The 121093-nt window shown below is 43.4% G+C and overlaps 1 protein-coding gene across 6 annotated transcripts; it reads left to right on the top strand.

Moving 5' to 3' along the window:
• Window positions 1-2871: 2871 nt before the first annotated feature.
• On the top strand, window positions 2872-117334 carry pde7a (phosphodiesterase 7A). 6 transcript variants are annotated; one of them, XM_038809488.1, is made up of 15 exons: window positions 2872-3894; window positions 36673-36735; window positions 55517-55585; window positions 59258-59318; window positions 61855-61938; window positions 77588-77739; window positions 81868-81931; window positions 90458-90553; window positions 92244-92344; window positions 93988-94119; window positions 104756-104847; window positions 108768-108912; window positions 112652-112748; window positions 114503-114583; window positions 115529-117334. In XM_038809488.1, the coding sequence occupies exons 1-15, from the start codon at window positions 3748-3750 to the stop codon at window positions 115705-115707; spliced, it is 1563 nt and encodes a 520-aa protein (XP_038665416.1). In that variant the 5' UTR covers window positions 2872-3747; the 3' UTR covers window positions 115708-117334. The 6 variants fall into 6 exon arrangements, with proteins under 6 accessions (XP_038665416.1, XP_038665417.1, XP_038665419.1 ...); XM_038809489.1 differs by lacking the exon at window positions 55517-55585 and having other exon boundaries at window positions 2874-3894; XM_038809494.1 differs by lacking the exons at window positions 2872-3894; window positions 55517-55585 and adding an exon at window positions 43898-44291 and having other exon boundaries at window positions 36682-36735.
• The last annotated feature ends 3759 nt before the right edge of the window (window positions 117335-121093 follow it).

Raw genomic sequence — 121093 nt, 5'->3', positions numbered from 1 at the left:
ATCATGGCCAATCCACCTAACCTGCACATCTTTGGACTGTGGGAGGAAACCGGAGCACCCGGAGGAAACCCACGCAGAAGCAGGGGGAATGTGCAGACTCTGCACAGCCAGTGACCCTAGCCAGGAATCGAACCCGAGACCCTGCAGCTATGAAGCAACTGTTCCAGCCATTGTGCTACCATGCTGCATAGGAAAAATAAAAAATGTTATATTTTGAGTAGGGTCTTTCAGCAAATTTATTTCAGATTTCCGGGAATCAGTGTTCTTCTTTCAATCTGGTAAGGGGCACTTCCTTTGTAAAACATTAGTATGTACATGACACAGAGTATGATTTCTACAGCATGTGGTTATGTCAAACCTCTTGTAGATTGTAAATGGAAAGCAAATGGATATCATTACAATATGTAAGGAAGCTACCTTCACAAAGCGAACCCTTGATTGGCAGGATCCTGAGTTTAGAACAGAGCTCAGTATCTTGATTATATAAATTGAATTTTGCTCAAATTTGATGACTGCAAGGAAAACTCAAATGCTTTTTTAATAAGGACACGGGGAGTTCACAATGAGTAAAATAAAGAAACATAGTTTTATTTACAACACAATATATACACTACCCTACCAGGTTTGTCTTCTGCTCGATGCCTTACTGGCCAACATTTTAGACAAAGGTAAATAGAGATCACCCACCCACAGTGGGGAGCTCCGCAAGGACCATAGGGAAGATAATCATGCCCATCCCTACGCCCTATGCAGGCAATTACATTTCTCTCCCCCCCCCCACCAAAGTGATTGGACGCTAATGGCCATCGCTCATCCAACGAGACAGGACTGCCCCAATCCCATATGGCAAAGCATCACACGTGACGTACAATGGTTTAGAGGCACTGAAACGTGTCAACCCCACCGGAGAGGGCAACCGCCACTTCACCTTCTTAAGCGTCCGATTCTGACCAGCCCAATGCTGGTGCTTCAAAAATGGCCCTTAGTAATTTACTAGTCCAAGAAAAGAGCAAACTCAGTGGGGCAGGGCTCTCACTTTCTCGGTGACTGGATGCAGGCTTTTCCAGTTCACCAGATACCCAAATATACTACTTCCTTTTCGTGAAGCACGCACTTCCACACGGCGCAGGCGAACCCCACACTCTGAAAAACATTTCAACATTGCTTCGAGGTTCTGCAAATGTTCTTGGTCAGTGGTCCCTGTGACTAACATGTCCTCTAAGTAAACCGCAGTGCGTGACAATCCACGTAGAATGTTCTCCATGAGGGTGGCATGCTGGCACAACTGCCTCACAGCACCGAGGACCCGGGTTGAATCCTGGCCCGGGTCACTGTCCATATGAAGTTTGCACATTCTCCCCATGTCTGCGTGGGTCTCACCCTCACAAGCCAAAGATGTGCAGGGAACATGGATTGGCTATGCTAAGTTGCCCCATTAATTGGAAAAAAATATATGATATTCAAAAAAGGATGTTCTCCATGAAGCGCTGGAATACTGTGCACGCCGAGGATACTCCAAAGGGAGCCAGGTGTACTCATAGAACCCCTTGTGCGTATTTTTAAAAATAAACTTAGAGTGCCCAATTATTTTTTTCCAATTAAGGGGCAATTTTGCATGGCCAATCCACCAAACCTGCACATCTTTGGGTTGTGGGGGTGAGACTCACACAGACATGGAGAGAATGTGCAAACTCCACACGGACAGTGTTCCTATATTATTTATACCTCAGACCAAACTATTGCGCAGCATATCCATATTCACAAAACTCGGCTATCTTCCGTAGTCGCGATACGAACTCAGTGACTGACTCACCAGGAGACCTGTCCGCTCTATTACACCAATATCTTTGAACAATTTACCGATGGGGTTGGGTTAAAGCGTTGCGCCACAAGTTGGTCGAACAATTGCATATTTGGCACCGCCAGGTGAGTGAGACCCCGGATAACTCAGAACATGCGTGCACCGGAGGTCATTAACAATATGACCATCTGCATTCGTTCTCTGTGATTTTGTTGGCCCAGAAGTAATGCATTCTTTCTGTGAACTGGTTCCAGTCTTCAATACTGGTGTCAAATGTATCTAACTGCCTAAACAGGCGTGGCAAATCAAGTTAATCCAAATCTGGGTCCAGAAAATCGGGGAGGTGGCTCAGCCAAATAGGTCAGAGCAACCATAGCAAGCCAGTTTACTCCTCATCGCTAGTTCAACAAGGACACAGGGTGTCCACAACGAGTAAAATAAAGAAACCTAGTCCTATTTACAACATGATAAATACACTACCCAGCGGATCCCTGTTCTGCTCTGTACGTTACTGGCCAACCTTTTATACAGAGGTTAATAGAGATTTCCCAACCCTAGCAGGGGAGCTTGTACTCCCCAACCACGGGGAAGATAATCATTCCCACTCCGAAGGGGTATTATAGCTTTTACAACAGATAGTGTTGGAAGGAAAACATGTAAATAACATTTCCATAATTCTTAACAATAGGTTGGGCAAGAGCCAAGCTGCTCCTGCAGTTTTAAATTTGCAGGTAATGTCTTGTTAACATAACGGTTTACAAAAGTTTGTCTTCTCAAAAATAACGAGACAGAAAGCCACGTCCAGCAAGAAATATAATAAAATCAATTAGGGAGTGCAATTGCATATTTTGATTACCATCATCAATGCACTCTTTGCTATTCATGTCAAGGACACAATTTTGTTTAAATGCAACAAGCCGCCACAAATCAATGCAATTGTGTACTCAGCAGAGTTGACAACATGAACAGATTGTAGGATATGACTCATAAGGAGGTGGTTACCTACACTGATGTTCATCAGCCTCAGGGCAAACCCAGATTGCAGGAATACCCTATCTGCACTCTATACGCTTTCTAGTACAGGGGTCCTCTCTAGTAACGTGGGAAGCTCGGGGCAGTACCGTCGCATTTATCCAATCAACTTTCACTTAACATTTTCAAAACGTAAAATGTGCCAATGAGGAAAAAAATTGAAGAAAGTATCCTCTCCCTAATTGGTCTGTTTTATTTCTTGCTTTTCAACTCGCACACAAAAGCCCTTTGGCAGGTGGCTGGTTTCACAAAACAAAATCCTCGGCCGGCAGTTTAAGCAGAGGATTATTTGTTCAGCACTTGTGTGTGTGATTTAAAGCGGATTGCTGTGGGTTTGCTGGCTGAAGCTCGGAGCTAACAGCAGCCGAGTGAGCGGCCCCGGCCCCGGCCCCATCACTGATCACCGGCACACGAGAGGCCCGGCGACTGGGCCGAGGATCCAGGCCAGTCGGCGCGGAGATGCGGTGTTCTGGACGAGGCGGCGAGACATGAGGAAAGGCTGTTGTGAAGCGGAAAGGAGAAGGGGGAAGGCCTCCGTGTCTGGGCCGCGCCTGCCGCCGCCGATGGGATTTCTCCGATAGGAGCTGCTCCAAGCCAAAGGCGGAACAAGAGGCGAAAATAAAAGCCCGTCCGGACCGGAGATAGCGCCCGAAGATGGGCTTAGGCCGGAGCGGCTGTGCCCGGGAGTCGGTGGCTGTGCTCGGCCAGTGTTTGCCTTCGGTCGGAAACCCGGATACCTGAAGCGGGCCCGGGGAGCCAGCGGAGGGAGAGAGCGAGGCTCGGCCCCGGGCTGTGTGTCCGGCTTGCCCCGGCCCGGTTCCTGCTCTTTCTCTCCATGCAGCTCTGGTAGTTTCGCCTTCGCTGCTCTTTTGTGTTTCGTTCGGCCAGTGCCCGAAGGCTCGGCTCCCGCTCCAATGGCACTATGCTACCAGTACCACCAGTTACCGGTGCTGCCTCTCGACAGACCGGTGCCCAAACACGTCCTGAGCCGCAGAGGCGCCATCAGCTTCAGCTCCAGCTCGTCCCTGTTCGGCTGCGCTAACCCCAGAGTCCTGGCTCAGGTAAGAGGCCGCCAGCTCTCTCAGCAAAGTTATTCCATACCAGGATTGTTGTCCACCTGCTTGTGCACGTTCAGATCCTCGCTCCGTTCACCCCCCCGGTCTTTGTTGGTGTTATGCTTGTGAATTCCTCACTTACGGGTGCATGGCATTTATTTACACCGACTTTTGTTTCATACATTTGCGTAAATGGTTAAAGTCGTATATAAAATTAGTTTTATTAATCTTCAATATTGATTCATTGGGGGATATAACTGTAGGACCACTGACATCCAGGTTTGTAAATGCAGATTATGTAGGGAATCATTTAGCTACTCGTTTTGCAAGCCTGTGTACATTTTCCTGCAGATTATAGAGTTTTGCTATATTTGGCATGTCCCCACCACTGTGTGCAAATTGGCTAAATTATTACAGACTAAAGCTGGAATATGGGAGGTCCCTGAGGTATTCTTACACTCGTATGGGGGGGCACAGTCGCACAGTGGGTAGCACTGTTGCTTCACAGCGCCAGAGTCCCAGGGTCATAGCAAAGTGATGAAGGAGGTTGTCAACATTTAGGGAACTGGGTTCGATTCCCGGCTTGGGTCACTGGCTGTGCGGCATGTTCTCCCTGTGTCTGCGTTGGTTTCCTCCGGGTGCTCTGGTTTCCTCCCACAAGTCCTGAAAGACGTGGGGTGCGATTCTCTGCCCCCCCCACGCCGGGTGGGAGAATAGCGGGAGGGCCTCCGGACATTTTTCACGCCCTCCCGCTATTCTCCCCCACACCACGAATCTCCGAGGCCGAGCGGCCGGGCCTTCACGCTCGTCTCGACACGGCAGCAAACACGCCTGCTCGCTGCCGTCGTGAAACGGGCGACAGATGCCCGTTTGGGGCATCTGGGGGCCCGATTGGCACGGCAGTACCACGGCCATGCCAAGGGGGGGCATAGGCCCGCGATCGGTGCCCACCGATCGCAGGCCGTGCGTCCGTAACGGACGCACTCTTTTCCCTCCGCCGCCCCGCAAGATCAAGCCGCCATGTCTTGCGGGGCGGCTGAGGGAAAAGACGCCAACTGCGCATTCGCGGGTTGGCGTTGTCCAACCTGCGCATGCGCGGCTGACATCGTCAGCCGGCGTGACGCTTGACGTGCGGCCTTGACGACCGTGCGGCCGTGACGCACGGGGCAGCACTCCTAGCCCCGCCCGGGGGGGGGGGGGGGGGGTGTAATCGGCCCCGGAAGTGGGCGTGAAGGCTGCCGTGGGTCACGGCCTGTCCCACGGCAGCCTTTACGATTCTCCGCATTTGCGGAGAATCTTGCCCGTGCTGTTAGGTAATTTGGACATTCTGAATTGTCCCTCTATGTACCCAAACAGGTGTCGGAAAGTGGCGACTGGGGGCTTTTCATTGTGTTAATGTAAGCCTACTTGTGACAATAAAGATTATTATTATTGTTACTATGTTGAGCTTTCGGGGGAGTCCATATTCAACTTGTTTTCCTGCTGGAAACACTCAGCAAGTCTGACAATATTTATGGAGAGAGAAAGCAGAGTTAATGTTTCAGATCTATGACCTGATATATCTTTCTTTCTCTGCTGATCCTGCCAGACCTGCTAAGTGTTTCCAGTATTTACAGCTTTATTTCAGATTTCCAATGTATTTTGTTCTTGGAACTCTTTTTTTTCTTTTTTTTCTCTTGCCTTGTATGTCCAATAAATTATTCTTTATGTCCAAGTCTTTGCAGGATATTTGAACATAAATATAATGGAAGCTCAATCTTGTTCTCTATATTCTTTCAGCAGTTTTAAAAACAATATTGGTATGTGAATGACACTGGCAAGGCTGGCATTTATTGTGCACCCATAATCATTGCAGTCCATATGGTGAAGGAGCTTCCAGAATGCTTTTGAATAGGGAGTTCTGAGATTTTGACCCAGCCACTGAGAAGGAACGGCAATAAATGCCTCCAGTCTGTATGTGTAATCATCAACTTCTCACAGGAAATTGTGAATCGTTAACAAATGCTGGTGTTGCCAGCGATATCCACATTGCATGAAAGAGTATAAAAAGTGTGTGTTTGTGATTATTAGCACTGTTGCCTCACTGGCCAGGGACCGGGTTCGATTCCTGGCTTGGGTCACTGTCTGTGCTGAGTCTGCATGTTCTCCCTGTGTCTGGGTGGGTTTCCTCTGGGCGCTCTGGTTTTTTCCCACAAGTCCCGAAAGACGTGTTTGTTAGGTGAATTGGACCTTCTGAATTCTCCCTCAAGTGCACCTGAACAGGTGCTGTAGTGTGGCGACTAGGGGACTTTCACAGTAACGTCATTGCAGTGTTAATGTAAGCCTACTTGTGACACTAATAAAGATTATTATTGAACCATTTGGAAAGGGGTTCTTGTATGAAAAAGTTGAGGAATCACTGATCTAACCAGGGTTTTCTGTGGCAGCAGCAAGCCTTTCCTTTATATGCTTGTACTCTAGAAATGGAGGCTATCATTCCATCAGCCTTCTGGACTTTATTTGTACCTGACCATTACATTTTAGTGATTTATATACTTGGACTCCCTAAATTTAAAATTTCTGTGCTTTTCACAATAACTTCCTTGTAGTATTAATGTAAGGCTACTTGTGACAATAAAGATTATTATTGTTCCTAGCTTTTTACAATTGGAAAAAGTACTTTGATCTCTCTTTTAGTTATGATGTGGAGATGCCGGCGTTGGACTGGGGTGAGCACAGTAAGAAGTCTTACAACATTACGTTAAAGTCCAACCGGCTTGTTTCAAATCACTAGCTTTCGGAGCACTGCTCCTTCCTCAGGTGAATGAAGAGGTAGCTTCCAGGAAACTACCTCTTCATTCACTTGACGAAGGAGCAGGGCTCCAAAAGCTAGTGATTTGAAACAAACCGGTTGGACTTTAACCTAGTGTTGTCGGACTTCTTACTGTTCTTTTAGTTCAAAATGGATGACCTCCCACACTTGCACTGAAACCCATCTGCCACAGTTTTGCCCATTTCACTATTGATCTGACTATTTGATATTATGCGCTGCCATCTATGCTATTTATGATATTACTAGTCTAGGTGTAATTTGCAAACTTGGGAAATGGCTTTATGTTACATCATCAAAGTCATTAATACATATAATAGATGGTTGATGCCGCAGCTCCAATCCTTCTAGGACATCAATCGTCAGTTCCGACAACATTGGTTCATACTTGTGGTTATCCTGGACACCAGGATGATCTATATTGTACGGGTACTGCTTCTAATGGGCCTCTGGTATCCTTCACTAAACTAAACTGTTAAGAGTTATTAAAAATAATGTAGCACTTTAGTTTTTAGGTCCTTTCAGAATGAACATTGCAGTCTACTGGGCCTTTGCAATCCACTTACTGGGTACATAATGTGTTGGTCTTGTATTTATCTCATCACTTATCGGATCAGGCTCCGAAGACATTAAACAGTTCTTGTTTGCTTTGGTAATTGAGGGTGGCGTGTTGTCCAATTTTCATGGACTCATTTACTAATACCACCCCTATTTAAAATTCTGTGGAAAATTGTGGTCTTTCCTCGTGGCTGAAGTTAATTCCAGCTCTTTAACTCAAACACAGTGCTGTCACTAGAGTCTAAAGCCAGAATTTTTGCTGAGTTGGAGGTCCCACCTCCATTTCTCCGATCCCATTTTTGTTGGTATGTGAAAGGGGATGGGGCGTGATTCACATGCAAGGGAATCCCAAACTCAGCCAGGCCTTTTGAACTCGGTGCTAAGTTCAAACAGACCTCATTCTGGCTGTTTTAAGGCCCATTAACCCACAGTGTGGGAGTCTCACATTTATGGAGTAAACCTAAATGCTCTTGAAAGCCTGCATGACTGTCGAGATGTGAATTGTTTAAAATCCTCAACCTTTTATTTAAAAAAAAAAACAGCCTGAGAGTTTTAAAAAAAATCTGCTCTGGGAGTTGCAGTAGCTGTGTTTTTTTTTGACACTTCCACAAGGGCTTTCATTGTCATTATTAATGCTTTGCTGCTTTTCCACTATTTTGGACTGGTGGTCGGCAACATGGTTGTGAGGTTCAACTGCTAATCTATGTGTCTTTAAAGTGACTGTGCCAGGTGGAAAATTCCTGTGTTATAATCCATGTAGAAAATATATTGAAATTTTAAATACTTGACATTCAAGATAAACAATGTATAATGTTGAATCTTAGTTCTACATTCTCAGCCTAGATAATAAAACATTCTGTCAATCTTCAGACATTTGGTTAAAAAATATTTAATAATGCTTCTCTGAAATCAATAAATAATTGACACAATTGTACCGTTTAATGCTAATTTATTTTTCAACTCCATTCTGTTAGTAGACTACAATCTCTAGTAACTGTACAACTAGAGACTATTTAAAGTCATTTTTTAAAAACAATTTTTATTTTCCACCACCAATTTAATCCCTATATTTTCTTTCCAGGGTGGTGAATTAGTAAAAGATGATTTTTACCTAATTCTGAAATACAAAAAAAAAATCTTCCTGATGCTGTTGCATCCTGAAAGAAAGAAACATGGTGTGAGGTCAGAAATCCAATGTGGGTTCATCCCAGGATCAAACTCCCAGTGCAAAATTCCACAAGGGCATTTGAGATGAGTTATTTGTGTACTTGGAAGAGTTTGATTAGGAGTTTGTGTGTCTCAAATGTACCATATGTAAACTATAGTGCCAAAAAGTGTTGGAAGCATTATGACAAAATATATGGTTTCACAATAATAACACCGATTACTGCCCAATCAAGCATCAATCTGAAGTTCACTAAAATTAAAGCAAAATACTGTGGATGCTGGTGATCTGAACTTAAAAACGCGGCAGGTTTGGCAGCTTCTGTGGGGAGAGAGAAGTTAACATTTTGAATTTTAATGGTTCTTCTTTAGAATTGAAGTCAGGTAGAAATCTGATGTGTTTTATGTTGTTGAAAAAGATGGAGGGGAGGGTTAGATGGAACAAAATGGAAGATCAGGGATACAGGTTAGATGGAAGGTAAATACCAAAATGTCATGGAACAAAAGGCAAAGGATGTGGTAATGATTGTAAAGAAACAAAGCATTGGTTCATAATAAATGTAAATAGATTGGAGGAAGCTCTGGTGGAGCATAAAGGCTGGCATGGAAGAGTTGGGCTGAATGACCTGTTTCTGTACCTTGTCTCCATTTATTCCTATTTCACCTTAGCCTCTGATTGCTCCCTTTGTCTGAGGTTTGTCGGTGTTCTGAAAAGTCCTTTTTTACCTTGATTTTTCTCTTACCCTAAACTGACAAAATTGTTGATTCAGATGTTTGTTTTTTTTTGTAATTTGATATCAACAGCTCACTAAGGGGAGGTTGTTTACTTCAAACCCCTGTTTCAGGAATTTAACTTGTTTTTGGGAGTGGGGGAAGAACGCTAGAGCCCTGTGATATGTTTATTGATGTGGTGCCAGTACATCTAGGTATCAACTATGTTCAAATGATTACATGTTGCAAAACCTGCCAGCTTAAGGAATTCTGTCTGGAAATGCATCATTTTTTAAGGGATGATTTGCCACTGACCTGATTTGAGACGTTGCCATTTGTTTGCTTTGGATCTGCAAAGTTTTTTTTTAGTCATAAGCGAAGGGAAAACTCAGCCCTCCGACTTTAATCATTGTTCTAGCTTATAGTTTTTAAATCACATAAAGCGTTCTCCTTTAAGAATCTTGCCAAATCAATGTTTCTTTTCTTTGGGAGCTTTTTTTTAACTCAGCCAATTATGTGTGCCTAAAAAAACAAGTGCATGAAAACTCAACTTCAAAAAAATAAACTTGCCCTGAAATTTATTCACATCCTATTGGCAATAAGTCCAGTAAGCCTGCCCTCCGAGTCTACCCTTTCAAAGCTGCCTGGGATTTCTGAGCTATTCGCTTTTTTTAATGACGTTTGTTTTCTTCCCTTGGCCCTTTCCTCCAATATCTTTCAGGCCTTGTACATCTGTGACCGCAGGCTTCTATGCCCAGTTTCTGTCCCAGATTGTCGGGCTTGTAGTAAGCTTACATAAAAATTATTTCCCATGAAACTTGAGAATGCACTTCAAATTGAGTGAGTGAGTGCTTTGTTTAACTGGTGAAACAAAATGTTTTTGTTCATCTGACCTATGTGAGTATATTGAATGCAGTAGCAGTAATATTCAAACAAATTGCAGCTTCAACATTAGATTCCTCTAGTAGTCTGTAATCAATTGAATACAGTGGAGTGAAAACTGCAAAATAAGTATCGGGGCCAAAGCCGATAGTTTGCGATTGCCATGCATGGATTTGTACATATTTAAAAACATCACCCGTACCTGGATTTTGTTAATTTTATTAATGGATTTAAGTAAATGTGCTTCTGTGAGGCACTTGAGATCTCAGAAACCATTTAAGGGATATCTTTATTTTGACTTTTTCCCTTTTACGTTTTTGTTATACAATGTATTTCTTCAAAAAGGTAATTTTTCCTCAATAGAAAAGTTGTATCTTTTTTGTGAAGTGATAAAAATCTGTATATTTTTGATAAGTCAAAAGCTTTTTTAGAATTTTAGGTGCAGTGTGGGGGAAAAGTGGAATAGGCATTAAATGAAGTGGTGTTGCGATCTTTCAACACATTGTGTGAACATGGTATAATGCTCGACTTGGCATATTTGCTCTGAGAAATGTCGCCGGAGATTTGCTAAAATTCCGTAGAAAATATGCATGCTAATTCAGATTCCACAGTTTTTTGGGCTTTGCTTTCAGATTGGGGAATGTGAAGAATAGAGATTAGATAATTCTGTTAGATACCAATTATTGGCAATAACTGCAGAGTAAAACACAACTTTTTAAATACTTCTGACAATGGTCTTGAAATAGATAGCATGTTTAACAGTTCCAGTTTCCACACTTAACATTCTTATGCATTAACTGACCAAGAAAGATTGCTGAAATGCTGCAGGAGTTTATATTATCAATTTTAAAATGGATGAAGGGAGTCCAAAGGTGTATTCATACCATAAGCTTCTGGCTCCTTCCTGACTTTAAAACTGTTGAATATAAATTGGCTAAAAAGTGTTGAAGTGTCTCTGAAGAAGAGCAGAATAAGAAACCCTCTGCCTGTAAATTCAGGTTCTCACACTGGATCCGGGTTGCATTTACCCTTTGACTCCAATGTCTGCAAAACGAAAGCAATTATCAAAGCTGTCCTGGTAGGGGACCTTTATTCTACCAGATTATGCACAAATCCAAGTTTCAGATAGGAATGCATGACTAGTCCACAATGTTATTTGGTCTTTTTTTAATATTCCCTTGTGCAGTTTGGCAGATTAATTGTACACGAGCACCCATTTAAAAGTTGCGGCACATCTACATTTAATGGCATGAATACATTTAAATGCTTTCCCTACTGACCCATTTTATCAATCCCATGACCTAGTGAGACCTAAATAACATTCATCAGTAAATTTTGTTAAAATAAACTTAGAGAATCCAGTTATAATTTTCCAATTAAGGGACAATTTAGTGTGGCCAATCCACCTAACCTGCACATCTTTGGGTGAAACCCACACAGACACGGGGAGAATGTGCAAACTCTACACAGACAGTGGGCCGGGATCGAACCCGGGTCCTCTGCGCCGTCGGCAGCATTTCTAACCACTGCCACCCATAGTAAATTCATACTTGTTAGGATTCCTATATGCTTTAATTAATTGGAATCTACTTGTCATATTTTCAAAAAGTACTTAAATTGTTTTCCTTTATTTTTTTCATGGGATATGAGCATTGCTGGCAAGGCCAGCATTTATTGTTCATCCTTAATTGCTCTTTGAAACATCCATGGACTCTATCTACACCTACTGCCTGGGGAAAGCGGGCAGCATAATCAAGGATCCCTCCCACCCGGCTTACTCACTTTTCCAACTTCTTCCATCAGGCAGGAGATACAGAAGTCTGAGAACACGCACGAACAGACTCAAAAACAGCTTATTCCCCGCTGTTACCAGACTCCTAAATGACCCTCTTATTGACTGACCTCATCAACACTACACCCTGTATGCTTCAACCGATGCCAATGCTTATGTAGTTACATTGTATATCTTGTGTTGCCCTAATATGTATTTTCTTGAATTTTGTTTAATTCCCTTTTCTTCCCATGTACTGAATGATCTGTTGAGCTGCTTGCAGAAAAATACTTTTCACTGTACCTCGGTGCACGTGACAATAAACAAATCCATCCAATCCAATCCAACTGAGTGGCTTGCTAGGTGATTGCAGAGGGCAGTTAAAAGTCGACCACATTGCTGCGGGTCTGGATCTCGTGTAGGCCAGACCAGGTAAGGATGGCACATTTCCTTCTCTAAAGGACATCAGTGAACCAGTTGGATTTTTTATATCGATAATAGTTTATGGAGCCTAATATTAATTACATTTAAATTCCACCGCTTGAATTTGAACTCCTACCCCCCAGGCATTAGTCTGGGCCTTCAGATTACTAGTCCACGGACGTTCCCAATATGCCACTCTCTCTCCTATATTTGTTTGCCAAGTCTGCTATATGTGGTCTCCAGCACATTAAATATATAATCAGCCATGCTTTAAAAATTAGAAGTGTTTTTAAAGTTATTATCGGCTTTATTAAATGTAATTTGGTTGTGCCAGAGAATTGGAACTCCAAACGTTGTCGTTTTGACTCCTCAAATGAAAATGTTTTTGTACAACAATTCTGTTTATATAGATTGAAATAGTTTCCTTTATGCCCTACATGTGGCCTTGGAACTGCGGTGGTCAATTTGATATCTTTAGATTTGTGGTGTAGTAATAACATAGTGTAAATCAAACATTCTGATTAAAAGTGAGTTACTTCGACTCAATTGCAGAGCAGTCTAGTCATGCATGATAACATTGCACTCATTCATTTAAGTGCGTTTTTGACATGTTTCACTCATGCAAAAAGCTATCTGAATTTGATCATTTTTGTAGTCTTTGTGCTTAAATACTCAAAGATAAGGCAATTGCAAAATGAGAACTTGTATGTGCAGCACCTTATTTTATTCAAAAAAATGTGTAATGTACATTTCAAATGGAATATTGCAGCAAGTGCAATATAATTCAATATTTTCCCCATACAGCATGTTCCACTTTGAGGGGCCTCAATACAATTTGAGTGCTCTTGATGATTGCAATACACATGATGTACTCTGGCTGAAAGGCCTTGCCTCAGATCGTGGCATTTCCCTTTTGCTCCTTGAGGTGGTTGCCTAACCTTTAGGGTGTCCCTCAGCTTGTAGTCCTGGGACTTCTGGACCTTGGAATGTACCAGACTGCAGCATTCAGTTGTGGAAGACCAACACATTTTGGGATCAAGAGCATCTTGCGTAGAGTTGATGGTCCTCCAGCAGTGGGTGATGTTTATCTTGGTGTGCGCCCCTGGAAACAGCATAGAAGCTAGCGTCAGAGTTGAATGGGATGAACCTCGACAAAAACCAGCTCTTCTCTCTACAAACCTTGCTTGCAAAGGCACACACCAGAAGAAGATGGACTGTGGTCCCTATCCCACCATAGCCCCCATGAAGAGCAACATGCAGAGGGGGTGAGACTCTGGGTGTGTAGGAGGGATTTGACAAGTGATCCTTTCTCACTACCAGCCAAGCTATGTCTTGGTGCTTGCTTGAAAGTTCTGGTGATGACTTTGACAGTCTGCTCGGAACCATCCAATAGGTTCTACCATCTCCTTTGCAGGATGTTATGTACTGTCTGATTGACTTGTGGTCACAGGTGTTTTCCTGCATTAACTTTTTCACGCGGATGAATGGTACAGCACAGTCTAACTGAATGGGAGCATTCAGTGGCAACGTGTCCAGATCCATCCTTTTCTTGGTTTTTGCGTTTTGAGAGTCTATAAGCACAGCTCAATGCAGCCACACAAAGTGGCTGTCTGGCTGAGGGTAAGTTGGGTAAGTTTTCCCTCTTTATTTTGCGGTTTGTACATTGTGTCCCTGTAAACGCAATCTAATTTCAACCTCCAGATAAAATGGAGTGTTGCTTGGTTGATTGCTGTGGGCCAGACCTGCTGTACTGTAATTTCGGGAGCATGTCACACCTGACGGCCAGGTTCTTGCCCACAATGCAGAGGAGGGATTCTCCCATATGCCCAATTGCGTTTTACCGCAACAACAAACTCTCTATGGTTGTTATAGTGCATGCCCCAGCCCTTTGAAGCGTATCCCCAGCAGCTTCAGGTAGTCTGACCCTAATGAAAATGAAATGAATGAAAATCGCTTATTGTCACGAGTCGGCTTCAATGAAGTTACTGTGAAAAGCCCCTAGTCGTCACATTCCGGCGCTGGTTCGGGGAGGCTGGTACGGGAATTGAACCGTGCTGCTGGCCTGCTTTGGTCTGCTTTAAAAGCCAGCGATTTAGCCCATTGTGCTAAACCAGCCCCTGGGGAAGGAAGCAAAAAAATCAGTCGGCCCCGTTTGAACTGGTTTTGAGAACTCGCATGACCCAACAATCTGGCCCTTTGAACAATTTAGTATTACTTTTCTGAGCTGCACACCCAGTTGCTGTTTTACTATCTGACTGGCACGCCACAAAAAAAGCTGGCTCTGTACAGACACGACAACTGGCACATCCAACATGACTGTGCAGGAAGATTTCATTCCATCGCCACAGAACTGACTCCATATCAGTGTGCCTGCTGCATCCCGTGTCATTAACACCATCTGTTACGGCGGCAATCTTCAGCCAGCCGAACTCAAAACGCTTACATTAATCAGCCTTTGCCTTTGGGACTCTAACCCACGTGAATCATTACTCAGTTTTTCTGTGGTCTTTGTACTGTAAATGTCCCATTCTCTGTCCCTCCTTTTAACTGTGCGAATGCAGAGTGGGACAGTGCGGATGCTCCTTTTGCAGATTTTGAATGTGTGAAATAAACTAACCCTCTTGAGTTGATCCTAATTGCTTTGGGTTATTAGTAAAATTGGATCGCACAAAAATCAAGAGGTTGGGAAATATTTGCCATAGAATCCCTGCACTGCAGAAGGAGGCCATTTGGCCTGTCGAGTATGCACCGACCCTCTGAAAGAGCACTCTACCTAGGCCCACTCCACCACCTCATCCCTGTAATTTTGCCAGCCCTACCAAATCCCTGGACATCCAAGGGGCCAATTTTATCATGGCCAATCTACCTAACCTGCACATTAAAAAAAAAAAAAATTGTATTAAGATTTTCAAAACATAAACTAACAACAAGAAAACAGTATTAACAACAACAAAAAGAAAAAAACACAACCCCCAAAACCAACCCCCCCCCCCCCCCCCCCCCCAGTAACTACAAAAAGAAGAAATAGATAAGCACCGACATATTCAATATACACATTTCTCCCCCCCCCCCGTTGCTGCTGCTGCCGGCCTATTTTCCTACCGTTCTGCCAGGAAGTCCAAGAAAGGCTGCCACCGCCTAAAGAACCCCTGTACTGATCCCCTCAGGGCAAATTTCACCCTCTCCAATTTGATGAACCCCGCCATATCATTGATCCAGGCCTCCACGCATCCTTCCATTGAAGCAAGATCCTCCGCCGGGCTACTAGGGACGCAAAGGCCAGAACACCGGCCTCTTTCGCCTCCTGCATTCCCGGCTCCACTGCTACCCCAAAAATTGCGAGTCGCCACCCTGGCTTGACCCTGGATCCTACCACCCTCGACACCGTCCTTGCTACCCCCTTCCAAAACTCCCCCAGTGCTGGGCATGCCCAAAACATATGGGCGTGGTTTGCTGGGCTCCCCGAGCACCTAGTACACCTGTCTTCGCCCCCGAAAAACCTACTCATCCTCGTCCCGGTCATGTGGGCCCTGTGCAGCACCTTGAACTGTATGAGGCTAAGCCTCGCACAGGAAGAGGAGGAATTCACTCTCTCCAGGGCATCCGTCCACGTCCCCCCCTCAATCTCCTCACCCAGCTCCTCTTGCCATTTACCCTTCAGTTCCCCCACCGAGGCCTCATCCACCTCCTGCATGACGTGGTACACGTCCAAAATTCCTGCCCCGTACCGAATGTGGGGGCAGCAGAGGGAACCCCTCCACCTGCCGCCTGGCAAACGCCCTAACCTGCATGTACCTAAACATGTTTCCCGGGGGGGGCGCCCAAACTTCCCCTCTAACTCACCCAGGCTCGCAAACCTCCCATCCACAAACAAGTCCCTCAACCTCTCCTGTGCCAGCCAAGAAACCCGCCATCGATGCTCCCTGGAACAAACCGGTGGTTCCCCTGTATCGGGGACTCCATTGAGCCCCCCTATGCTGTCTCTCTTGCCCCCAAATTTTGAGGGTAGCCGCCACCACCGGGCTCGTGGTATACCTCGTTGGAGGGAGTGGCAACGCGCCGTTACCAGCGCCTCCAGGCTCGTGTCCACGCAGGGCGCCATCTTCATCCTCTTCCATCCTGCCCCGTCCATTACCCACTTACGCACCATCGCTGCGTTGGCAGCCCAATAATACCCACAGAAGTTGGGCAACGCCAGCCCCCCCCTATCCCTGCCCCGCTCCAAAAGCACCCTTCTCACCATCGGAGTCCCATGCGCCCATACAAATCCCGTAATACTCCTGTTGACCCTCCTAAAAAAGCCTTCGGGATCAGGATGGGGAGGCACTGGAACAAAAACCTCGGGAGCACCGTCATCTTGACGGACTGCATCCTGCCTGCCAGCGACAGCGGCAACATGTCCCATCTTTTAAACTCCTCCTCCATTTGCTCCACCAGCCTAGTGAGGTTAAGTTTGTGAAGGGCCTCCCAGCTCCTAGCCACCTGGACTCCCAGGTACCGAAAGCTCCTCACTGCCCTTTTCAGTGGGAGCCTACCAATCCCCTCCTCTTGATCCCCCGGGTGCACGCCGAACAGCTCACTCTTGCACAGGTTGAGCTTGTACCCAGAAAAGCCCCCAAATTCCCTAAGGATCTTCATCACCTCCGGCATTCCCCCCACTGGGTCCGCCGCATATAGCAACAAGTCATCTGCGTATAATGACACTCGGTGCTCCTTCCCACCCCACACCAGACCCCTCCAATTCCTCGACTCCCTCAACGCCATGGCCAGGGGCTCAATTGCCAACGCAAAGAGCAAGGGGGACAGGGGACACCCCTGTCTCGTACCCCGGTACAACCGAAAGTACTCCGATCTCTTCCTATTCGTGGCTACGCTCACCATCTGGGCCTCAAATAACAGCCTCACCCAGCTGACAAACCCCTCCCCGAACCCAAACCTTTCCAGCACCTCCCACAAGTACCCCCACTCAACCCTATCAAAGGCCTTCTCCGCATCTAATGCTACCACTATCTCCGCCTCCCCTTCTACCGCCGGCATCATGATAACATTCAGAAGCCTACGTATATTGGTGTTCAGCTGCCTTCTCTTCACAAACCCCGTCTGGGCCTCATGAATGATCCCCGGCACACAGTCCTCTATCCTTGTGGCCAAGATCTTCGCCGACAGCTTGGCATCCACATTTAACAACGAGTCCACATTTAACAACGAGATCGGCCTATATGATCCACACTGCAGGGGGTCCGTGTCCCGTTTAAGGATCAAGGAAATCAGCGCCCGTGACATAGTCGGGGGCAAAGCCCCCCCCTCCCTTGCCTTGTTAAAGGTCCTAACCAACAGGGGGCCCAGCAGGCCTGCATACATTTTGTAAAATTTGACCGGAAACCCATCCGGCCCCGGCGCCTTCCCCGACTACGTGCCACCTATCCCTTTGACCAGCTCAATCGACGCCCCCAGCCCCTCCACCTGACCCTCCTCCACCTTCGGAAATCTCAGCCTGTCCAAAAAGCGCCCCATTTCCCCCCCCCCCTCCACCGGGGATTCGGACCGATACAATTCCCCATAAAAGTCCCTGAAGACCCCATTAATGTCCACCCTCCCCTTCGCACCACATTGCCTCCCCTATCCGTCACTCCACCACTCTCCCTGGCCACGTCGCGCTTACGAAGCTGATGTGCCAGCATCCTACTTGCCTTCTCCCCATATTCGTACACCGCTCCCTGTGCCTTCCTCCACTGAGCTTCTGCCTTTCCGGTGGTCAGCAAGTCGAACCTGGCCTGAAGGTTACGTTGCTCCCTCAACAGTACCTCCTCCGGATCCTCTGCGTATCTCCTGTCCACCCTCACCATCTCCCCCACCAACCTCTCCTCTCTCTTTGCTGTCCCCTCTCCCTATGGGCTCGGATGGAAATCAACTCCCCTCTAATCACTGCCTTCAATGCTTCCCAAACCGTCCCCATTATCCATTATCATTGGCCTCTAAGTACCTCTTGATACACCCCTGAACCCGCCCTCCCACCTTCTCATCCGCCAGCAGTCCCACCTCCAGGCGCCAGAGCGGACGCTGGTCCCTCTCCTCCCCCAGCTCCAGGTCTACCCAGTGCGGGGCATGGTCCGGAATGACTATGGCCGAATACTAGGCATCCTCCACCCTCGAAATCAGCCCCCTGCTCAGGACAAAAAAATCGATCCGGGAATAGAATAATAGAATCATAGAATTTACAGTGTAGAAGGAGACCATTCAGCCCATCGAGTCTGCACTGGCTCCTGGAAAGAGCACCCTACCCAATGTTAACCCCTCCACCCTATCCCCATAACCCAGTAACCCTACCCAACACTAAGGGCAATTTTGGACACTAAGGGCAATTTATCATGTCCAATCCACCTAACTTGCACATCTTTGGACTGTGGGAGGAAACCGGAGCACCCGGAGGAAACCCACGCACACACTGGGAGGATGTGCAGACTCCGCACAGACAGTGACCCAAGCCAGAATCGAACCTGGGACTTTATGCACGTGGGGAAAAAAATGAATACTCCCTGGCCCTCGGCCTCGCGAACCTCCACTGATCCACCCCTCCCATCTGGTCCATAAACCCCCTCAACACCTTAGCCGCCGTGGGCCTCCTGCCCATCCTGGACATGGATTGATCCAATGGGGGATCCAGCACCGTGTTAAAGTCCCCCCCCTCCCCAGTATCAAGCCCCCCTTATCTAGATCCGCAATGCGGCCCAACATGCGCCGCATAAACCCCGCATCGTCCCAATTTGGGGCATAGACATTCACCAGCACCACCCGCTCCCCTTGCAACTTGCCGCTGACCATCACATACCTCCCTCCACTGTCAGCCACCACCTTTGACGCCTCAAACGACACCCTTTTTCCCACCAGAATCGCCACCCCCCCGATTTTTTGCATCCAGCCCCGAATGAAACACCTGGCATACCCAGCCCTTCCTCAGTCTAACCTGGTCCGCCACCTTCAGGTGCGTCTCCTGGAGCCCGTTTGACCGGCCCATTCAGCCCCCTCACATAAGTTATCAGCCGGATCAGAGGGCTCCCTGCCGACTAGCCATAACCCGCCCCAGGCCAGCGCCCCTCGCTCGGTCCGTTCCCTCCCGTGAGCCAGCTAACTTATGCTGACCCCGGCAGTTCCGGCCACACCTCCGACCCCACCCAACGTGGGGCTACCCCTCCTCCCACAGACCCATCAGCAGATCCTCCTCCTCCCGCTCTTGCGTGGGAAAAAAAGCCCGCGCTTCTCAGCTCCGCCCCCGTCCCCATCCACCCTCAGCGCGGGAAACAGAAGAAAAGCCCGTGCTTTCCCTCTGCCCGACCCCGCCCCCGCAAAAAAAAGCACCCCACCTGCCGTAGAAACAACACACAACCAGCTTGACAAGGTGCTACACAAAAGGTTGCTGCATCAGATAAAGATGCATGGCATTAAGGGTAAAGTAGTAGCATGGATAGAGGATTGGTTAATTAATAGAAAGCAAAGAGTGGGGATTAATGGATGTTTCTCTGGTTGGCAATCAGTAGCTAGTGGTGTCCCTCAGGGATCTGTGTTGGGCCCACAATTGTTCACAATTTACATAGATGATTGGAGTTGGGGACCAAGGGCAATGTGTCCAAGTTTGCAGATGACACTAAGATGAGTGGTAAAGCGAAAAGTGCAGCGGATACTGGAAGTCTGCAGAGGGATTTGGATAGGTTAAGTGAATGGGCTCGGGTCTGGCAGATGGAATACAATGTTGAAAAATGTGAGGTTATCCGTTTTGGTAGGAATAACAGCAAACGGGATTATTATTTAAACGATAAAATATTTAAGCATGCCGCTGTGCAGAGAGACCTGGGTGTGCTAGTGCATGAGTCACAGAAAGTTGGTTTACAGGTGCAACAGGTGATTAAGAAGACAAATGGAATTTTGTCCTTCATTGCTAGAGGGATGGAGTTTAAGACTAGGGAGGTTATGTTGCAATTGTATAAGGTGTTAGTGAGGCCACACCTGGAGTATTGTGTTCAGTTTTGGTCTCCTTACTTGAGAAAGGACATACTGGCACTGGAGGGTGTGCAGAGGAGATCCCAGAGCTGAAGGGGTTGGATTATGAGGAGAGGTTGAGTAGACTGGGACTGTACTCGTTGGAATTTAGAAGGATGAGGGGGGATCTTATAGAAACATTTAAAATTATGAAGGGAATAGATAGGATAGATGCAGGCAGGTTGTTTCCACTGGCGGGTGAAAGCAGAACTAGGGGACATAGCCTCAAAATAAGGGGAAGTAGATTTAGGACTGAGTTTAGGAGGAACTTCTTCACCCAAAGGGTTGTGAATCTATGGAATTCCTTGCCCAGTGTAGCAGTTGAGGCTCCTTCATTACATGTTTTTAAGGTAAAGATAGATAGTTTTTTGAAGAATAAAGGGATTAAGGGTTATGGTGTTCGGGCCGGAAAGTGGAGCTGAGTCCACAAAAGATCAGCCATGATCTCATTGAATGGCGGAGCAGGCTCGAGGGGCCAGATGGCCTACTCCTGCTTCTAGTCCTTATGTTCTTATGTTAAAACAGCATGAAACAGAGACCCTTCCCACCAAAGGTTAACACAGTTATTTACAAACCCCTCAGTCAGAGTCCAACTTCTCGGCCCGCACAAAGGCCCACGCCTCCTCCGGGGACTCAAAATAAAAGTGCCGGTCCTTGTAGGTGGCCCACAGACGTGCCGGCTGTAACATGCCAAACTTCACACTCTTTCTGTGGAGCACTGCCTTCGTCCGGTTGTACCCGGCCCTCCGCTTGGCCACCTCCGCACTCCAGTCCTGGTACATCCGCACTACCGTGTTCTCTCACTTGCTGCTCCGCTCCTTCTTGGCCCACCTAAGCATGCACTCTCGGTCAACGAACCGGTGGAACCGCACCAGCACCGCCCGTGGCGGCTCATTCAGCTTGGGCCTCCTGACCAGTATTCTGTGGGCCCCCTCCAGCTCCAGGAGCCCCTGGAAGGACCCAGTTCCCATCAGCGAGTTCAACAAAACGACCACATAGGCACCCGGGTCTGACCCTTCCAGCCCCTCCGTGAGGCCCAGGATCTGCAAATCTTTCCGCCTCGACCGGTTCTCCATCTCCTCGAACCACTCCTGCCACTTAGAACATAGAACATTACAGCGCAGTACGGGCCCTTCGGCCCTCGATGTTGCGCCGACCCTTGAAACCATCTGAAGCCTATCTGACCTACACTATTCCATTTTCATCCATATGTCTATCCAGTGACCACTTAAATGCCCTTAAATTTGGCGAGTCTACTACTGTTGCAGGCAGGGCGGTCCACACCCCTACTACTCTCTGAGTAAAGAAACTGCCTCTGACAGCTGTCCTATATCTACCACCCCTCAATTTAAAGCTTCTTGTGGAGCACCTCGTGCATCTCCACCTTTACCGCGAGGGCCGCGGCCTCATCCTCTCTTTCGGAGGCTTGTTGTCGGAGCTCCCGGATCTCCACCCGCTGGGCTGTCTGCATCGCCAACAGCTTGTCCGTATTCGCCTTCAGCGAGTCCAGCAGCTCCACTTTCAGCTCCTGAAAACAGCGCTGGAGAGTCTCCTGCTGCTCCTGCGCCCACTTCCTCCATTCCTCGAGGCCTCCGCCGGCCGCCATCTTGATTCTCTTTCCCCCGCTTTTTCTTAGGCGCTGCCACCGCTATTCTGCTGGCCCCGCTCCTGGTAAAGACCATAGACCACTGGGGATCCGCTGCAGACACCTTCCCACTTTGGGAACCGTCGAGCAAGTGCCGCAGGGGGCCTTTAAAAGAGCCCAAAAGTCCATTCCTGGCAGGAGCTGCCGAACGTGCGGCTTAGCTCCGCATAGCCGCAACCAGAAGTCGCCCTAACCTGCACATCTTTTCGGACTGTGGGAGGAAACCGGAGCACCCAGAGGAAACCCACGGAGACAAAGTGCAAACTCCACACAGACAGTCACCCAAGGCCGAAATAGAACCTTGGGTCCCCGGCGCTGTGAGGCAGCAGCGCTAACCACTGTGCCACCGTGCTGTCTCACTACCTATTCTTTAAACAAACTAATTTAAACACCTGTTTTTGGACAGATGGTAAGAGGGAAACAGTGCTGCTTGAGTGGAGCCCTTCATATCGTCATATGTTATAATTAAATATAATTTTACTGTTGGTCATCAACTTTGATTTAGGGAGGGCAGCACGGTGGCGCAGTGGTTAGCATTGCTGCCTACGGCGCTGAGGACCCGGGTTCGAATCCCGGCCCTGGGTCACTGTCCGTGTGGAGTTTGCACATTCTCCCCGTGTTTGCGTGGGTTTCACCCCCACAACCCAAAGATGTGGAGGGTAGGTGGATTGGCCACGCTAAATTGCCCCTTAATTGGAAAAAATAATTGGGTACTCTAAATTTATTTTTAAAAAACTTTGATTTAGGGTTGAAAGTGCCTAGATTTTTGAACTCTGGTGTAATGCTAGGAACATCTTAATTGTGTGTCCATTCAACGGCTTGAAGGTAGAATAGATTTTAAGATGCTATTTCTATGTAGTATTTGGCATACATGCACAACAAAATGAGAAAATATATTCAACAGACTAACCCCCATGTGATCTGCAGACAGTTAATCAGATGTGGGTTAACCTCCAAAAAGATATAACTGAATATTTCCTTCTGTATGCGGAGGGCAATTGTGCAAAAATGCAACTTTACACCACTGAGTAATTTAGTTTTTCAGATAAATCACCTACAGTTCAACAGCAAATGTACAATTCTGTTTCATAGGATAGCCATTTTTAAATCCAGGGTCAGGCAGGTTTCGAGAGGGTCATAGGGCCATGCGTCGCGGCGTTCCCGATCGCGGGCCATGCATTTCGCCATTCCTGATTGCAGAAGTAGTGCCCAATGGCGCGTCTAGCCTTTACAAATGCCAGCTGATCCACGCCTGTGTGTTCCTTCAGCAGTGCGCAGGCTCGGAGCTCAGTGGGGCAGAACTCTTCCTCCTGATGTCAGCGGGCAAATTAAAAAAAAATTGCTGGAGTCTTCCTGCCTGGATGCCTGGAGTGGTGACCGAGAGCAGGTCACATTGACCTCGCATGTTCTGGCTGCAAGTGAGATTCCTCCAATTTGCAGCTGCCAGTAGTGCTGGTGTGAGCTCCAGGGCCTCTGTTGAACAAGCAGCTGAAAACAGGAGCGTAAAGACGACTTCTTGAGGTATGGGTTATTAATTGTGTCACTGCAAATCCGGATTCGTGTTATATGCAGGGAAGCACTGGCAAATGAAAGTTTCAACTCTCAAAACTTCAAAGACATTTGAAGACTAAGCAAACCTTTATTTTGTTCAATGGATGCAATGAGATCTCCAATCTTTTTTTAAAATTTGGAGTACCCAATTCATTTTGTCCAATAAGGGGCAATTTAGCGTGGCCAATCCACCTACCCTGCACATCTTTAGGTTGTGGGGGCGAAACCCATGCAAACATGGGGCGTGTGAGGCGGCAATGCACCACCATGCTGCCGAGATCTCGAATCATGAGCTCAAGTCATTATCAGAAATGTAACATTGAATAACAAAACAAGTGACACTGTGAGGACCAAGCAGGCTCACCTGTCACATTAAGGGTAAGTTGTGAAGTTCGGGCATTGTGGGTCGCGAATGACAGCCGGCGTGGGTTACAAAATTCAACCGGCGTGACTTGGCAAGGTCAGCCGGTGCGACTTAGCAAGGTCGGCTAGCGTGACTTAAGACCATAGACATAGGAGCAGAATTAGGCCACTTTGCCTATTGAGTCTGCTCTGCCATTCAATCATGGCTGATATATGAAGGACGATCCTTCCGAAGGCTGAGCAGTGGTAAAAATGGGTTCCGGGCAAAAGAAATTGAAAAACACTGTCATCGAAGAAGCTGTCATTGCCAAAATGGTAAACCTGTTCTTTCAAGGTTGCTAATTTTGTACTTGGGTCCTCCAATTCTGTGGGCCCAGTCCAAGCTGCTTATGTGTACTTAATTTATGACTGTTATTTTGAAGAGAGTGCCTTGCTCCTTTTGATCATCTTTCCACCAAAGAAAATCGCCTCGGTTTGGGTGGCACATCCTGGAATCATTCCAGCAGCTTTGTTTGGTGAAATACTTGCATAGTTCCTGTAAATTGACTAGGTGCAAATATTCCAATTAGAAATGTCTGTCCAGAGTTGGCAGAGACTACAATGAATCTTTGATCCTGAGCCTACTTTGTGCTTGACTGATATCTTGGACCCCACAGTAGGCTGTTAATCACTACCCCAGGATATTTTAATTCTTTATTCTATGCCAGCTAACCTAGTAGTTTAAAATCTGTAAAATTGTGTTTGAAAAAGTTACGTCAATTTCATTTTGTTTTTCTCTCCGTTTTGAAATTGCATAGAGTAGTACGCTGGCAGAGAAACGGGCCATTCAGCCCAGCTTGTTCATATCAATGTACATGCTGCACTCTGGTCTCCTATCCTTCCTCATCTAATTCGAACAACATTTCCTTATCCCTCTACCTTCCTATTAAATTAATCTAAACTATTTGCCTCCCCTTCTCCCTTCGGTTATTAATTCCGCATGTTTACCAATCTCTGGGTGAAGAAGTTTCTTCCAAAATCCATATTTGATCTCTTCGTGACTATCTTACAGTAATGATCTCTAGTTTTGTCCTTTCCCACAAGTGGAAACATTCCCTACGTGCATACTCTTATCGGTCACCCCTCCTCCTGATCCAGCCTGTTCATCCTTTCCGAAGAGTAATCTTGCAGTTTTCTCATCATCCTTGTGAATCGTTTTTGAACATCTGAGTACCTTTACATCCTTATCAAACATATATAATCAATGGACTTGATACTTTGTCCATCTAGTTTATAAAACAGGTACAACTCTGTGCCTAACTTGAATAATATTTGAGGGGTTACTCTTGTTCACCTATACATGTGGCTGACAATGTATACCGTATGAATCACTGTGAAGAAGAACTTCCTCTTGCCATAGAATCTATTGAACTATCGAATCCCAACAATGCAGAAGGAAGTAATTTGGCTCATCAAGTTTGCACCTACCCTCCAAAGGAGCACCCCACCTAACTTTTTTTGGACAATTTCTTTTGGGGCAGTTTAGTATCTCATTGTGGGAATAGATTGAAATGAAAAGAAGGAAACTGTAAATATAGAAGTTTGCAACGTTGGCTACCTGTTTCATTAACCAGTGAAATTGTGAATCAATTTAAGGTTACTGTTTTTCTAATTTATGATTTCTAGCAGTGAGATTCTCTCTTCGAACTGAAAAGAAAACATTGGGAATACATTACAGGTCATGGAGCCTTTGTGAATACATTACAGGTCACCTTTAAGAATCCCAACCTGAAAAATTAACTATGTCTCTTTTCACAGATGCTATCCAACCTGCTGAGTATTTTCTGATTATAATTCCGACTTCCAACATCCTTAATATTATTATTTTGGTTCTTATTTGAATGATGGGACACTTCCAACATGTGTTTTTTTTTCTGAGTAAAATATTGTTTTGACAATTCAACTTGTTCTAACTTCAGAGCATCCCAACTTTCCCTGTGTGATTTTTCACTAATCTTATCCTTCACAAGTAGATTTCCCACCGATCTTATCCCGGCCAGCTCCTCTCGACTGACAATAATAACAGGACCACACAGAAAACCATGTCAACCCCAAGTCTCGGAAATAGAATTGAATGAGTTCCATCGAATCCAAGCTGCCCAACCTCCAGGTTGAAGCCCCCAAGACATGGCAGCTAGTTCTCATACAGCCTGTGAAGTAGTAGTGTTTATTGGCATGGCTGGATAGCTGAGTGATTGTGTGGAAGGTCGAATGCATGTGGCAATTCAAGACGAAGAAATACTGAAAGGAGATTTGGAAATTCTGGAAGCGGATCATTGGGGACAGCTGACAAAGTGTTGTTTGAAAGAAGATCCTAAGGCGTGTCTTTTCAAGAGTGGAATTTGGAAACACTCGTTGAGAAGCAGGAATTCAATGAGAACAGTTGGCCCATGGTGCAATAATCATCGGGGGTGGGGGGGGGGGGGGGGGGGGGGGGGTTGAGAAATCCCGAGTTCAATTGGGTGGTATCTGTCACTTGGTTTCAGAGTGGGGTGTGTGACCACAGTTAGCCTACTGGCTTACAGGGAGAGCGTATTCACTGAAAACATTTATAGCGCAAGATATATTTTGGGACCCGTGTTGTTCTTAAAATCTGCCAGATGAATGGGAGTCATTTAGAGTCAAATTTTTCATGTTTAATAAATGTTATTTTTCTGTTGTTAAAAGCCAGTTGGTCATCCTGTGACTGTTCATCTTTTTCTGAAAAAAGAATAAAAGTTAGTCTTTTGAGCCAAGATTGCATTCTTGGACCTTCCTGTCCAGTAGTAACATCAACTGGGATCATAATGCAGTACAAGGCATACCTAAACATGCAATACCAGCCCCTTGTGAAGCTATAACATAGGACTACTGCTAATCAGTGGAAGGATCATGGTTTCAAACGAAACAATCCCACAACCCATGGATCAGATCTAAGCTCTGTAGTCCTTGAAACAAATTCATTCACTTGCTGCATATACTTTATATATGGTCTGTTCAAATTATTTAGAGTTCCACAATTGTGTGAGGAATTGTACCAATTAATATCAGTGATCTGAATCCTCATTAACCTGTCTGTTATAGCCCGATAAGTTGACATCCCTGTACATCTAGAAGGGTAGACCTGATCATCATCAAACAAAGAAGTAACATGTTTATTCATTTGATTCGAGGTAAGCCTCACATAGCTTTATCAGCATATTCTGTTGCTACAATCAACAATCCCAGAAGATTAGGATGGCACAATGGTTAGCACTGCTGCCTCACAGCGCAGGGACCAGTGTTCAATTCCGGCCTTGGGCGACTGTCTGTGTGGAGTGGAGTTTGCATGTTCTCCCTGTATCTGCGTGGGTTTCCTCCCACAGTCCAAAGGTGTGCAAGTTAGATGGATTGGCCATGCTAAATTGCCCTTGGTGTCCAGGGATGTGCAGGTTAGGTGGGGGATTGGAGGGGGCCTCTTTCAGAGGGTTGGTTCAGACTCGATGAGCCGAATGACCTCCTCCTGTACTGTAGGAATTCTATGGTTCTATGACTGGGTGATGAGAGAAAGATAACTTGTGTTGAATTCCTATTAACTCTTGTAATTTGAAGACTTCCCTTGTAAAGTAAGTTTCCTGTTGATTTACACAACATGTTAGTTATCGGGAGAGGGGGCATGGTGGCACAGTGGGTCAGCTCTGCTGCCTCACGTCACCAAGGACCCAGGTTCGATCCCGGCCCCGGGTAACTGTCCGTGTGGAGTATGCACATTCTCCCTGTGTCTGCGCGGGTCTCTCCCCACAACCCAAAGATATGCAGGGTAGGTTGATTAGCCACGCAAAATTGCTCCTTAATTGGAAAATTTTTCAAAAAAGAATAAAAACATGTTATTTATCAATATTTATGCAGTACATGGAACAGCACAGAACAGGCCCTTCGGCCCTCGATGTTGTGCCGAGCCTTGTCCGAAACCAAGATCAAGCTATCCCACTCCCTGTCATTCTGGTGTGCTCCATGTGCTTATCCAATAACCTCTTGAAAGTTCCTAAAGTGTCCGACTCCACTATCACAGCAGGCAGTCCATTCCACATCCTAACCACTCTGAGTGAGGAACCCACCTTGAACATCCCTCCTATATCTCCCACCCTGAACCTTGTAGTTATGCCCCCTTGTAACAGCTACATCCACCCAAGGAAATAGTCTCTGAACATCCACTCTATCTATCCCCCTCATCATCTTATAAACCTCTATTAAGTCGCCTCTCATTCTCCTCCGCTCCAAAGAGAAAAACCCTAGCTCCCTCAACCTTTCCTCATAAGACCTATCTTCCAAACCAGGCAGCATCCTGGTAAATCTCCTTTGCACCCTTTCCAATGCTTCCACATCCTTCCTATAGTGAGGTGACCAGAACTGCACACAATACTCCAAATGTGGTCTCACCATGGTCATATACAGTTGCAGCATAACCCCATGGCTCTTAAACTCAAGCCCCCTGTTAATAAACGCTAACATGCTATAGGCCTTCTTCACGGCTCTATCCACTTGAGTGGCAACCTTCAGAAATCTGTGGACACGAACCCCAAGATCTCTCTGTTCCTCTACATTCCTCAGAACCCTGCCGTTGACCCTATAATCCACATTCAAATTTTTCCTACCAAAATGAATCACCTCGCACTTATCAGGGTTAAACTCCATCTGCCATTTTTCGGTCCAGTTCTGCATCCTATCAATGTCTCTTTGCAGCCTACAACAGCCCTCCACCTCATTCACTACTCCACCAATCTTCAAATCAGCAAATCTATTGACCCACCCTTCAGCCCCCTCCTCCAAGTCATTGATAAAAATCACAAATAGCAGAGGACCCAGCACTGATCCCCGTAGAAGTGCACTATTCGACTGACAATGAAATGCATCTATCTACGTAGTAAACTACTCGACAGCCACAAATGTGTAGGTAACATTTTCTGTGTGATAGTGGCAATGGGCCAGTAAAGTCAATCTGGAGGTGAGTCCAAGGATTCACCGGTGCTGCATGACTTATGGAAAGCTCTTACGACTAAGGGTTTACCTGTAAACACAGAACGTCTAGCATCAAGATTTACATCCTCTTTTTATCTTGTTGCTCTTCAGTTTATATATCAGATTGAAGTCCCATCTTGAATCCTGAATCGCAAAAGAATTATTCTGTTCCAATCCTCTAACTCTGCATATCCCGGCTTGAAATACTGAAACTGCATATTCAGTGACTTAATGGTCCCTAGCTCCCAGCCATAAACCAGTAATTATTTCAGTGTGAAACTGTTCAAAGTCATTCTGTACCCCACTATCCCTCTGTGATTTTTCTCACACTGTGTCTATACTGCTGCGCTGGAGTCCAAACCATTGGACGTGAAGAACTCCCTATCAGTTGAACCCTGGGACCTGGTAGTCACTGTCAAAACTACCGTCTGCAGTCTTCCTCGTTTCTTTTTCAACTGCTAAATCTCTAAACTTTAAGACTTCAACTCTAGTTCTCCAGTCCACCTTAACTGCTAAAGCTTCCAGCCCAACTGTACTGCTGAAGCTACACACTTCACATCTGCTTGTTGTGTGCTACTCTCTAAAGCTATACACCGCTCTCTTGTGCATTCTCTGCTGAAATGTGGGGCGGAATTCCCCCCCCTGCTGTGGCGAGCTGCTTTTCTATATATTTTGACAGAAGGCCATGGAACACATGGCGCTCTGACCACCTTTCTGACTTTTTTTTTTCCATAAAGCTACATCACGGGACAGTATTTGGTAGTTGAGACGTTAACTTTAAGACTTTCAACAACAAAATTCACAAATTATCCCAATAATGCATACAAATTAAGACTATTCATCACTAAGCTTTTGTACAGTGCCAATTGATAACTTGAGCCTTATTAATTATGCAAATGTGCCATAAAGTTGAAGTCTAAAGTGCTCCCCCAGACCTGGTCTCAACAGGTCAGCTGCATATTGTGCAGCACTCATCACTGTGTCAGATATGTCGAGGCTAGAACCCTCGAATACCTGACCACCATAGGGATCCTGGAGCTGGCTGGCAATGTTGCCTGGGACAAGATGACCTGCATTATCTGTTGTTAATTGTGCTTTTACTTAATTTGCTCTGTTTAATCACTTTGCTCTAGAGTCGCCAGGTATCTTTATGATATAACCACAAGGTTCAAAGCCAAGTGCTGATCAATAACTCAATACACCAGTTAGTAAGTTTCAAATCAAAACACATTTATTATATACACAGTCAATCACTACTCATGCATAAAACTCTACTTACTAGACTATCTCTAACACTAAAAGGCCTATACTTAGCTTTGGAAATGGCCCACCAGGTCAGGGGAACGATGGCCTTTCGTTCGATTCTGAGTCTGCAGGCTTCAAGCTGGTATGGACTAGTAGCTAGGAGTACCTATCTCGTAGCGTGCGTTGACTGGAGACTTACTTGGTTGGTGCAGCTGCTAGGCAGGTCTCTCGTTGTTGAGGGTCACGGTCAAGACTTGTTTCGAGCTGCTGAGAGACCCAAATTGAACTTGGGGGGGGGGGCTATGTTTTATAGCCCCCAGGCTATAATCGTTTTAATGTTTCCAATTGTTCCTGGGGATCGCTCATTAATATGCAGATGGTTGCTGGTTTCGGTTCTGTCTGGGTTTTTGCAAGTCTTAATACACAGGAAACCTTGCACCTGCTTGTTTCCATGTGCCTGACCAGTTTTCCCTGCATTCTTTGCGTGCCTCCATTTTGGAATCGGGAAGTGGCCACCCCAACAAGATGACCTGCATTATCCCAGCCACCTCTAGCTCGCTCTCCGCAGCGACGAGGAGCTCAACAAACTGCTGAGAGGACTCTCTGTAGTCCAGGGCGGGTTCCTGTCCAACATCAAGGCCATGCTGATATCCAAGGTAAAAGGACTGGGTCAGAAGAAGAGTGAGAGGAAGGGGAATCTGTGACTGGTGGTGCTGGAGCAGCCATAAGGGAGAGACAAGAGGCCGGAATTCTTTGGCTGTTGGGATTCCCTTCCTGCCGGAAGTGCACCCCCTCCTACAGGTTTTCAGGCAGCATAGGATGGCTTGAATGGGAAATTCCATTGACAATAAGTGGGAAGAGAGAATCCTGTCGCCAGCGAATGGCGAGCTGCGGAGAAACACGTGGCTGGTCGGACTAGAAAATCTAGCCCAGAATCTCTTGACTGCAAGAATAAATCCGTACAGATTCTGTCTCCTGTTCTCACTGCTCCTCTGGTCGAAAGTGGGTGAGTGTACTTGAATTTTAGAAATTTTTCCAGAAGCTGCAACGTTGCTTGTAATTTCCAAATAGCACCTCCAGTGAAAATGTATTAAATATAAAAAAAAAAGTAAAAAGGCCTTTGACAGAGTCAATGGAAGTACCTCCTCGAGGTATTGGAGTGGTTTGGGCTAAGGGCAGGATTCATCTCCTGGGTGAAAATCCTTTCCAAGGCAAGCGTTTGAACCAACACCATCAGCTCTGAATATTTCCAGCTGCACAGAGGCACAAGGCAGGCATGCCCACTATCCCCAGTCCTGTTTATCCTCGCAATTGAACCCCAGGTGATTTACTCTGCACGACGTGAAAAGCTGGAGGGGCATCCAAAGGGGAGGGAGAGAGCACAGAGTTTCACTCTATACAGATGACCTGCTCATCTACGTCTCCGGAAGGATTGAGAGCAATCATGCAGCTCCTGAAAGAGTTTGGAACCTTCTTGGGTTATAAACTTAACCTGGGCAAGAACGAGGCACACCCGGCAAGCCCAAACGGGTGTGGGACAGAGCTGCCATCAAGCTAACCCAAAACAAATTCTGCTATCTGGGGATCCAAACTGCCCGGGACTGGACACCGATCCATAAGTGGAATCTGACCAGCCTGACGGAGGATGTCAAAAAGGACCTACAGAAACGGAACATGCTCACCAAGATGTTCCCCATGGCCCCTATCTGCAGAAACCACACGTTCCCACCAGCCGTGCTAGGCACGATGGGGGAGATGTCTTCAAAAATGGAGACAGGATTTGGGGGGACGGACATGCTGACAGTCAGGGACTCTTTTACATGGGGGACAGACTAGCGGCACTGACGGGAGCTGGAACTACCGAAAGGACAGGGACTTGGACACCTACAAGTAAAGCACTTTCTCCGCAAGGAGACAGTAGGATAACCCAGGGCCCTGGAGACTACATTACTAGAGGACTTGATAAACACTGACAGTAAGGAAGGGGAATTCTGTGGGACACTGACAGTAAGGAAGGGGAATTCTGTGGGGGAAAACTTATGGACAGCTACTGGACAGGGCGAGATTGCCACTGGGCCAGATGAAAATGGGAAAACGAACTGGGGACAGGTGGGACAAGTGGGCTGGGGACTCTAGAGTGAAGCATTCAATAGGGCCAACTCCACCTCTTCCTGCACAGGCTTTGCCTCATGGTGCAGAGATATGTCTAACCAGAACCCGAATGAACAGGTTCTTCCTGGAGGTGGAGGATAAACGTGAACGGTGCCAGAGAGGCCCGGCCAACCCCATCCACATGTTCTGGGCATGTCCCAAACTAGCTGGGTTCTGGATAGCCTTCTCCGAGGCGATGTCCAAGGTTATGGGGGGGGGGGTCGAGCCTTGCCCGAGAGTGGCAATCTTCAGGGTGCTAGAGCTACACATGGGGAAGGGGGCCAACGCTCTAGCTTTCGCTTCCCTAATTGTACGGTAGAGATTCCTGTTCGGCTGCCGATCAGCGACATCACCTACAGCTGCAGACTGGCTGGCAGACCTTGTGGAATTCCTCCATTTGGAGAGAATCAAATACACCATCCGAGGGTCGGAAGAAGGCTTCCTCAAAGAATGGGGACAATTCGTAGGCCTGTTTCGAGACCTGTTCGAAGCCAACAGTGAGAAGGGGGAAAGGTGAGAGATGGGAGAAGACAGACAGGGACATACACTCTGGAGGGAGGGGGAAGGAAGAGAGGAGGGACTACAGGGAGAAGCACTGGGGGGCGGAGACACCAAAATGCACAAGGCAGGCAGCAGAAAACTTAAAGGGGAGTATAGGAGCCAGGGGAAGGGGAGAATAGGAGCCAAGGGACAGTACGCCCTGAATGAAAAAGGGGGATATCCAGGAGGGTCCAGGGGGGTAGGTGGAGAGGGGAAAGGGGGGGGGGGGAAGGGAGAAATGAGGACACACCAAGACGGGCAATATCAATATGTATATAAGAACCACGTGCAGTAAAATATTAACGGTAAAGTATTACTGTGTATAAATTGAAAATACCACTAAAAATATGTTGTTTTTAAAAAAAAAGTACTACTTTCTTAGAAAGATTTTTGGATTTGGTTATTTTTGAACAAAATTCTGGAGCACGTGATGGGAATGCTATAATCGTACCTGAGGATTGTTAGAATTTGGGAATGGAAGGAAAGCTGTCCAGTTTATCAAATGTAGCTAGGATGCGAAGGATGGTGAATTGTGAAGAAACAAAGATTTCAAATTTAATCGGTAAAACAACAAATGGCAATGGCTGTTTAATAGAAGCACTGCAAGGTATTATGTTGCAGAATTAAGTTCTGCAGTTGGCAATGCAGCCTTAATAGTGATGCATTTGGCACATGGGATGTTAGCATGCAATGCTGAATTAATCCCCATTCTCTCTTTCCCCCTCCCAGTGACAATATTTAAAATCATCGACTATTTACAGGTTAGTTGCTGGTTCATTTATTCTGGCTGTGCTACAATTCATCAAGTGGTGTGGGGAGGTGCTGAGGAATGTTTTTGTTGATTTCAAACCTGAACAAATCATATACTCCGAGACGTGGCTGGCCTTGAGTGTTTGAGTGTGACTGGAAGCATGAGTAGAGGTTGTGCAGAGCAGGTCAAGCTACTTGGAAGAGTAAGGTGGAGGAGGGGGAAATGAGCTGTCAGTTCTGCCGTGGGTCTTAAGGGAGCAGACCTGTTGGAGCACAGATTGCAGGAGTGTTGTCATGACCTGGAAAGTGTGAAAGTGTTGGCAAACTCCATGGGCACATCAGTGAACCCAAATATTGACTGGTGGCACTTGTCCTTTCCTTGTCCCTGCCCTGTGGTGCTTTTATGCCTGATGCCTCCCCTAAGCAGGTGCCATCTCTTGGCTATTCTCGATATGCAGTGTCTGTTTTTGTGCTGGTGATTGCGAGTGAGAAAGCAAGCATTGAAATATCATCTTCAGTGTTGTCTTGATATTCCTCCACTGCCTAGGCAAGTTGCAGCTTTTGGGTATTTGAAAAGGTAAGGTTGTGGTGAGAGGTGCATGCTTAAATTATCTGTAGGTTGTAAATAAAGGGTGCGAGAACGAGGGTTAGGTATGGAGTTACTATTAACTATATTGGTTTCAGTTCTGCTGTCATCAATGACCGTTCTAATAATGATCAGCACTGTCTTCTCCATGGGGATTAGGACATGCTGGTGTGACTATCCTTAGAGAAAAGAGCCTCTAGTCTGTTCAACCATTTCTGATCAGCATATCTTCTCCAGTTCTGGAATTCTTTTTGCACCTTCAAGTCCCTCCACATTCTTACCATGGAGACCAGAACTATGTGTACTCAGTCTGATCTAACCAAGATTCTGTACAAGTGTAACATAACTTCCCTGCTTTTCAATTCTATCCATCTCAAAATGATCTTTTAACCTCCATCACCTTTGGTGATTTTGTTTCCTACCTCCACATCCCTTTTCTCTTCTCCATGTTTAGACTCTTGGGGCAGGGAAAAGTATAACTGCTTCACATGCAAACTTGTATTGATTCCTTGAGAGCAGGCAGCACAGTGGGCTGCTACCTGTGCAGTCCATGCAGCTTTGATATTGAAGATGAATGCTGTGCAGGTCAGTTGGGTTTTGGCAGACGGTACTGCTTGGGCCTGGGGAACTGATATAAGTCTGCATAATGCTGATTAAAACAGCATTATGTAAACCAAATTCTCCCACATACTATTCAAACAGTATATGACATCTTGATTATTTCTACCAAAATGCACCACCACTCTTATCTACTTTGAAATTAATTTGCTAATTAAATGCACATTCTGTCGTCTTTGTATTTTGTCATATTTTTTCTCCATATTAACGTTCTTCCCCAGTTTGGAGTGCTTCCAGTTCCTGAGTCAAAAGTGGGGTGATCTCAAAACATTGGTCCAAGCATCGGTTCCTATATTCTGCCAGTCTCAGTAGCTACCATTGGGAATGCTCCTACAGTTTTGTTTGTAGCCAGCTTGCTATGCAATCTGCTGTTTGTCCTTGGCTCCTTATCTTGCCCTGAACCTTAACTTTAAATCCATTGCGTAACATCTTGTCGAAGGCCTTTTGAAAATCCAAATTTATAGAGAATTTTGTTTACATAGTGCAGCTTTAATCCTAACCCCATCCCGCCACGTGTTTTTCAGCGGCGGAGACGGCCCGCCAGTGGATCTACCAGTCCCGCCGTGTCAATGGGATTTCCCGTTGACTGCACCCCTTGCCGCCGGGAAACCCGTGTGCCGGCATAGGACCGGAATTTCCCGCCAGTGTGAACAGCCGGTAAATCCCACCCATAATATCTGTTGTATTACTCTTGCATACTTGTTGGCCAAGGAGATTTGCTGACACAAGGGATTTGAGGATCAAAATATGAGTGTAACTAAAAAGCAATCAAGAAGGCTAATGGAATGCAGACTTCTATGACAGGCATATAAAATGCAAATGTAAAGCCATATTATTACAATTATATAGAGTGCAAGTTAGATCTCGCTGGAGTATTGTATAATCTTCAGGTACACTACTGTAGGATGCATGGGAGGCAATCCAGTACCAAATCATCAGAAAAATTAAGGGACTCCAGGTGGATAGGTTTGAGCTGTATTCCTAGAAATGAGCGGTTAATGGATGCTCTGATGAGGTGTTGAAATAATTAAAGGACTTGATGTAGTAAATGTGGAATGACTCCTCCATCTCGGAGGGGAAAATAGAACAAGGCAACATCATTTTAAAATTAAATCTTTTCTAATTCAAAATGAATGAGGATGTGGGATGCAATACCTCAAGACCACAATTTTATTCAATTGAGTTATTTAAAATGTTGATAATCACAAGTAAGAGTGTTATTGGATGTAATATTGGAGAGGATAGGAAGTTGGTATTACAGAGTTAGTTAGCTGCCAGGGCTACTATATGGTGAAACAAGCTTGATGGGCAAAATGGCCTTCTCTTGTACATTAATTTTAGCATCTAGATAAAATATTTTTCATAACCTAATTCCCATTTCTCAAAAGTGGCTTTGAGATCAGCCAGTAACCATAAATATTTATTAAACCACAGATGCTTGGACAATAATCTAGATTCTTGGAAAAGAATGCGAGGTGATCTCATTGAAACATACAAGATTCTAAAGGGGCTTAACAGAGTAGAGATTGGGATTTGTTTCCCCTGACTGGGGAATGTGGAATACGGAAACACCATCTCAGAATATGGACTGAGATGAAAAATGTGTTCACTCCTCATGTTTATGGATCTTTGGAATTCTTTACCCCAGCAATCTGAAAATGCTTCATTGATGGGTATATTTAAGGCTGAGCGAGAGATGTTTGGTGTCTTGGGGAATGGAGATGGGTGAGTGGCAAGTGGTGTTGAGACACAAGATCAGCCTTGATTGTATTGAATGGTGAAGTTGACTTGAATGCCATTTGATCTACTCTGGCTCCTTTTCCTTATGTTCTTATTTTCGCATGTTGGGCTTGTGTAGAAACACAAATATTCCTTTTTATAAAAGGACAATTTTAGAAAATATGGGGGCTACAAATTTATTGGATTCTTGCTATATTGTACTACCTATTTTTTGTATTTTCTTATAGACCTTCACAATCTCTTCTAACCTTTGGATCCCTTCATCTGGGTGGGAAGAACGCTTTCTGGAGGTACTATTGTTGTCTTGTGTGTGGAAAATTTCAATAGGAAATATGTTACATGAATCGTGTCCAAATGCACATCTTAACTCTTTCCATCATAAATTCCTATATGTACATGTATAATAGAAATCCTCTCTGCAAAGTTGTCATGCTGTAATTGCACTTTGAGGTCGAGGTGCCCCAGTACCGCCACTGTCAAGAGAGTGTAATTAAAGAGTGATAAGTTTACATGGGTAATTTCCATTTCATATGCGCCCAGTGGGGTGGAAGTTTGAAGAATGTATTACTATAAAATGAGTACTGAATTAGATCTGTATGCACCATTTCAATTATCTCTCTCATCTGAAATTTACACACCGTCTTGACTCCACTTGTGCAATGCCACAGAAGATCGACTGGTAATAACTTAATTGTATTTCATGTGCTTCCATTTAAATCCCTATTAATGCATCTAAGCTATATCTTTAGATGTACCTTCCAGTCTGCAAAATGGTACTACTGCCATTGTGGTGCTTCACCTGATTATTTTAATTTTCCCCACACCCTGTAATCAGGTAGGTATTTGTTTTGATTTATTTCCATGATCTATTTTTAATATTTTACATTAAAATGTTTAATCTAGGCAGTCTGTTCCCGTCTATCTTCACCCCTGTTTTGGCACCCAAATGCATTCACTGGACTGCTTATTTTGCCTTTGTTAGGAAACAACCACTTGGCTTTTGAAAGTACTTGTACTGCTTTGGCCTTAAGTTGACTACCCCTTCCTGATATCATGGGCCTTGGCCACTTGACCTCCACCTGTCAAAGTGGAAGCTAAACCCATCATGGCTGTGCCCCCTGGCTTTGTTGCAATGCCACTTAATAGTTACATACAATACTCTCTGGCTTTTTTATCTTCATCAGTTTTCCAATGCCTGAGTGAAATAGGTTTAGACCCGACTTACAAAAATAGCCCAAGTAATTAAGGAGGATGTGATTGCACTGAAGCGGGTGCAGAGGCGTTTCACCAGGATGTTGCCTGGGATGGAACATTAAGTTATGAAGAGAGGTTGGATAAGCTTGGGTTGTTTTCGCTTGAGCAGGGAAATCAGGCGACCTGATCAAAGTGTACAAGATTGAGGGGCATGGACTGGGTGGATAGGGAACAGCTGTTTCTCTTATTTTAAAGGTGAGTTCAAGGTGAGGAGTGGGAGATTCGGGGGGATTTGAGGAAAAATGTTTTTACCCAAAGGGTGGTGACGCACTGCCTGGGCGGGTGGTAGAGGTGGGTTGCCTCACATCATTTTTTAAAAAAAGTACCTGGATGAGCACTTGGCACGACTTAATATTCGAGGCCAATGGGATTAGGATCGGCAGAGCAGGTGCCTTTCATGCAGCGGTGAAGACTCAATGGGCCGAAGGGCCTTTTCTGCACTGTATTATTCTGTGAATTGTGGGAGGCACAGAGAAAGACTTTAAAAAATATTCTAGTCACTTACTTCTGCCATTGCACCTCAAACCAGGGGAAGAAAGCATTATTTGGCACTGCTGTTTTAGCATTCATTCAGATCAGCTAACTCAGTGCAGACTGAAGATTGGCTGTGGAAATTTCTGGTTTGAAAGACTCAGCCGCTCACTGGATAAATATGCTGAGCTATCAGTTACATCATTTGGAAAAACTTGAAAGTGCAAATTGGTTCAAAGATGTATTTCAATTTATATTTATGTCTAACATTACACTGTAATGATTTAAAGTCATTTATTTTATCTGGTCATGGCGGTGACTGTTGAATTAGACTTGATTTTTATAAATAGAAACAAAAGGCTCACAAGATAAATATGGATGAGGGAGGGTATTTAGCCTGTATTAATTGATCCATCAAAAATATCACACACTATTCACATATTATCTAGTTTCTTCTTAAACGATTCCAGGGTTTCACTTAAACTCTTAAGTAAAATAGTCTGGAATATTTCCTGACACAGTTGCAAATTTCCTTTTTTACAAATTGGAACATATTACCTTGCTTAGCTCTCAGTTTGTATGATTTTGCACATTTAGCTTTTTTTCTGTACAGTTTTACTATCTTGTGTATGTCCATGCCATCTTTGAGTTGCTTGCCTTTGAAGCTGAAATGCCAAATTCTTTGCCTGTATTTCCTTCTCTGGTACAGATTACTAAAACAACTCATTACTTGAGAATCATCCTCTTGAGTATAAATCACTCCTACCTTCTTGTCTTCCCAAATAACTATCTCCTCAAAACCACTTTTTCTTGACCCCCTTCATCTTTAATTCCAACAGCATGTTTGAGCAACATCATTGTCACTTAAGATGAAAATTATTTATTGAGCATCTGATGCTGTTTTCACCCAAAATGCTGACACCAGCTTCCCTTTCTAGCTCTCAAACTAGCTGACGTCTGTGCTCCTCTCCACTGAAGTTGGTGCTCACGTTTATTAATTTTCAGCTCTTGCTCGGGCACTGAAGCAGAACTGATCAAAGTGCTGAAACATCCTCTGTAACTATGACTATAATGACTATAATGTATTAACATCCACAATCTTTCTGCAACATTTTTGGTCAACCTCCTCTTACACTTAGCAGTGTCTTCTCTTTCTATCCTGCAAATTTTGCTCTCTTTCTCATCTTTATCTATAATAATAATCTTCATTTGTGTCACAAATAGACTTACATTAACACTGCAGTGAAGTTACTTTGAAAATCCCCTAGTCGCCACACTCCGCCTCCTGTTCGGGTACACAAAGGGAGAATTCAGAATGTCCAATTCACCTAACAAACACTTCTTTCGGGACTTGTGGGAGGAAATTGGAGCACCTGGAGGAAACCCACGCAGATGTGGGGAGAACGAGCAGACTCCGCACAGACAGTGACTCAAGTGGGAATTGAACCCAAGACTCTGGTGCTGTGAAGCAACAGTGCTACCTTGCTGCCCTTGCCGATTATCATGCATAGATATGCATCGACTCTCTCATGTATCCTAATAGTTCCCAATGCTATCTCTGCACTATTTCTCAACTTCATTGTCTGTTATCACATTATTTGTCTGAGATCCAGTGTTGGGTGAATGGCAGTTTCCTTCAGTGGAAAGACCAAAGTCATTGTTTGGGCTCTCGTCATTGATTTCAAATTATGCTGTTGTGTTTGCACTTCAAGCTGAACACATGACTTTCTGTTCTCTCCATCTTAAGGACTACTTACATCCACCGTTGCAACATTACCTACTCTGTTGTTACCTCCGATCATTTGTTGCTGAAACCCTTATTTATGCCACTTACCTCAAGAGCACTATTCCAATTGCTCTTCTGGCTGTCCTCTCATCATGCAGCCTTTTTAAACTTAAAATGTTGTCATCTTGCACAAATCCCACTCACCTTATTGACTATGTTGGTCCCCAGTTCCTAACAGCTTAAATTTAAAAGTTTCAACCGAGAGTTTGTAACTTGTCATTTATGCAACCCCCCCCCATCCACCTGAACTTTTTGTTATTCTGGCCTCTTGTTCATTTACTCAATGTGCCCTCACCCCTCCCCTCACCACCTCAGCTGCTTAGGCTCCACAATCGTTCAATTGAATCTCTCCAGTGCCCCTCCTCCCTTATGATCCTCTTCAAAACTCACTTGTGACCAAATGTTTGGTCACCCCTTGCTAACATTTCCTTTAGTTGTATCTCTTGTGATGCACCTTTTGAATATTTGAAGTGTTATAGGAATGTAAATTATTGTTTGCTTTTCTCTGAATTGTCTTCAGGACTCAAATGTCTCAATTTCTTGATGGCCAAACTGCACAATACACAACGTGGTGTGACTGGAGCATATAACTTCATACTGTGACTTGTATTTTGTCAATTTGACTATACTATATGGTTAAGCATTCCATTTCCTTTGATTGAAAGATTGATACTAAAGACCCCAAGATCTATTTCAACTTTATCTGCTATTTCAACACTAGTCAAAGAATGCTTATGCTGTTCAGTTTTTCTGCCATGTGCAATCCTTTTATGCCTGGCTGTACTAAATTTAATCTGCCATTCTCTCTGCTACTTAATCCCGGAGCTGCTGCCTCCGATTCAGTTTGTTTTGGTCTACTGAATTCAAATAGTTGATTTCAATTAGAAACCAAAAGGAATCCTGACACCATTCAGCGTTTTGCTTGCCCTGACATCAGTCCTTCTAAATGGTATCTACATTTTAGATGACAACAACCTAGACTTTAACTTGCTGAACACTCCATTCTTCCAAGCGAAGGGAAAATCCATCTTTTTCTCAAATTAATAATAATCTTTATTGTCACAAGTAAGCTTACATTAATACTGCAATGACTGTGAAAAGCCCCTAGTCGCCGCATTCCGGCGCCTGTTCGGGTACACAGAGGGAGAATTCAGTATGTCCAAATGACCTAACAGCACGTTTTTCGGGACTTGCGGGAGGAAACCAGAGCACCCGGAGGAAACTCACGCAGACACTGGAAGAATGTGCAGACCCCGCATAGACAGTAACCAAGGTGGGAATCGAACCTGGGAGCCTGAAGCTGTGAAGCAACAGTGCTAACCACTGTGTTACCGTGCTGCCCTATTAACTGAAGATCCCGTATGAAGATATCCTTAAAGGTTGCATTTATTTAAATGCCCAGACCCCAATTTCTCTGTCTTCTGCATTGTGTAATAAGACTTCAAAGTATTAATTTTAACCTATCCAAGACGGCAGGCAACAGATACATTTACCCAGCAGAGGTTAGTGTATATAGCTATTTTCTGTATTTCTTTCAAAAATGCCCTAGAATTGGAGCACTTTTAGAGATGAGCTTGGTTTCTTTTTGTTTTACAAAATATTTTTTGTCGGATATGGGTGTTCCTGATAAAGCCAGCATTTATTGCCTATCCCCAATAGCCCTTGATAAGGTGGTGGTGAGCTGCCTTCTTGAACCGCTGCAGCCCCTGTGGTGTAGGTGCATCCACTGTGCTGTTGGGGAGGGAGTTCCAGGATTTTGATCCAGTGACCAGAAAGGAACGGTGCTACAGTTCCAGGTCAGGATGGTGTGTAGTTTAGAGATAGCTTGCAGTACTGCACTGTAAGTTATGTGTCTGCTGCCCTTGTCCTTCTAGGTGGATTTGGTAGGTGCTAAAATGCCTCTTGTACATTGTACACACTGCAGCCACTGTGTTGGTGATGGATGTTCAAGCAGGTGGGTGGAGTGCTGATCAAGTGAGCTGCTTTGTCCTGGATGGTCTTGAGCTTCAGTGTTGTTGAACTGCAGTCATTGAGACAAATACAAGAGTATTCCATCACACTCCTGACTTGTGCCTTGTCGATGGTGGACACGCTTTGGGAGTCAGGTGGCGAGTTACTCACTGCAGAATCCGTCTCTGATCTGCTCTTGTAGCCACAGTATTTCTACGGCTGGTTCAGTTCAATTTCTGGTAGCTTGACACACGTGGCACTTCTTCCTGGGGGATAAAAAGGAATGAATGAATTGGACCATAAAAGAAAACAAATAAATACCAGATACAGCCATTAAACTAATCCTATTCGTAAGGAATGGGCTAGGTTTGCATGATTACAGCTACCAAACACTCATTTCACCCAAGCTTAAACAACAGTAAGAGCCTTTTCACGCTACATAATGGGGTTCAGAGAATTGAAAATTGCAGAAACTGGAGGATATAATAATAGGGGTATACTATTTAGTGCAAGTCTACTTTGACTGAGATTGTGGCATAGTAATCGATGCATGCAAACTGGATAAATGTGACCATACTTGAAATTGCTAAATACATATTAGTTACCAAATTCCATTTGCTTTAAATACCTTTTTGGTTTCTGTGGAGTAAGCAACTCCCATAACTAATCTGAGCACCTTAATCTATAGTAGGTAACCTAAATTGCCATAACGCCACTTGCAATAACAATAAAAGCCCTGTGAGTCTGAGATCAGATATTTGTGCCTTTTCCACATGTACTACTTTAATCTGCTTGGAGGTGAACAATTGCTGAAACAAAGCCAGATGCAAATCATTAAGCTGAATAATTCACAGTGTATGAATACTGAGCTATGGTATGGTTATGATTAGACCTACTCAGTAATACATTACAACACCCACATCCGTGGGTTATCTGCCTTGACTTCAAATTATTTCTGACTGGTCTTTCCTACATTCCAGTCATCTTTCTGCCTGTATTTCCCATGTTTTTTATAATAGGAAAGGGAAGGTTTATGAGTCCCAATGCCAGGGGTCAACAACGCCCAACATAATGGGCTGCTTTGATTATTGATTTGCCAAGACAACCGAATGAACATCTCATCATCCATGGTCAGTGCATATTATCAAAGCTAGCTCATTAACATCTCTAGTATCTTGTTTTAAACTTGTGTGACTATATTATACTTTAAACACCACATTTAAAAGTAGCCTCCCTATCCCCCAGTCCTTTTGCTGTACAAATGGCCAAAAATTTTGAAATATAGCTATTTCAAAACAGTAATGAGCTATCAGAAAGAACAAATATTTATATATTTGCACATCTTGTTATCTGTTTCCATGATTTCTGAAGTATCGTGTTTATAATTGCTGAAACCAGGCGATATACAAAACATTAAATATTTTATTTCACAGTGAGCAAATATCTTGAGCTACACTGTAGTTATGATTAGGTCTACTTAGTAATACACTATAATATAAGCAACAGTGCTGTACTGGATTAAAATCTAATGAGATTGGAGGAACCAGGAGTTGGAGTTAAGGGCCGTTTTTCAGAATAATCGGAAGTGGATAGCAATTTACGCCATTTTATTTGTTAGTAGGATGGTAAAGATTCCATGGTACTATTTTGAAGAAGAGCAGGGGAATCACCCCTGCTGTCCTGGCTTATGTTTTGAGACATCTTCTGGTTCAAAAGTGCTATATAGATGCAAGTCTTTTTAATGTTAGATTTTGGTGCGATTTGACGCTGAAGCAACACAGGCACAGTGGTTAGCATTGCTGCCTCACAGCATCAGGGACCCAGGTTCGATTCTGGTTTTAAACTTTTAATTTGCCAGTTCTTCCCTGCCGATAGCACACTGGAGCTTTGCATCCTGTGTGCAGTGACACAAGTAATAAACTCGTACCGCAAGAAATCATCTTTATACTGCTTTGGTCCTGATTTCAGCTTCTTAATTGGTTGTTCACCAGATGCCCTGGAGCTCACATCAGCACTGCTGGCAGCTACAAAATGGAGGAACCTCTCTCACGCCCAGAGCACGTGACGTCAGTGTACGGGGTGCGTGACCTGCTCTCTGCCGCCACTTCTGGAGAGAAGACTCCATCTTTTTTTTTTCTGCTCCTGGTTCAGTCAGCCGACATCAGGAGGGAGGCACTCTGCCTCACTGGCTTCAGACCTGTGCACTGCTGAGGGGGCACGCATGCGCGGGATGGCTAGTATTCTGAAAGCTGGTCGCGGCTGGCATTTGTGATCGGGAACACCGTGACCCTGAGTTTGGAAATTACTGCACTAGTAGAGGTCGTTTTGCTATGGGCAGATGCCATTGGGATTTTCTTGTACATGAACAAGGTGTACTGGTTCAAGGTAAATTAATCTAGGTGCTCTAGAAATAGCATAATGATTCAGAGAGGAGACTGAACACTAACATGCAAGTTTCTAACAGAAGTAGTGGAGTTCCATCAGCCTTCTAAAGTGGTCATACTGTCCATCTACTAAGCCAGAAACTGTCAAAGCTTTAGTTAGGTTTGTCACAGCATATATCGATCCTGATATTGCTCTCTGTACCTTTCTGTATAATTGTAGGTAAAATATGTCTTCAATAAGGCAAATTGGGACTCGTGTTTTTATTTTTTCCCCATGTTATGAAGGCAGCTGCTGTTTAAAGTTTTATGTCTTTCAAATTAATTATGTGAGAGTTCCATAATGTGGTAACAATGACTTATTTGGGAATGGCATGGGTAGATTTCTATACAGTGTAAATTCATTTGCATAATAGCGGCAACCAAGTGATCATGGAGCAGAGGCTGTGATTTTTGCTGCAAATTTAATTTCAATAATTGGGAGCAATGGAGCAGCCAGGTTCATCGCTCCAAGTGAAGTGTGTCATGCTCAAAACAGTTTCACCAGTTTGGAATTAATGTAGAATTAATTCACTACCTACAGTCCCACAGAAGCCTGATAATGGTGGATAAGTAAAAAAGATTATTATAATGGAAATGTACGTGCACTCTTCCTCACCATCTGTTTATTTCTATCTTCTTCAAGGGTTGGGGAGCAAATGAGCCATGACACACAAACCAAACGGTTTGTGTGTAGGATATATCAACCAATTGGGATTTGAAGGCAGTTTAGCATGCCTACATTTCTGGTTACTAATTGAAGCCGCTTTTGTTTTGCTATGGACAGATGTCATCGTGGTTGTTTTGCACATAAACAAGGTGCATTGTTTCAAGGTATATTTACTTGGGTGCTCTAGAGATACCACACTGATTCAGATAGGAGACTGGACAGCTACATGCAAGTTCTTAAGAAGCAGTGGAGCACCATCTGCCTTTTAAAGTGGTGATAATGCCCATCTACTAAGCCACACATCTATCATTTGTGTCTACTGGAAACTCCACCACTAGTTAGTATTGCAGATTATAAACAACATTTTTGTAAAGATTTGATCATTGCCCTTGAAGTCCCAGTGCGTAAAAGTAAGCCAAATGATTAGCTAGGCGATTGCTGCAATACTGTTTAGTGGGCAGGACAACCCCCTCAGACCATTCCATATTTCGAAACATAGTCAATTAAGGAAATGGGAATATAATTTCACCAGAAAGTCAGACTCCCCTGCTTTGTGTACATCAAAACCTGATCCTTCTATCATTTACCCTTTAACTCATCTTTCTTGAATTGTTTTTAAATGTGTTTTAATGTATTTCTAATTTTTTAGGGCTCCTAATTCTCTCTGATTCTGTGGTTATTGAATTTTTCATATGCCAGTATTGCCTTTATTTTTTTAATCTATTGCAACTAGATGGGGAGCTATTAGCGTGCATAAGGACAAAATACATAGGCGTTCAGTTTCAGCTAAGTATTAAGTACTAGGTTACCAAAGCTTAAACGATTTGGGTGACTTCCAGTTGCGATTTTCAATGTTGTGCATCAGCAGCCATGGTTCTGTGGGTAGCAAGCTTGCCTTCGTAAGAAGGTTATGGAAGCCCCATTCTGGGACATTAAGCATAACCATCTAGGCTGATGCTCTGGTGCAGTAACAAAGTGGTAGCTCCACTTTCAGAGAGGTGCTGTTAGATGTCACTGCACTCTCGTGGACATAAATGGTCCCATTGCCGAATTTTGAGGAAGAACAGGGAATTGCCCCCAATGTTCTGGCCAATATTTATTGCTCAATCAGCATCCTAAAAGCAGATAATGTGGTTTTTAATCACATTGCTGTTTGTGGGGATTTCTGTGTGAAAATTGGCTGCTGCATTTCCTACATTGCAACTGTGACTACACTTCAAAAATACTGCATTGGTTGTAAAGCATTTTGGGACATCTGGGGTTATGAAAGGCATTACATATAGATCTTTTAACTTTGGCCGGCTTCCCTTCAAGAATCTACTCAATGTACTTTTTGATCATGTCTTAAGTTACTACCATGATATCATCATCCATTTACTGTGTAAACATAAGAATAGTTGTTAATTCAGCTCCATGACCCTATTGTGCCATTTCATTAGGTCAAGGTTTATTTATATCTCAACTCCATTTACCTGCTTTAATGCCATAACACTTGATACCCTCACCGAACACACATCTGTCAATCTCAGTCTTGAAAATTTCATTTTAGTCAGTAACCATAGCATTTCTAAATGGCCCAGCTCTGATTTGAAAATTAAGTTTGAACCTCTCCATTCAGTCTAATCACGCTGCCATAGCACTGTAAAGGCCCGCTTCAAAAGTCTCAAGTGACATTTTAAGTCACTAACCGTAGTAATCTATCTTTACTATTCTTTCTTGACTTATTTGCATTTCTGACATGGTTTCCCACACCATCTACCTTCAAAGCCTCCTTTTCAACACCCAGCTGGGTAAATTGTCCTTGCATGGTCTATAAAATTATAGCTGAAGAACCACTTAAAATGGTTTCTCCTCCCACAACATCAAAAAAGGGTTCCATATACAGGCTAACACCTTCAATACAGCATCACCACCACCTCCCTCAATGTTGTACTGTATTTGATTTGTCACTCTGCTTGTTTGACATCCAGTACTGGATGGATGGAAATATTAAACATTGCAAAGACTGAAGTCATTGTTTGGTCCCCACCACAACTCCGTTCCATAAGGGCGGCATGGTAGCACAGTGGTTAGCACTGTTGCTTCACAGTACCAGGGTCCCAGGTTCGATTCCCGGCTTGGGTCACTGTCTGCGTAGAGTCTACACGTTCTCCCCGTGTCTGCGTGGGTTTCCTCCGTGTGCTCTGGTTTCCTCCGCGTGCTCTGGTTTCCTCCCAGAAGTCCCGAAAGACATGCTACCAGGTGAATTGGACACTCTGAATTCTCCCTCTGTGTACCTGAACAGGTGTGTGGTGACTGGGGGATTTTTCACAGTAACTTCATTGCAGTGTTAATGTAAGCCTACTTGTGACAATAATAAAGATTATTATGATTATTATTAGCACTGGTTCCACCCTGCTCCCTGGTCTCTATGTGGCTGAACCAGACTGCTTGAAAATGTGGCACCCCATTTGACCCTGGACCTCACTCCGTTATTCCCCCATCACCAACACTTCCACCTCCATAACATCATCCATTTCTTCCCCTTCCTCAGCTTGGCTTGATCTAGAATAGACTCTTACTCTAATCCTCTTCCAGTTGGTCTCCTGCTTTGCACTGAGTTTTCACAACTCTGCTCCACGTATCCTAACTTGCACCAAATCCCATTTACCCATCACTCCTATGCTGGCTAACCTACATTGGATTCTGTTCAGGCAGTGCCTTAATTTTCAAATTCTTGTCCTTGTTTACAACTCTCTCCTCTGTATCTTTCTGTCTCTAATCTTCTCCAGCTCTCTGATCTCTTGTGTTCCTTCTGTGCACAACATTTTCTTGGCACAGCCATTCGCAATGTAAATGAATTATCCAAACATTAAAATTGAAGTAGAGAATGGTCTTGTGGTGATGATCCCTTATGATAGAAAATTGCTTTATTAGAAAAACCCACCCGTCAACCTCGAAAGGAGCCAATGGCTGTGTAGCTGCAAGTTTAGTGCTAGTGCAAAGTAGTTTTAAGTGAACACTGGCACTAAAATTGTGAAACATAAATTGGATATCGATATCAAGGCCTGTACTTCCGTAAAAGCTAAGTGGGACTACTCGTCAAATCTCATTCTGCACCAATCTGTTTGCATGTGTTTTGACTGAATTTAAGCTTCATTAACACTGGATAGAAAGTCATTGCAAAGCAAAATTACTGTGCCCTGATGCTACTACTGCAGAACAGTAAGAAGTCTTACATCAGGTTAAAGTCCAACATGTTTGTTTCAAACACAAGCTTTCAGAGCACTGCTCCTTCCTCGGGTGAATGCAATCAACATTCACCTGAGGAAGGAGCAGTACTCCGAAAGCTCGTGTTTGAAACAAACCTGTTGGACTTTAACCTGGTGTAAGACTTCTTACTGTGCCCACCCCAGTCCAACGCCGGCATCTCCACATCATGACTGCTGTAGAAGATAGTGGATTTCAGACTCATAACCTATTTTTTTTCAGGTTATCAACATTTCTCAAGACTCCTGTTGCCTTTTTTGTCATCTTAGAATTTACGTATTTTTTGAAATTGAAGCTACATGTCACAATCACTTGTTAATCTTATGTTACTCATTTCTGTTACACATTTCAGCTTTGGCCGCCTCATCATTTTTTTTAAAGAGCTCATCAACATGCATCCATATTAATGTGAATACTAGCAATTGCCTACTTGGATGCTTGCATATTTAATTACTTGATAAAAGGCAAGACGAGATGGTCTTGCTTGATGCTGGTAATGAATAATTGCACAATTCTTGTCAAGGTTTTAGGAGCTGATTGCACAAAGAGTTGCATTGTGTTCCCACCAATTAGAGCAATTGAGGGTTGACTGATCTATTTTGCATTGCTGATTAATATCTGTAAAATGCTCATTTAATGACTGGTAATTTGTGAAGCCTGCTCATGTACAAGAAGTCATTCTATCTTTCAGGGATCTATTCAGTACAATTTGAAGGTGCAAAGGATAGTTTTGCAATTTGATATTTTGTGATTTATTTATTTGAGCTTTACAGCAAAGAAAAAGGCCCCCCGTGTCTATTCCGGCCATTTGATCTCAAATTAATACTGTTAGAAACTTGTGGACATGCAATCTCCCCAAAAATTGGTAGAGATATATATTAATCTATGGAAGACCTTTACAAACAAGAAATATGAGACCAGCGTTTACTGTTTTGCCACAGTAAAGATTAGGATCCTATTGTGCAACTGGGGGGAAAAAAAACCCTTTTATTTCCCTGGAGTCATCTTACCAGAGCCACAGATTGTTCTACTTTTGTACTGATTAAAAACATGAACAAAAAGTACTTGCATTTGTATAAACTCTTCAGGATAGATTTCATAGGCATAATCAGACAAAAGTGTACATCCAGACAATGACCTAGTGGGAGAGGTTACGTAAAACCCAAACACTGACCCAGATGTAAAACTATCCTTTAAAGGGGGAGAATGAAGTGGAAGGAAAGGTTTTTGGAGCAACTCCACTGATAGCTAAACAACATGATTGACAGTGGTCGAAGAAAGGATGGAAGGAAAGCATAACAGGCCAAAATCAAAGGAACCGAACGATTGGGGTTGGAAGAGGTTGGAGATAGTGAGGGGCAAGGCTTGGAACAATTTAAAACCCAATTATGAGAATTACAAATTTGAGAAATTGAGGGATGCAAGTGACCAAGGAGAGGAGTGATTGGTAAGGACTTAGTGTGGGATAGCATAACAGAGACTCGAGGAATAGAGTGGAGAATGGGGTTGTCAACCAAGGAAGGGTAGGAATAGATGGGGTAGAAGATGGTAGAGGCATAATGAGAGTTTCAGCACTGTAAGAAATGTGGCAGGGGCAGAGGTGATGTTTTCTCAGTGAAAGCCTTTGTGATAGAAAGTAAACACAGAATTGTAAAACAATTACAACACAGGAGACCATTAAGCCCATCATGTTTTTACCTTCTGGGAAAAGGAACTATCTGTCTAAACACACCCTCCAGCTCTTAGTCCTGTAACTGTGTAGGTTGAAGGCACTTCAAACTCGTATCAATTTTTTTTAGATACAATGAGCGTTTCTGCCTCTATTACCCTTTTCAAGCAGCCTCTGGGTTAAAAAAAACATCTACTCTCCCTTCTAATCCTTCTTCTAACTACTTTAAATCTATGCCCTCTGGTTATTGACCTCTCTACTAATGAAAATAAGACTTTCATTTATCTTATCTAGGCCGATCATGATTTTGTATACCTCCATCAGATCTTCACTGTCTCCTCTTTTTAAGAAGAAAACAACTTCAGCCTATCCAGTCTTTGCTTACAACCAAAATTCTTAATTCCTAGCAATATCCTTGTACCCTCCCTAATGTAATCACATCCTTCCTGTAATGTGGTGATCAGAGCTCTCTGCAATATATCAGTTATAGTCTAATGTTCTACACAAAAACAGGGAATCCTGGAAAAATTCCAATCTGGCTGCATTTGTAGGAAGAGAAAAAAGAGATAAAGTTTTGAGTTCATTGGAACTTAATGTTCCACAGTTATAGCATAACATCGCTGATCTTCTATTCTATGCCTCGGCTAATAAAGGAAACCTATACCAAATGCCTTCTTAACCACTATCTATCTCATACCACACGTCTCTGACTTGAAGTCCATTTGCCACTTTTCTGGCCAACTGACCAGTTGATTGCAGACTACTGCTTTCTTCCTCCCTATCAGCCACACAAACAATTTTTGTGTCATATATATCCAAATAGTTGCCTGCTATTTTCCACCTCCCCTGACTCTACTGTCGCCTTCCAGGCTCTGGAAAATTCTACCCGGAGGTGTCGGCTAAATCGAGCACGTGCAAAGGGAATTTAGTTGACATAGAAATGATGGAGATTTGGACACAGAAGGCATTCCCTTTCATTCCAGGTGCCGTGTATTAGATGATCAAAAAATGTTACATTAGGAACACTCTGTACAACTTGGTGACAAAGGTTACAATATCTTATTAACCGACTCAGCCCACAGGTGTAAACCTTCACAGGCTCATAACCTACAACCCTGTCTCCCAAATTTAACCAAAGTCGCTTTTTAAATTGAATCTCCCTCTACAGGTTCAAAGAGTAAAGACAATGCGTCAGTTAGCATCTATCTCTGCCCTCTCTTCCTTGGTTTGGGTGGAGCATCTCACTCTCACAGTGGGCAGTGCTTTCATTTTTGTCAGTGTATCTATCAGCTGTCTCATGATCTCCTCCCACTCTTTCTCTCTCCCTCCCTCCCTCCCTCCCTCCCACTCTCTCTCTCTCCCTCCCTCCCTCCCTCCCACTCTCTCTCTCTCTCTCTCTCTCTCTCTTTCGCTGTTGGTGAAACACATTCATGTCCCCAGGAGCTATTTGTCTGGTGAGTAGCTGAGAAAATGGGCCATGAAGGTTCTAAATTTAATTCTAAATTTGCTAGGTTTGTTGATCCTACTGGCAAGAATATTACTGTTGACCTTGGTGCAGGAGAAATAGGTTACCATACTTGCCAATTTTCCAGAAATTAAAAGTCATGAAAATACTAAAAGCACTGAGGGTCAAAATGGGGTGTTATGTGTGGCCAAGCCTTGAATGTTGAATTGGATTACGCAGGAGAGTTAGCTTCCTGGAAAGAATATCTGGAATTTGCCTTCATTCAGTGTGGCATCATTCATATTGGTGGTATCTGTTCAGGGAGCTATACCTGGATCTACAATCAGCCTCTGGCCATTAAACACAAGAGAAACCCTTTGAAGCTTTTACTGTTCAAAAACTGCTTTACGTTTCAATCTATAGAGGCAGTTGTTCCATTAACAGATTTATTTAATTAAGGTATTGGCACAAAGTGATGTTTTGTCCTTTGTGTAATGCAGAAGGACATCACTTGTAGGTAGTTATCTGCTGTTAAAAGCTAGTACAGTACCTTTGTTTACTTTCTCAGTGAGGAAAGAATCTTCGCGGTTGGCAATTTAACAAACTGATCTTTACAAGAGATCTATCACTTTTTGGAAAATGATCTGATCTGGTCGACCATAGGAGCAGAATTTGGCCACTCGGCCCATCGAGTCCATTGCACCAGAGAGAAGACTTGTTCTGTTTAATTTTCTAAGAGCATCATTGGCTTTATTATTTCCGGGGCATTGTAGCAGTAGGGGTGGAAATCCAGCATGGCTGTGACAGAAGATTGGCAGAACTTCCCATTTATTTTCTTCCATAACATGCCTACCTACCGGTTGGACAAATTGGCAGGCAGGCTGGGTGAGGAAAACCAGTACCAGGCTACACCCAGCAAAGGCAGTACAGGCCAGGTGTGGAGGGGTGAAGAGGTCGATCACTGACTGGGTTGGATGGAGGAGGTTGTCAGTTGCAAGGCCATTAGGGATGGGCAGGAAAGTAGAGGGAATTGAGGTTTGCCTGGGGGACAGAACTCCTGATGCTTCTGGCCCATGAAAGCACTTGTCCGGTAAGCTGACAGCTCTCCCTTTCCCTCTTTCGTTTTGCTACCATGCATCTTGAGCTCTGGGATGCCCAGTTGGCATTATATTTAAATCGGACTCTGAAGTAAGGTGTGAAAGCTGGATTTAAATATGTTAATGAATTGTTCATCCATGAGGTGCTGTCTGAACCGGCGCGTGACTTTTGGCTCCTTGAACCTGTTCCGCCATTGTGATCATGGCTGATCTGTGACTTAAAGCTTTCTGCCCCGTATCCTTTACTTAATACCTTTTGGTTAATAATAACATCGAGCAATTTTAGATTTAAAATTACTTTAACTAATTGATTTAGTATCAATTGCTGGTTACAGAAGGTAGTTCTAGATTTCTACCATCCTTTGCATGTCGAAGTGTTTCCTAACTTCAGCCATGAAGGGTTGGCTCTTGATTTTAGACTAAGCCCCTTAATCCAAGATTCCCAACCAGCAAAAGTTTCTACTTTCCCTCTGTTCCTCTTAATACCTTGAAAACTTTGATCAAATCATCTCTTAACCTTTTTAAATTCTAGGGAATACACCCTAGCTTGTGTAACCTCTCTTCGGGTATTATTCTGGCAATCAGTGTTGCACTCCCTCAAAACGATTCGGAGTTCCACATTTGAATGGCATCAAGATCATAAATTGCGATGGCTGAGAATGGAACCCAGGCCAACTGCTTGGGAAGCAGCCATGCTCATCATCATGTCATGTTGACTCAGCCAACTGCACCTGGAATACACCCAGACCGTCTCCCATCCACGTACTAACCAGGCCAGAATCCTTTTAGCTTTCAAGATCAGATGAGATTGGCTGTTTTCAGAACATACTTCTGGTCAATGTATTCTTTGTCTGGTGTGGTGCCCAAATCTGCTCACAGGACTGTAGGTGTAAAACTACCACAGGTTTGCATTGCTTTAGTATAACTTGTATCCCATTTTATTCTAGTTCTCTAGATATAAAGGCTAGTATTCCATCAGCCTTTAGATTATTCTGTGTTTGTTCATTAGATTATAATTATCTGGGCAACCTTTGGACCTCCACTGTTTTGAGTTTCACCATTTAGAAAGTAGTTTGTTCTATCCTTTTTAAGTCCAAAGTGGATGACCTTGTATGTAATTGAAATCTATTTGCTTAATTTATCAATACCTATCCAAGACAAGGAACACACATGCCTCACAGCCTGTTGCCATAAAAAGGGCTTGTATATAGCTATTGGGTGCATGTTCCCCCATTATATTTTAGGGTTTAATTCCTTCAAAGTAAAATTTTAAAGCATACTATTTTCTGCATTTATCTAATAATGGCACAAATTCTTAAAGTAAGTGCTTTTATCTCGTGCCTTTCATGACCGTTGAATCATCCTAAATTGCTTTACAGCTAATTAAGTACTTTTGAAGTGGTCATTCTTGTTACATAGGAAACGTGGTAACTAATTTTGTGCGCTGCAAGGTCCTACAAACAAAAATTTAAGTAATGAAAGGATAATGTGGTGTTTGTCCCTTCATTCCCAAGTGTTTCTATTTTTTGAATAAGTCTTAAAGTGCCATTTAATAAATTGCATTTTTAACGTTTATACACGTACATCTATTGCCCTGCCTTCAGCTTCCCACTCTGCTAATTCTTCAAAATATTCAGATAGTTGGTCAGACATGATTTGCCTTAACAACCTGGTACTGTCTGTCCCTTATTAACCTATACTTCTCCAAGCACTGACACCAGTCCCCTTTCTGACCACTCACTCCGATTGTGAATCTTTAACATGATTTGTACCTCTACACGTGACATTAAACAAATCCAAATCCACCCAATTTTGTCATCCCCACACAAGTAGGTCAGATAAAAATAATTTATCCCCAAATAATTTTAAAAAAAATAAGTGTCACAAAAAATCAGGTGATTGATCTTGGTTTGAGCATGAATTGTTAATGGGAAGGTACAGAATGACAGCTTTGAATACTGGAGATGAGAACTCCCTGTTCAGTGCATTAGACACCAGACTTCGGAGCACTGAAATGTGGTTCTGTGAATTTGACGATGCACACTAATTTTGGGTCACAAATGATGACAAGTGTAAAGAGGATTTCACAAATCTGAATGTCTGCATGATAAGTGGATTGTCGACATGTATGTGACAGAGTACGGTCCCATGTCAAATCCATAGGCTCTGCTGTGTTAGCTAATCTCAGCATGACTGACAGGGCATTGCAATTTGTATCATCACCTCCTGAGCCAGAAAAGGTGAGGTGAGTAAGGCAAAACCTTGACCCCTTTGTCTCCCTACCCCTTCGAATTGCAACTGATTGCCCCCCCCCCCCCATCCAATCCCCAATATCCATTATCAATGACCATATACACACACACACATTCCAGTATTTTGAGGGGAGGAGGAGAGAAAACCTAAGGAAGAAAAAGTTCAGGACAGGAGGGAGAACCCGAGAAGGTTGGGAGATAGTGTGTGGCAGAAGACTGAGCAAAGTGAGAGGGTGAGAAGGAAGATAGAAATTAGGAGAAAAAAAGAAATTTTGTATGTAGGTTAGAAAGTGTTTTACCCTTTTTTTTTTAAAATTAAAAGTGTCAAACTGCTCTCAGCATGAATATAGACCGTTTTGTGAGGTTATATTTTCAGTTTGGCAAAAATATGTGGGCAATGTGGAAATAATTGAATTATTATCCTAATTTATTTTAAAGAGTTTAACATTTAACTGTAACACCCATAATTTATTGTTCCTTAAAACGCATGGGTATATTTCTAATACATTACTATGTAAGACCCCAGAATCAGTCTGATCCAATTTACAAAAGAAATGAGAAGTAGGTTATTTGGCCCTCTGTGCCTGTTCCGTCATGCTGTACAATCATTGCTGATCTTTGACCTCAAACTCCACCTGTCCAACTATCCCCCATATCACTGTTTTTTTTCCCTAAGTGAGGTACACGGTTACCAAAATATAACCTGACCCGCAATGGCAGAGAATATACAAAACACTTCTGTTGTAAAATATTTGTGTACCTGTCGGCACATTCTCCTTTCCAAAAACATAGTTTTGTTTTTGTTTTAGCAGTGGGCTGTCAAATCCAGGCGTCCATCTTGTTTGTGGACCTTGCTTATGGAATGCTTGATTGTTTGGGTATGTTGGTCCAATGAACGTTTGCACCTGTCGTGCCAATTTGTAATGTAACATTTTATTGTAACATATGGTGCAGTGTTCTGAACCTTTTATTCATTTGTCAGAAATGTGTCACTGGCAAGGCCAGCTGCCCACCCTTAATTACCCATGAGAAGTTGATTGTGAATTGCCTTTTTTGAACTGCTGCAGTAAATGTGCTGTAGGTGCACCACAGTGCTGTTGTGGGGGGGGGGGGGGGGGATTTTAACCCAGGAACAGTTATATATTTTCAAGTTAGATGTGTGACTTGGTGGTGTTCACATCCACCTGCTGCCCTTTCCTAGGTGGTAGCGATTGTGGGCTTTAAAGGTGTTATGGAATGATCCTTGGTGTTCCTGTGGTCGATGGACAGTTAAGCAAGCTGCTTTGGCTTGGATAGTATCAAGCTTTGAGTGTTGTTGGAGCTGCACTTATCTGGGCAAGTAGAGGGTATTCTAGCACACCCACGACTTATGCATTGGAAGCAATTCAGAAAAGGTTCACTCGATAGATTACTGGGATGAGGGGTTGTCTTGTGAGGAAAGGTTGAGCAGGTTGGGCTTATACTCTGGAGTTTAAAAGAATGCAAGGTGACCTTATTTAAAACATAAAATATTGACGGGGTGGATGTTGAGAGGGTGTTTCCCCTTGTGGTGGAATCTAGATATAGACTTTCTAGAGGTTGCAATTTTAGAGGGTCTCCTATTTCAGAGAGACGAGGTGGAATTTTTCTTTTGAGGTTCTTTGGAATTCTCTTCTACAGAGAACAGTGCAGGTTGGGTGATTGAATATATTCAAGAATGAGTTGGACATATTCTGATTTACAAAGAAGCCAAAGGTTATTTATGGGAGGAAAGAAGGTGGGGTTAAGGTCACAATCAGATCAGTCATGATGTTGTTGAATGGTGAAGCAGGCGTGATGGGTTGAATAACTTAATCCTGCTCCCATTTCTTATATTTTTTTTACCTACACCCCGTGCAGACTATCACTGGAAATGGTTTCCTGTCTTCTGATACTATTCCTTTTTTCATTCCAAAACTGCCAGGATTGCAGCATTCCTCAAGTGCTCTTGACCCCCTCATTTCTTTAATATCTATTGCTTTTCTCCAAAGTTGTTAAATAGTGACCCATCCCAAAACCAGGCTCATTTTTTTCCTGTCACAATAATTATGCTTAAATTTCCACCTTCATAGCCATCCTTTTTTTTTTGATTAAATGTTATTGCAATAGTAACTGGCACAGATCTAATTTAATAATGCTTTAGTATTCCAGCTTTGAATCCAGCTCGCTGTACATTCCTGGGCATGGTAACCCTGTTGTGATTATGCTGAAGTAGCCCCCAGAGATCACATTTAAATCCCATCATGGTAGATTGTGAATTTGAATTCAGTGAATCTTTTAATATTTAAACTAGCATCAGATGACCATGAAAGCTCCTGATAGTCATAAGAACCCTACAGGTCCTTTAGTGAAGGGACATGATGCCCCTATTAATCCTATCTATATTTGACTCTTGTTTCACAATCATTGATTCTTAATGCCTTCAGGGAAAGTAAAGACTTTTGCCCACCTCTCAAAATAATTAAAGCTACTGAACATTTGTCATTCTTCCTTCTCAAATCCTCCTTTTCCATCTTGCAAGGTGGCTTCTCCTCCCTCATCAAGGCTCTCTGCAAGTTGGGCACTTCACAGGAACATTCTTAACAGTATGATGCTGAGACACATGAGGGTGTATCTCTGGCCACATCCTCAAAAGCGTGGTCAAAGAGGCAGCTTTTAAGGTGTGTCTGAAAAGAAAGTGAGTTAGACCAGAGGTTTAGGGAAAGTATTCCAGTGCTTGGGACCGAGTCAACTGAGGCATAGATGGAGCAGTTATAACTGGAAATGTACAAGAGGACATAATTAGAAGTGCACAGATATCTCTGAGGATTGTGGAGGAGGTTGCAGAAATGAAAAAAATGAAATGAAAATCGCTTATTGTCACGAGTAGACTTCAATGAAGTTACTGTGAAAAGCCCCGAGTCGCCACATTCCGGCGCCTGTCCGGGGAGGCTGGTACGGGAATCAAACTGTGCTGCTGGTCTGCTTTAAAAGCCAGCGATTTAGCCCAGTGAGCTAAACCAGGGTAAAAGCAAGGCCATTGAGCGATTTGAAAATCAGGATGAGAAATTTAAAGTCCGATGCTTGCCTTTTTTTAAAAAAAAAAAATTAGTTTAGAGTACCCAATTCATTTTTTCCAATTAAAGGGCAATTTAGCTTGGCCAATCCACCTATCTGCATATCTTTTGGGTTATGGGGGTGAAACCCATGCAAACGTGGGGGGAAATGTGCGAACTCCACACGGACGGTAACCTGGAGCCGGGATCGAACCTGGGACCTCGACGCTGTGAGGCAGCAATGCTAACCACTGCACCACCGGGCTGCCCGTTCAGTTGCTTGCCTGGCAGTCAGTGTATGTCAGCAAACTCGGGTGATGAGCAATGGGAGTGTTGCAAGTTAAGGCAGGAGCAACTGGGCTTGTGGGGGTCAGCCTGGAGTGCATTGGAGTAGTTGAGTATAGAGGTAACAAAGGCATAAATGAGAGTTTTAGCAGATGAGCTGAGGCAGGAGTGAATCTGGGCAAAGTTATGGAGACGTAAATAGCTGATGGCTCGAATATAAATCTGGAAGTTTGTATCGGGATTAAATGTGACACCAGATGCAAACAGGCTGGCTTAATCTTGCACTTTTGCCAGGAAGCAAGAGAATGGAGTTTAGAGGCTAGACCAAAAACAGTAGGCGCAATCTAAAAGAAACGTTTCTAAGTGCCAATTGTAGTCTGTTCTGCTGGGAGTTTCCCACTACTATCTAACTAATAATTAGTCACTTTTTGGGCATGGGGAGTTTCTCACCAGTTTAGCCCACAGTTAGAATTATTTTCATCACTGAGGAGCTGAACTCCAAGATCAGGCCGCCATTTTGAAATGGTGCCCCAATCTCTAAGTGAGCTCCCATTGAATTTACAGTGTAGAAGGAGGGATCTACAGCCACGTTGCGCCAATCGCACCCAGTGGTTTAGTCTTCCCACTTTATTACTTCTCATTTTTTTTGAATCCTTAGAAACAAATCCTGATGCTCTGTTAGCAATTTTCATTGCTTCGCTAACCTGTGTTTATGCTTTTGCTTATCTCTTGACATCTGCTCTTCGATCCCATTCAGTTTCTTATATTCTATGGTATATGTGATGTTCTACTTTTCGTAATAAGTGCATCACCTCACAGTTATCTGCATTATAATTTGCCATTTACCTCCATTGCAAAGATGGTCAAATGGAGCTGAGCTAATCCTATTAAAATGATGAAACAGACTTGAGGGACTCAATGGCCTATTTCTGTTCCTGTGTTCTGAGATTAAGTTAAACTCTTAATCTTGACTCGTAATCATTGGTATTTTTTATTAGCTGAAGATATTTTCTGTTTGTCTTCCAGTCAAACCCAGTTGACCGCATTCTAACATGAATGTGAATTCTGTCTTAGTTTTGTATACTTCCTCCAGCCTATTTAAAAAGAAAGAACATATTTTCAGTGAATATGCCTTTTTTGCACTTTCTGCTTTCTGGAGTTGAACTCTTATTTTGAAAAGTAACAATTTTTGTCTGGTCTCCTATTTTTCAGAGACGAGGAGCAATATCCTACGAAAGCTCAGATCAGACTGCTCTGTACATTCGTATGTTAGGTGAGTAATCCAGTTATATTCTTGTCTTGTGGCTCAGATTATCCGAACATGCCTAGTCAATGGCTCAGATTATCCGAACATGCCTAGTCAATACCAGTCTCATGCTCTTGCTCGGGATCTTCCATAGCACTGGTTCTTGTGAATCATAGAATTTACAGTGTAGAAGGAGGCCATTCAGCCCATCGAGTCTGCACCGACCCTTGGAAGGAGCACACTACTTAAAGCCCACGCCTCCACCCTATCCCCGTAACCCCACCTAACCTTTTTTGGACACTACGGGCAATTTATCATGGCCAATCCACCTAACCTGCACATCTTTGGGCTGTGGGAGGAAACCGGAGCACCCGGAGGAAACCCACGCAGACATGGGGCGAACGTGCAGACTCCACACAGTCAGTGACCCAAGCCGGGAATTGACCCTGGAGCTGTTAAGCAATTGTGCTAACCACTGTGCTACCGTGAGGCAGGATTGTTTCTGTTTCTTAATCCTTCTGTTGGCATTTTTCATCCTGTAGAGTTGCTCTGTGTCATCTTCTAATTTTGTCCGCCTCTTCTCTTACCATGTAGGGAGGTAACATGCTTAAAGTGGTTACAATTCAATTAGATTTTGGCTAATTTACCCCTTCTCTCACACTGTATAATGAACATTGCTACACAGGCTCCCTGTGACTCATACCCTCATTACTTGCACATCCTGGTCCTAGTCGCTCTGGTTAATTCTTGCGGCATTCCTTGTGAGCATCACAAGTGTGGATTGCATTCCGGCCACTGATCTCGGCATCCTTGTTACTCGACTGCAATTGTTACTTTCCACTGAGACTGCATGCTATTCCCCCTTCAGCTACAGCCTCCCCTTCACTTACTGCCGGTCTCCTTCCCATTATAACCTCCCTCGTTCTAAGATGCATGCTGTTTCAGTTAGCCCAGCTTTTTGTCTCCATATCCATGTCCTTGTCTCTCAAAATTGCAGACAGAAACAATTGATTTCCCTGGGCTGAACCACTAAATTAACTTTGAGAAGGTGAATTTCCTCTGGGGATTCTTTCTCGCGTTCATCTGCTGCAACAGTGGTGAAGAACCATCATGAGAAACTAAAGTACATAATTTTGATGTTTTGAGTTTTTTCCAACTGTGTACAATCTGGAGAAACCCTGTGGGAAAAATTATGTACGATTTAATCGAGAAAGAAGAACAGGTGGACAGTGGTGGAAGAGGGGACATCAACCTGCCATGAAGAATATCAGAGGGCAATAATGTTGCTGGTGGGTGGGCATCGGGAACGAGGGGTGGATTCAGAGTTTCAGTGCAAACAAACAAAGAAGAAGTAAAGTTTCACAGTGCTACCTAGCTTCTTGAGGGGTCAAACCTATTGCTTATTAAGATAAGTATATAACCTACATAAATTTAAACTAATAATAATTCTAGTTGTTATACCTTGGTATGATGAAAACAGCATGACAGCCCAATTGTGACAAACTGGATGCAAACTTTTGAGCACATTGGCCTGCACGATTTCTGCTTCGCAGGATTTGGAGATGTACAATGTGCATAATTCCTGCCAAGTAATATTTCCAAGTTAAAGTGATTGGCAAAAGAACCAATAGTGACATGACGGGCAAACATTTTATGCTGGGCGTGGTTAGGATCTGGAATACACTACCTGAGATTGTGGTTAAGACAGATTCAATCGGGGCTTTCAAAAGGGGTTTTGACAAGTACCCGAGGGAAAACATTTGGAGGGCTCGAGGAAATGTTTTCCCTATCATGTCACACTTCTCTTAATATACAGGTACCTGAACAGGCAGGTGGTGTAGTAACAAAAACTTAAAGGCAGCATATCCGATACTGCAGCATGCCATCAGCATGGAATTATCAGTCGTGAATACTATAACCTGAATCAGAGGCAGGCGTGTTGGATCAAGGGGAAGAGGCCAATCAACTGCAAGCAATTTGTCTATAAACAAGTATAACAGCATCCTGAACTAACACATCTGAAACAGAGACGCTGGTTATTTTTTCAGTAACGTGACCTTATACAACCAGGAGTTGTATTTCCTTGTATACTACAATTATCACACTTCAAGATTCATTGTGCCCGTTGGATATGAGTTTCTTTCCGATCTCCTGAAGAAAATGCTACATCAGTGTAAACTTTTTCATCTTTCTTCCCCCTTTGAACCAAAGAAACCAATTTAGCCATCTGGGATGTACAGAAAATGTTACCAACAATAGAAAATGCCATAACAACAGAGTAGGATTGCTGTAGCTTGAAATAAAAAGATAGAAATGTCCACTGCAGGTCACATTGGTGTGAATTAGATACAGATATTCAAGAGAATTGTGCTTATTGCAGATCTTGTGGATAAAGGGTAAATCAGTCATCTGAATTCACTTGTATATCTTTATTGCAGACTTTTTGTTTTCCTGGCTTGTCCTCTCTGGTGAAGACTACACATCATGCTGGGCTGGGTATGATTCTATCGGCACTTATGTAAACCCTGGGCATTCTTAAAATATGCTTTGTGCTTTCTTTTAGGGGATGTACGGGTGAGGAGCCGGGCAGGATTTCAACCTGAAAGAAGAGATTCTCATCCTTACGTTGATTTTCGCCTCTTGCACTGTAAGTATGTTATTTGACCTATCTTACTGAGAGGTTGTTTAAAGAGCAACTCTCTTTTCATGTTTTGGAAGGAAATGTGTTAGTTGTAATCTAGCTTGATCAAGGAATGTATCATATCGTTGTACTTAGTGTAAAGTAGAAAGAAACTTGGAATGCCGAAACACCACAAATGTGATCATTTTTACAGAGAAAAGGTTATCTGAGTCGTCATATCAGGGAGAGAGGCCGGTTAGGCTGGGGTTGTTTTCCTTAGAGCAGAGAAGGCTTGGGGGGGTGGGGGGGTGTATATGGGTTTTGGGGGGGGGGGGGGGGGGGGGGGGTAGGAACTTGGGAAGGAACCTTTTCCCTTAGTAAAAGGGTCAATAACCAGGGACATAGATTTATGGAAAGGAGCAGAAGATTTGGAGGGTTTTGAGAAAAAGATTTTTCACCCAAAGGGAGGTGGGAATCTGAAGTCACTGGTTGAAAGGATGGTAGAGGCAGGATCCCATGCAATATTTAAGAAGAAGCATTTAGATGGACACTTGAAACTCCATAGCATACAAGGCTATAGACCAAGAGCTGGAAAATAGATTAGAATAGATAGGTACTTGATGGACAGCACTGACACAATAGGCCGAAGGACCTCTTTCTGTACTGTAAAACTCTACAACTCTATGACCATGAAAGTTTAATTTCATTAGCAAGACTGAATTTGTCAATTATTTATTACTTCAGGATCATCCTGGAGGTTAACCTTGGACTTTTTTCTCTCTCACCAATCGTTCCCTTAAACGCTTCTTCTTGCCTTCTCTGCTCCCACTTCTAATAACCAGTACAAGGGGTTCATGAACTTCTTTGTCTATCATTGTCTTTCACTACTTTCTCTCTTATCTCCATGTTCAGATGTCTGAGCATATCTTGTCCCTGAGCCTGACTTCATGCTCTTTTTGGTTAATTCCACTGAACTTCCCCTCCTCGCTCTTTGGCCAGCTGATTTTGTAAATAGTTTCCTCTCAAGTGCTGTCTCTCATCCTTTCGAAATCATTGTCATCTCCCTCTCCTCCAGTTTAGTCCCACTCCTGTCAAAACAATTATCGTCATCTGCTTCCTCAAAAACTAACGCTACCCTGTGCTACCAGCAGATTGCCACTAGAATCTATCTTTGGTTCCTTCTCATGGAAGACCTATAGGCCTTAGAAGGGCAACATTGCATATTTTCCAGCGTGATACCAGGATTATGAGTACAGACTATAAACATGGTTTGTATTCCCTTGATTTAGAAGGTTGAGCAGTGATCTAATTAAGGTGTTTAAAATGATGAAATTGATTTGATAGAATCCGTACAGTGCAGAAGGGGTCCGTTTCGCCCATCACGTATGCACTGACCCTCCGAAAGAGCACCTCATCCAGGCCCAACCCCCTGCCCTATCCCCATAACCCTACCTAATCTTTGGGACACTAAGGGGCAATTTAGCATGTCCAGTCCACCTAACCTGCACATCTTTGGACTAGGGAGGAAACCGGAATACCTGGTGGACACAGGGAGAACGTACAAACTCTGCACAGTCTCCAAACCCAGGTCCCTGATGCTGTGAGACAGCAGTGCTAACCACTGTGCAACCGTGCCATCCATATTGAGACTGAATGCTGAGAATCTTATTTCCTTTGCTAGAAGAATCCACAACAAAAAGGTTAAAATTAGATTTAAGGCATTCAGGGTAATATCAGGAAAAGCTTTGTCACACAAAAGACTGCAAATCTGGAATCATCTTCCCCAAAAAGATAGATGCTGTGACACTTAAGTTTCAAGGTTGGACTTTGTTGGGTTAAGCTACTAAATAAGATATAGAGCAAAGGCAGGTAAACAGAGTTGAGGGACACTCCTGCCATGATCCAATAGAATGGCGAAACAGGATCAAAGAGCTGAATGGCCTAGTACTGTTTCATCTCCCTTTTGACCTCTAGCAATATTATCTGAAGTTTTAGACTAGTTTTTTATGTATTTTGATGAGCTCCTTCTCTACCTTTCATTGCCTATTTCCCTTGTTCCATCCACTGTTTTGTATCGCATGTCTATAATCCAGTCCTAGATGAAATGCAACAATACAACAGGGAAGGTTACAGACATTATCTTCAGGCCTATCACTAATTCCGTATCCTCTGTGTTGGTTCCATTCTCCACCCCATCCATTGTCTCGTGTTGAGCCAGATCTTTAAAAACCTTGGCATCCTATCTATTTGAGCTGAGTTTCCGACCCCTTAGATCTGTGTCACAAAGACTGCCTACCAATTTGTCCCAGTACTCCTAGACCTAATCATTCTAGTTCTGTGCATTGCCCATCCACTGCTGATAACCCTCATCTATGCTTTCTTCACCAGACCTAATGATTCTAGTGCTCTTCTGTTTCACTTTCTATCATCCACCCTCCATAAACTTCAGTTAATGAAAAACTCTTGTATCCTATTTGCGCAAAATCCTACTTATTCACAGCTCTGCTCATTTGAATACATTGGCAAAATCCACAAATGCCCGAACTTATAAACACTGAGGGAATTTGAATTACTTTAAGGCTTTGCCTTTCCCCATCTCTGTAACCTTCTCCAGACTGTTAACTTGGTATTTCTCTGACTGGCTGCTCTGCTTCCTCGGCTCCCCTTGTCCCACTGTCCTTCTGTCAGCTGTTCCTTCAGAATCTAGGCCCCGAGCTCTGGAATTCTACTCTCTCTATAAAAGCTCCTTATAAAATGTACCTCTTTAACCAAATATTTGGTCACTCCCACCTTTTTATTTTTGTTTTTGAACAATAAGTTTTTGTGATTTGTCTTGGGGCCTTTCTATGTTATTACTGAAACAGGGCTAATTTCTGGAAGCCTGTTAACTTGCAGCCAGAAGTAATTTGACATTCAGTTAATACATCTGCTATTCTCGTCACCTTTTGCAATACATCATACCTAGAGCATACAAGTGTGGAAAAGGCCATTGCAAGTACATCTAGCTGTTCTGAGTTAGATGTGAGTTGCGAAGCTGAAACACTTTGACTGGCTGCCATTTATCTTTCAACTAAACTCGAATAACCCTGACTTAAGTAAAGTTTCTAATATAATTAAAAACAAAATAAATCAAACGAGATATAAAGTTATCAATGTTTTTGAATATCTTCATTGACATTTTAGGCCTGAGCTGTTTTTAAAAGCCTCCGGATATTTTTCCAGAAGTAACACTTGTTTGAAAGGCATTACCAACCACATCTGATTTCAAGCATGAAAAGTCCTTAAAATGGTGAATGGCTTGCGTACCAATCTGTAAGGAAAAATATTACTTAAAAGCTCTGCATGCTTCTTGTTGAAACCACATTATATATGCTGCTTTTCACAAGTGCACTGCAATGACGCAGTTCTTTGTTAGACTTCAAAAGTAATTTGTCTTCAAACTGAAAGGTGCTTTGATCTCTCATGTTTTAATGCTATTTCTGGGGTTTTTCCAAGTTGTCATTACAGTTAGCGATGTGTGAATAGTTTAACCAATGAAGTTGATTACACAAGGATTTACAATGTATCCAAGATGTCACTTAGCAGCCATTTGAGCGATATTCTTCATGGTATTGTCTTTTACAGCAACATGTCCATGAAATTTCAAGCAGTTGGGCAGCACGGTAGCATTGTGGAAAGCACAATTGCTTCACAGCTCCAGGGTTCCAGGTTCGATTCCGGCTAGATGTACTTGCAATGGCCTTTTCCACACTTGTATGCTCTAGGTATGATGTATTGCAAAAGGTGACGAGAATAGCAGATGTATTAACTGAATGTCTGTGCGGAGTCTGCACATCCTCCCTGTGTGTGTGTGGGTTTCCTCCAGGTGCTCCGGTTTCCTCCCACAGTCCAAAGATGTGCAGGTTAGGTGGATTGGCCATGATAAATTACCCTTAGTGACCAAAATTGCCCTTCGTGTTGGGTGGGGTTACTGGGTTATGGGGATATGGTGGAGGTGTGGGCTTGGGTGGGGTGCTCTTTCCAAGAACCGGTGCAGACTCGATGGGCTGAATGGCCTCCTTCTGCACTGTAAATCCTATGATCATATGACTAAAATATCATATTACAGTAACAGCCAGTTACATGTGAGCACAGGTAATGACGTATTGTGCAGTTTTCTCGCCTTCAGTAAAACTGGTGCAGAACAAAAATCAATATGAATTTTGTAATCTCCATTTTCTGAAATTATAGCTGATCTTGTGTTTAACTCAGAATCTCATGGGTATGTTATAGTTACTTTGGGACAAGGAAGGTAATTTGTGGATAGAAATTCAACTTCATGTAATTTGTCGAGATAGGTGCTTCACAACATTGCATCTAATTAAGATATAGTTTCTAATGAGTTGACTGCTTGGAATATCTGAGAAGTTTCCTCTTGAGAATGTTAATTAGATGAGAAAGCAGTACTTTTCTGTTTTATGTAATATTTATAGGCAAGTAAAGTAAAATGTTGCACAGGGCATTTAAAATTTATTAGTGTAGATCTAATTGCCTTAATATTGGAATGTGCAATTGTGGGCTAAAGTACCATTATAGTAATTAATTTGGATTCATTGTTCTTCATGTACTGTCTGTACTGAATTAAAAGGATAATGTCAGGAGAGTATCCAGGAACACCTGCTCTTTAACATGTTTACTTGTCCTTGTGTGACGTGTAAAATATGTTTTTTTTTGTTACCTGCATCAACACTTTCATGTTTTTCCTGGGAACATGAAAGAGACTTTGTAATTAATTATGTCTCCTGTTTTAACATGCAAAAATATTATTTATTTATAACATTGAATTTCTCATTTACTGTGCAACAGAGTTATTTAAAAATACATGTAGGGGGCCCTGCTTGTCACAAATAGTTCATTGTGACTTTCACTCCCAAGAATAATCCCAGAGTGGTTTTACAAACAGCCCTTGCAAATCTGAATTGAGGGTGTTGCACTGTGAACTAGAAGCAGTGATTGAATGAGGAAGGCATTAGATTACCAAGTGCTGAGCTGTAGGAAATTAATGATGGATCGACTGGGGAGCTGAAGATCGAGCAATGTTTCCTTTTAAGGTATGTTGTCCCAAGTTCTGGGTTGGGCTAGGACATCTACCAAATCCACCCATTTTTCTGTGTCAGAGCTAATTACAAATGTAGGTGAACTCCCACTGGTGTATCTGCTCTTCAAAGTGAGTGTGCTACTTCAGGCAGGGAATATTTGTGATATCTGCAACAGGACCTCACTGTAGTAACTTAAATGGCCAATGCCTATTTTAAGGGGTTGCAGTAAGGCCCATAAATATTCTTACAGGAAGTATTGGTGAAAACTAGAGGTGTAATGGCATGGACATTTCAACATTTTCTATTTTCCTTTGAAACGAGATTGGCAGTTACTCGGTCACAAGTTTCTACCATGGGTCTTCATGAGACTGAACAGGCCAATTTTGAACTTGCAGATCTTTGGCCGCAATGATGTACCTGAAAGTAGTGAAGGTAGTGAGTTTGGAGTGCAGGAATTACTTCCATTCCTTTCCTTCTCAGCTGCCAATTTACCTTCGCAAAGATGTCATGACTCGGAAGTGTGAAGCAGCTTGATGGTTAAGTTGTCGTCATTCTCAACGTTTGATAGCACGCTCCTCCAGATCATTAAATGCCAATGTTGTCACATTTCCAAGGAGAGCTTCAGAGTGTCTTTTGAAGTGTTTCCTTTATCCTCCCAGGATCACTGAGAACTGTGGAGCAGGAGCTGGCAGGGGAGACAGTTTTTGGCCATCAGTCCACTGAAGTTGGCCCTTGTGTGTGACATACTATTCAGATCTCACTGCAGTGCAGGAAAGTGGTAATGACCGCTTCTCTGATTATTCGAGCATTCATTGACTTGCGGAGGTTTTGTTGTCAAATGCTCACTGCTGTACATTGTAGAAGGTTGAGCTGGGGTTTGATCTCCTCAACGATGGTAATTTTTCTGAGAGAGGCAGCTGCCAATATATGGGAGGTGCTCAACCTATTCCAGAGACTCTCCTTCAACATATATGGGAGATGGAATATTTGGTTGACCAGATTTTTGGTTTGATTATTCAAGGACAGGCCAAGTTTCTTGAATGGAGAATTGAAGAGATTAAGAGTGCATATCTGGTGCAGAGTGAGCAATAACCCAGAAGTGGCCAAATCTCACTCCTCCCAAATGCACGCTTCAAAATCTTCTCTCATAATTATGCTTTCCCTTAGCGGTTTGCATTCTGTAATCCAGAGCCAAGCTTTCCAAACAACACTAAGCATCTGCTGCACTTTAACAGTGAATCCAGTCCAGGGTTGTACACCAACTCCTTTAGGATTTATTTGCCTTGACTAATATGTAAAACTGTTCACAATTGCTTTAGAACTCTCTATTCCCAAACTGTATTAAAACGGCATCAGATGGTATGAGGGCTGTTATCCCATTTTAAATTTATTTATTTGTATTCATTTACGGGATATGGGCATCGCTGGTTAGGCCAGCATTTATTGCCCAACCCTATTTGCCCCATAGAAGGTGGTGATGAATTGCCTTCTTGAACTGCTACAGTCCCTGAAGTGTGAGCACACCCACTGTTTTTTAGGGAGGAAATTCCAGGATTTTGCCCCAGCGACAGTGAAGGAACAATGATATATTTCCAATTTGGGTTGGCGAGTGACTTGGAGGGGAACCTCCAGGTTGTGGGGTTCCCAGGTGTCTACTGCTCTTGTCCTTCTAGATGGTAGTGGTCGTGGGTTTGGAAGGTGCTGTCTGAGGAAACTTGGTGAGTTCCTGCAATGCATCTTGTCGATGGTACACACTGAAATCTGGTTACTGTAATTGTCTCTTTAACTCCAAACGGTTGGCGTGCTCTTCCTTGAATTTGTCTGAACAATACCATGGGTCTCTGTTTACTTAACTCCAGACCTCTTGACATTTCTCTTGTTTCCTAAACTAGCTGCTCTTCAGATCTCTACATTTGTTTTCTTAACTATTATTCCATGGTATGACGTTTCCTCTAGCTGAAAGGGATATTCTGAAAAAATGAAAATCGCTTATTGTCACGAGTAGACTTCAATGAAGTTACTGTGAAAAGCCCCTAGTTGCCACATTCTGGTGCCTGTTCGGGGAGGCTGGTACAGGAAATGAACCGTGCTGCTGGCCTGCCTTGGTCTGCTTTAAAAGCCAGTGATTTAGTCCAGTGTGCTAAACCTCTCTCCAGACATTCAAACCAACTGCTTCCAGCAGAGCTATGAGAGCTACCTTCTCTCTCACTACCTATCTTCAAGTGCAATTCAATTAACTATTAACTAACTAAAACTTAAAGTACCTCTACAGAATCTTGGTCAACTTTGAATAATTAGTATCAGTAGTACATACTAATAGTTAACTAAGTGTAAGTGCTGAAGTTGAAGAAAATTATTCTGATTCACAAGTATTTACATTTGATAAAATGTAATCTGTGGGAACAGCCTTTGGTGGTGGGCATCATAAATTCTGTGTAAAGTACATTAACACTTTGGTCATGGACTAGTAATCCAGAGACTTGAATGAATGCTCTGGAGACACAAGTTCAAATCCCACCATGACGGCCAGGCAATCTAACTTCAGCCAACTAAATAAATCTGGGATAAAAAGCTAATATCAGCAATGGATGACTGTGAAGCCAGCTGGTGCACTAATCAGTTGAGACTAGAATAAAAATCATATATATTGTTTAATAGATAAGTAGGAAATATATTTTACAGAAGGAAGGAAGCACGATAGCACAGTGGTTAGCAAGTTGCTTCACAGCTCCAGGGTCCCAGGTTCAATACCCGGCTTGGGTCACTGTCTGTGCGGAGTCTGCACGCTCTCCCTGCGTCTGTACGAGTTTCCTCCGGGTGCTCCGGTTTCCTCCCACAGTCCAAAGATGTACAGGTTAGGTGGATTGGCCATGCTAAATTGACCTTGGTGTTCAAAAAGGTTAGGAGGGGTTACTGGGTTATGGGGAGGGTGTGGGCTTGGGTAGGGTGCTCTTTCCAAGGGCCAGTGCAGACTCGATGGGCTGAATGGCCTCCTTCTGCACTGTAAATTCAATGAAATTCTGTTCTTGTCCCTGAAAATGGGAAGACTTAACCATTTTCTGCAGTTTTTAATCTCCTTATTCAAACGTGCAGGTTTGAGTTGGAGCAAAATACATGTGAAAAAGCAAAGTACTCTGGATCACAGAGTGATAGAGGGTTACAGCATGGAAACAGGCCGTTAGGCCCAAATTGTCGATGGTGCCCAATTTTTACCACTAATCTAGTTCAATTGCCTGCATTTGGCTGATATCCCTTCACACCCATCTTATCCATATACTGTCTAAATGCTTTATGAAAGACAAAATTGTACTTGCATCTACTACTGCCTCTGGCAGCACGTTCCAGACAACTCCACCCTCTGTGTGAAAAAAATGCCTCTCTGGACCCTTTTGTATTTCGCCCCTCTCATAAACCTTTGGGAGAAGATGTGGGCTACCTACCTTATCTATCCCTGATTATTTTATGGACCTTGATCAGATCACCCCTAAGCCTCCTGCTCTCCAGGGGAAAAAAGTCCCAGTCTCTCCTTTATAACTCAAAACCATCAAGTCCCGGTAGCATCCTGGTAAATCTTTTCTGCACTCTTTCTAGTTTAACAATATCCTTTCTATAATAGGGTGACCAGAACTGTACACCGTATTCCAATGCGATCGTACTAATATCTTGTACAACTTCAGCAGGACGTCCCAACTCCTGTATTCAATCTTCTGACCAATGAAACCAAGCATGCCGAAAGCCTTCTTCACCGCCCTGTCCACCTGTGACTCCACTTTCAAGGAACTATGACCCTGTACTCCTAAATCTCTTTGTTCTCTAACTCTCCCCAACTCGCTACCATTAACTGCGTAGGTCCTGTTCTGATTTCGATCTACCATAATGCATCACCTCACATTTATCTAAATTAAACTCCATCTGCCATTCATCAGCCCTCTGGTCCAATTGACTGCAATCCTAGTTAAACTTCATCACTCTCTACGATGCCACCAATCTTGGTGTCATCTGCAAACTTATTAACCATGCCTCCTAAATTCTGATGCAAATCATTAATATAAATAAAAAAATAACAGTGGACCCAGTACTGATCCCTGAGGCACACCACGGTCACAAGCCTCCAGTTTGAAAAACAACCCTCAACAACCACTCTTTGTCTTCTATCGCCAAGCAAATTTTGTATCCAATTGGCCAATTCACCCTGGATCCCATGAGATTTAACCTTGTGGAACAACCTACCATATTGTACTTTGTCAAAGGCCTAGGTAAAGTCCATGTAGACAGTGTCAACTACTCTGCCCTCATCTACCTTCTAGGTTCTCCCTTCAAAAAATTCAATCAAATTCGTGAGACATGATTTTCCACTCGCAAAGCCATGCTGACTGTCCTTAATCAATCCTTGCCTCTCTAAATGCCTGTGGATCCTGTCGCTCAGAATGCCTTCTAACAACCTAGCCACCATAGACGTTAGGCTCTCCATCTATAGTTCCCAGGCTTTTCCCTGCGGCCTTTAAACAAAGACACAACATTTGCTACCCTCCAATCTTCAGGCAGCTCCCCTGTGGCTATCGACTATTCAAATATCTCCGCCAAGGGACCTGCAATTTTGGCCCTAGCCTCCCACAACATCCTAGGATATGTTTTATCAGGTCCTGGGGATTTATCTAAGTTGATGCGCTTTAAGACTTTTAAGCACCTCCTTCTATGTAAGATGTACACTCCTCATGACATCACTATTTATTTCCCCAAGTTCCTCGTATCCATTCCTATCTCAACTGTAAATACTGATGAGAAATATTCATTTTGGATCTCACCCATCTCTTGTGGATCTGCACATAGATGACCTTGTAGATCTTTAAGTGGCCTTACTTTCTCCCTAGTTACTTTTTTGCCCTTTGTGTATTTGTAGAAGCTCTTTGGATTTTCCTTTGCCTTATCTGCCATAGCAATCTTGTGTCCCCTTTTTGCCCTCCTGATTTCTCTCAATTCTACTCCGACAACCTCTATACTCCAAGGGATCCACATGATCCCAGCTGCCTAACCATGTCATATGCCTCCTTCGTTTTGTCCAGTCCCTCAATATCCTGAGTCAAGATTTCCCTATTTTTACCAACTTTGCCCTTCACTCTAAAAGGAATGTGCTTACCCTGAGGCCTGGTTAACACACTTCTGAAAGCCTCCCACTTATTGCCAACCGTTCCTTTGCCAGCCAACAGACTCCCCCAATCAAATACCATCAAAATTGGCCTTGCCCCAATTTAGAATATTAGCTTTTGGACCAGACCTATCATTCTCCATGGCTATCTTAAAGCTAATGGAATTATGGTCACAGGTCCCAAAGTGATCCCTCATTAACACTTGTGTCACCTGCCCTTCCTTATTTCCCAAGAGGAGGGCAAGGTTTTGCCCCTTCTCTAGTTGGGCCATTCACATACTGAATAAGAAATTCTTCCTGAATACACTCAACAAATTTCTCTCCATCCAAGCCCCTAATGCTATTGCTGCCCCAGTCAATGTTGGGAAAGTTCAAGTCCCCAACTATTATCACCCTATCTTTCTTGCAGCTATCTGTAATCTCCTTGCATATTTGCTCCTCAATACCGGGGCAGCACGGTAGCATAGTGGTTAGCACAGTTGCTTCACAACTCCAGGTTCGATTCCCGGCTTGGGTCACTGTCTTTGTAGAGTCTGCACGTTCTTCCTGTGTGTGCGTGGGTTTCCCCCGGGTGCTCCGGTTTCTTCCCACAGTCCAAAGATGTGCAGGTTAGGTGGATTGGCCATTCTAAATTCCCCTTGGTGTTCAAAATGGTTAAGTGGGGTTACTAGGTTACTGGGGTAAAGGGGATGGGGTGGAGGCGTGAGGCTTAAGTAGGGTGCTCTTTCCAAGGGCTGGTGCAGACTCGATGGGCTGAATGGCCTCCTTCTGCACTGTAGATTTTATGATTCAATTTCCCGCTGACTAATTGGGAGCCTGTAATACAATCCTGTCAAAATGATCTCTCCCTTCTTCTTTTTCAGTTCTACCCATATTGACTCAGTGGTGAACCATCGGATATATCCCCTCTGTCCTGCCATAATATTCCCCTGAATCAAAAATGCAACTCCCCCTCCTCTCTTACCACCTGTTCTATATGGCATCTGTACCTTGGAACATTGAGCTGCCAGTCCTGCCCTTCCCTTAGCCATTAGTTTCAGTAATAGCTGTAATATCCCAGTCCCATGTACCTATCCATGCCCTGAGTTCATCTGCCTTTCCCATCAGGCCTCTTGAATTGAAACAAATGCAGTTTAATTTAGACTTTCCTTGCTCTCTACCCTGCTTTCTCAGACTATCTGCCCGGTTGTGTTTTGTGTGCAGTCCCTGTGTTTGTTTTATTTCGCGTAGCCTTACTGGACCAATTCACTATGTTCTCCAGTCTCTATTCTGTAATGTGGCCCTTTTTGATTTTTGACTTTGGTTTCTTTGCCTTTCACTTTTCCCCTTTATTGCCTTTTGCTTCTGTCCCCCCATTACTTCCCACTGACTTGCTGCATCAGTTCCTATCCCACTGCCAAACTGGCAAACACTTCCCCCCTAGCACATTGGTTCTAGTCCTGTCCAGACACAGACTGCCTGGTTTGTACTGGTCCCACCTCCCCCAGAACTGGTTCCAATGTCCCAGGAATTTGAATCTATCTCTCTTGCACCATCTCTCAAGCCACATATTGCCACGTATCTATCCTGACATTCCTACTCTGGCACTTTTTGAGGTCCTACTTTTTAGTTTAACTCTTAACTCCCTAAATTCAGCTTGTAGGGTCTCATCACGTTTTTCACCTCAATCATTGGTGCCCATACGCTCCACGACAGCTGGTTGTTCACCCTCCATCTCCAGAATGTCCTGCAGCCGCTCTGAGGCATCCTTGACCCTTGCACCAGGGAGGCAACATACCATCCTGGAGTCTCGTTTGTGTCTGCAGAAATGCCTGCTATTCCCCTTACCATTGAATCGCCTATTACTATAGCTCTGTCACTCTCCTTTTTCTTGCCCTCCTGTGCAGCAGAGCCAGCCACAGTGCCATGCATCTGGCTGCTGCTACCTTACCCTGGTGAGTCATCTCCCCCAACAGTATCCAAAACTGTATATCTGTTTTGGAGGGAGATGACCGCAGGGACCCCTGCATTGCCTTCCTACACTTCCTCTTCCTGGTGGTCACCCATTTCCTATCTCCCTCAGTAATTTTAAACTGCGTTCCACGACTTCCTCAGAATCATGGATGCTCCAAAGTGAATCCATCCACAACTCCAGAGCCATCAAGCGGTTTAACAGGAGCTGCAGTTGGACACACTTCTTGCATGTGAAGGAGCCAGAAGGGTCCCTGAATTCCCAAAATGCACAAAAGGAGCATGACACTGATCCTGGAAATCTCAAAGTAAAAAACATGAAGGCCCATAACTTCCTGTTTCCCAACATCACATTTGGGGGGTACCTCCAATGATGCGCTGGGGAATCCCTTAAGGTAGTTCCTATGTAAGGGTTTAGCTGGCAATTGTTCAGAAGTTAGAATTTTCCCTGGACAATTGTGCTTAGCTGGGAACCATCCGACCAAGCGATTAAATTGCTAACTTCAAATGGTTCTGCCAGTTTTACCCTGAAAGTTACTCTGAAAGAGTTGGAAGGAAATCAGGCACTTTGAATTCCAGAGTAATTGTTTTAAAAGCTAAGTCCCACATGTGAAACCCTGAAACCCCCCCCCCCCCCCAAACACACACGCATATGTCTGTTCATGACAGAATCCTTGTGACGAACAAGACCCTTTTCACACTAAGGACACACCACTGTATTGTGTAGCATGACTGCTGTGCCAAAAGGGATAGTTTCAGAACAGATCTAGTAGCTCAAAGCTAATCATCCATGAAGCACTGGCAGAATTGCATATAACTACAGCCTTATAGCCTGGCTTATCCCCCTCTCGACCATTGCCATCAAGTCAGGGCACCAATCTTGGGTCAATGAGGAGTGTGGAAGAGCATGCCAGGAGCAGCACCAGACACTCCTAAAAATGAAATGTCAACTTGATAAAGATGATGTGGAGATGCCGGCGTTGGACTGGGGTGAGCACAGTAAGAAGTCTTACAACACCAGGTTAAAGTCCAACAGGTTTGATTCAAACACGAGCTTTCGGAGCTCCGAAAGCTCGTGTTTGAATCAAACCTGTTGGACTTTAACCTGGTGTTGTAAGACTTCTTACTAACTTGATAAAGCTACAACACAAAAATATATATGTTAGCAAGCAGAAGCAGCATGCAATAGACCAAGTGAAGTGATTCCACAAGCAAAAGATCAGATCAATGCTCTGAAGTTCTGTCACATAAACAACAAATAGTGGTGTACAATTAAATGATTAATTGAAGGAGGAGGCTCCACAGACATCCCATTCAATGGTGGAACCTCGTACGTAAGTGCAAAAGAAGAGGCTGAATTATTTCTAGCCATCTTCAACCAAAAGGGCTGAGTGGATGATCTATTTGCCTTCTCCTTGGGTCACAATCATCACAGATACCACTCTGCCCTAACAACATCCAGGCTGTACTTCTGAAGTCTTATGCTCCAGAACGATCTATGCCTTACGCCAAGCTGCAACAATGGCATCCACCCAACAATGTAAAAAATTGGCCTCGTATGTCTTATCCATAAAGCCATGAAAATCCAATTCAGCCAAATATCACGCCAACACTTGCGATTATCATAGCAAAGTGATGAAGGAGGTTGTCAACATTTAGGGATCTGTGTTCGATTCCCGGTTTGGGTCACTTTCTGTGTGGAGTCTGCACGTTCTTCCCATGTCTGCGTGGGTTTCCTCCCGGGTGTTCCGGTTTCCTCCCACAAGTCCTGAAAGACGTGCTTGTTAGGTGAATTGGATGTTCTGACTTCTTCCTCGGTGTGCCCGAAAGGTGACGGAGTGTGGCGACTTGGGGGATTTTCAAAGTAACTTCATTGCAGTGTTAATGTAAGCTTACTTGTGACACTAATAAAGATGATTATTTTACTATCAGTCGATACTTCGTCAGCAATAACCTGCCCACTGATGTTCAGTGTGCATCCGGCAGGGCCACTGTTACTGTGAATGGCTTTCCTTGACATCAGGGTAGCATTTGGCCATGTATGGCATCACGTGGCTCCAGTAAAGTTAATGGGAATTGGGGACAACTCGCCACTGGTTGGAGTTGTACCTAGGACAAGGAAAGATGATTGTGGTTGTAGGCCAATCATCTCCGCCTGAAGACATTGCTGAGGAGTTCGTCAGGGGAGTGTCATAGACTGAATCCTCTTCATCTGCTTCATCAGTAACTTTCCCTTCAAAATTAGGTCAGAAGTGGGGATGTTTGCTGCTGTTAGCATAGTGTTCAATATCGTTCACGACTCCTTCTACTGAAGCAACCTCTACCTTCATACAACTAGGCAAATACGAGTTTGGGTCAATATGGCAAGCAATATTCATGCCACACTTGCCACAAGTACTTCTCCAACAGAAGAGAATCTAACCATCACCCCATGACAGAATAGTGTTAACCTCTCTGAACATTCTGTAAGTTGACCAGAAGCTGTATAAATACTGTGGCTACAAGAGCAGGCCAAAGGCTAGGAATTTTTATTTTTTATTCATTCATGGGACATAGACGTCGCAGATTGTGCCAGCATTTATTGCCGATCCCTAATTGCCCTTAAGGGTCAACCACATTGCTGTGGATCTGGGATCACATGTAGACCAAACCAGTAAGGACGGCAGATTTCCTTCCCTAAAGGACATTGGTAAACCATATGGGTTTTCATGACAGTCGTCGGGTTTCATGGTCATCATTAGACTTTTAATTCCAGATTTTTATTGAATTCATATCTCACCATCTGCAGTGAAAGATTTGAACATTGGTTCCCAGGAATTACTCTGGGTCTATGGTTTACTAGTCCGGTGACAATATCACTGCGCCACTGCCTCCTTCTGCAGTGAGAATTCCCAAACTGATGCCCAGTGCCTGTCCACCATCTGCAAGGTGCAAATGACGAGTGTGATGAAATAAATTGCAGTTCCATCATCATTTGAAGGTTGATAGTATTCAGGACAAAGCAGCTCACTTGCTTGGGACTCCATTCACCACCTTAAACATTTGCTCCCTCCACCTCTAATGCGCAGTGTGTACCATCTACAAAATGCTCTGCAATAATTCACCAAAGCGCCTTCAGTGGCATCATTCAAACCCATGACTGCTGCTACCTGGAAGGACCAGGCTAATGGGTGCATGGAAGTACTTGCACCGCAAGTTCCCCTCCAAAACACACACTATTCTGATGTGGATTTGTATCGTTGTCTTTCACTGTCGTTGGGTCACAATCCTGGAGCTCACTCCCTGAAGGCATTGGGTGGTGTATCTGCGGCTCATGGATAGCTGGGGTTTAAGGGTGCAGCTCAACACACCGTCTCCAGATAAACTAAGGATGGACAGCAATTGTTGGCCTAGCCAGTAACGGTTGTATCCTGTGAAAGAATTTTTTTAAAAGATCACAGTACTGTTCCATTTAATATTAAGAACGTCATCTTCAACTCGAGCACTCTTATGTTTTTTGCAGTACCACCAGAAACCGGAGAATTGGCTTCAACAAGGAAGATCAGAAGGTTGCACAGTTTTCAAAGATATTTTCGATCTGCTCGTTTATTTCGCGGTATTTCTTCTCTGAATTCTCTGGGCATTCTGGATGATAACTACAGTGGTCAAGCCATGGTGAGTTTGAATGGTGAATTGAATATCAGTAAACTTGGGCTCAATTGTTATGATCTTCATATTCTTTATGGCAAGAGTTTGGTCATCAATGGATGTTTATACTTAGAAATGTTTGTAATTGTGAAAACTTATTGCACAATTTGAAAGCCAAAGTAGTTAGAACATAGAACATGGAACAGTACAGCACAGAACAGGCCCTTCGGCCCTCGATGTTGTGCCGAGCAATGATCACCCTACTCAAACCCACGTATCCACCCTATACCCGTAACCCAACAACCCCCCCCTTAACCTTACTTTTTAGGACACTACGGGCAATTTAGCATGGCCAATCCACCTAACCCGCACATCTTTGGACTGTGGGAGGAAACCGGAGCACCTGGAGGAAACCCACGCACACACGGGGAGGACGTGCAGACTCCGCACAGACAGTGACCCAGCCGGGAACCGAACCTGGGACCCTGGAGCTGTGAAGCATTTATGCTAACCACCATGCTACCGTGCTGTGTTTTTAAAAAAAAAGTCAATTGTTACTGTAGCAAAGACCAGATGATTTCTTTCTTTGGAGTTTAACATTTAGAATATAAATGTCTCTGCTCCTTTTGGCCATCTGAGAAATTATTCCACTGCCTTGGTGGTGAATTATGAGGGCTCGTTCTCTAGTCATTTGTCTCCCCTCTCCTCCTCCAGTTAATGAGGGGTTCATTCTAAAATCTAGCCTTTTAAGGGTTGAGGAAAGGTGATTAGCTAAGATTCTGCTTGGCTGTCACCATGATGCCAGGAGACTTCTATAGTTGGTCATTTTGAGACCCGTGGGAAAGTCTTCCTTCTGTGTGGGACTATATTACAGCGGGGAATGCAGTTTCATATTCTCTCTGAGATTATTTTCATATTGATTATTGATGAAGTCTCTCTAAGTCTTTCAATAAAAGCAACATGCTGCAGATGCTGTAAATTTGAAATAAAACAGTGCATGTTGCAAACAGTGGGTCAAACAACATCTATGAAGAGGAACCTCACAAATGGGCAAAGACTCTGGACCTTTCCACTGGACCACTAAGTCCCCTAATGATCCAGCTGGGGTGTTTTGTTTCTCTCGCTCTCTCGCTCTCTCGCTCTCTCGCTCTCTCGCTCTCCCGCTCTCTCGCTCTCTCGCTCTCTCGCTCTCTCGCTCTCTCGCTCTCTCGCTCTCTCGCTCTCTCGCTCTCTCGCTCTCTCGCTCTCTCTCTCTCTCTCTCTCCCACAATGGCCATGGTCACCGTTCTGACCATGAGGTTGGGCTCCTGCGCGCTGGGATTTCCCTTTGTCCAACCAAGAGGCACCCAACATGGCTGCCAACGTAGCCACGTAGGTGTACCCCTGCACCCCGGGGTCTCCCTTTGCTCAGACACTCTCCAAAGTGGCTGTTTGCGGCGCCATCCGTTCCTTATCTGCCGAGGCAGATCCGAAAGCCAACCCTTTCTACCCATCCTGTTCCTTTTGTTTTCCTCCTCCATCCCCCCCAAGTGTTGCCGTCTCCCCATCTCTTCCTATGCGTTTCCACCTCCCTGTCTCTGCGTTTCCACCTCCATGTCTCTGGTATTGGTGCAGCTTTGCGATGACCACCCTCGGCTGTTCGCCCACCTTGGGTGGCTGGGGCCCCCTCGTCTTGTGGGTCCGCCGACTCCTCTGCCTGCTGCTCGTGGCCCTTTCCGCCACTTCTGCCGTCTCTTCGACCCCTCGAGGTCCCGTTTGCTGGCATTTTGGTGTTGATCGTTTCTTCTCAATGGTGAGATTAATTTGCCTTCGAATTTTCTGGCAAAAGTCACCTTCAAGTGTCTATTTGGTTCTGGTCTGGAGGAGAGCCACCTGAAGTCCCAATTATTTTTTACTGTTTATTCACAGGATGTGGCATCGCAGTCTAGGTCAGCAGTTATTGCCCATCCCTGATTGCTCTTGGGCAAATAGTGGTTAGCCACCACACTATCCACAGTTTTCAAGGTGGGGTCTTTATCAATGCCCTGAACAATTGTAGCAAGCCTTCCCTACTTTTATACTCCATCTCCCTTGCAATAAAGACCAACATTCCATTGGCCGCCTTAATTAGTTGTTGTTTCTGCATGTGAATATTTTGTGATTCATGAACGCCAGATCCCTCTGTACTGTAGCAATGTGCAGTCTCTCTCAATTTAAATAACATCTGCCTTTTTATTCTTCCTGCTAAAGTGGACAAATTAACATTTCCCCACGTTTTACTCCATCTGTCAATTTTTTGCCCACTCATTTAATCATCCTTATCTATATCCCTTTGCAAACGTTTTATATTCCTCAAACTTGCTTTCCCACCTATCCTTATATCAACAGCAAATTTGGTAACAATACAGTCAATCCCTTCACTCGAGTCATTAATCTGGATTGAGGCCCTAAAGCTGATTCATATGGCATTCCACAAGTTACAGTTTGCCAGTGTGAAAAGGACCCAGTTACCCTGTCTCTGTTTCCTGTTAGTAAGCAGCCCTCTATCCATACTAATATATCACCCCCAACACCTTGAACTTTTATCTGTTGCAGTAACATTTTACGTGGCACCTTGTTGAATGCCTTTTGGAAATCCAAATGCACCTCTACTATCTCCCCTTTATCCATCCTGCTTGCTAATTCCTCAAAGAATTCTAATAAAATTGTCAAACACTATTTCCCTTTCGCAAAACCATGTTGACTCAGGCAGATTATATTATGATATTCTTAATGTTGTCCCATGACCTCCTTCATAATCGATTTCCGCATTTTTCCAATGACAGATTTTAGACTAGCTTCCTGCCTTCTGCCTCCATCCTTTCTCGAATAATGATGCTCCTTTTGCGACTTTCCAATCTGTTGGGACTTTTTCCTGGGGAATTTTGGAAGATTACATCCACTGTCTCTGCACCCACCCTAGGTTGTAGGTTATTGGGTCTAGGGGTTTTGTCGGCCTTTATTCCCATTAGTATTCTTCGTACTTTTTCCCTAGAATTGTGATTGTTTTAAGTTCGTACCTCCCCATTGCCCTCTTCTTTGCTATTATTCTTGGGTGCTTTTTATCCCTGGTACTGTGAAGACAGATACAGAATTCTTTGTTCATATTCTGTGCCATTTCCTTGTTCTAGTCTCGCCCTCTTAAGGGACCAATTCTCACTGTCGCTACACTTTTCCATGTCGAAGGTTTTACTGTCTGTTTTTATATATATTGCTGCTATTCTCGTGGTCCAATTCTCCCCCCCCCCTTTTCTTTTTCTGTTTTATTTTGCTGGTTTCTAAATTTTCCCCAATTTTTGGCCTACCACTAATCTTTGCAGCATTGTTCATCTTTTTAAATTTGATACATCGCCATTTGGTATCTGACCTGACGACCAGTTTCTCTGTGATACAGAAGCAAAACACTGTTTGCTGGAAATCTCTTCCACGGATGCTGCCAGACCGGCTGAGCATTCCAACAATTTTTGTTTTTTTCTGTGGTATCTGAAGAACCGACAATTTTACACCTGGAATACTATGAACAGTGAACAGTTTTGACCCCCCTTACCTAAGGGAAGATATACTGGCATTGGAGGCAGTCTAGAGAAGGTTCACTAGGTTGCTCCTGGTGCGGAGTGATTTTCTTATGAGGCGAGGTTGCGTAGGTTGGGCCTGTGCTCATTGGAGTTTAGAAAAATGAGAGGTGACCTTATTGAGACATATAAGATTCTCAGGGGGCTTGACTGTAGATGCTGGGAGGTTGTTTCCCCTTGTGAGAGAGTCTAAGACCATAAGGCATGATCTCATAAGGGATCGCCCGTTTAAGACAGAGGAGGAGGAGGAATTTCTTCTCTCCGAGGGTAATTAATCTGTGGGGTTCTTTACTGAAGAGAGTTGTAGAGACTGAGTTGTTAAGTATGTTCAAGGCTGAGATAGATTTTTAATCGGTAAGGGAATCGAGGGTTATAGGGATAGATGGGAAAGTGGAGTTCAGATTGGTTATCTCATTGAATGATAGTGCAGACTCGATGGGCTGAATGGCCTGCTTATCTTGTGGTCTAACACAGAATTAAAACTGATTTTAAAAAATGTTCTTAAGAATAAATTGCATTTTACAAAGATTTATTTTTGAACATTATTAATTTTCTGTGCTTTCAGTGTATGCTAGAAAAGGATGGAAGTTGGAATTTTGACATCTTTCTTTTTGACCGACTAACGAACGGTAAGTTGAATCATATGATTGTGGCGTACTAATTCTGTTTAGCAGACTTGTATTTTTTTTTAAGTCTGACAAAATTTATTAATGTCTCAATGAAAGGCTGACATACAAGAGTCCATTTTCTTTTTGTCATGTTGTACAGATGTTTTCCTCATGCTGAATTTTTTTTTCTAAAAAAGCAGATTGGATATGGAGAAGAAGAAATAAATTGTGACTTTATTAATGTCCATCTATGATATTATGAACAACTATAATTTCACTTTAAACCATGGATAGATCAGATTTGAGAGACCATTCCATTTTTGGTTATTTTATGTTTTGAATTTTACTCTACTGAAACAACTTTCCATGCCAGTCCCTTTTCATCCACCTGCACAAGCAACATAACCAGCAGGACATCATGAACATCCTTTTTAAAAAAAAAAAAAAAATTTTTATTCAAATTTTTCAACAACAAATTTTTCTCAACAATAAAATAAACAAGGCATAGAAAAAACAGAAAGAAAAGCCCCCCCCCCCCCCAATACAAAGCAATAAATTAATAACAAAAAAGAAAGTAACAAACATATAGTTGCAAAAACAAACCCCCCTTAAGAGACCCATAATTCCCCCCCCCCCCCCCCCCGGGTTGCTGCTGAGATTGACTACCCCCTAACACTCAGCCAGGAAATCAAGAGAAGGCTGCCACCACCGGAAGAACCCTTGCACCGACCCCCTCAGGGCAAACTTGACCTTCTCCAGTTTGATGAACCCGGCCATGTCGTTAATCCAGGATTCCGGGCTCGGGGGCTTTGCGTCCCTCCACTGTAAAAGAATCCTGTGCTGGGCTACTAGAGACGCAAAGGCCTCTCTCGCCTCCTGCACTCCCGGCTCCGATGCTACCCCAAACATAGCGAGCCCCCAGCCTGGTTCCACCCTGGAACCGACCACCTTGGACAAGGTCTCCGCCACCCCCTTCCAGAACCCCTCCAACGCCGGACACGCCCAGAACATGTGGGTGTGATTCGCCGGGCCTCCCGAACTCCTCCCACACCTGTCCTCCCACACCTGTCCTCACCCCCAAAGAACCGGCTCAGCCTGGCCCCAGTCATATGTGCCCTATGTAGCACCTTCAGCTGAATTAAGCTGAGCCATGCGCAAGAAGAGGAATTCGCCCTCCCCAGGGCGCCCGCCCACGTCCCCTCGTCGATCTCCTCCTCCCACTTCGCTTTCAGCTCCTCCACCGAGGCCTCCTCCCCCTCCTGCATCACCTGATAAATTGCCGAGATCCTACACTCACCGACCCACGTCCCTGAGAGCACCCTATCCTGCACCCCCCCATGGCGGCAATAGCGGAAACTCCACCACCTGCCGCTTAACAAACGCCCTAATCTGCATATACCTGAAAGTATTCCCAGGGGGGAGACCCCACTTCCCCTCCAACTCCTCTAAAGTCACAAACTTCCCGTCGAGGAAAAGGTCCCCCATCCGCCTGATGCCTGCCCGATGCCAACTCAAAAACCCACCATCTATTCTCCCTGGTGCAAACCGGTGGTTGCCCCGTATCGGGGTCCAAACTGAGGCCTTCACTCTTCCCCCCCCCATGCTGCCTCCACTGCCCCCAAATTTTGAGGGAAGCCACCACCACTGGATTCGTAGAATACCTTGCCGGGGGGAGTGGAAGCGGGGCCGTCACCAGTGCCTCCAAACTCGTACACACACACAGGACGCCACCTCCAACCTCTTCCATGCGGCACCTTCCCCCTCCATCACCCACCTACGGATTATTGCCACATTCGCAGCCCAGTAGTACCCACACAGGTTGGGCAACGCCAAACCGCCTACCTCCCTTCCTCGCTCCAGGAATACCCTCCTCACTCTCTGATCTTCCGTGCCCACACGAACCCCAGAATACTCTTATTAACCCTCCTAAAGAAAGCCTTCGGAATCAAGATGGGGAGACACTGGAAGAGAAACAAAAACCTCAGGAGCACCGTCCTCTTAACCGACTGGACCCTGCCCGCCAAGGAGAGTGGCAGCGCATCCCATCTCCTAAACTCCTCCATCTGTTCCACCAGCCTCAAAGTCTAGCCTATGCAGGGCCCCCCAGCTCCTAGCTATCTGGACGCCAAGATATCTAAAGCTCCTCTCCGCCCTCTTCAACGGGAGCTCCCCTATCTCCCTCACCTGGCCCCCCAAGTGCAGCACAAACAGCTCACTCTTCCTTATAGCTTATAGCCCCAAACTCGCCAAGTATCCTCAACACCTCTGGCATCTCCCCCTCCCCCCGCACAATCCCCCTCCAGTTCTTCGAATCCCTCAGCGCCATGGCCAGGGGCTCAATCGCTAACGCGAAGAGCAGGGAAGACAAGGGGCGCCCCTGCCTCGCCCCGCGGGACAGCCGAAAGTCCTCCGACCTCCTCCCATTCGTCACCACGCTCGCTACTGGGGCACTATATAGCAGCCTCACCCAGCTAATGAATCCGTCACCAAATCCAAATCTCCTCAACACCTCCCACAGGTAGCTCCACTCCACCCTATCGAAGGCTTTCTCCGCATCCATCGATGCTACTATTTCCGCCTCCCCATCCGTCGCTGACATCATTATAACATTAAGAAGCCGCCGCACATTGACATTCAGCTGCCTTCCCTTCACAAACCCCGTTTGGTCCTCATGGATAACCATCGGGACCACATCTTCCACCCTCCTGGACAGTATCTTAGCCAACAACTTTGCATCCACGTTGAGGAGCGAAATCGGCCTGTAAGACCCACACTGGAGGGGGTCCTTATCCCGCTTCAGAATCAATCAAATTATTGCTCTAGACATCGTCGGGGGCAAAGCCCACCCCCCTCCCTCGCCTCATTCAGGGTCCTCACTAACAACGGGCCCAGCAGGTCTGAGAACTTCTTATAAAACTCCACCGGGAACCCGTCAGGTCCCGGTGCTTTCCCTGTCTGCATGCTCCCCAGCGCCTCCATCAGCTCCTCCAACTCAATTGGGGCCCCCAGACCCTCCACCCGCTCCTCCTCCGCTCTTGGGAACTCCAGCTTATCCAGAAAGCGGTCCATCCCGCCCACCTCCCTAGGGGGCACTGACCGGTACAGCCCCTCGTAAAAGGATCTGAACACCCCATTAATGTCCCTAGCACTCCGCACCAGGTTCCCTCCAGCATCTGTGACTCCCCCTATCTCTCTCGCTGACCCCCGCTTCCAGAGCTGGTGGGCCAGCATCCGACTTGCCTTCTCCCCGTACTCGTATACCGCCCCCTGCGCCCTCCTCCACTGCGCCTCCGCCTTCCGGGTGGTCAGTATATCGAACTCCGCTTGGAGACTGCGACATTTCCTTAAAAGCTCCTCCTCCGGGGCATCCGCATATCTCCTATCCACCCTTACCATTTCTTCCACCAACCTCTCCCTCTCAACCCTCTTTCCCCCCCCCCCCCTCTCCCTGTGCGCCCGAATAGATATCAGCTCCCCTCTAACCACCGCCTTCAGCACTTCCCAAACCACCCCAACTTGCACCTCCCCATTGTCATTAGCTTCCAAATACCCCTCTATGCACCTACGGACCCACCCACATACTTCCTCCTCTGACAGAAGCCCCACATCTAACCTCCTCCAGGTCCACTGAATGCGGAGCGTGGTCAGATATGGCTATCGCCGAATACTCCGCCCCCACCACTCTCTGGATTAACGTCCTGCTGAGGACAAAAAAAATCAATCCGGGAATAAGCCTTGTTGACATGGGAGAAAAAGGAAAACTCCCTACCTCCCGGCCTCAAAAACCTCTAAGGGTCTACCCCTCCCATCTGATCCATAAACCCCCAGCACTGTGGCCGCCGCCGGCTTCTTGCCCGTCTTAGACCTCGAACGATCCAGAGCTGGGTCCAACACGGTATTAAAATCCCCTCCCAAGATCAAGCCCCCCCCCCCCTGCAGGTCTGGAATCCGGCTCAGCATTCACCGCATGAAACCTGCATCGTCCCAGTTGGGGGCGTACACATTAATCAGAACCACCCGCTCCCCTTGAAGCCTACCACTCACCATTACGTACCTGCCACAGCTATCCGCCACCACACTCGACGCCACAAACGACAAGCTCTTGCCAACTAAAATCGCCACCCCTCGATCCATCATGAACACCCTTGACCCCATCCCAAATATTGCAATGCAACCTGGTCAGATGAGACCCGGTGTATTGAAAGCCGTAGTATAACTTTCACAAGCTACTGTGCAGCTCATCTTTCCTTACAGTGGATGCACAAGAAGCACAATTATACTATATTGTACTGACGTAACATAATTTGGCAATTAAACTCCAAACCCCAGAAGCCATCGTGTGGATTTCCAATCGGACCAAGGTGGGGAGGCTACATTCCTACAGGCAATTCCCTGGAGCTAAATAGTCCAATAGTAGTGACTGAAGTTAGGGTGACACAAGTATGCCCTTTCATATGGGGAGTTACAATTTATTTGCGCTGGCTTTTTGTCCATGTGGAGATGCAGAATGAATAAAAGAAATAGGAGCAAGAGTAAACCATTCAGCCCCTCAAACCCGCTCTGCCAATAAGTAAGATTAAAACTGATCCAACTGTGGCCTGAACTCTACTTTCCTGCCTGCCCCTATAACCCTTGACTCACTGAAATATCTTAGCCTTCAGTGTATTCAATGACCCTGCTTCCTTGCTGGGAAAGAGAATTCCAAACATGGCATGACTTCTCCCACTTTGGCTGTACCCCAGGCTCCATTGCTGGTCTACTATACACTTACATTCCTTTCTTCTTGATGATACTCTTAAATTTTTACCTGTATACTGAAGGCATCCATGTTTATTTTTTCTCTCACTGATGATTCCTGCATCATCTCTATGCTTGTCTGACTATCATATATGTATCTGACTATCATATATGTATCCTATCATGCATCAAGTCCTCAATCCCCCACCTGTCCTTTTAAGCGCCAACTTTAGTTGGCTCTCTACCCCCAATGCATTGATTTAAAAGTTCTTGTCCTTCGTTCAGCATGTACCCTCGCTACTCTTCTGCATTTGGCCTCCTTTACTTAATGACTTAAGCTGTAGCTGTACCTAATTAGCCATTATATTTAGAGTGAACAAACATGATACACAGAGCAATTTTTGGAATGGCGGGTTTAAAAATCTGTTGAATGGCAAAATGAATTCTGATGTTGTAAAATGTGTTTCCTTAGTGATGCTAAAGGCCTGGCCTCTTAGCAAATACGGATTTCTAACCTCCTGATTTCTTGAAATCTATTCAGCATTTGGAGCTGGAGCTAAAACTTATTCCACAATGACTTTTGTATGCATACGCATATTAAAATGAAAAGAATCATTCGAGTCACTATTGGCTCCATGTTTTTTAACCCCCTCCCCCATCAGAGGTTAATACACAAATGTGTATTGACTTGAAATATAGTTTTCAAACGTTTTAAAACACAAAGCTTTTCAAATCTGCACAGGGTATGCTTGTGATCACAGGAAATTGCAGCCCCTTGCATGATTAAACCTTCATAATTGTGTTTGTCCTTCAAATTGATATGTTGAAATATATGCCCTGAATACCATTTCACATGTGTTTAAATGGACTGGTTGCAGTTATCAGCAGTCTCTGATTTAAGAGTTAATTTTGTTTGTGTACTGGTCAGCTGTTGAATGGTATCTTTTACCTTATTTAGGGCCTTGAATATCTTCAGTCTTGAGGTTTGAGACCCTTCTATTTGTCTCTTGGCTCAGGCTAAATTTGACCCACATTAGAAGTCTGTCTGGCCTCTCCATTTAGGAATCTTTCCAGGTTCATTGCCACAAAGGGTTTTTGTTTGTTTGTTTGCTGTCCAGGTAGCTAATACTTCTGAGGAGGGTGCACATAACTTGTCTTTGTCTGTTTGCCTGGTGCTGAGTTAATAAACAATAACCTTGAAAGCTGCTTCATTGAGACAAGTTAGCTCCCTAATCTGCATAACCTGCTTTCATAGAATCATAGCCCTACAATGCAGAAGGAGGCCATTTGGCCCATTGAGTTTGCACCGGCCCTTAGAAAGAGCACCGTACTTAAGCCCAGGCCTCCATCCTATCCCCGTAACCCAGTAATCCTACCTAACTTTTTTGGACGCTAAGGGACAATTTTTAGCATTGCCAACCCAACTAACCTGCAGATCTTTGGACTGGGGGAGGAAACTGGAGTACCTGCAGACACTGCGGGAAAGTGCGAACTGAACACAGGCAGCCACTCGAGGCCGGAATTGAATCCGGGTCCCTGGAGTTGTGAGGAAGCATTGCTAACCATTGTGCCTTATGAATAAAATATTTCTGAAATAAAGAAATAATTTTCTGAGTTCAACACAGCAATGCTCCCTAGTGCTGTGCTCATTTTGGAGATAAACCAATCTGTATTAAACCAGCTATTGGGTTTCAAAACCCCTGTCCATTCTTGTAGAACAGAAATGTGGTATCTATATGAATTGACCAGAAGTGTACATAGTACTTCCAAGTGCAGCCTGATTTGGACACTGCAGCTTCAATCTATTTGGGATTGGAATTTATCTGTTTTGGTAATGTAAACCTAACATAATTTTCGGAACCTAAGGCCAGAAGTAATTTGTGCATATAGCAAACAAGAAGCAGTAAGATGATTCTGATAAAAGGGCTCTAGGAAAATCCAGTTAAAATTTAAAATATTGATTTTAAATAAATATTATGTCAGTTGTGTCGTATCTTACCCTACCCTCTGCATTTCAAAGGTTTTTAAAATCCATTTTGGGGAGATTCTATTGTTGCCAGGCGATCTCTACAAAGGAGAAATACCTGGAGGATTTGTCTCTAATGCATTAGTATAGGTTGGGGGAGCTCTGAAAGAAATCAATGAAAATCTTGCACTCTGATCTGAAGAGTCATCTTAGCAAAAATAAATAGTTTAGCAATTCGAGCATCAAGGAATTTCCCATGAAGTATTGTCTCCATATTTTTGTACTTTACCCTTCACCCACGGCATTACTGCCGAGGTATTCAGACGTGGACTTTCAGGTCTACGGGCAGTTCTGGAAACGGTAACGTAATGATTGTTCCTTAATGTATTCTTCACCTCCTTGCACCTGCCAGGTTTCCTGAGGCCACAGGGAAAAACAAGTTGACTGAGGGTAAAAATAGAATCACTTTTAAAATGAAAGCCTCATTAGAATATTAAAGTGACTAACTTACATCCTGCAAGTGGATTGAACCCCCTCCCCTTCTTCTTCTGCCTCCATTAAAACTGCAAGTGGAGAGGTTTGCGATTTGTATTGGATTCCTGTTTCGGCTAGTTAGCTTTTAGTCAATTGTCTGCTCACACTCGGCCCACCTGGTTTTGGTGGTTAAAATTATCCTCTTGATCTTCATTTGGCTTGGTGAAGACTGAAGTGCAGGTCGATATTGATCTTGGCTGGCATATTTGCAAAAGTGATCCAGTACTCAATGTTTAATCACCTTCAACACATGAGAATCACTCAAATAAATGTCATACTTTGGCCGTTAAACAACTAGAAAGGAAAATTGCAAGAATTTAGTCCCGAATGGATTAAGCAGCACAGTACAAGTCAAAACTTGTACAAAGCCCATATATTAGTGGTAAATAAAGATCCGTTTCAGTATGGCTTTAGAATTATTATAATCTAAATGGATAAATGGCAATTTACATTAGTTGTTCCTTTCATTCTTGGATAATTGTCCTAGAACTTCCTGAAACCCAACAACCGGAGAATGCCACGTGTGTAAGCCAATACACAGAAGCTGGCACAAAATAACTGGAAATCAGTTTGAACATTTCTTTGAATGGGTGGAGCTTGCATCATGTTTCTTCTTTTTAAAGTGTCTTTTTAAGCATGAAAACGATCATTTATGATATTAGGCACAGTGTTTGTAAGAAATGCAACCTTGGTAGTTTTTCATTTTGCGAATGTAAATTTTTTCTGTTGACATAAAGTTGAATTTGAAACATCATAACTCTTATTTTTAGTTTGTGAGGAAGGGACGAAAGAAATTGCTTTAAAATTGGGATAAAGTACTAGAAATGTGGGTCCTGGTGCATTGATGGGGAACTTCATGTGAGCTGCATGGCAGATGGGAGGAGGCAAGCTGTTAGTAATTGAGAAAGGATTAATTAATTTGGTGTTAAAGATTGTGGAAATTTGGGTTTCTTGTCAAAATAGGCATACGTTTTGTACATCTGAACATCCTCAATGTTGTAAATTGGCATTATGTCATAGTTATTCTGTTGTTTTGGTTCAAACTCTCAGAAAAGGCAAGGCAGATGAAACTTGGCTTTTCATTCACATTAACACCGTACTTTTACTTTCCGTTATTGAAACATTTTGTATACAAAGTTTTGAAATATTAGACACATTAATATAGATTATCTGAATATATTTAAATATAGGATGCTTTGGAAAGCACAAAATGCTTAATCATGATAGCCCTGTTGTTCAAAGCCTAATGTGCAACCATGAAATCGATGTAATTACAATTTACCAACTTCCTTTATTTTTTACTCTTCTAGGAAATAGTCTGGTTACTTTGGCCTTCCATTTGTTTAAATACCATGGACTTGTTGAACATTTCCACCTGGATTTAGTAAAATTGCGTCGATTTTTAGGTAAGCTGCCGTATGTATTTACTGGGTGTTTTTTTTTCCTTTTTGGTCCCAATTTTGTGGTCAGTAACAAAGCAACAGCACTGTCCCTTGACGCTGAAGAAAGTTGCCTTCCAAGACCTAGCAGTCTCTGTGGCATGGTGCCAACTGAAAGGGATCAGGAAGGTGACCTGCAATTGTGGAGTCATTAGCAGCTAATGACATCGAAGTATTCTTATAGACCGCAAACCCGGAAGTTAAAAGCACTAATTCTCCTTCACTTTTAGTAAAATTTAATAGGGAGAAAATAAAGATTGTGGCATACACATGTGATGAAGGTAAAAGTTCAATTATCATGAACATTTAAAAACTATTTTAAAACTGGGGGACATTTTTAGCAAAATGGGAGCAATTAGTTTTTCAGGGTCATTGAGGCTGTGCAGAAATAATTATGAACTTCATGCACTGCTTTAAAAACTTCATTCAGTATGGTGTAACTTTCTCAAGTGTTTTTTCTTTACCGTGAAGCTAATGGTATGAAAGGACCTATTCTCAAGATTTCTATTGATCTCTAATTGCAGATTGGGGGAACTTTAACAATCCACCCTATGGAGAAGCATGGAATCACTGACAGCAACTTTTGGATTTCTTTCTTTAACTGTGCATGTGCGGACTCCAGAAGTTGCTGTGTGTTTCAGATTGGTAGCGATAGTGAAATTCTGTCGTTACTGCCACAGTCCAGTCATAAAATGTCCAACCTGGTACAGGTGTTACGATTAGCAACCATTAATTAATTAATTAGCATTAATGAAGTCTGAGGAGTTGGTGCTTAATATTTCTACTTTCTAATGAGACTGTAGAACATGTTGGTTACTATCTTATTGGAGAGGTGGAATATGGAAGTCAGGGGTGGTGGTGTGCTGTAGCCTCAAGTTGCAAGTCCAAAGAATAATAGAGATAGAAATTTGTGATTTAGACTTTGAAATCAATGTAATCTGAAACCGGACATCAGCTGGAAAGGGATGATAGACAAGTAGAACTTAATTTGAGATAAATGGGAAAGAATTGTTCTGGATCAGGTGGAGGCTATGGAGCTTGGGAGACCAGAATGGAAAGTGTAAGGCAGGGGTGGGCAAACTACGGCCCGCGGGCCGCATGCGGCCCGCCAAAGGTATTTCTGCGGCCCACCAAGTCATTAAAAAAAAAAAAAAATTTAAAAAAAAAAATTTTTTTTTTTTTTTTAAATTTTTTTTTAAGGTTAATGGGGGGGGACTGTTGGGTTACTTACTGGTATAGGGTGGATACGTTGACTTGAGTAGGGTGATCATTGCTTGGCACAACGTCGAGGGCCGAAGGGCCTGTTCTGTGCTGTACTGTTCTATGTTCTATATGAGGCGCCCAGAATCATAACCGGGTGAAGTAATTATTTTACTTAATATACTATGCGGCCCTTTGTGAATTGTGAATTTCTGAATGTGGCCCTTGCACGGAAAAGTTTGCCCACCCCTGGTGTAAGGTATAATGTGGAGTTCATTTTGTGCAGGTCTTTATTGGCATCTTTTGCATAAGCTTTTATCAACTTAATGAATTGCCATACTTGAAGTTAAATTACCCAAGATAAATTTAAATAATTAACTCTTTGATATCTTTAACGTTCCCAAATAGTTTTGATCAAAATTACAAGTGATTAAATAACTTTTTGCTTTCTATGCAGTAATGGTCCAGGAGGATTACCGTAGTAACAACCCTTATCACAATGCGATACATGCTGCTGATGTAACTCAGGCCATGCACTGTTACTTAAAGGATGTTAAGGTAAAAAGTTTAAAGATGAGCTTCAAAGAATTGATATTTTATCTCGCTGTCCATGTGGAGTTTGCACATTCTCCCCGTGTCTGCATGGGTTTCTCCCCGTGTCAGCGTGGGTTTCGCCCCCACAACCCAAAAATGTGGAGTAGGTGGATTGGCCACGCTAAATTGCCCCTTAATTGGAAAAAATAATTGGGTAATCTAAATTTATTTTTAAAAATTGATATTTATTTAGATTTTCCCCAGTTCAATTAAATTCAAACATTTAAAAATATAATTTATGCAGTGGTTAGCCCTCCTGCCTCTTCTGAGGACTCTGGTTTGATCCTGGCCCAGGATCACTCTGTGTGGAGTTTGCACATTCTCCCCGTGTCTACATTTGTTTAACCGCCACAACCCAAAGATGTGCAGGTTAGGTGGATTGGCCATGCTAAAAGTGCCCCTTAATTGGAAAATGATAAATGGGTACTCTAAATTTATTAAAATATATATGTAATTTATTAGCACTTATTCTGAAAAATTTTCTGGGGTGACCATCTCTCTGGGACGTGGGTGGAAAAAAAAGAGGCACTTTGGGATGGGCAACCTTTCGGTTAAAGTTGTTGCCCATACTGTGACAGCTGAGTGGTTTGGGGGTTGCTGCCCAGAATGTGTTGCCCATACATTAGGGGGGCATGGATTGCTATTGATAATGTGGGAGGGGTTGGCGGTTGTTAGCACAACGTATCTGTGATTCTTCTAACAACCAATTTATCATTATCATCGGCCTTGCAGTATAGTGCATTTGTATATACTGGAAGCTATATATGGGTCCTGTTCTTTGCGAATAGAAAGAACATTTATACACATTGCGTCCTTTTCAGCTTAACAAAATAAGTATCGGTCATTCGCTGACTCGTTCCTCCGGGCAGTGACTTGACCAATCGGGGTCCAGCAGCCTGGCTTAAATTTTAAACAGTGCTTGGCAGTTAACTGTCAGTTTACATCAACTGCTGCATTCTCCATGGCACCCCCTCTATCAATCAGAGTCCACTTTCTAACCAATCATCACTTTTTTTTCTCTCATGTAGTATAAATTGTTGTTTTCCCCTTGTATTGGCATTCTTGGGAAGTGTCCTGATAAGTGCAAGACGAGAAACCTCGACATGTCTTTTTTTTTTCCATCAATACTCATTCTGTACTACTAAATGACTATTATTGAGGGAAAGAGACTCCATATTTGTAGGCCAGCAAGGCTGTTTGGCAATAATTAAGATTCATCATTAAAACCTCAATTATGCCTGAATGTACCAACACTAACTTTTTGTGAAGTATCTAGTGGGTAAATGTAGCAGCTTAACACCCTTGTATCTTAATGGGAAATCTTGTGGTATGGTTCTGGTGTAGCAAAGCTTGTGGCGATGCGGGCGTGCAAAGCCCTGATTCTGCATTTACCTGTGCATGTGTGGATGCTGGAGGTTGCTGTTGAATTTACTGCATAATAATGTTGAATGCTGATGTCATCACTGTTTGCAAGTTCTAGCCTATTGCTATATTGGAAATGGCAGTTTCTTATGCTTCAATATTTATTACATAAACAATTCAACATGTCTATTTTGTTTTAGTAATTTTTTTAGCTAAATGTATGATGGTCACCTTTTTCCTCTAAGCTTGCCGAGTTTGTTTCTCCATGGGATATTCTGTTGGGTTTGTTGGCAGCTGCCACACATGACATGGATCACCCTGGTGTTAACCAGTCTTTCCTAATCAAAACCAATCACTACCTAGCAAGTTTATACAAGGTAAGTGTTGGTCAAATTCAAAATTCATTAAGGAATAAAGTGTTTTACTATTAAAGAGAAAGTAAAGTTTATAAATGGAATGAATTCTGCTGAATGACAAAACATAAGCCAAAATAAATTTTATAAATATAGAATTAAATTCTTTGATATAATCTATATTTATATAAGGATACTATTGTAAGAACTGGAGCTGCTTTTAATTCTTTGATTTTTAAATGCAATCAGACACTTAACGGATGTTCAAATGTATAAAATGTACATTTTTTTTCCCAAGCGTCAAACTTCATTCTCAGCTGTCACACACAATTCTAAAGAAACAAACAAGTCCAAGCAGTGCTTACCTTGTGTCAAATGTCTTAAAGTACTTTACCTAAAAGTAATCACCTTTAAAGTTCATTGACTATTTACTTGTTGGCATATTAGGTGCATGGCATCATTCCAAACAGCAATGATTTGAATGACCCATCACTCAATTTTGACACTGTTTATTTCTAATTGTAATTATTACAACAAAATGGCTCCATTCGGGTAGGGTGAGCTTTATGGATTTGCAATCAAGATGCTGATTTAACAGAAAAGCCTGAGGCTTTTGCAACAAAGTTCCTAACCTATTCGCACCTGCATGTAAAATATCTACGAGAAAATCTGAAATGAAATTGTGTTTTTTGGCGGTTTGTTACTGTTCCTGAACTTATTTGTTTTACAACAGATTTGTCAATGCCACATTCTCAAACTTAACAATCACGTGGAGGATTGAGTGGCATAATAGGTTAAGTACACCTTTCACCTCTAGCTCAAATCCAGCTCAGACTGCTGGAATCAAATCTTTCACTCCAAAAGGTCTCAAACTAGTGATTGATGGGCACAAAACTGCTCCTAACTATTAATTGTGATGTTCGCAACACGATGATTGTTGGCATGGAGTAGAAGGAGCTTTACTCTGATTCCTTTATAGACTATCTGATTTGGAAATACTTAATGCCAACATTAATTGTCTAAAATGGAAAATGTTTCAGTCTCCAGGATTAATGTCTTCACTTTGATCTTCACCTACAAAAAAAGTAAGTTCGTAAACATAAACTTCTCTTGCCTTGCCAGTCACCTTTCCTGTAAATATCAGTTTTTCGTGGTGCATGGTATCACAGCTGAACACTGTCCCTTTTTCACATAATTCTTAACATGCCGGTCTCAGCAGTGATTATGCCTCAGCTGTTCAATCACAGAGGAATCACATGTTAAATATACACTTTAGGTTGCTGGGTAATGATCACTTCTGAACCCAGGGAGGAGCTGATTTGTACCAGAAGTCATATCTGCCACATTTTTATTTTGTATGATTCTGCTACTTCATACTCTGTTGACAGTAGGAAGGATGGTTGTACTCTGGGTGTGGGCAATTCATCTTGGAAGATCAGAATGGGGAAGGAGGGAGGAGTGAAAGGAGTGGAGAGATGAGTGTTATGGGCCAGGGTTTAGAGAATCCCAAAGTGTATCACGGAGTTCACCTGACCCACAACGTTTAATAGATTGTGGTATGGGGAGCACACAGCTCACTCTACAGGTATGGTACAGCAGAAAATGGACCAATGGTTTTTTCTATGAACTCAAGTTAACCTTTTTAAAACAAATAGTTAATATCTTAGCAACCAGTAAATTAAATACACCCTCCAAAGAATACAACATTAAATAACCTGTATGCTGTCCTTTTAACATTCAGAAGACTTAACAAACCTTCAAACAGGAGCACATTAGGGTTTACATTCAAGACTGAAAACATTTATAATTCTTCTGAATTCACCAAATGATCCATGGATAGTCTTTGAATGGCAGAGATCACAGCAGCGCAGCTCACTTTTAACTTCAGATTCAGCTCATTGAAAAACAGACACACCCAAGCTCTTTCTCAAACAGAAACCAAAAAAGCAGAAGTAGAGTTCAGCTCTGACATCACTCCAGTAACATGAGCAGCTCCATTTCTTTAAGGTACATTTCTTAAACACCCATTTCTTAAAGGGTACTCTCACGTGACAATGAGGAAAGGCAGGAAGTAACATGTAGCCATATTATTGATTTGACTCCAGAATTTACATCAGTGCACATTCAATGATGATGTGTATTGGCACAAAATGGGCATAGCACTGGTCTTTTTGTTTGTTTCAATAAAAGCTCAAAATAATTTTATAGCACTGAAGGTGGTCATTTGGCCTGTTGTACCTGTGTTTGAAAGAACAATCCAATTGGTTTCACTCCTGTGCTCTTTCCCTGTAATTCTACAAGGTCATTGACCATCTTTTTCAGTTTATTTCATTCTTGGGGGAAAAAACTTCCATTGGTCAGTTTCACTGTCTAGTCAGTAGTTGAAGACATAGTAGTGATTTTCAGTGTCCTGATGAGAATGAAATCTTGAGCGCAACCATGAATGATTAAGTCTTGCAACGCCAGGTTAAAGTCCAACAGGTTTGTTTCGAATTCACTAGCTTTTGGAGAACTGCTCCTTCCTCGGGTGAAAATTTTCACCCGAGAAGGAGCAGTTCTCCGAAAGCTAGTGATTTGAAACAAACCCGTTGGACTTTAACCTGATGTTGTAAGACTTCTTACTGTGCTCACCCCAGTCCAATGCCGGAATCTCCACATGAATGATTAGGTCACACGAATTGAAGAAAAAACTGCTTTGCTCAAACAGGTTGATTTTGGGTTTCCCAAAATAGTTTATTCTGCACAAACAACTTTGTCCATAGTCCTCTGTCTTCATTATATTCATTGAGAATTGAGTTCTTCAGTTTTTCATATTGCTGTGGTTCAGTGGTTTCCAAATTGCAAGTGACTTTTGGTTCAAGAGGGAGGGGGCAAAGTGCAGAATAAGGTGCATACAGTGCCACTTCTGTCCCAAAAAACCTGAAGACTGCTGACTGCACAAATTAATTCATTCAATGTTGTGTCTGTAGAGCATGGTATGTGGGCACTTTGGACAAAGAGCATTGACCAATGCAAGTGGTGTGTTTGTACTTTATTCTCTGGCACTACTATATTCCTTGAATTTATTCCTTAAATTTAGTCAGAGCATCTGAAATAGCTATGTGTAAACAGGACACATAGAGAACTGTTTCCAATTTCCTGGCCCTAAACTGTCTCCTTTACACCACGCACATTCAATTCATCCACATCTTTACTCCTCCACCACGTTAGTTTGGGAGCTCTCTACTTCTTTGAATGGAGGCCCAGCGGGTCTGCATCCACCACCACCCTCCTCCACCTGACTGAACTTGTTCACATCCGCTAACTCTACTCATTTCCTCCAAATAAAGGTATTGCTATGGATACACGCATGGATCCTAGCTGTGTCTGCCTTTCTATGGGCTATGTGGAACATTCCTTGCTCCCGTCCTACTTGGGGGCCCACTCCCTCATCTCCCTCTGTTACATTGATGACTGTATCAGTGCCGGTTTCAGTGCTCAGCCCGACTTTGCTTCCAATTTCTATCCACTAGCCTTCACTTGGTCAGTTCTTCCCTTCCTTGATTTCTCTGTCTCCATTTCTGGGGGTAGGCAGTCAACCGATATTTACCATAAGCCCTCTAATTCCCACGGCTACCTTATATGGACATCCTCATACTCTACTTCCTATAAGGATCTGACCATTCTCCGAGATTCTCCATCTCTGTCACATCTGTTTAGACAATGCAAACTTTCATCCTAGCACTTCAATGTATGTAGGAATTACACAGTAAATGGTAGAAATCTTGTGAGTATTGACAGGCAGAGAGATCTGGGCATGCATGTTCACCGATCACAAAGTGGCAAGGCATGTGGATAAGGTAGTCAAGAAGGCATACGGCATGCTGGCTTTCATCGGTCGGGGCATTGAATATAAAAATTGGCAAGTCATGTTGCAGCTGTACACAGCCTCATTTGGAATATTGTGTACAATTCTAGTCGCCACACCACCAGAAGGATGTGGATGCTTTGGAGAGGGTACAGAAGTGGTTTACTAGGATGTTGCCTGGCATAGAGGGCGTTAGCTATGAGGAGAGGTTGGAACAATTCAGTCTGTTCTAACTGGAACGACAGAGGTTGAGAGGTGACCTGATAAAGGTGTACAAGATTGAGTGTCATGGACAGAGTGGATAGTCAGATGCTCCTTCCATGGGTAGGAGAGTCAAGTACTAGGGGACATTGGTTTAAAGTGCATGGGGAAAAGTTTAGAACAGATGCGTGAGGCAAGTTTTAGAGGGTGGTAAATATATGGAAAGCGCTGCTTGGGGAGGTGGTGGGAGCAGGTACAAGAGCGGCATTTAAGGGGCATCTAGACAAATATATGAATAAGGTAGGAATGGAAGAATAAAGTGCATACGTTTTTAGTTTAGGCAGGTACCATGGTCGGCGCAGACTTGGAGGACTGAAGGGCCTGTTCCTGGGCTGTATTATTCTTTGTTGTGATATATTGTCCTTTTTCCTCAGCTGAGAGTTTTCTCCACTGTGGTTGATGGGGCCTGCCACCAGGTCCAATCCATTTCGCACACTTCTGCTCCCCCTCAGAACGATGATAGGGTTCCCCTTGCCCTCCCTTCCACTTCACTAGTATTTAATGGATCACCCCCCCCCGCCCCATTTCTACCACTTCCACGATGATGTCACCATTAAACACATCTTCCCTGCCCCTCTTGCAGCATTCTGAAAGCACTGTTCTCTCTCCGATATCTGTCTGTTTAGTCATCCCCAATAGCACTATCACCTTTTCCAAGAACATCACATTTCCATGCAAAACATAAGTTGCAACACATGACTATTTAACTCCTTTCTTCTTGCGTGCAAGGCCCCAGGCAAAACAATTTATTTGGACTTTTAATTTAATTTGCTGCTGATGATATGGTCTCCTTTACATAATGGAGGCCATATGCAGACCGGGTGACCGCTTTGCGAATCAACACTCTTCATTCTATAGCGTGACGCTAAGCTTCCAACTGCTTGTCATTTCTCCATCTTGCGCCCACCTTGACCTATCTGATGTCTTCTCTCTACAGTGTTCCAGTGAAACTCAACACACAAGCTCTTCCCACCCATCCCCCATTATAGTGGTTCAACACCTCTTACAAAGAACAAAGAAAAGTACAGCACAAGAACAGGCCCTTCGGTCCTCCAAGCCCATGCCGACCATCCTGCCCGACTAAACTACAATCTTCTACACTTCCTGGGTCCGTATCCCTCTATTCCCATCCTATTCATGTATTTGTCAAGATGCCCCTTAAATGTCACTATCGTCCCTGCTTCCACCACCTCCTCTGGCAAAGAGTTCCAGGCACCCACTACCCTCTGTGTTTAAAAAAAAAAACTTGCCTCATATATCGACTCTAAACCTTGCCCCTCGCACCATAAACCTATGCCCCCTAGTAATTGACCCCATTACCCTGGGGAAAAGCCTCTGACTATCCACTCTGTCTATGCCCCTCATAATTTTGTAGACCTCTATCAGGTCGTCCCTCAACCTCCATCGTTCCAGTGAGAACAAACCGAGTTTATTCAACCGCTCCTAATAGCTAATGCTCTCCATACCTGGCAACATCCTGGTAAGTCTCTTCTGCTCCCTCTCTAAAGCCTCCACATCCTTCTGGTAGTGTGGCGACCAGAATTGAACACTATACCCCAAGTGTAGCCTAACTAAGGCTCTATACAGCTGCAACATGACTTGCCAATTCTTATACTCAATGCCCCGACCAATGAAGGCAAGCATGCCGTATGCCTTCTTGACTACCTTCTCCACCTGTGTTGCCCCTTTTGGTGACCTGTGGGCCTGTACACCGAGATCTCTCTGATTGTCAATACTCCTGAGGATTCTACCATTCACTGTATATTCCCTACCTGCATTAGACCTTCCAAAATGCATTACCTCACATTTGTCCGGATTAAACTCCATCTGCCATTTCTCCGCCCAAGTCTCCAAACGATCTAAATCCTGCTGACTCCTCTGAAAGTCCTCATCGCTATCCGCAATTCCACCAACCTTTGTCGTCTGCAAATTTACTAATCAGACCAGTTACATTTTCCTACAAATCATTTTTATATATACTACGAACGGCACTAATCCCAGCACCGATCTCTGTGGAACACCACTAGTCACAGCCCTCCAATTCCAAAAGCACCCTTCCGTTGCTACTCTCTGCCTTCTATGACCTAGCCAGTTCTGTATCCACCTTGCCAGCTCACCCCTGATCCCGTGTGACTTCACCTTTTTGTAACAGTCTACCATGAGGGACCTTGTCAAAGGCATTGCTAAAGTCCATATAGACAACATCCACTGCCCTACCTGCATCAATCATCTTTGTGACCTCTTCGAAAAACTCTATCAAGTTAGTGAGACACGACCTCCCCTTCACAAAACCATGCTGCCTCTCACTAATACGTCCATTTGCTTCCAAATGGGAGTAGATCCTATCTTAAAGAATTCTCTCCAGCAATTTCCCTACCACTGACGTAAGGCTCTTCGGCCTGTAGTTCCCTGGATTATCCTTGCTACCCTTCCTGGGAACAACATTGGCTATTCTCCAGTCTTCTGGGACATCACCTGAAGACAGTGAGGATCCAAAGATTTTTGTCAAGGTCTCAGCAATTTCCTCTTTAGCCTCCTTTATTATTCTGGGGTAGATCCCATCAGGCCCTGGGGACTTACCAAACTTAATATTTTTCAAGACGCCCAACACCTCGTCTTTTTGGATCTCAATGTGATCCAGGCTATCGACACACCCCTCTCCAGACTCAACGTCAACCAATTCCTTCTCTTTGGTGAATACTGATGCAAAGTATTAATTTAGTACCTCGCCCATTTCCTCTGGCTCCACACAGATTCCCTTGCCTAACCTTCAATGGGCCAACCCTTTCCCTGGCTACTCTCTCTTGCTTTTTATGTACGTGTAAAAAGCTTTGGGATTTTCCTTAACCCTATTTGCCAATGACTTTTCGTGACCCCATCTAACCCTCCTGACTCCTTGCTTAAGTTCCTTCCTACTTTCCTTATATTCCACACAGGCTTTGTCTGTTCCCAGCCTTCTACCCCTGACAAATGCCTCCTTTTTCTTACAATATCTCTCGTTATCCAAGGTTCCCGAAATTTGCCGTATTTATCCTTCTTCCTCACAGGAACATGCCGGTCCTGAATTCCTTTCAACTGACACATGAAAGCCTCCCGCATGTCAAATGTTGATTTACCCTCAAACGTCCACCCCCAATCTAGGTTCTTCAGTGCCCGCCTAATATTGTTATAATTAGCCTTCCCCCGATTTAGCACATTCACCCTAGGAGCACTCTTATCCTTGTCCACCAGCACTTTAAAACTTACTGAATTGTGGTCACTGTTCCCGAAATGCTCCCCTACTGAAACCTCTACCATCTGGCCGGGCTCGTTCCACAATACCAGGTCCAGTTAAGACCCTTCCCTAGTTGGACTGTCTACATATTGTTTTAAGAAGCCCTCCTGGATGCTCCTTACAAACTGCCCCGTCTAAGCCCCTAGCACTAAGTGAGTCCCAATCAATATTGGGGAAGTTGAAGTCTCCCATCACAACAACCCTGTTGTTTTTACTCTCTTCCAAAATCCGTCTACCTATCTGCTCCTCTATCTTCCGCTTGCTGTTGAGAGGCCTTTAGTAAACCCCCAACATTGTGACTGCAACCGTCTTATTCCTGATCTCTACCCATATAGCCTCACTGCCCTCTGAGGTGTCCTCCCATAGTACAGCTGTGATATTCTCGCTAACCAATAGCACTAGATTTCTACTATAAATGTGAAAGCTAAATACAGTACTCTCCGATCTCTGGCTTAGATACCCCTCTTACTTATAATTAAGTAATTATGTTTAATTAGTTTAACAATGCTTAATTTTTAAATTTAGTGTAGATTCCCAATCAGGTCACAGCTTTACTGTAATGTCACTTCAGTCCCCCCCCCCCCCCACACAATTTGAAACGGTAATAAAAATAAAAATCACTTCCCTTCCCAGGGTCTCAGATGCTCTCTGGTTCTCTCCCTGCAGATTAAAAGTTACAGGCCAGAAGAAAGAGAGAGAACAAAACAGTAGGGAAAAAGCACCTTCTCCCACTCTGCACCAAATTATCTCACTGCACCAAATTACCACTGTGGATGTGTCTCACTCTGGCTGTCTCCTTGACTTGCGCAAAGCTTACATCTCAACCTTTTAGCAGACCGGATGAAAAACCATTCTGAAACATTAGTTCTGTTTCTTTCTCCATAGATGCTGCCAGAGTTGATGAGTATTCCAGGAATTTTTTGTTTTTATTTCAGATTTACAGCATCTGCAGTGTTGCTTTGTCATGTATATAGCGCCCTCTGGTGTAGTAATTTCAGTATTGAATGTGTTGGAAAATTGTCATCTTTATTTGTGTGCTTGAACCGGATTAGGTTCCTGCCAATAAAATGAACTGTAAGCCAATAACGTTTCTAAGTGAAATATTTTCTCTTAACATCCTTAAAATACCTTCTTTTTGAATATGAAGATTTAAAATATCTGATTAGTTAGTTATTCCAGTCTGTTATTAATTGTATGCTTGAACATATTTAAAATTACATCTACCACAACAATATTGTACCATTGGCTATGCATAACCAGCATTTTAGTCAGAGAAACTGTTCCAAGTTAATAATAAATAATAATTGCTTATTGTCACAAGTGGTACTGTGAAAAGCCCTACATTCCGGTGCCTGTTCGGGGAGGCTGGTACGGGAATTGAACCCGCTGGGCCTCCACTATTTACAATCTATATTAGTGACTTGGATGAAGGGGCAAACTGTATTGTAGCCAAATTTGATAATGCTACAAAGATAGGTAGGAAGGCAAGTTGTGAAGGGGGTACACAATATTTGCAAAGAGACATAGGGTACGTGATTGGGCAAAAATTTGCAGATGAAGTGTGGGCCTTTATTGCAAGGGAGCGGGATTATATAAGTAGAGAAATCTTGCTACAACTGCACAGGACATTGGTGAGACTCCACCTAGAGTACAGTGTGCAGTTTTGACAATCTTACCGAAGGAGGGATATAGTGTACTTGCATTGGGAGCAGTTCAGGGAAGATTCATTCAGCTGATTATTAGGAAGAAGGGTTTTTATACGAGAACAAGTTGAGGAAGTTGGGCCGATACTCATTGGAGTCTAAAAGAATAAGAGGTGATTTTATTAAAACATAAAATTCTAAGGGGGCCTAACAGGATAAATGCTGAGAGCACATTGCTCCTTGCGGGCAATCTAGAATTACCGAGTGCAATTTAAGGAGTTCCCTATTTAAGAGAGAATTGTGGGCTGTTTGAGTATGGCAATCTCTTCCGCAGTGGAGGCTGGGTCATTAAACATATTCAAGGCTGAGTTAAACAGACCTTTGATTGACAAGGGATTCCAGGGTTTTTGGGCAACAAGAAGGCAAGTGGACTTGAGGCTTGTTGAATGGTGGAGCAGGCTCTTAAGGGCCGAATGACCTCCTGTTTCTTGTGTCATTATATTCTTTAATGTTCGCAAAGTATTCGGCAAGCCTGTACTGAGATTTGTAAAATGGGTTCTAGGATAGGTGCTTCATTTTTACCAAATGACTTGACAGCATCAGCAAAAGAAAGTAATTGTATTTATTCCAAGAAAGGATCTGAGAAATAGGCATTGGCATTCCTAGCCAAAAGGCTACATGTAATAATCTAAACATGCTTAGTAGTCACAGATAATACCTGGTTTGGAATTTCCTTTTGCAGGCAGGAATTTCTGTTTTCCTTTGGGAACTGCCCTCCTACTTGCTGTGTGTGTGGAAGTAAATTAGGAAAAACAGAGGAGAAATTATCTACTTCTATGTTTCAACAACTTTTATACGTTGCATCCTTAGTTCCGTGCTCCTTCGACCTTGGGAGGAAGTGGAAAAAATTTGCTCCAGGGAAAGTCTGGCCTTTTTTGTATTCCATGAGAGCAAGGATGGTCAATTGAAACACCCCCTGTGTCATAAAGGTGCCTTAAAAGAATGTAGTCCCTTATGTCATGCTTGAGACTTATCAACTGGAATCGGTGCTGCTTTTTAATGATATTTAGAGGATCTACATTTAAAGAATGAAAATGATTCTGCAGCGTGGATAGTTTTGCTTCCTTTGAACAAATCTGACCTTCATTTGAGCAACATTCCACTCATCATGGCAAAATGGTATTGATTTATTTTTGACAATATAAATTCATATTGAACAATATTTTAGATTGGTATGATGCTATGATTTTGTGGGATTGTATTCCCAATATATAAAAAAAGAGTAGTGTTACGCAGAGTTGGATAAAAGAAGATGCACAAATGAATCTGTGTTTAATGTACTAGATTGAATGATTTGTGGGTTTTTTCAAAAGATTTATTTATTAATGTTGTCCCTGAAGTTTTCCAATTTAAATTTTGCGGAATCTCAAAGTGCCTTTGTTTTGCCAGTCATTGGTATTCAACAGAATAAATTGTTAATACTTTTGAAGATGTTCAGTGGCAAGAGATTAAGATCATTTTGATTGGAAAGTTGAGTTTTTAACTAACAGAATAACTGCCTTTTCTGTGATCTGCTCTTTGGAAATGAGAAGAATTTGTTTTTCCGTAACCACTAATTGTCTTTTCTTCACTCAGAATACCTCTGTGTTAGAAAACCATCATTGGAAATCAGCAGTGTGTGTGCTGCAGGAATCAAAATTATTTTCACATCTTTCAGTTGAGGAAAGGTAGGTATCTGATGTTTCGCTAAATAATTGTCTACAAATTTGACTTGTTTCTGAACGGATTTGTCAATGCATTCAATGAATGTTCAAAAATTACTAATTTCTACGAAATTGGATTTGATATATATCCAGAAGTTCAAACTTGTTTTAGTCAACTTTACTTTCAATCTAAGATGATTGCCAAATGTTCCAACTTTTAAATTCGTTTAAACCTTTGTTAACTGAAAAGGAGAGCCAGATTTTTTATCTTTTTACTTCTGCATTCCAGTTCTCCCTGGACATTTCACTAACTACATATGACAATCTGAGAAATGCCTCTTTTTTAAAATTTCTACTTTTTGTCCTTTAACCGTCGTCTGCCCATATTGTCACTTTCTCTCTTAATACCATGGGCAAAGAACAAAAACGTACAGCACAGGAACAGGCCCTTCGGCCCTCCAAGCCTGTGCCGGTCATGATGCCCGAACTTTAAAAAAAAACCTTCTGCCCTTACTCTGTCCGTATCCCCCTATTTCCTCCCCATTCATGTATCCATCCAGGTGCCTCTTAAATGTTGCTAATGTGCCTGCTTCCACCACATCCTCTGGCAGCGCGTTCCAGGCACCCACCACTCTCTGCGTGAAAAACATACTTCGCACATCTCCCTTCAACTTTCCCCCTCTCAGCCCCCTGTGCCCCCTTGTAATTGACACTGCCACCCCTAGAAAAAGCCTCTGAGTATTCACCCTGCCTATGCCTCTCAGAATTTTGTAGACCTCTATCGGGTCTCTCCTCAGCCTCTGTCTTTCAAGTGAAAACAATCCTAGTTTATTCAACTTCTCCTCATTGCCAACACCCTCGAAACCAAGCAACATCCTGGTGAACCTTCTTTGCACACTCTTCAAAGCTTCCACATCCTTATTATATTATAATGTGGTGACCAGAACTGCATGCAATACTACAAATGTGACATGACCAAGGTTTTGTATAGCTGCAACATGATTTCCCAACTCTTGTACTCAAAAGCTCTGACTGATGAATGCAAGCATGCCATATGTCTTCTTAATCACCATGGCCACCTATGTTGCCACTTTTAGGAAACTGTGGATCTGCATGCCCAGATCCCTCTGTGTTAATGTTCCTAAGGGTTCTGCCATTTACAGTATAATTCATACCTAGATTTGATCCTCGCATTTGTCTGAGGTTAAACCCCATCTCCCATTTCTGTGCCCAAATCTCCAAACTATTTATGTCTTGTTTATCCTCGGCACTATCAGCAACTCCACCAATCTTCGTGCCATCCGCAAACCTGCTAATCAGACCACCCACATTTTTCTCCAGATCATTTCTATATACTACAAACAACAGAGGTCCCAGCTCTGATCCCTCGGAACACCACTAGCTACAGATCACCATTCAGGAAAACACCCTTTCACCGCTACTCTGTCTTCTATAATCATGCCAGTTCTGTATCCATCGAGCCAGCCCACCCCGAATCCTATGTGATTTTAGTTTTTGTACCAGTCTGCCATATGGGACCTTGTCAAATGCCTTGCTAAAGTCCATATAAACTACATCTACAGCCCTTCCCTCATCAATTTTCTTTGTCACCTCTTCAAAAAACGCAATCAAGTTGGTGAGACATGACTTTCCCCGTTCAAAACCATGCTACCTGCCACTAATAGTCCATTTTCCTCCAAATGTGCATACACCCTGTCCCTCCGTATCTTTTCCAAAAGCTTCCCCACCACTGATGTCCGGTTCACCGGCCTATAATTGCTGAATTGTCCCTGCTTCCTTTCTTAAACAAGGGAATGACATTGGCTATTCTCCTCTGGAACCTCGCCTGTGGTCAAAGAGGATGTGAAGATATCTGTTAAGACCCCGTCTATTGAAAATGAAAATCGTTTATTGTCACAAGTAGGCTTCAAATGAAGTTACTGTGAAAAGCCCCTAGTCGCCACATTCCGGCGCCTGTTCGGGGAAACTGGTACGGGAATTGAACCTGCTGCTGGCCTGCCTTGGTCGGCTTTTAAAGCCAGCGATTTAGCCCTGTGCTAAACCACTTGCCTCCCGCAGTAACCTGGGATAGATCCCATCCGGCCTTGGAACTTGTCTACCTTAATGCAATTTAGGATACTTAACACTTCCTCCTTTGATATATTGACGATCTCAAGAGAGTTCACGCACCTATCCCTGACCTCTACATCCATCATGTCCAAACTTTTGGCATCCTGTCTGATCCTAGGTTGAGTTTCTGATTCCATGAACTGAATCTTATCCATTAATAAGAATGGACCATTTCTGGGTCCCGATCCCACACTTGTTGACTGAGCACCTTCAGGCAGCTTCCTAATTGGCTGCTTCCAGGTCTGCCATCCAATTAAAGAAGGCGGATGGGTTCCTCAGGCTGTAGCCCAACAGAGGGTCTGCAACTACCAAAGGGTGGTAGCCTAGTGGCAGAGATTGACTGCCACTATGGGAATGGGGCCACAAATGAGCCTTCATCGAGGTGCCCTCTGAAGAAGCTACCATTTTAAAAAATAGACTGTGTTACAGCTGCCAGGCCACCACTGTAGAGAGGAAACCCCTCCAAAGACTGATCCCTATGCCTCTGACGGGTGGAGAATGGATAAGTATGGGATGTAGAATGGATTCTCCAGTCAGCCATCAGCAAGCCACCTCCAGATATCCGTCCAGCTTTTATTTGGAGGTGTGCAGCTTGTTAGCCCACCAACCTGCTGTCCTAGTTTCCGATATTTCTAGATATTAAAACTGCTTTGGTGACAGTAAAATTCCTTGCTTTTGTTACCTATGGGCTTAACTATTTCAATTTTCTCCTGGCTGGTTTCCCACTTTCACGCATATATAAACTGCGGCTCATCCAAAACTTGGTGCTTGTATTGCACCAATTCCTGTACACCCATCATTCCTGTGATTGCTGACGCACATTAGCTCTTGTTTCAGCAATGTGTTTATTTTAAAATGGACAGCCATATTTTAGAATTCTTTCATGAACTCTCTTCTCCCAATCTCTAACTTCTTCCAGCCCTGCAAACCTCCCAAGAGTTCTGCACTCCTCCAATTCTAGCCCTTTGTCCATCTCGTTTTTTTTTTTTTTTTTTTGCTTCACCATTGGTGGCTATGCCTTCAGCCAGAATGCCCTCTCCATCTCTTTGCTTTAAAACCTCCATCTCTTTGCTCAGCAAGCTTTTGGGCATCTGTCGTATCTCCTTATGTGGATGAGTGTAAAATTGCACAGAATGTCAACAATCTACAGAAAGATATTTAGAATCCAGGTAGTGATTATTTTCCTGATGTGTTTCCTACTGTCAACTTACTGAGCAGATGCTCTTGCACCACAAATTGATATAAATGTAGACTAACGTTCTAGACAGTATAGCTGCTTCTGGCATTTGTCCACAGTGCTTCAGCACTGATGATGCCCTAGATGTAAGTGCCAAATCTACTACCCTGGATATTACCCTTTACCTTTGCGTTTGGTCATGTATTTGGGTTTCCTAATAACAAAATTCTTCTTAATGGGAAAAAGATTGGAAGATCCTTGTCAAATCATGTAGAGAATACTGATGAAGGTAATTAAGAAATGATGGCAAAATCTCAAGGCCACATGTGGCTTGGTATAAATTGGTAAATCCAACTGTATGCTGTTGATTCATGCAGTCCATGTGCAGATAGAAATAGAGATGTGTTGATTCCAGTCTTATCTCAATTTACGCTCAAGTGATATTTGGGAGTCTGCTTCCATTAGAAGGGACTAGAATTTACCTCGTTATTAAACTGAAATGAAAAGGTTAAACTATTTGTATCTTGTCAATTGCAGTCTTTATATAAAAAAAGTTCCCAGGAATGTTACCTCAACATAAGTGCTTTTTTAAAGATTTAGTCAAATGTTTACAGTATATTACTTTTTCTTTTTGAAGCTATCAACTGGGATGCCAGTTGGGTTCCCTAATTCTAGCCACAGACATAAGCCGCCAGAATGAGTTTCTGTCACAACTCCGAACTCGCTTGGACACGAGTGACATATGTTTAGATAATGCCAGTCAGCGACATTTCATGCTGCAGGTAACCTTATTTGAAACCTTCTATCTGGAGTTAAAGATTTAAATACTTGTGTTTCCATCGCAACCCTCCCATCACCCAAGGGCAAGCTTAACTTAAATCGTTCCACATTCACCAATTACAATGCTGGACTATGTCATTTACCTCTACAAATGTGACTTTAGAGACTCAACCATATGGTGGCACGGTAGTTAGCACTGCTGCCTCACAGTATCAGGGATCTGGGTTCAATTCCGGCCTTGAGGTCTGTGTAGAGTTTGCAGGCTCCCCCCCCACCACCGCACTGTGTCTGTGTGGGTTTCCTCCGGGTGCTCCTGTTTCCTCCCACAGTCCAAAGATGTAGAGGTTACGTGGGATTATGGGGGATAGGCGACACAGTGGGCCTAGGTAGGGTGCTCTTTCAGAGGGTAGGCACAGACTCCATTAGCCAAATGGCCTGCTTCTGCATTGTAGGAATTCTGTGGATTCTATTTATTCTATGGCCTCTGAAATGGCCTTGTAAACCACTTTGTTGTCTCAAACCATTACAAAAAGAATACGATCAGAAAGGCCATCTAGCTTCTCCTACTTGGATCACTGTCTGTGTGGAATCTGCACATTCTCCCCTTGTCTGTGTGGGTTTTCTCCGGGTGCTCCGGTTTCCTCCGAAAGACGTGCTTGTTGGGTGAATTGGACATTCTGAATTCTTCCTCCGTGTACCCGAACAGGCGGCGGAATGTGGCAACTAGGGGATTTTCACAGTAACTTCATTACAGTGATTACAGTGTTAATGTACGACTACTTGTGACAATGATAAAGATTATTATTATTATTAAAACATGGGTACGGGAACCTCTTGCTGATTGCAAAATACTGCCTCCCTTAGCTGATGAATCAGTGCTTCTCCAAAGTACTTGGACAAAGTACCGAGGTCACAGAATGTACTCTGGGTGCAGGACTGTTGAAGTTCAGTGCCCATCACTAAGAATGGCTCAATAGCACAAACTACTGACCAAACTGGCTGCATTCTGAAGTGTATACTGCCAGTGGGCATGAGAGAATCAACACAAGGGGGAAAACCTACTAAAACTCACTAATCCATCGACGCAGATGGATCTGCCCTTGACAGTAATGATAAGAGTGACTACCTCACAGTTTTTGTGGAGATGAAATCCCATCTCAACACTGAGAACACGCTCCACTAACACCGCGCTACACGAAGAAATGCAGAACTGGGCATCCATGAGGCACTGTGGGCCATTAGCAGTGGTAGAATTGTATTCAACACAGCCTGTAACCTCATGTCTTAGCATATCTCTCATTCTACCATTACCACCAAGCCAGGTGACAAGGCATGATTCAAAGAGAAGTACCAGGTGTACCTCAATAAGATGCCAACTTGGTGAGGCTACAACACTGGTCTGGAGGCAAGCTAACCAACGGAAGCAGCAAGCTGTAAACCAGTCTCTTAAATAATCAATCAGATTAAATCTCTATAATCTTGTCTGATTCAGTTGTGAATAATGGTTGTTGATAATTAAATAAGCAATGGGAGGAGGTGGCTTCATGAAAATCCTCATTCTCAATGATGATAGAGCCCAGCTCATGAGTGAAAGAACCAAGCTTCTGAAGCATTTGCAACCATGTTCATCCAGCAATGCGAAGTAAATGATTAAATTCTTCCTCCTCCCAAGGTCCCCAGTATCACCGATGTCTATCTTTGGACAATTGAATTCACGCCATGAAATGGCTGAAGGCACTGGATGCAGCACTGACTATGGGCCCTGACAACTTCCAAGCTTTAATGCTGAAGATTTGTGTTCCAAAACTAGTCTCTGTTCCAGTAAAGTTACCTGACAAAATCGAAAATTGCTTTGCTATGTTGCTCACATCAGGCAGGAGTGATGCAATCCATGTGCGAACACACTTCTCTCAAGTCTTTTAGTAAAGGGGTTATTGCCATCACTATATAGAAGCACTTGCTCGCCACTGACACTCAGTTTGGGTCCTGGCAGGACCGCTCGGCTCCAAACTTCATTATAGCCTTGGTGCAAACAGGGGCTAAAGGAATGAATTAAGGAGGTGAGGTGAGTGACTGCCCTTGATCCTGGCCCTGGGTCACTGTCCATGTGGGGTTTGCACATTCTCCCCATGTCTGCTTGGGTCTACCTCCACAACCCAAAGATGCTAAATTGGCCCTTAATTAGAAAGAAAGAATTGGGTACTCATTTTATATAAAAAAAACATTATTTTGTTGAACTCTTTCTAAATGGTTTTTGTTTTAATATTCAATATCTAACATTTATTCAGATCTAGTATGGCTTGACATTTATATGCACCCTGGACATTTGACCTAGTCTAAATGATTAACAGTTCTGACTTCCTCTCTTTCATTTTTTGTGTGCCTGTAAGCAGGCTTAGTACTACATTTGAAAGGAAATGGCATTTCTCAAATATTTAGGAGCAAGATCCAGGCATAAGAATTCAGTATTATTGAAGCCACACCCCAACGTGTCTGTGTGTTGCCTGACTTTTTGTCAATTTATGTCAGTGTTGGTCTGTCTCTTACTCCTAATGTGTTTCTTCTGTGCTTTTATGTGTGTGCTCGCAACTGTTCTGTGGGTTGTTTTGTCTCTTTCCACTTCTCTTTCTGCCTTGTCTTCTCCTGTGTTTGTGTTTTCTTCCCCGTTGTTTTTTGTACATGGATTTTGCTGTCACTTCTGTGTATGTCAAATCCTCTTATGTGCATTTACTCCATTGTTTCGATTTATGTACCTGTTCTATTTGTGCATGGGTGTGTCCATTACATTCTTTGTGGGTCTCCTTCTGTGCTAGCTACCTGTGTTTCTTCTATGTTAGCATCTCTTCACACCCATATACTGCACTTCTTTTTTTAAAACTCTTTGAGGAATAGTGGGGGAAGTGGTGGAAGAATTTCCAAGCTAATTATCAGCCCGTTGAAACATGTTGAATGCTCCTGTGGCCAACACGTTCTGGCATTAGACTTTAACGCAGAGCTTCTGGTCCATTATTAGGGCACCATACCGCACCACAAGGTTCCTTTTTTCTTCTACCGTTCCCCTGTATGCATGTACTTAATTCTTTGCACTGTTCCCATCTTCATTTTTGTGTGTCTCGTCTTCCTCTCCAACCTCTGCTTCTGAGGATCACAACAATGGACTAAGGGGATCAAATATTCTTCAGGATGTGGTTAGTTCGCACAGCTGCCTCACTGCACGAGGGACCTGGGTTCAATTTCGGCCTTGGGTAACTGTGGAGTGTGCACATTCTCCCCCTGCCTCTGGGTGCTCCGGTTTCCTCCCACAGGCCAAGGATGTGCAGGTTAGATGGATTGGCCATGATCAATGCGCAGGCTGATGGGGATAGGGTGGGGGCGTGGACCTAGGGAGGGTGCTCTTTCAGAGCATCGGTGCAGACTCGTTGGGCTAAATGGCCTCCTGCTATGTAGGGATACAATGGTTGTCACTTCATGTGTGATTAATAATTATTTTGGTGTTTTGCTTTATTGTTCTGGAAATTGCGAATATTTTTAGTTCAAATTGAATAAAGTACATTTGTTACCGGTGTTCGAAAGAGTAGTTTTGATACATTTTTCTTGCCCAAGCTTGCATGCAATCTTATCGCTGCTAACCACCTAGTGATTGGAATTGTGGAATAAAAAACTTCCTTAAAATGTTAAGCTAATGGAAGTGAGGAAAATAAAAACAATGAACATTACAAATAATTTTTGTTCTTCTTGTAGATAGCACTGAAATGTGCAGATGTCAGTAACCCATGCCGGACTTGGAAACTGAGTCGGCAATGGAGTGAAAAAGTATGCCAAGAATTCTTCCGTCAAGGTACGTTTGAAAAATGGCTCAGTTTAGAGAATTTTTGTAACAAACAATAAAGCAAAAATAATAACCCTTTTCACAATTCCCACCCATAATTCCACAACACTGTATCCACAGGACTTGTTTTCAGGACCAGTGTAATTCAGTATTTTCTATGGTATATAGAACACACCTCACCTCACAAGGGTGAGGATGAGCCGGCTCTTTGAGGGGGTAGAAGATGGGGGTTGGGAGAAAATGTGAAAAAGGAGGAGAATAAAAATATATCTTTTAAAAATTCAGTATTTTCTATAATAAGGCTGTATGAATATTGGAAATATCATTAGCCCCTTCACCTCATAATTGGAGGATGCCTCAAAATAGCAGGAATGATTCGTATGGAAGAGGATGGGGGAGTAAATGAGTCTTAACAGCAGGTACTTGCAGATTTACAAGACTAATGGTAAATTGTGAACCAAAGCAAATTCGGAAAAGGTGTTTGGGGTCATGACAGATTGATCCTTCCAGATATCAAATCAAAGTTTGGCAGCGATCAGATAAGCTAATTGATTATTGGGTGGCGGAAGAGGAATGGCAGTTAAACCAAAGAAACCAATCCTATTTCTCAGGCCCCACTGAGAGGTTGTTTAATTTGGAACCTACACGACAGAGGAGCTGGAAAAATATGAAAATAAGTTATTTAAGATAAGGGGATTAATCAGAAAGGGTAATATTTAGATCTGCCTTGTGGTACTGGATTACCTGGAGCCTTGTCTTGGGTCTGTATACTCCCAAAAATGTAAGAATGGGCCAGTTTAAGTCCGCAGCAATCTTCTCCTCCACCTCATCGAACGTAATCCTAGAAGATCTCATGTTCCTTCAGCATGATCCGAGCTATCCTCCTGAGGCAGCTGAATACTGGTGGAGGGAATTGCAAAATTAACTTGATCTCTTAACTGCCAACCTCCAGGAATACAGCTCATTACAGATGGCACACCTAGGGACAACTTCAAAGATAAAAATAGAAAATGCAGGAAATACTCAGCATACCTGGCAACATTTGTGGGGAATGTAACAAGAGTTAGCATCTCAGGTCATTATGTACTCTCGTCTCTGGAGTTTGTCTCGGGTGGCACAGGTTCGATTCTGACCTCCAGTGACCATCTGTGTGGAATTTTCATGCTCTCCCCATGTCTGCATGGGTTTCCTCTGGATGCTCCGGTTTCTTGCCACAATCCAAAGATGTTCAGCTTTAACCTGGTTTACATGGAGTAGCCATGATCAATGTGCAGGATTATGGGGAGGGGGGAGGTGGGAAATGGGCCTAGATAGGATGCTCTTTTGGAGGGTTGGTGCAGACACGATGGGCTGAATGGCTTCCTTCTGCATTGTAGGGATTCTATGAAACTGGTATCACTCGTGCAAACAGCTTTATCAATTTACTGCACTAACTCCATGTCTCTCAAAATTAAACCTCTTGTGTTTTACTTGAAGGAAAACTCCAAAACAAAAAAATGCCCCTTTATGTATTTTACTTCATAAAATCTTCGACATTGTGGATAAAGCAAGCCATAATATCTATTTTGTAGGTTTATATTCGTCTGTATAATTTAAAAAATGCATATTACTCATGTAAAATGAAATAAAAATACTCATAGCAAAAGGTGCAGAATGTTCAGTTTGGGAGAATAATGCACTAACAAATAGGATACCTTTTGAAAATTTTAATACATCAGCAATCATCATGAGACTATATATTTACACTGCTTTTTCCTGTTCAGGGGATATTGAAAGGCGGCATAAGCTAGCTATAAGTCAGCTATGCGATCGTCATTCAGAAACTGCTGCCGATATTCAAATAGGTGAGTGGTTGAGTTTCAACAAAATGCAATAGAGCTGACGTAGGTAACATTCAGCCACTGCAGTTATTTAGGTGCAATCAGTGGTTAAGATCAGTTAGGGGCACCTTGATTTTGAGAAAATAGTTTCAGAAATTGAGCCAGTCTTATCTCTAAAACAAGCAATGTTTTGAATTTTGAGCTTTTATTAAAAGGAGAAAATTTTGTCGGAAGTTTTGAAAAAGAAGTGGAAGTAAAAAAGCACAGAGAACAGAAAATAGGGAAAATGGATGGGAGGTGTTCAAAATGTTCTATTTTCACTTAATTATTTTAAGCCTTAATTACAATAGTGTCAATATTATTACTCTGACAATTTGATTAGCTTTACATTGGTAGCATATTTGTCTCAGAATTGCAGTTGAAAACTACCTTTTTTATAAAAAAAAAGTAATCTATAGGGCCTTGGAGTGAAAAGTGTTGACGTATATAGCACATTCCTTACCTGTGTCTTTACTTTTGTGTTCTTTGTTTTAAACAAAACATTGTTATTTTTCTGTCTTTGGACATACTATTTGGGCAGCACAGTGGTTAGCACTCCAGGGTCCCAGGTTTGATTCCCGGCTTGGGTCACTGTCTGTTCGGAGTCTGCACGTTCTCCCCCCTGTCTGCATGGGTTTCCTCTGGATGCCCCGGTTTCCTTCCACAAGTCCCGAAAGACGTGCAGTTAGGTGAATTGGACATTCTGAATTCTCCCTGTGTGTACCCGAACAGGCACCGGAATATGGCGACTAGGGCCTTTTCACAGTAATGTCATTGCAGTGGTAATGTAAGCCTACTTGTCATAATAAAGATTATTATTATTATACTAATTTATCCTTGCAGTTAAAGCTGTTTATCATTATATAAAATTTAACATGTCAATTTAAAAATTTGTATTAATGTTAATTAAGGTTTTGTTTTATGTAACAGGTTTTATAACTTGCGTAGTAAAACCTCTTTTTGTGGAGTGGTCCCGATTCTGCAACACCACACTGACACGGACTATGCTTGGACACATTAGCCTGAATAATGCTAGCTGGAAGAGATTACTACAGGAACGTACCCGGAGTGGAGATGATGCTGATTCTATTTACGAGGAAATGGACTGAATTATTACCTCAGGAAAGCCAAGAATGATTTTACCCCACTCGCCTAGCTCATTCTGCTGCAACTGGACAATTAATTTTCAGCCTATTGGGTTGAAAGCAGATGGGATAATTCTTTAGGTCTGGGGGGGGTGTAGATATATTTGCAGGCTTCGACTGTCACGGTTGCATGTGTACCCGTGCCAACATTAATGTAATTCCGTGCTTTTTTCAAAGCAACATATTGCTTCTTTGCCCCTCGCTAGGCCTGAACATAAAGCAATACACAAATACCTCAGTTGGCTTTTGTGAGACATTGAGCACGTAAACTGCAGTGGTGGCCAAACTGAAGGGATTGGAAGGTGGCAGTGTCCCAGAAAGTGCCATTTAAATTTGAATACTGTAATACAGACTGATACTTAGAATTTCTGCACTTGAGGTTTTCTGTGGTTTTTTTCAAAAGGCTAAAATATGAACTTAGTGAAAATCTTCTGATGTTGGTACAAGAAGAGTTTTTGTTCTCTTCCCGTCATTTTGGAGTGACTGAATGCATGCAAAGAAGCCAGTCTTTTTCTGCCTCAGAGATTTGTTTACAATGCTGTATTTTTGATACTTTGGTTCTGGTTCTTGCCTTGAAGCATAGTGGAAAAGGAACCACTAATTTGGGAAATGCTATTTGGTAAGAAGATAGAACAAAAATAAATGCTGCAGCTCGTTTTTAATCTTTGTGATGCCATTTAAGTTCCCATGGGAGCCTCCCATCTACCATGGTGTTCCTTTAGTGCACTGTGAATCCAACCTTCATCTCTTGACCACAACCAAGCTTTACTTCAGCAATGGGAAAAAGAGTGCTGCTGGCCTTTGCCTTTTTGGGGAGAATTGAAGAAATAGAAAAACAGATTAGTGGGTGAAGCCAACATGTGGTTTTCATGCATGAACTGCACTTACAGTGATAGTGGCAGTAATTCATTATAAAGATCAGCTCAGGATATTTGCCTGTGTTTCTGGAGCAAGTGGTGGTGGTACCCAAGAATAAGTCTATCAGAACAAAGTGCCACTTACACCATTCAGTTTTCTTCAAAATGTGAAATACATGTATCCAGATTGAAGAAAAACTCAAATGCTACAGATGCCTTAAAACTATGCACAAAGCTAAGTGACCAAATCTGTTTTTATTTTGAAAAGTGCATTGTTCCTCGACCTTTTGCGAGTGAATTGTTACTCCCCTGTGGGCCTCGTTTGATGTGAAAAGATGAACTCTTTGTAGGATAAGATTACAAATGTTATTTTAAACTTCAAACATTCCATTTTGTATTTTACAATGTTTTAAATAGTTGTTGATTATGTACAGTAAGCAGAACTGTATCTTAGGTTGGCATTTTCCAGTTAAACAAACTTGGTGCTTTTCTCTTTTTTTTTTAAGTTACTTGTATTTCAGGACTGTTTTTTTTTAGTTACTTGTATTTCAGGACTGTTTAAGAGAATTCTGTTTACAATTTGTTGCAACAGCCATCTTTGAGAGATGAAGGCTTCAATGTTATGCTTAGGGACATTACCAGATTGTTGGCAGAGATGCCATATTCATATTTTGATATGTGCCTGTTGCTGTTCAGAATTTTGAATTAAAAATTGACATACCTTTTGAACTACATGTCTGTTTGATCTGTGAAATTTTAATCTTTTTATTGATAGTGCACTGTTCACATTTCACTTATTACACAGGATCAGGATTTCACTTTAATCACTGGTTCAGTAAAGCATGGCAGAAACCTTCATACACTGCTTTTGTAACCGCCCCAGTAACTGATTTTGGAATTATAAGTAATTGAATAATTACAATAAGAGAAACTACATTTGGCTTAAAAATCATTGTTCTTGTGAAAAATAATTAAGCTGGGGAACTCGCCTCCATCAGCGGGAAAGCTGGAAAGCTCTAAATCTCATTTATTGCCCGAGTTTTTATGTTTATTAGTTGCAAGCAAAAAATAAAGTTGTGCAGCTACTGTTAATCAATTGGTGAAGCCTATTTAACCCATCGAGCACAATGGAATGAAAGGCCAGAGATGGGACAGAAAACTAAAATAATCTTGGCCCTCGCACACATCTTTACGTAAATTCATTCATGGGATGTGGAGAGTCACTGACTGGTGACCATTTATTGCCCATCCTGAATTGCTCTTGAACTGAGTGACTTGCTAAGCCATTGTTTGTCCCCCTCTCGAACAGGTATACCCCTTTGGATACTGTCGGGGTTGATAGCCTATCGGGGGGAAAACAGCCGAGCAGTGGCATCACGGCTGGCTCTGATGTTCAGCAGGGAGGGTCAAAGCACAAAAGAGCAATAGTCATAGGGGGCTCTATAGTCAGGGGCACAGATAGGCGCTTCTGTGGACATGAGAGAGACTCTAGGATGGTATGTTGCCTCCCTGGTGCCAGGGTCCAGGATGTCACCGAACGGGTAGCAGGATCCTGAAGGGAGGGCAAACAGGCAAGAGGTCGTTGTCATTAGTACCAATATGTACATGGGCAGGAAGGGGCATGAGGTCCTGCAGCAGGCATTCAGGGAGCTAGGCAGAAAGTTAAAAGACAGGACCTCTCGGGTTGTAATCTCAGGATTACTCCCTGTGCCACGTGCCAGTGAGGCTAGAAATAGGAAGATAGAGCAGTTAAACACTTGGCTAAACAGCTGGTGTAGGAGGGAGGTTTTCAGTTATCTGGACCACTGGGAGCTCTTCCGGGGCAGGTGTGACCTGTATAAGAAGGACGGGTTGCATCTAAACTGGAGCATAAATATCCTGGCCGCGAGGTTTGCTAGTGTCACACGGGAGGGTTTAAACTAGTATGGCAGGGGGGTGGGTACCGGAGCAATAGGTCAGAAAGTGAAAGCATTGAGGGAGAACTAGGGAATGGGGCCAGTATGGCTCTGAGGGAAGAGCAGACAGGGAGATGTTGCTGAAAACAGCAGGTCTGGTGGCCGGAAGTGCATATGTTTTAATGCAAGTATTATTACGGGTAAGGCAGATAAACTTAGAGCTTGAATTAGTACATGGAACTATGATGTTGTTGCCATTACAGAGACCTGATTGAGGAAAGGACAGGATTGGCAGCTAAACGTCCCAGGATTTAGATGTTTCAGGCGGGATAGAGGGGGATGTAAAAGGGGAGGGGGATGTAAAAGGGGTGGCAGAGTTGCGCTACTGGTTAGGGAGAATATCACAGCTGTACGACGGGAGGACACCTCCGAGGGCAGTGAGGCTATATGGGTAGAGATCAGGAATAAGAAGGGTGCAGTCAGTGTTGGGGGTTTACTACAGGCCTCCCAACAGCCAGCAGGAGATAGAGGAGCAGATGGGTAGACTGATTTTGAAAACGAGTAAAAACAACAGGGTTGTTGTGATTGGAGACTTCAACTTCCCCAATATTGACTAGGACTCACTTAGTGCTAGGGGCTTAGACGGGGCAGAGTTTGTAAGGAGCACCCAGGAGGGCTTCTTAAAACAATATGTAGACAGTCCAACTCGGGAAGGGGCTGTACTGGACCTGGTATTGGGAAATGAGCCCGGCCAGGTGGTAGAAGTTTCAGGAGGGGAGCATTTTGGGAACAGTGACCACAATTCAGTAAGTTTTCAAGTGCTGGTGGACAAGGATAAGTGGTCCTAACGTGAATGCTAAATTGGGGGAAGGCTAATTATAACAATATTAGGTGGGAACTGAAGAACCTAGATTGGGGGCGGATGTTTGAGGGTAAATCAACATCTTATATGTGGGAAAGGGTTGTCCCACTGAAGGATAGGCAAGGGAATCTGTGTGTGGAGCCAGAGGAAATGGGCGAGGTACTAAATTAATACTTTGCATCAGTATTCACCAAAGAGAAGGAATTGGTGAATGTTAAGTCTGGAGAAGGGTGTGTAGATAGCCTGGGTCACATTCGGATCCCAAAAGACGAGGTGTTGGGCATCTTGAAAACTATTAAGGTAGATAAGTCCCCAGGGCCTGATGGGATCTACCCCAGAATACTGAAGGAGGCTAAAAAGGAAATTGCTGAGGCCTTGACGGAAATCTTTGCCTCCTCACTGTCTTCAGGTGATGTCCCGGAGGACTGGAGAATAGCCAATGTTGTTCCTTTGTTTAAGAAGGGTAGCAAGGATAATCCAGGGAACTACAGGCCGGTGAGCCTTATGTCAGTGATAGGGAAATTACTAGAGAGAATTCTTCGAGACAGGATCTACTCCTATTTGGAAGCAAATGGACGTATTAGTGAGAGGCAGCATGGTTTTGTGAAGGGGAGGTCGTCTCTCACTAACTTGATAGAGTTTTTCAAAGAGGTGACAAAGATGATTGATGCAGGTAGGGCAGTGCATGTTGTCTATATGGACTTCAGTAAGGCCTTTGACAAGGTCCCTCATGGTAGACTGGTATAAAAGGTGAAGTCACACTGGATCAGGGGTGAGCTGGCATGATGGATACAGAACTGGCTAGGTCATAGAAGGCAGAGAGTAATGGAAGGGTGTTTTTCTAATTGGAGGGCTGTGACTAGTGGTGTTCTGCAGGGATCAGTGCTGGGACCTTTGCTGTTCATAGTATATATAAATGATTTGGAGGAAAATGTAACTGGTCTGATTAGTAAGTTTGCAGACGACATGAAGGTTGGTGGAATTGCGGATAGCGATGAGGACTGAGAGGATACAGCAGGATTTAGATCATTTGGAGACTTGGGCAGAGATGGCAGATGGAGTTTAATCCGGACAAATGTGAGGTAATGCATTTTGGAAGGTCTAATGCAGGTAGGGAATATACAGTGTATGGTAGAACCCTCGAGTATTGAAAGTCAGAGAGATCTAGGTGTACAGGTCCACAGGTCACTGAAAGGGGCAACACCGGTGGAGAAGGTAGTCAAGAAGGCATATGGCATGCTTGCCTTCATTTGCTGAGGCTTTGAGTATAAGAATTGGCAAGTCATGTTGCAGCTGTATAGAGCCTTAGTTCGGCCACACTTGGAGTACAGTGTTCAATTCTGATCGCCACACTGCTAGAAGGATGTGGAGGCTTTAGAGAGGGTGCAGAAGAGATTTACCAGGATGTTGCCTGGTATGGAGGGCATTAGCTATGAGGAGCGGTTGAATAAACTCAGCTTGTTCTCACTGGAATGACTGAGGTTGGGGGGGGGCGACCTGATAGAGGTCTACAAAATTATGAGGGGCATAGACAGGGTGGATAGTCAGAGGCTTTTTCCCAGGGTCGAGGGGTCAATTACTAGGGGGCATAGTTTTAACGTGTGAGGGGCAAGGTTTAGAGTAGATGTACGAGGCAAGTTTTTTTACACACCGGGTAGTGGGTGTCTGGAACTCGCTGCCAGAGGTGGTGGTGAAAGCAGGGACGATAGTGACATTTAAGGGGCATCTTGACAAAT

This window comes from Scyliorhinus canicula, chromosome 10, assembly GCF_902713615.1.
Source record: "Scyliorhinus canicula chromosome 10, sScyCan1.1, whole genome shotgun sequence".
NCBI classification, from domain to species: domain Eukaryota; kingdom Metazoa; phylum Chordata; class Chondrichthyes; order Carcharhiniformes; family Scyliorhinidae; genus Scyliorhinus; species Scyliorhinus canicula.
This window is presented reverse-complemented; position numbering and strand designations above follow the sequence as displayed.

Coding starts and splice junctions, on each gene's coding strand:
- pde7a (XM_038809488.1), top strand. CDS start 3,748: ATGGCACTATGCTACCAGTACCACCAGTTACCGGTGCTGCCTCTCGAC. Junction 36,736..55,516: donor GGGAAGAACGCTTTCTGGAG/GTACTATTGTTG, acceptor TTTTTGTTTTAG/CAGTGGGCTGTCAAATCCAG. Junction 104,848..108,767: donor CATCTTTCAGTTGAGGAAAG/GTAGGTATCTGA, acceptor TTCTTTTTGAAG/CTATCAACTGGGATGCCAGT.